The sequence below is a fragment of the Alligator mississippiensis genome, chromosome 3, assembly GCF_030867095.1.
Source record: "Alligator mississippiensis isolate rAllMis1 chromosome 3, rAllMis1, whole genome shotgun sequence".
Taxonomy (NCBI): Eukaryota; Metazoa; Chordata; order Crocodylia; family Alligatoridae; genus Alligator; species Alligator mississippiensis.
The window spans coordinates 57,465,806-57,609,984 of record NC_081826.1 but is presented as its reverse complement, the minus strand read 5'-3'; the positions used below and the strand labels follow the sequence as shown (position 1 = coordinate 57,609,984).

The 144,179-nt window shown below is 41.9% G+C and overlaps 1 protein-coding gene and 1 long non-coding RNA gene across 7 annotated transcripts; both read left to right on the top strand.

The window, feature by feature from the left end:
* Positions 1-20,915: 20,915 nt before the first annotated feature.
* On the top strand, positions 20,916-21,586 carry LOC109285939 (uncharacterized). Its single transcript, XR_002093839.1, has 2 exons — positions 20,916-21,018; positions 21,317-21,586. It is a non-coding gene; the product is annotated as an uncharacterized LOC109285939 (long non-coding RNA).
* Positions 21,587-32,500: 10,914 nt separating this feature from the next.
* HNF4G (hepatocyte nuclear factor 4 gamma) lies at positions 32,501-122,043 on the top strand. 6 transcript variants are annotated; one of them, XM_019498637.2, is made up of 12 exons: positions 32,501-33,102; positions 46,006-46,132; positions 99,837-100,008; positions 102,145-102,239; positions 104,677-104,694; positions 105,144-105,250; positions 109,050-109,205; positions 112,797-112,884; positions 117,016-117,168; positions 117,323-117,559; positions 118,021-118,143; positions 119,346-122,043. In XM_019498637.2, exons 3-12 carry the CDS (start codon positions 99,863-99,865, stop codon positions 119,462-119,464), a joined length of 1,242 nt encoding a protein of 413 aa, XP_019354182.1. In that variant the 5' UTR covers positions 32,501-33,102; positions 46,006-46,132; positions 99,837-99,862; the 3' UTR covers positions 119,465-122,043. The 6 variants fall into 6 exon arrangements, with proteins under 6 accessions (XP_019354182.1, XP_019354183.1, XP_059579947.1 ...); XM_059723964.1 differs by lacking the exon at positions 32,501-33,102 and adding an exon at positions 35,259-35,636; XM_019498638.2 differs by lacking the exon at positions 46,006-46,132.
* Positions 122,044-144,179: the final 22,136 nt, after the last annotated feature.

Below are 144,179 nucleotides of genomic sequence, written 5' to 3'. Positions count from 1 at the left end.
AATGTCTTCTTAAAATCCATTTTTCCATGAAGTCCAACAGTGTTAATTCAAATTAGAAATAATGGTTTCATACCTAAATAAAAACAGCCAATGTACTTCAATAAAGATTTACTTCACTATACAATGGCCGCTTTAGTGCATTTTGGGACTGATTTATGTTGTCTGCATATTTACACTGTAAAAGCCTCATGGGACGAATTGTCACATGTATACCTTGCACTGTGAAAAGCACAATGTTGGTATCAAACAATCTGTAATAAGAATAACAAACAATAATTTGTCTCTGGTTATGTGCCACGTGGAAGAGAGCTAGTGTACCTTTTCTTGAATAAGTATTGTTTTCCGGATACAATTTTAAATTGTATTTAACAACATAACTCCTCCTCTGATTAAAGCTGTTGACTTCATCCTTGCTTCAGATACCTGGCATAAAGGACTGCAAATCTCAGAATTTTTTCAATGTTTCAAAATGTTAATGCATGGATTGCTGCTACATATTTAAGATGGGACTAGACTATAACTTAATGAAACAAAGGTGCAAAAGCTAGAGAAGTCAGTGTTAAAGATATATCAGATGTTAATCATGTAATTTTAATAATAGTAAGGACCAAATTCTTCCATCTTAATGCACTCTTTCTGCTCCTGTTGGTTGTATATAAACAATAGTACTATTCATTTGGAAAATTCATGGCAGTGAAATGAAGTACATGTGTAAATCTTAAAAGAATCAAGTATGGTGCCATACTTAACAATACATAGTCATTTTTCAAAGTGGAGTTCCAACCCCCCACTAGCCCTTTTATTTTAAAAAGATTTAAAAAAGAGAATTCCATATTTGTTTTCCCTCTTGGTACTTTTGTAAGATATAACCCAAACCATAGCTATACTAGAAGGAATCTTTGAAATGCACCCATGAAAATAATTCCTTTCACCATATTCCATTATGAGAGGTATATAATACCTATGAAAGGCTGATGTGGACATTTATTAGGTATTCTTCCTGCTTTCTGTTTGAGAGCAAGATCTCCTCTAGATTGCTTTGACAGTGTATCACAAAAACTTTCATGGGATTCTGACAGGTTGGGAACCAAATAAAAACACACATGGTATCAACCAGAGAATCCAAGTGCTGGAGGTTATGTTAAGAGAATTTTCTGGTGCTTCTGAAACCACATGTGAAAAGGGGTTATGCTGATGGCAGCAAGAGAAGGGGAAGAATGGAATAGGGCCCTTCTTGTCTTCCTGGGAATTTTGTCTGTTTCCTTTAGCTGCTGCAGCCTCAGTAGAACTTGTAGGCAACACCAACAGCACACATCAGTTCAGCAAGACAGCACATGAGCATGAGCATGCTGATTTTTAGAATACCTAGTTGTACACAAGTCCTGTAAATACAATGCAGTTAATGTAAATGCTTTTGGAATAAAGAAACGAGGAGTGTGGTGGTAGAGATTTGTGGGCTGCTTGCTTGCAAAAGAGTCCCCGGGTCAATGCACTGGCACATCAGCATTCCCATTCTAAATATTTTATATAATTCCTACAAGTAATAATGGTAATAATAATAAAATCATTTACTAGGAAGCCTGCAGCTCTCAACCTCTATGATTATCTCAGCAATGCAGCTAGTTTCACAATGCTGGTTTTAATGAAATTGAATCTGTCAGAATTATTTTTAAGGAACTCATTAGGCAGGCACTTATAGTGTTTTCAGGTAGGCCTTCCATCTATAAACTATTCCTTCTTGATCGTGAAAGAACTTTTTATACTGTTAACTAGTGTTTCACCGGTACATATTTTATTTTTTAAACCTGATGTAAAAATATATCTCTACACATTAAAGTAAGGAGCTCCTTCTTATTCAAAAAGCTGTGGGGGTATTAAATGAAACAGCAAGCAGGAGAACAACAGGCCTGATACTAAAGTTCACTGAAAACAATAGATGGTCTTCTATTAATTTTTCAAGGAGTTTGGGACCAGGGTATATCTACAGCCACCTGCCTTTGACACCAAAACTTCTGCTAGGAGACTGCGGTTGCCATCATCATGCCATTAGAATATGTGCACACCCATAAATTTCTGATGGCTCCATGAGGTTGCACTCAGGAGCTTTGCCATGAGAGTACAAAAAGCAATTTGAGAGGGCACCTACACTGAACAGACTGTGGTAGCTATGCGCATGTGAAAACAACACGGGGGCCCTAAATTGAAGCGGTGGCTTGCTGTGCAAGCCTCTAATAATTCAGGTGGCCCTTCTCTAGACTCTCTCAAGTTGTACCACATCCTTATTAAAGTGCGGGGCCCAGAACTAGACTCAGTACTCCAGTTGAGGTCTCACCGTTGCTGAGTACAGTGGAAGAACCACCTTCTTGGTCTTGCTGGCGATGCACTGATTGATGCATGCCAGGGTATTATTTGTCCCGCTAGCAGCAGAATTGCACTTCCAGCTCATATTCATACTGTGGTCTATTATTACCCCCAGGTTCCTTTCATTCACAGTGCTGGTCAGGTTGGCATTTCCAAGCCTGTATGTATGCAGGGGATTGTTTGTCCCCAGCTGGAGCACTTTACATTTCTCAACGTTGAACTTCATCTAGTTCTGACTCGCCCAACTTGCTAGCCTGTCTAGATTTGCCTGTATCTGTAGCCTATCTTCAAGAGTGACCACATTTCTCCATAACTTGGTGTCATCCACGAACTTGGCCAGCGAGCTCTTCACCCTCTCATCTATTGATGAAGATATTGAAAAGTACAGGACTGAGCACCAACCCCTGTGGACACCACTGCCCACTTCTCACCAAGATGACACAGATCTGTTCATTAGGACTCTCTAGGTCCTACTCCACACCCAGCTTCGTACCCAACTAACCATTTCTCTACAATGCATGTATAGTTTTGCTTTGCATTTACAATATATTCTGTAGCTGCCAGTCTGGAAGCACTCTTCCCCACATTTTGGCTGGAGTCATTTATTTGCGAATGCCTTGAACACACATAACACCTTGCTCCCAGGGAGCTATGGGCAAGGCAGTCAACTGCCAGGTTTTGGGGGACTCACTATGACCCAGCACAAGAACTTGCCTCGCTTCTCAGCCCTTGTGGGTACTGTGGGGCTAAGCAAGAACCACGCTGCTGTGCAGTAAACTCTGTTTGAATTGGCACCTTGAAAACAGCCGGGGACAGTCCCAAGCACATGCACAACAGTTAGCCTGCTGACATGGGAGAGCTATCAACTGACCCACACCATACAGCTGACATCAGGCTACATCGTGAGGCTATCCCACCACACATTCTATTTAAGGCTTAGTGGAAACCAGCCACAAACACATTACATATATTTGGTGAAATACACTGGTGGCTGGCTTCCCATTTTGCCACACCATTAATTCCCTGAATGTGTGGCAAGGTTACTATTTATGGCACAATTAACAGGCTAATCGCGTTTAAAGTATAATGTCTTTACTAAGAGAACTCTAATTATGTGGAGGGTCTCTACAAAACTTTTCTTTAAAAAAAAAATAAAAAATAGACAAACTACAGAAATACATACCTTTTAATAAATCTGTTTATACATTTATGAGAGAATGTCAACTCTTTCTATCAGTATCTTGAAGCATATTAAATGAGATAATTTAAATCATTAACTTAAAATAGCCTTTTAAATCACAAAGGTCTGAGTGCATGTACAGGTTTCAAAAAGGGAATAAAGATAGGAGAAACTGTGGTTAGAACTCTTGACTGGGACTCTACAGCTCTGGGTAAAGTACTTTGCTCTGCCACAGACTTCTTTTGTGGTCTTGGGGGAGTCATCTGCTTTCTCTATGCCTCAGTTCCACATCTGTAAAATTAGGATAGTACTATTTCCCTCCTCTGTCTGCTGAAATTATAGGCTCTTAGAAGCTGGGATTCTCTCTCATTATGTGATTGCACGGCATCTAGTGTAATGGGAACCTGATGTTGGCTGGAACCCCTAAAAGAAACAATAAATTATTAAAAAGAAAAGCATGAGATTGAAATTCTAAACATGTAACAGCTTCTATTCAAAAGAGCTGTGAATGAATCTTGGATGACAGATATTTTCATGGTATAGTCCAGATCAATGAATAAATGATAAACCCAATTGTTTCCATGAATTATCGAGATAATCTTTGTTGGAGGTATTAAGATATTCTCTGTTGAAAATGGCTACCTGTAAAATAGGGGGACAAGAGTATTTTGTTGACTTTCACTATCTGAAACCAATCCTAATGTGAAATCATGAACTTTTATCAATAACATCTTTTAGACTTTAGCCAACTGAGCATTTTTCAGCATAATTATTGGTTGTAAAATTATTATGTTAGTGTACAGTATTTTGGTGTAATTGCAATCTATATATGACCTCAGAGCTCACTTTTCAACTGGTAAATTGAACTGCAAACCTCTGTGGTATTGTTTATGGAAAATTCCATATGCTTTTTAAGGGCTTTTGACCTAGATTCCTTAATGTTTTCCTAAAGAGAATTTTCCAGACTTTACCTAGAGACTTGTTAGGTAAAACACACAGGAAATCAAGGAAAATTACATTTCAGTGTTTTGTTTTCTGAAGTGAAAGATCCCATAATCAAAAAGAAAAAGCAAACCTGCCAGAAAGTTGCCACTGTGCAGTACAATCATCTGGAGGAATTTATGCACTCAATAGTTTATCATTACAGACAGAGACAATGTACAAACCTGAGTAAAATCAAACACAAATAGAAGAAAATAAGGGATTTTTAGGGATGTTTACTTCATAATTATCGAGCAAAAGAGTAATCGCAAACAGGGGCCAGTAATTTAGAGTTTTCTTCTTTATGTTGCTGAAATCCTGAAATGATTTTACTGTCAGGTTATCACAAGAACAAAGATAGTTCCAAGAATGATTTGTATAAATATGTGACAAACCTGACTATGGAGGACCCCAGAGCTCTGAATTTCTCCCTGTTATGTTGCTACTTGCCCCAAGGAACAGACTGAGGTTGCCCTGGGATGGCCCCCTACCCCAGAAACCCTCCTGCCTTTATACTAGACCCTGCAGCTGCAGTGAAGAAATCTCTGCCAGCCACAGGTGGCCTACACCATTGAGTTAGGAGAGAAATTTTTTGGTCCCTTTCTCCATGGAGAGGGCTAGCATGGAATATCACTCAACTAAAAATCACTTCTTCTGCAGACAATCAGTAAGGTTTTCATAGATTTCCAGGGTCATAGTTTCATAGTTGGTAGGGTCAGAACGGACCTGAGTAGATCATCAAGTCTGACCCCCTGCCATGGGCAGGAAAGAATGCTGGGGTCAAACGACCCTGGCTAGGTGATTATCCAGCCTCCTTTTGAATACCCCCAGGGTAGGAGCAAGCACCATTTCACTTGGAAGTTGGTTCCAGATCCTAGCCACCCTGACTGTGAAGTAGTGCTTCCTAATGTCCAGCCTGAATCTACTCTCAGTCAACTTATGGCCATTGTTCCTAGTTATTCCTGGTAGTGCTCGGGGGAACAGGGAGTCTCCCATTGCGTGCTGGTCCCCCTTGGTAAGTTTATAGATGGCCACCAGATCCCCTCTCAGCCTTCTCTTGTGCAGGCTGAACAGGTTCAGGTCCTGTAGCCTCCTCTTATAGGGCCTGCCCTGCTGCCTCCTGACCATATAAGTGGCCCTCCTCTGGACCCTCTCCATGTTGGCCACATCCCTCCTGAAGTGCAGCTCCCAGAACTGGCTGCAGTACTCCAACCAAGGTCACATAGGTTGGAAGAGACCTATTAGATCATCGAGTCTGATCCCGTGCTCTGGGCAGGAAAGAGCGCTGGGGTCAAGTAACCCCAGCCAGGTGCTTGTCTAATCTCCTTTGAAATGCCTCCAAGGTCAGGGAAAGCACCACTTCCCTTGGAAGCTCATTTCATATTTTGGCAACCTTTACCATAAATATTTTTTTCTTGATGATTTATTATATAGGATAAAAGGTCTACACAAACAAAATGGACTATATATTTGGAGACAGGAAAACAAGTCGGGTTCCTAACCCTGTCATCCAGCTATACCTTAGCCTTCCTGAGAGTCTTGGCAGCATCACCAGAAATCAGCCTTCCTGCTGAATTCTGCCAGCCCTGACTGCTGGGGTTTTCTGACCCTTCCTAGCCCACAGGTAACTGCGCAACTCCTTCCAACCAGCTCCTCCTCCCCGTGCCCCCACCAGCACTCTCTTGAACAGTGGTTTTTAACCTGTAGTCTATGGACCATGGGGGTCTGCCGACTATGTCTAAGGGGCCCTCAAAACACGACTATGATGAATCAAAAGGCTGTAATTATGCACATTTACAATTCAAAGGAGTCTAAAAACCATTCAAAATTTCCAAAGTGGTTGACACCTCCATTCGAAATTTTTTAGGGGTCCGCAAATGAAAAAAGTTTGGAAACCAGTGCTCTAGAAAGTTCTGGTCTGCTTGAGGTAACCAGCATTCCTTTGGTTGGCTTTGCCACTCTATCAGATGTCTTTGCTATAGAGGAGTTGATTTCTCCACTACAGGGAGAGAATATCTTGGGGCCTAACTCCTTCTGCCCATGTCTGGGAGTAGCAATTCTTTTTGCCCCAGATCACAACAACAGGAGAGATTCAGCAGCTCTGCTCAAACTTTTTTCCATGACAAAATCATAAACAAAACCATAAAGATCTATAGTGGCATAAATGGATACAGAATAATATTGGCTGTCCAATGCATACCAAAGCAGTACAGGAAAACACAAGAAGGCATTCAAGACATGCTGCAAATTCCCAAAATGTAACAGGGTATGTGTTGACAATTTACCATATTCTATGGTTTATAAATCAACACAGTGTATAAGCTAACCCCAGTTTTATTATCAAAAAAGTTTGGTTTTTCATATATCCAATGTATAAATCGATCTTTACTTTGATCTTCATCAAAGCGACAGAAAGGATCAGGTTCTTGTTGTGCTCGCAGGGTCCAGGGAAGTTGGATCAGGCCCCTGGGAGCTTGAGCAGCACCCAGCCTGCTGGCAGCCCCGCTGGCCAGGCCCAGGGAACGCCGCCACCGTGGAGGGAAGGACTGCCCCCCACACTGGCAGCTCAACCCCCAGCTATGGAAGTAGTCAACTTCACCCCATGGGCAGCACGGGGTATCAGGCAGGAGTGGAGGCCAGTCCTGCCCAACACCCCTAGCCTCCCATCACACTGCTAATGGGGCAAGGCAGCTGCTTCCTGGGCAGTGCTAGGTATCCTGCTAGCTATAGGATCCTGCTGATGGCAGAAGCAGGGAGAGGCCTGATCCTGCTTTTGCCAGAACCTGTCTGCCCTGATCCCATGGCCGGGGGCGAGCTGCTTGAGGGCCGGGCAGCCCCTGAGCTGGGGGGGGGGGGGGCAGGGAGTGAGGCAGTCTTTCCCTCCACAGTAGCTGCACCCCCCAGGCCCAGCCAGGTGGGCTACTAGCTGGGCAGGTGCTGCCCAAGCTTCCAGAGGTCTGATCCAACTTTCCCGAAGTCCAGAAACTGTGTATAAGTCAAAGTGGAAATTTAAGGGTAATTTAGGGGGGTTCAAACCTTGACTTATACACTGTGAAATATGGTATATATCAACTTATAATGATTTGCTCAGTGGATTCACCATTAGTTGAGTCACCTATGTCATTTTTAAAAAGGGTGATGTTCTTTTTCATCAAACTCAATACATCCATGGATATGTAATTTATAAGACTACATAAAAATGTGTAAGTCTCTGATCTTAGGTTACTTGAATTCTTTGCTTTAAAGGCTTTACTTGACCTCATATTGCCCCATCAGCAAATTAGATTTAGGTCTTGAAGTACCCAAGAGCTCTAATTGTACATATATTCTGCAATTCATTAAAAAAACATGCTCTATAACAGCCCTACAATATGCTTATTTGCATGCACATCAAATGTAATCTAAATAATCTAAATTTACAGAGAGCTTTAATTTTTCTGAAGTAGTTAGATGTTTCATAAATATTCATAACTGCTATTCACTGTTGACAAGCATTTCTTGAACTGTTTGAGTAAGAATAATTTACAATAATTTTTGGAAGCGGCTGGAACAGATAACTGGTCTGCTCAAGAACACCTAGAAATATGAAATACGATCCTTTTCCCCAAAAAATAACTGAGCTGATTGCCCCAGGTATGACATATATGGAGGACAATGAGATTACAGTCTTGAGACAGTAATGAGAACAGCTTATGTTTGCTATTCCTCATTCACACTGCAAACTTGTCATGAAAATGGATTACCTGCAGTTCTGTACTATTTTCAATTCCTGTCTTGTCGTGATAATAAGACATCAGAAGTTTAATGTTCAATATAGCCTGTGAAATACAATAGTATATAAAGATGTGTGGATATTAAAATACTTGCTACTGCAATCTCTTCCCTTATATCTGTATACTCATGAGTCTGTCAAAGCAGCTTCACTAGTACTTTTACCTACTGCATTTTTGGTTTTGGGAATTATATTACAGCTTTAGGAGGAACATAGAAATCTTCTCTAGCAAGGTGAGAAGAAATAAATGCTTTGGCGTGCTGGCTACTTCCACATCTGGGGTTACCCATATGTTCACAATATTTTCCTCTCCGTATCATTTTTTTTCACAATGTATTACAAGATAATATTCTCTTTTGTATTGACCCTATTTTTTACTTTTAGTTTTTTTAACCTGGGTTGCATTTCTGAAAGGTGCTGAGGGCTTGAGGGCTTTCAATAGATGTTGGTGTCAAGGAACTTGTGAAAATCCTTCTAGGTGCCTTTCCACATCACTAAACGCCTTTAAAAATCTGGTCCTCAGTGATTTAGGAACATGCGTTCTATTTATTAAACTGTACTATTTTTATTAACTGTACTTACAATCCTGTCTTGCAAATGCCTACTGATCTCTTGTGCATAACTGTGGTCCCACTGGACTCACATGAGTGTCCATGGAATTGTCTTAAAGGGCAATATTTTGCCAGGGACTTCAAAAGAGCACAAAATAGAGAAAAAGGCTGGAATGATAGCCTCTACCTTGCTGGAAAACTATCCAGACATCACCTACAATCCCAGTATTTTGTTACTTATCTCCCAGGACATAAGGACCAGGAAAGTCTAGTGTGGAGAGCAGTGAGAAGATAAATTAGTATTTCCTTTCACTCTACCTAATGAGATGTAGCGAAAAGAAGTCCTAATATCTCCTGGTATAATTCAAAGCTGCTTCTAACCATTGTTCAATGTAACATGTATATATTTACATTCCAATAGATACAATTTAATATACATAATACTTACAGTGATAGGCACATCAAAGAGCTTTGTTTATTTAAATAGATGTATATTGTATTCATGGGTGTACATATATAGAATGTACCACTTAAGCTTATAAATTCTTGTGCTGATGTTTCTGTAGTACAAGGGAGCGAAATCTTTATTACAATGTAGTGGCTCTGTCCAGATACTGTAATAAAAAGAGTACCATATGGTATCAACAAAGCACTAACTGGGTGTTTTCCATTGACTTCAATAGGAACAGTACTGCACCCATATCCAGGATTAGTTGTCTGTGTGACTTCAAAACAGAGTTCCTGAATTCAAAAATAACTTATCTAATTAAACTCCAGGTTAAAAAAAAAGAGTGATTTCTTCATATTTTAAGACTAAGCATGAGAAATTTGAGGCCAGAAGGAGCTTTTCCTGTGAAAGTTAAACAGAAAGAGAGGCAAAAAATGGGCTAATAAAGGAAAGTGTGTTGCATCTTTACCTGTGGTGTCCAAACCACTGCATCATACCATAAGTATGTGTGTAATACTTCTAAAAATGTCATTAGAAGAGATTTTGTCACTTAAAACTAGCTAAATTTACAGTAAAATATTTCTAAAAGCTTGTTGTTGAAATACATCTGTTTTGATTCCTTAGTAAAGAGAGAGGAAAGGCAAGAAGCTCCAACTTCTGTTTATTATGGCACTGACTCAAGATAAGCCTTAAAATTACTTTTTCGTGTACAAACATTGTGGTTTCCCCATCAAAAGCGTTTTTGTTATAAAAGAGCTTTTACAGGAAAACATTGGGGAAACTCACTTTTTAATTAGAGCAGCAGACTTCTGACCAGTCTTAGGCCAAAAGTATGGGATTTTATGATGCTTCTTTTCCTGATTATAAAAGAAACAACAAGTGCAGCAGAACCAATATCATCTCATGGGGATTCTCAAAGTTCAGCTACACTGAGAAAAAATAAACCAGAAACTGTAACACTGAGTGTGCTTTCTTAACTTTTTGAGGACTTGTTTAAACCCTGTGGAGGGGGAGGTTAGCTCATGGTGGTTTTTCCTGTGTCGATGACCCTCGTAGTGTTAGAAACATTAAAAACACGTTTCATTAATTTCCTCTCCTCATAGATACACATCCTTATATTTAACTTCATTTTTATTTGGAGTTTATTTGCATTTGTTTTTTATTAGTTAACTAAGAGTAGGTCAAATGTAAGATTAGGTACTTTTTTTCCTTGTCCTCAAAGGAATAAGAGTTTTCCTTTCACTGAACATTTTTAGTAATTTTGGATACTCACAATAGGTCATTGTGCTCAGTGATTTCAGCTTGTCAGTAGAATTTAATCTTAATCTAACTGACTTCGAAAAATTCAATTTTCAGACCACCCAGAATAGTACATAATCACCTAAGATACTGAAAATATTTAAAATAAATGCTAAATTGTTTTTACAAAGACTGACTTCAATGAGATTCAAATTAAAACCAATCAGCATGCCAAGTTTTGGGATAAACTGAACCCCCCCACCCCTTTTCCCCCAGATTCCGTCACATAATGAAGCACAATAAGCCGAAATAAGAATGTTCTTAATTTTAAACATCCTGTACTACTTTCATGTAAATGCCATCATTTCTTGTACCCTATTTATTCAAGGTTTGGGGCTCTGCTGATGAGGTCAAAAAGGACAGTTCTATGGAGCAGGATGTGTTGCATCTATACAGTTTGGTAGAGTGAAAAGGACTCAACATGGGGCTTGTACAAGGTTTTCTGATTTTTAAACACTTAGCGTTTTTTAATATTTGAGTTTTAAAATTGTCCCTGGTCTAACAATGCAACAATTGGCAATTCTAGTCAGGGCTGAATTGTTGTGTTCTGGTCTCTCTGAGAGATGAACCTACCTAGAAGCTGTTATATACTTTTCTAAAAAAAACCACTAAGGAAAATTTAATGTTTTGCAAACATGTTTGTTGGGAGGGAGTTAGAAGGCTGTCAAACAGAGATAGGAAGACTTTATACCAGCCTCTCAGTCTGGCAGGTTCTGGGACAAATCATAGAAAAATTGCTGCAAAAAAGCAAATGTATAAGAACTAAGAAGCTACTTAAATAATGAAGAATAAAAAAATAGAAAATCTGGGATGCTGTACATTGCTGGAATTTACAGGTAAGATTTTACACCTCAATACTACAGTAAAATACGGACATACTGGGCACCTCTGCATGAGATGCTGACTGTGCAATAACGTGACACTACTGCACAGTAGTGTTGCATGGCAAAAACTGTGCCAACATGCTACTGTGCAATAATATTAGGCTACTGCACTGTAGCATCACTTAAAAGGTGTTTGCCAGCACTACTGCACATTAACTCCAGTTACTGTGCATTTATTTAATACTTGTTTATACAAGTACTGTGCAATAACCACTGCGCAGTAGCATCTCATGGAGCTGCACCCACTGAGGTTGCTGAAGGAGAGACAATTTGGAAATGGTATGCTAAAATAATCAACTGAAAAACATTCTCTGGAAAGAATGAAAAAATGTAATAGAAACCCCCCCTGTAAAAGTGTTACCTTCACCCCAAGAAACAGAACCCATTATAAAAAAGATGAACCCATTGGTGAAAAAGATGCAACTGAGAGCTACAGCTCCTGAGATCCACATCATGATTTACTAGTCTGAGCATTTGAGCTGAGACAGGAACTATTGTTTGCTAACAAGATGACAACTTTTACCTAAGGTACAGTCCCTGTCCCTGTCCAAAGCATGTTCCTTCATTCAGTCCTAATAAGGTTACAGAACAACTTCTGGATAGTGTGATCTGGCGTTATTTAAGTACCCCAGTGGAAGCTGGGGCACAGAACACATGTTAAGGTGGTAATCATCAGTAATTCTATGCAATCAGTGGGTGCATCTACACATGCATTTGATCCAGGATCAGTTTACTCATGCATAAACTACTCACAAGAAAATGTTTGTGGGCAGGCGTTTACACATGTAGGGAACTGCTCCTGTTTCCTAGGGCCATGCAATGGGCCCCTACCACCACCAGGGGGAGGGCTAGGAAGGGAGCACCAGGCCAGGAGACAGCTATCTCCTAACCAGAGCTGGGACATTACCCTGGTCCCTGCCCCTGCAGCAGGGAGCTCCTGGCCCTGGCTCCTTGATCAGAGACAGGAGACTTGGAACGAGCTGCAGGGGAGGGGCAGGTCCCACCTTCCTGCTCTGATGGACTGGTGGGGCAGCTAACAGCTAGCTCACTGCTAGCTTCCCCACCAGCAGATTGGAGCAGGGGCCTGGGACCTACCCCACCCCTGCAGCTCTTTCCAAGCCCTGTGCCTTGATCACCCTATTGGGGCACAGGGCTGGGAGCTACCCCGACCAGGACAGTTCCTATACCCCAACCCACACGTGGCACAGAGGCTGTGGAGCCTGTTCTCTGCTCAGATCGGCAAGTTCAGACCTGGGTGGGGAACAAGCTGGGGAGCTTCTTCCCTACTCAGCTCTGTAAGTGCAGAGCTGGGTGTGGAACAGGATGGGGAGCTTGTTTCCCCACTCAGCTCCACAAGTGCAGAGCTAGGCTGGGAACAGGCTGAGGAGCCTGTTCTCTGCTCAGCTTCATGAGTGTGGTCAGCCACTTACCATGGGATGGGAGATTTCTCCCTGCCACCCAGAAGCTGGGGTGGGAACTATTCCTCCCTGCCTGGACAGCAGGAAGCTCCAAACCCCCTCCTGTGCCATTGCGATCAGGAAGACAGAGACTAGGAGATCCTTATCTCCTGGCACCAGCTTCTCAGTTGTGGGGCCAGCATTAGGAGACAAGGGTCTCCTAGTCCTGGCCCTCAGTGTGGAGCTGGTGCTGGGAGTTCCCTGCTGGCAGGGGCTGGGGATCTTGTTCCCTGCTCAGCTCCTTGAAGTTCCCAAGCTTGTTCCTCCACCCAGCTCCATGCTGTGGAGCTGAGTGGAGAACAAGTTTCCCAGCCCCACCAGCAGGGAGCTCCCAGCACCAGCTCTGCCCCATGGGACTGACCCTAAGAGACCCTTATCTCCAAGTGCCAGCCCCACAACCACAGAGCTAGTGATGGGAGGTAAGGATCTTGATCTCCCAGCCTGCCCTCCCCCTGCCCTGGCTCCATGATCACAATGGTGGAACAGGGGGCTTGAAATTACCTGCTGCTGGGGCAGAGGAACATGGTCTCTGCCCCAGCTCCTGGGAGCAGGGAGAAATCTGCCACCCCCTGGTCGATGGCTGACCAAGAGCAGCTTTGCTCCTAGTCAGTCATCTACATGAGCACTACCGCTCCATTACTAATTGAAAGTAAATTTGCTACTTGGATTTGCTATGTGTAGATGCACATGCTTATTTCACAGTAAACTACACTACTGTGCAGTTAAATGTCTCATGTGTAGAGACAACTCACCTAGTGTATACCAAGTACAGGTCAGAGGATGTAACAGTTACCTCCTCCAAAGGGAAAAATTTATTCAGATATTGAATCACTGATAAATGAGATAGGGAAAGGAAAGTAATTAGAGATATGATACCCAAAATTAATACATTACAAGTTCTTAAAATTCTGAATTACTAGCAGGGATCCTAGTTTTCCCTGATAAAAAATTGCAAAGTCTGTGATAAAAATTGCCAATTCTCTGATTAAAAGCCCCAAATCCGTGATTAAAATGAAATACCACTCTATATATATAGGTATCAATTGAATACAATGTTTTATTGATATAGTTACCATTTTAAAGCAGTTTGGAAGCCCACCATTGCCTCAGTTGCTATAACAAAATAAATTCTAAATACCTGAAAATTTTGATATTTGAGTTTGTGTTTTTTATCATGGAAAATCAGAGCTTCCCCTTCCATCTTAGCTCACCAGGACACTGGTCCATGCTCATCACTCTTAAGCCGCAGCCCCCCAGCCCCACTGGAGCCCCTCACTCCCCACCCACAGCCCTGCTGATGTCACTCATCCCCAACCACAGCCCCCTGGACCCTGCCGGTGCCCACATATGCCCACTCAGGTCCACAGCTCCCTGTCCCCGCACAGCAGCACCCATGCCCTGGCTGCCATCCATGGGAGGCAGTGGCTGCTGCAGCCCAAGTGGGGAGCCTAGCTCCCCACTACACAGGATGCACAGCTGGAACAGAGCCCATGGTGGGGGGCAGGTGCGGGCTGCCTGCTGTGGACTCAGGCATGGGGGTAGCTTCCCACTCCTGTGTACACTCCTGGTGGGGCAGGGAAGGCCTGTGTTCCTCTGATCTGTGTGCTTGGGCTCCCCACCCTGCTGCCTTCCACCGGGTCCTCTGCAGCCCAGTGGGCAGGAACTGGCAGAGCAGAGCACGGCTGGGCAGGGAAGCTCCTTGCCACCACTGCGAGCCCCACACTGCTCTGGCAGTGCATCCTCTGCCTGCCCAGCAGCAGCAGGAGTGGCGATGTGGGATTGTGGCCCTTGGTGCTCCAGGGCAGGCAGGAGGCACATCGCCAGGGCAGCATGGGGCTCACAGCAGTGGCAAGGAGCTTCCTCACCTGGCCCCGCTCTGCCCTGCCACACTGGATTCCACCCACTGGGCTGCAGAGGCACTGGGGGAGGGCAGCAGGGTGGCAAGCCCAAGCCTGCAGATGGTAGCCTGCATCCGCCCCCAACTCACACACAGAACTGGGGGGCACATTCTCCCCTGCCCCCCCCACCCAGGAGTGCACATCAGATGAGCCACCTGCAGCCCCATCCCCTTCCTTGCCAGGGCCCTGCAGCTGCATATTGTGGCCCTGGGCCCCAGGCCTGCCCTGCCTAACTCCCTCCCTATGGGGTCCTCAATTCCCCCCTCCTGCCAGACTTACCTGTGGGAGCTGCTCTCCAGGCTGCCTAGCAGCCATGTGCATACACATGCACATGGTGCCCCCCGCTGGCTGCCCTCCTTCCATTCTGCCTAGCCTTTTGCTGGCTGGAACACTACTGGCCTGCAGAGAACTCTTTGCAAAACAGCAAACCCCTTGTTTCTCCATTAAAATGAAAAATTTGTGTTTTTCTTGGGGAAAAAGGAAAATCCACGTTTTTTTTCTGTTTTCCTGTGGGAAAAGGAAGATCCAGATCCCTGATTATTAGCATTTTCCTACTAATACTAGGAGATGTGCAGGCAGGAAACCGCAAAGAAGAGAGTGTCTGGAGATAATTTGGCAGAAGGATGGTTTATAACCACTGATTGAGAAGTGAAAGTTAAGAACACCATCTCTGTCTACACAGTACAATGTCCAGAGATACCCAGCCTGCCTAGGCTACTCTGCCTAGGCTAATTCTCGTTAGCCTGGGCAGAATGCCATACTCACATATCTATACAGCTTCTAGGCACCTAGCTTATTCACATTAGACATACCCTGGATGTAAAGATGCCATACAGGAGAAACTCAAGTGAATAGAAATAAAATGTGAGAGTCTATATCTAACAAATGTAGCAAATTAGGAAAGATATGTGTATGTTTCCTCAAGAAAGTAAAAACTCAAATCACGTGGGACACTGGTAATTAAAATGCCTGAAGAATTATTGGAAATAGAAAATGGGCTGTATAGCTGAGCAAGATGTTAGACAGAACAATTTGTGGCACCAAACTTATCTAACATCTCTCCCAACTATTGGTCCCATAAAAGATTTCACACAAAGAAAAACCTTGTTTCTTACATATTTCCTGGGTCATCACAACTACAACCACACTCCAAGCCTAGTATAACATATGTAGTTCATTCAGTCCTAGGTACTGAAAGTTTAAAAGCAATATTTGAGCCAGAAGAGACTGGGAACTTTGACATAAGGCACTAAACTAATCCAAATAAATAAAAGATCTTAACTAGTGATGTGTGATCAAATGGACATTATATGGAAGGGATGAATGGGGCTGGGACATGTGGCAGACAAAATCTGAACATCCAAAAGATATTCAGCAGACAAAAACCTTTACAGATTGCATAATTTTCAAAGGCAGTTGTACCAAGGACAAAGGAATAAAACAGCAAAAAAGAAAACAACTCCTAAACAAAGAGGATTATCATGTTCATTTTCAACCAGCAGTAACCCTGACCCATTAATCAAATTGCACATGATTTGCAAAAGCCTCAGCAGATGCTGAAACAGTAGTTCAAATTGTTTTTCCATGGGGATGGAAACACAGGTCAGATCCCAAATGTAGGGATATATCAAGTTACACAACCAGTAACCTGCGCAGAAGACTTGAATATCAGTGCCTCCTCTGCTTTATAAAAAAAGGAAAAGAATCTCTTATTTAGGGATCTCCTAAATAAAGAATGGATCACAAAATCAAATAATTGTTAACCAACAGAAGTACATGTTCAGAAAATGGAGAGTAGTGAACACTACTGTGCATCAGAAATTGAATTAAAAAAAAACCCCATACCAGACAGACAATTTTCCCCTCTAATTCAAGATGTACTAAATAGGTTAGGGAGTAAATCTTAATTATTTTTTGTCCACGGTTAAGAAAGGGCTATCCTTTAAGGTTAATGGCCAAACAAAACTGTCACCTCAAAATCTTAATTACTCCATGTGTCTGCATGAATGGATTACGGTCCTACTCAGTTTAATATAAATGTACTTGTTACTTTCCATCAGTGATGCAAACAAAAGTGCACTTGTCAGGGATCTTTCAGTGACATGGACTGAGTTAATGGGGGAATGGCAAGATCAGGCACATTGAGATCTTATTGAGGAGAGAGAAATGATGTTGTAGTTAGAAGTAAGGGCACTTGTACATGTGATGTAATTGCCCTTTTTAGCAATTTACTTGCCCCTTTTTAGCAATTTAATAACATCACACTTTACACGTGCAATGGTATATTGCATTTTAATTTCATCACACTGTACACATGCGGCAGTCTATAGCAAATTAAATTACCTTGTTATGTATCCAAATAAAACACATCCTGATGTATTTTAGTTTGCTATGTAACAAATTGCAGTGATACATCCATCGCCAGGGCTCCCCACAGCTCACGGGCTGCTCAGCCCACTGGCAGCTCACTCCCCAGCCACGGGCAGGCTCTGCAGGGGAAATAAAAGAGTGGCAAGAGGCTTGGCAGGCTCCCAACACCCCATGCACTGTCCCCACTGCCTTCCTGCTGCCTGGGACCACCCAGGAATGGGCTAACCCAGGAGCAGTGTGGGAAAGAGGCAGGAGGGTGGCTGGGTGTGCTGGCGGCCAGTGAAGGCAGAAGGGATCATGCACAGGGCACTGGAAGCCCTGGAAGGAAAAAAAAAGTAGTGAGGGGCCTGCTCACCAGCACCCTGCCTGGGCAGCCCTGGGCGGGGCGTCACTGCTGCAAAGGGAAGGACTGGGGCTCCCCACAGTTCCAGGGCTGCTTAGCCTGAGAACAGCTTGTCCCCCTCAAAGGAAGATGGTGATCCTGGAAACTTGGATGCTGTTGACTGGACTGACATAACACTCATACTGACAATTCAAATATAAAGCCAAAACAACCCTATTGAACCTGAAGGCAATTGTGCATGAGAAAGTAAATCACTAAAACAATCTACTGACACTTGAGGTTGGCCAATTGTAGTATGTGGTATTCCATCCATAACAGTGGTGATATGAATAAACAAAATAACATTGAGTTATGGTATAAACACTGGATTAAATCCAGTTTATAGTTCTGGACAATTTGTGATTATGTTTATTCAGTAGATGGTTTAATAAATAGCTTATCATATGCTCAGTGCCTTGAATGGCATAGTTATGTCACGGATCATATAGAAACTGCTATTTTATAAAGAGGTATGAATACTTTTGAGAATTTAAACTATTCAAAACCATCTAATTTTTCAGTAGTGAAACTATAATAATTACAGAAACTCTCTGCTTAATGGGGAATAAACTGAGGATGCATACAGAAGTTTCCACCTTTGGTCTGGAGCATATGAAAAAGGAGAGTGAAAAAGACTCAGCTGACAAAACAGTTATGGACTATTGCTAATAAGTCAAAGGCAGGGATTGAATATTATATTTTAAAAGAAATGTTGGGACAGCATTACATTTATGAGAGGGGTGTAACACTTCCAAGAAAATGTCAGGGGTATAATTACCTGTACCTTGTCTTTTTTAAGGATCTGAGGTCTGCTGAAAAGGTCTAAGGGGACACTTATGGGAAGCAGGGTGCGGTGTGGCAGAAGAAGTAAAATGTGTTGTGTCCCAAAAAGGACTCAGCAGCAATGGGCTGCATGCAAACTGTGTTTGGTTTTGGGTACTGAGTTTAAAGCTCTACTTTAAAACTGTCTCCAGCCTGACAGTGCAACATGTCTATCATACTTGGATTCTAAAAGGCTTTTCAGGATGGAGATGACCAATATATTAATATAATTGTTTGTTAATGCCATCAAACTCTCTTATTAATCAAAACAAATTATACTGAAGCACAGAGATATACCTTGAAAGGTAAATTATAGAAATTTCTTTAAACATCTTTCATTTTCCTTATTAAGATATTTGTATGAATTATTTCCACTGGATCTCTTGTGGGATACAATATAAAATATTCAGTTACACTATATAATTGTATAATTCTTACCATATCTGCAATCAATACAACATGTACTACAGTCCTTGAGAGAGATTTCCTAATGCTATGTTATTAATGGTCATCACAAGCACTATAGAGCCTTCTTTATAATTACATTTTAAAACATGGCAAGAACAAGAAAAAGCCCATATGGCCATCTAGTGTTTACTGTGAAAAATACACCTGAGCAATTTCTTTTCACAAACATTATTTACCATTTGGCAATGTTTTTATAACTTCTGTAGTGCATGCTTTTTCTAGCAACCTGGAATTTGTAACATTGTTACACTGAAATTCAAAGCAAATTAGTCTCCTTTACCAGCTTCATATAATCTAATTCAATAAACTCCAGCGCTTATAGCACTGGAGTGTATTGTTCCTGGGTACTGTGTTTACACGTGCGCCTGGGATCGCAGCACGTGAGCTTGGTCAGAATGGCCCCAGATGGCAGAGGGCCTGGGGGGCCAGCTTGCCAGCCACGGGCTGTTCTGACCCAGCTCAACATGCTGTGCAAAGGCTGACTGGGGTACAAAGGTGCTCCAGTGCAGAGCTTATTAGTTCACTCCAGCCTAATGGACCAGCATATGTAGACACCAAGACATATACTGCAGAGCTAATTAGGCATCTCTGCAGTAAACATCTCATGTAGATGTGCCCACTGTATCTTTTTCTGTCTAAACTTTTATGCTACACTCACTATTATGGAATCTAACTCTCTTTAAAACGTCCTCTTCTACAAGGGATTTTTAAAAGAACATAAGCACGTTATGTGACTCCATTGAATTTTACTGTGAGTTGGGTACCTAAGTCCCTTTGGCCAGTAGCGATGCATAGCGGGGTAGCTTAGGCGATGGGCGGGGGGGCAGGTGGGAGCACCGGTGCCCCTCCTGCGAGCACCATCTGGGGAGTGGGAGTGCTGGATGAAGCGCTGTGGTCACTTCTGGAAGCATAGTGGCCACTTCCCAGTTGGTGAGATTGGCCATGGGGGGACCCCCCGCCCCAGTCGCTGACTGGTCAAGTCCCTTTAAAAATCAATGAGACACTTTACAGCTAAGTACTGACAATCAAAAAAGCTCAAGGCTGAATGGACTCAATCTTTACAGGTTAGTCTAACCTGTGTAAAGCAAGTGAAAAGACATTCACTTTTGATTCTGGAAATGCAGCCACATGTCTGCAGTGGCTCAGGCCAGGAGCTGGTATGGGGGTGGTACTAGAGCATGCCTCCCTGCTCAGCTGGATCAGAGCACTTGGGCAAAGAAAGTAGTAGCCCACCTACCCTGTGAAGGAGGTTTGTGGGGGGAGATGCAAAACAGCTTAGGGGACTGAGAGTTAAGTTGAATCTGGAGGGGATCTGGGCCAGAAGTTCAATAAACCAATTTAACTTAAATCAGTTAAGTCTGATACTACATCCAAGCAGGTTTATCTTAAACCACTTTCAGCCATTTTGAGTTCAGTTTATATATGCTGAACTTCTGGGCTAGGGACAAAAATTACACATAAACCAGTAAAAGTAACCAGAAACTGATTCAAATCTGTAACACAGCAGAAGTTCAGTGAAATTTCAAAATGGCTGAAACTGGTTTAAGATAAACCTGGATGGATGCAGTATCAGACCTAACTGATTCAGGTGAAATCAGTGTATTGAACTTCTATGCCAGATCTCCTCCAGATTCAAGTTAACTCATAGTCCCCCAGTATCCCAGGATGCTTTACACATCCCCTGCAACCTCCACCACTCGCGGGGTAGGTGGGCTAGCCACGGCCCAAGCTGTCTGTTCCTGCAGAGCAGGGAGGTGTGCTCTAGTGACCTGTGACTTTTGGTCTGGGCCACTGAAAGCAAGTGGCTGTATTTCTGGAATAGGAAATGAATGTCTATTCACTTGCTTATCAGTTCAATCTATGCAGCTTAGATTAATATGCAAAGATTGAATTGATTCAGCCTCACACTTTTTGCCTGTACTTAGCCCTGCTGTGCTACAGATTTGAACTGGTTGTCAATCAGTTATACTAGTTTATGTGTAATTTCTGTCCCTAGCCTACATTGCTAAGATGAACTGGAGTGGAACCATAGCAAACTTTGTCCTGAAAGGTTTTGCGAACCTCCATTTTATATTCACAACAGCTCTCAAACTTAAGGGTTCCTGGCTCCTTTCAGAATTAGGTCACAGTAAGCCATGTGTTGAAGTATGTATTTTATTTTTTTTTAATTCATTTAATATGGTGTTGGCATTCTGTCATGCTAAAAAGGGGATTGGTTCTGTTTTACTTGAATTCTTTAAGAGTTTTGCCTTTGATTTCCATGGAAGCAGGACTGGGACCAAATTTGTCACAAAACCAGTTTTCATCTTGAAATTTTAGCTATGTGCAAATGCATTGTCATCTAATAAAGATGTGACTTAAATTTTCATCTGAAACTTGAACCAAACCTTTTCTGCAAATTAAAAAGAACAGGTTATTATGTAATGTTTTTGTTCAACTCTAGTTGCAGACAGAAGCAAATGTGATGAAATGTCATGGGTGAACCAGAAGCCTGTGGAGTATATGTGGATTGACTACAAACAAAAACAGCTGAAATCTCATAAAAGAACAATTGTTTAATATATTTGAAGACCGAAGAGCTTCAGATAATTGTTATGTAAACCTCAAAACTTTTTGAGATTTAACCAGTGTTACATTTATCCTTACAGGAGACTTCTCCATTGGCAACTGACTTCAGTAATTCACTGTCATTTAATAAAATATTATGCTGTTATCCATTGTCATTGTCCTGCTCTGTGCTCATAAAATTTGGTACTGGCCTACATGTGCATCATTTTGTTAATTTTGGTACCAGAAAATTCATGACCTCAAGGAGACTATTTGTAGAAATGTATTTTCAAAAGAAGGTTGACATAATGTCAATGTTATCATAACTGATGAGGAAAAGAGATTAGAAAGAGATTAGAAAGAGATTGGAAAGAGATTCAGCAGTTTCAACGGGCACTTTGGATGCAGTGGACTACTCCAGACTGTAGTGGAAATGTCTGAAAGGATTTAACTCATCAAGGCATCCCTAGGTCTTTATTAAATAGTGTAAAAAACATACCACAGGTCACTAGGCTATGCTGTTTCAACTTTCCCATGTGATACTATTGCAATAACACTTTCTCAGCAGTGATTAGGGTTAAACAAAAGAAGAGGTATCAGCTCATGAGAATATCTTAGAGGACATCAGAATGGATATATCTGAGAAAAATGTCAACAAAATGTGACCTAGCAAAGGGTCTTTTGGTACTTTTTAAATTACTGGATGGGTTCACTATCTGGAATAATGAATAGCTAATGGTTCGGTAACTTTGACTTCACAGTTTGTCAGCGCTGGTGAACATTTAGGAGCAGATCAATGACCTGGATATACTGAAAAGTATAGCTTCAGATACAGCTGGGGCCATAGTAATAGTGTCTCACTTCATCAGACTATTTTTTTATGGATGAAAGAGTTGATACCAGAAGTGTATATATTTTAGCTAGGCCTGAGGCTTTCCAAGTAATCTGGGGGATTTGAACATGCACCTCCCAGAAAGTTTAGCAAACGAGCTATATCTAGACCCCTACCAGTTTTGAAAATCTCAGCAACCTGTTCCTGTCATTCAAATACACCCAACACATTCTACATGATGCTGTATCACCCAAGGGAAAACTGGAGCTAACAATCCTTTTGCAGAGAAGAAGGTACAGCTTTATAAAAATTACTATGATAGGAGCATTACAAATATTGACTTCAATTCAAGTCAATAGCAGTTTTGACAGAGACATCAAAAATCACAATAGGCATAGAACCCACTCTTTGAAATTGCCCTGCTAACATTTCTATGGAGCCATAATTGCAGAAGGCAGTACCTGCTAATGATTTGGGCTTATAAGAATCCGGGAACAACCATCTCTTAAATACTGTGTGGTTCCCCTATTGTTAACATGTCAGACCACCTTGAATTTTTTTGTCATTATTTTCACAGCACCCCACAGGGTAGAAAAGTATTATCATCCCATTTTTACAGATGAAGAACAGAAACACAGGGAGACTTACTCAAGGTTATGCAGCAGGATCACTGTTTCTGATCACTTAAACTCAGTGTAATGTCTGTCCCTAGCCCTGGGGGACATGCGGTCCCTGGGCAGGTGTGCAGGAGCCCACTGAGAGATCCCAGTGCTCCCCCAGGAACAGACACAGTGCTAGGGAGCTGGGCATGGCTGAGCCCCTCCCCCTCCCCCTTGTCAGCTCAGTGACAGGCACCTGCAGGTATCATGGCTCCCTGCCTCTGCACCTGCACCTGCACCTGCTCCTGCGGGGGAGGGAATGGGGGGTTTCTCAGTGGGCTTCCACACACCCACCAAGAGACCCCATGCTCCCTGGGAGCTAGTGCAGTGTCAGGGAACTGGCCATGACTGAGCACCACTTCCACCCCACCCCACTCCGTACCCCTCGTCAGCATCAGTGACAGGCATCTGCAGCCCACTTGGCTCCCTGGCACTGCACTGACTCACAGGGGGAGGGTGTGGGAAAGGGGCACTAAGATTTTTCCATGGGTGTACGGAAGCCCAGTGAGAGACCTCCATCCTCCCTCAAAGCCAGTACATTGACAGGCAGCAGACTGGGCTGGAAATGCCTGTTAGTGACTTGGCAGTGCTTTGCAATCTCCAGCAGCCTGGGAAGGCCGCAGGTCAGTTCCCCAACTTGCTGGTCTTGGCAAGTGCAGGCACTTCTGTGCCTCCCCCACAAAAGGGTGAAGCTGTGTTCTGTTTGCTCCCAACATAAAGTAGGGTGCTTACAGAAACCTGCATAGGTTTGAGGGATTCTGCCTTGGGCTTTTTGAATGTCTATACCTAGTCCTATTCTGACTTGATTAGTACTGTGTTGTGTTGTTACAGGCACAAGGATAATTGCAATATTAATAAAATTATTTGTTTAAGAAACTGTATTTTATTTATTCACTGAGTAGATTTTTTCCACTTTCCACAGAAACCATAATTCATAGATTTCATAGACATTAGGGCTGGAAGGGACCTCAAACATCATCAAGTCCAGCCCCCTGCCCCAGGGGTAGGAAGTCAACCGGGGTCAAAGGATCCCAGCAAGATAAGCATCCAAACATTTCTTGAATGAGTCCAGAGTAGGTGCCTGTACCACTTCTGGAGGGAGTCTATTCCAGGTCTTGGGGGCTCTAATTCTTCCAGGATTAGTTTACCAGTAGCTCATTAACATTATATTTGCCAAAATGTCCTTAGTTATTTCAAGTACTTCCAGATACTCTTTGAACTGGTTTTAGATGGCTTCCTATAAATTGCATGGCTCAAGGGATTAGTAATATAATACTCTTTCACCTGAAGGTTTATGGTTCAACTCTAGCTCATGTCAATACTGATTAAAGGAAGGGAATCTAAAATGAGCAAATGCTCTTACTCTGGTTACTAAATGACAATAGTAATATAATAAAAGCTGCCTTGACAATTGGCATTTTTGTTGGTCTAAACCCAAACAGTAAAGGTGAAAGGAATCTTAATATTAAACTCTATATTCCACCCCTTGGAAAAGGAATGGGTCACAAGGACAATGTGGAAAAGTAGCTCATGCTGTGGCTATAGCCCACACTGTGGCTAAATAGGGGACTTCACTTTCTAGGGCTGTCAATCCATCACCTTTCAGGAGCATTAAGTTCACTTAAAAAAATTAACTTTAGCAGAAAAGGATGTTACTGCTTTCAGTGAGGTCACTGAAAGGGTAATATCACTCTCAGTGATGCTAATGTGAAGGTACAGGGGTGACATGAGCTAATTGCATAGTTACTACTCTATTATTGATTTATGCTCTCCTGACATTTACAGAGAAATAAAATGGAGTTTACATTATACCTACTCTATAGTAAAATATAAGACACACAAACTATTTCAGACCATGGGAGTTTTTATTGCTGTATTACATATGCAGAGATGGGATTAAGAAAATGTGTACCATTTCTTCTTCAAAGTGTCTTCTACTGAAGCCTCAAAAATTGACCTGCACTTGATTTTGGGATTTTGGGATAGGAAAATGGAAGCTTGCTCATCTTCTGAATTGCTCCACTTCCCCAATGGATATTGACTTTGTGAAATATCCTGACTCTCTGACTATCATAATTATTTCAGTTTAGGCCCAGAAGAAGTCATATATGCATTACAGCTATAAATTTTATTCTACACATTTTCATTTATTGAAAACTAATCGTCAGAGCTAGAAGAAGATGCATGAATAATGAAGCAGTGCTGGTTAAAAGATGCCTCTGTCAGGGACAGATCCAGGGTGAGGTGGAGTGGCATGGTCGTATCCCCCGCTTCCACAATATCTCATGTGCTGGAGGCTCCAGTTCCTCTCAGCCCTAGACACCTTGGTCCTCTATGAAGTCCAAGAGTAAAATACTCTGAGGGCATCAAACAAGGAGCAAGTGAAGAAATGGGGACCAACCCATTGCGGTTGCTGTCCCCAGCTGACTCAGAGGCAAGGAGAGCCCCAGGACCACTCCTGTTCTTATCCAGCTGGGTCTGCACAGAACAGCTGTATAGGGTGTCAGGCTTGGCAGCAGCAATAGCAGCAGTGGAAGGGTACCTGCTTCCTGCCCCCAAGTCAGTCAGGGACAGCAACCCCTGTAGGAGAGGGGAAGGAGAGAATGGGAGGGGAGCAGAGGTGCCTGAACTGTAGGGGAGGGGATACTGAAAGTTGGGGAGTGGTTGGAGGAATTTATTACCTGCTTCAGAAACTCAGTCAAGTCCCTGTTGCCCTGGTGCCCTTCCAGGGGCAAGAGCTGCAGCCAACCTTGTGACACCAGTCACATCTCTTGTACCCCGCTTTTTTAATTCCTAGATCTGCCTATGGCCTGCATATATTATGTGTTCCACTCTTACAAGAACATGAAAACAACTTGTATTGTCCTTATAATTTCCTCTCCATTCCAATCTGAACAATTCAGTGATTTGAGAGTGCACACTGTTCCAAAAGCAGAAAACCCTTGGAAAATGTTAGCAAAAACTGGTTTCACATTCTAGGCTTAACTTCGGTATCAGAAAAGACAGCTACTCTTAAGTAACTCCACTTCATCTTTTCACAATCCATCCCATGCCAGGCTACCTGGAGTGGGAAGCTAGGAGGTGATGAGTGTGGAACCAGAGAAGGCAGGTACGGAATTCACTTCTTGAAACTCTGGAGCCAGACAGGATGATAGCTGAGGAATCTGGCATTTTTGTATGCTTCTAGGTCTGCCATATATGCACTAGTTCTTAAAAGAACATGTCTCAATGCACCTAGCTCATTTCAGAGCCCAGAAAAGGGAGATAGCATCTGTGCTAACTGTAGATGAGTACCTGGCCTAGATCTGAGATGCACAGCACCCATTCATGCTTGTATATGATAAAGCTACTGATATTACTGCCTGACTTCCAGAGTGAGGGTCTGCTGTGTCTATTAGTTAATCTAGCCTATTTATTTTAAGGCATTTATATGGATAATGGCTATATTATCTGAGCATTTTACACACATTATCCTTGCAACATGCCTCTGAGTCAGAAAAGTTCAAGTTTCCTTAACAGGCTAGGAGAAAAATCACATAGTAAGTCTTTCATGAATCAGGGACTTTAACCTACATTTCTCAACTCTTATGATGTTGCCTTAACTACTGAACCATTTTTTCCTCCCTTTAGATTGTCCTATCCTGAATCTTACCAAATTCAAAAAATACAGTCCACTGTAACATAAGGAACTGAACTATGTCCCTAAACCATGTTCTCAAATCAGGAACTCATAAATATAAAAAAAAACACACAACCCTTTTGAAAATAAAATACAAAATAATAAATGTACAAGTTATACATACTGGTCACACACAGAATCAAGTTCAATGTGATATGGAGGTGGTAGCCCACACAGCACAAAAATACTTGCTTCCCAAGGGCATCCCTTACAGCTGCATCCCACACAGGTGTAGGGATTCCCTTTCAAAAGTACTCTTTCCCCACATGCCTTTTAAATTTGATGGGGACAGCTAGCTATGACCTTGAAGTGGTAATTTAATCCTGGGTGCTGCATCCCTGTTTCTTCCATCTGTGACTACTCCTAATTTCTGTTATATTTTTGTTCTGATTCCCAAGAACATATGACACTAATTTAACTATACACTTATAATGCTACAAGGTTTCCCTAGCAAAGATATCTATAACAATTGTCTCAAAACATTTATAATATTCTAAGCATTTAGAATTCTTTAGGATACTGTCTGTTGACACAGATATTATCTGATATATCCTGTTCCTAAAAACACTTAGGTCAGTAACTCAGCAGAACAAAAATTACATCAATAATGAAAATCCATGAAGTAGAAGTAAGATGGCTGTGCTGCAGTAAAATATGGACTTTCTTTCTATTTAATAGGCATGACATCATTTTGTATATGGTATCCTTATTTTTTTCACGTTTTTGTGGTTGCCTAGTACATTAATGTTACAAATGATGTATCAAGTGAACACACACATCACCTAGAAAAGTACTGTGCTAAGTTTGTTTCTAGAATTAGGTTTTTATTTTAAATTAAGCTTTTAGGTTTGTAGTATGTTTAAAATACTAAAATGGCTTCTTGACCTTTTGGCTAAGAAGCAACATTTACTTTTAATGTTTTAAATAGTGTGAGGTCATCTCTTATACAAGAATATTTACACTTAAGCTAATGTCTGTACTACATTTAATTGAAATCATGTTATAGCTCAAGATTTGTATTGTCAATGTGAAAGAGGTTTTAATTTTATAAGACCATAGAATCCATTGATGGCATCTGATGAAGTAAGACGTTGCATACAGAAGCTCATACATATCTGTACCAGTTAGTCTCAAAAGTGCCACCCTGCCCTAACTTCTGCCTGGCCAGATTAATATCATTGAACAAAATATTAAGAATGTGAGAAAATCACAAAGACATAGTTGAGCTCCAAATAACAGTGTGTACTAACTACATACAAATATACAAGGCCTAGCTACCTACTGCCACTGCTGTCACTCAGGCCTGATCTTCCTTAAAGAACTGAGCCTTTTGTGTTTGAACAGGTTACACTGAACCAGTTTAAGTACACACAGTTTGCTGAAGCCACATCAGTTTGCTAAATCTGTTTACATTTTGTACTATGTTTACACCATTTAATTTGCAAAATCTATCATATAGTTCCCAGATCAGATGCTAGAAACAGTGAAATGTGGGAGTTTTCTAAAGGCCAATATTGTGGGAAAGAAATGTCAGCTTGTCAGTTAAGCTTTAACTTGAGTAATTAAAGCTGCTGGAAGGCATTCTGTTTAAACAGATGATTAGAGAAGTTGGGGTATTTCTATATTTGAACATTCTAGGAATATTTACTAGTTTAATTTCTTTACTGTAAATGATACCCCAAAACTGGTAAAAGGTAATTTTTCTAGGTCAAGTCTATACTAAGAATTGAAACATTCCTAATGGCACCAGTGAGACAGAACCAATTTAATGGTTCAGTGTGTACACACTAGCTCTGCCAATCCTTGTTCGTAGCTGCTGCAGTTTAGCCATGCTTCCACTCTAGCTCTGGTTTTAACTACCTCATTTACAATGTTCTCTGCCCAGAGTTCCTGACACAACTTCTAGACCTGTGGATCCAGGGTAATTTAGAGGAGCAACCGATACACTATATCAGCCAGTAATGGGGAAAAATCCAAACCATGTCAGTCTGAATCGTTTAAGAGAAGTCCACATTGGATAGATTGTGCAGTCTTAGGGATATTTATCTAGGCTGGAAGCAAGCCTAGTTTAAACAGTATTAACTGTGCAAGTAAACTCTTTGGATCATGTTTGTGTATGAATCTGAAGTGTTTTACAACATGTTAGGAGGGACCAAATGGTTCTTAGAACAATACATTTCTCAAATATAAACAACATTTTAAGTCACAGAATATGTAATGTATTTTTAGAAATGATGCACTCAAGCATTTAAAGAGTAACTATATAGTATTGTGAAATATTTTGCTATTTAAAATAGTAAACACTATATAATGCGAATTCATGTATTTACTAAAAGTTGTAATAAATGTTATGTTTTGAATTATTTGCCCAGTTGTATAAAGCATCCCATAGATAGTCTCTTATTGGCTTCCTTGGGTCAAGCAACATAATCAAGGTGATATCTCTAAATATTATTCATAGTTATTGTTCCACTTAAAGCACAATAATAAACTGGTTATTAGGATATCTGCACAGCACTGTACTGTACTGCCTAGACATAATCGTAAATATCTACAACATGCACTTGTCTTTAAAACAAATCTCATCTGAGCATTTAATAGGCTACGGTAATGTACGAGAGATGTTGTAGCTGTGATGGTGCAGAAATTATGCGAGAGGTAAGGATTTCTTAGGATGATATAATTTATTGGACCAGCTATGTTTAACAGAACACACTGGCCACATCCACATGAGCATGGACGTTTGGTTCCCCAGGGGCTATTAGCAGCAATTGTGCTGCCACTAGTTGTCCCCTGGGAATGCCTGTGCCATGCACCCTCTGGAGTGTAGCAGGTTACCCCAGGTGGGGTAAGGGAGGCTGGGGCCAGCACTGGGATGGTCCCAGCAGCCTTACCTGGCGTCTTGGGGGACTCCTGGGGCTGCAGCAATGGCAATCCTGCTGCTCGGAGCATGGCCAGCAGCTGGAGTGTGGCTCTGCCTGGCCAGGCTCTGGTTTTGAGCCACACATGCTGTGCCTGAGTGCACCACTGCTTTTTTTTCGCATGCGTATTTTTGACCCCTGGATATCCAGTGATCAACTTGCCCCCCAGCCCTCCGATGCCCCTCCCTTCAGCATGGAGAACAGCTGAATGTGCAGTATGTGCCACTGCAGACATGTGTACTGCACAGCTGCAATTGGGATGCAGCCACTTTGGACAAGGGAGCACAATACCATTTCCTACCTGTACATAGCTGCCCTCTGACTTCTCAGACATACATCATCTTCCACCATGCTACATTTTATGAAGTACTAGACTCTAGTTCTAAAAACAACCAAACTGCAATAATAATTCTCAAACACTTCCTTCATGGCATGGTTTGGATAGGGACGATCCTGCCTTTGGCAGGGGTTGAACTAGATGACCTATGGAGGTCCTTTCCAGCCCTCCCTCTCTATTACTTTTTTTTTTCTCTGCAGCTCCTGGGATGTGTTGTGTAACTGCTCCGCTGCAGGAGGTTTTTGATCTTCACCGACGGTAAAGTGCCAGCACCTGACAACAGGTGAAGCTGTGCTCATGCTGGATGAGTTCTATCACGTCCTTTGTGCCTATGCAAATATATTTGGCATGACCCCTCCTTTTCCTCTTCCCCCCATCCTGCGCAAATAATTTGCAGGGGCGGCTGCTCTGTCTGTGTTGGATCCAGGAGAGGAATACAAACGGAGGGGCAGCGTCTGCTGCATACGTGCCCTTTCCGGGCAGGTATTTCATTTCCTTGAGGCAGGAGCCTCGGCAGAGCCGCGGAGGCAGCTGGCACATCGTTCTCTCCTGTGCCCACTAGATGGCACGGCTCGGTCTCGCAATGCCGCCGCCGCGGGCGTGCTCTGGCACGGCGGGGTGTTGATCATCATCAGGCTCGCGCTGCCCCGAGCCCGGGTTCATTTCCCTGCCTCGTGGCAACGACAACTTCCAAAGTTCAGGGCGGCAGAAGCGGGAATGGCCCCTCTCAGGCTGCCAGGGACTGATGCTAAACGGACTGAAACGGCCAGGAGGGAAGGGACAGCCGTGGTTGCTCCCAGACCACGAGTGACCCCGTGGAAGGGCTCGCGGTCAGCACCGAGGGTTGAAGGGGAAAGCCCTGTGTCAGCACTAGCTGAGAGCCCGGTCCTGGCTCCAGCTTGCCCGCGCCCAGGGCAGGACAGCCAGGATCGTCTCACTCACATCTACGCCCCCAGCTCTGCTCCGTCCGCAGGACTCGGTGCAGCCAGGCCCGGGGCAGCCGGACCCCAGGCCTGCAGCAGGCCGGGCAGGGCGCGTGCTGCCAACGCAAACAGCGCCCACAGATAGTTGCCAAGGGCACCTGAAACATCTCTGCATTACACCTTGAACCAGGCTGCTCCTAGCGCCGAGTTTTTATTGCCCCGGCCATAAATGGTTGTAAAGTCTTGCAAATCTTTCGCTGCCCCTAGCAATTAATAGCCCTATTTTTTTTTCCCCAAGGCAACAGCGCTTTGCCCTGGAGCGCTTGGAGCCCAAGACAAGGGGTTTGGTGCCTTCAGAATCTGATTTCTAGCCTTTAAAAAAGTGTTTCTAGTTTGGGTACAAATAACCCAGGATGGGTCCTTTTATGCCCCACCTAAGGCAACAGAAGTGGAAAGGGGGGGGGGGGGGACATTCGTATCTGCTTGGGAATGGGCACTAAAACTGTGCCAAGCACAAACTGATCATGGTCAAGAAGAGCTGGCTGTGGTTATGGGGCAAAATAAACCAAGTACAACATAGCCACCACCACCCCAAGCGGGTTGATCCTATTTCCTATAATAAAGGAAGCAGCAACCTGTGACCCGAAGGGAGCGCGGTCAAGAGGGGGTCATCACAAGGGGGTCATTTGAAGGCCTCGAGGGGCTCTCGCAGCTGAGCTGGAAGATCCGCCTCAGCCAAGCGCTCGGCCTCGTCGGGAGATGTTTGCGAGAGGGCAGACAAACAGCGCCCGGGCCCCGTGAATGATTTACAGGGGAGCAGCCCGAGCTCGGAGCGGCTCGGCCGCAGGGCTGGGAGCCACGAGCCTCTCTGCAGAGGCTGCTGCAGCCCGCCGATGCGCAGGGGGTTTGAGCTCGCCCCGGGTCCCTCCAGCCCCAGGCGACCGCCCGCCGAGGGGAACGAGCCCTTCTCCACCACATAGCAGGGACCTGGCCAGGCAGGTCGCAGGTGCCCCGGGCAGGCGGGGCGGGAGGCTGTGGCCGGGGTCCTGCGCGGAGTCGCCTGCGAGGGGTCCGGAGCGAAAGCCGGGCTGCGGGATCCCTGCTCCTGGGGCGACTCCGGGGAGTATTCGTTGTTCTCCGCGGCCTCTGCGGCCCGGGCCGCCCCCCACACCACCGGGCCAAGGCCAGAGGCAGCACCTGTGGCTGCCGCCGCCGAGCAGGGCCTTGGCATCTCGTCGGTTCTTGCGGAAGATCCTGCCCCTCCCACCCGGACTGTCCCAATAGTATGATCCCCTCATCCACCCACCCAAAGAAACCTGTTCAAGGAGCGACAGAAATACGAGGCAGTGGAGGAAGACGGGGAGAGGAGGAAAGGCAGAGGATCTGATGTCTAGGCACCCTGGTTCTCTTGCGAGAGTCTGATTTTCGCCTGTCATGTGAAAAGATGCAAGGAGAAGGAGAATCGGCAGCCAGATTGCCATCGAGGCACCCCTCCCACCCCAAGCCCTTCTCGGCCCCCGAAGTAGGGGCCGGTCCTAAAATAATTGAGAGAGGAGAAACTGAAGTGATAATGAAAAGCCGAAGTCTTCCGGTGAATGCCACGTGGCCCTGTAGATTCCCGCAGCGGTGCAGGCAGCACGGGGAGCTAGCTGTGCACGAGCGCTAACAGCCCCTTTCCCCTGGGCTGGCCCGTTCCCCGCACGTGTGTCCGCTCTGCGGCGGTCTGAACAGTCTGTGGCGTCATAAACGCGAGGAATCGATTCGTCTGTGGTGTCATAAACTCATGGAATCGTCGCCGGGTTCATTTTCTTCCAATTAAAGCAAAAACCAAAAGGTGCCTTTTTATGCCTAGAACCTGACAGAGCCGATCCAGGGAGGTTCAGGTTAGCAGATGGACGCGTGCAAACTCCTGGGAGTAACAGCCCCTGTTCGAACTTCCCGCCTGGTCCTCTGGATTACTGCGGGGTGCGCTTTAACCAGCAGTGGGAACATTATTTATTCCCCGCTGGTAGCACCTTCCACGCAGCCCCGCTAGCAATTTATCTGCCACGGGAGATGGACACAATATGTCCCTCTAAAATCTTCCTAGGTGACTTTTATTGGCCTTTAAAAATAACCTTTACAATAATCTCGGAGGTGCCGCAAGCTATTTACATCGGCATTGTTAAACAGCTGGAGAGTTATTTCTGTTAATCACGAGCGTTTCCTGAATGGTAACGTTGTCAGCTGGAGTCCAGATCGCTCCCTCCTCAGTGAGAAGAGAGTCCTCGTCCGATTTGGAATCTCCCGTGTAACACTTCAAATGAAAGTCTTCCACTCCTCAAGGCAAAGGTAATGGCTGTCACGACACACAATCAGAAAGAACTTCCTGGGGAAAACCAATAATCACCGATCGCATTGAGATGCGAGAGGGAGAGGCGTTTTTCATGTTATTTTTCACTCCTTTATTTCAAAGTGCTTTCCCCGCTTCTCCGTCTCGTTAAATCAGCAATGCCAGTGTGGTGGGATTCGGAAACGCTTATAGCCATAGTGAGAAAGACTCTCTGGGTGCCGCCTCCGGAGCCCTTCGTTTTTGCCTGCCAGATCCCGTCCTCAGACACCCGTGTGGCCCTACAGGTGCCTCTAGCAGGGTCCAGATAACACCTGGGTTGCATCAAGGTTATTAGATGTCATCTTCCTGATGGCAACGGGTGTGACTGAAGAGAGAGTTTTGCCCATCATGGTCTAGATACCACAGCTACTAAGTGTGTTCCTGGGAGCAGCACCTCGGAAATATTCGTTGGCTTCAACAAGCCCGCAAAAGACCATCACCCCTTGGTTCAATCCCATCTCCCCATTAGAGTACAATGCCAGCCGCTCCCTTGTGTCACAGTTTCTCCCAGGGTTGGGAGCAGTCATGAATTTCTGCCTAATGTCTTTAGAGACTGGAAGCACCTTTAAAAAAAAAGCCTCATCTCACTTTGGTTCAGGTTTCTCTATCACACACACACACACACACACGCACACGTGTGTAATAGAGAAACCTGAACCAAAGGGAGCAGATACCTTTTTTTTAAAGCCTTGATTCCCTTCTCTCTCTATATATTAGAGAATTATTTACACAAATACATACATATATATCTTCATATATAGATTCCCTTCTCTCTCTATATTAGATAATTATATATCTCTCTATATATGTATGCATATGCATGTATGTATCTGTATAAATCTCTCCATATATAGACATATATAGATATATGTATACATACCTCTTTCTTTATATGGATATATATATATGTGTGTGTATCTGTGTGTATATAAAATGTGTATATATAAAATTCTCTAATAGGGGTGTGATTGTGTATGCACACGTATATATACACCCTCCATATATTAAAGAATTCTATCTATCTATCTATCTATCTATCTATCTATCTATCTATCTATCTATCTATCTATCTATCTATCTCAAGTTTGCTCCGAAAAGGATGTCTTCACTACAAGATTCAGTGAAGCAAAGACATCGAAGGAGACTAAGGAAACTTTTGATCCTGCAAAGAGAAATCCAGCCAGTTGATCTCCACGGTATGGTTACTACACAAATAACCATGCACCGAATTGATGAGGGAAGAAAAACCTTAAGGACTAGCCGTCCTCCACGGGATCCGCCTGTTTCACTTGTTCTGATTGTCCCCGGTAATCACACGATGAATTTAGGCGTCTCTACTTGTGCGCTCATTTGTGCCCTGGACTCATAAAACGCACGGGTGGCTTGGCCAAGTCGAGGAGCGCAGCAGAGAGGGGGAGACGCCATGTGGAATCTGGAGCCCCCGCGCTGAAGCCCGGGCCCGCCGGAGCGCTGCGCTGCGCGGGTGCGGGCGGGCTCCCGTGGTCGGGGGCACCAGTTGCAGCGCAAACACAAGCCGGCGCGGCGGTCAAACGAGTTGTTCCTGGCTGTGGAGAAACAAACAAACAAACAAAAACCCCTCCCCTTTTCCTGACGTCCTCGGATCAGCATCTCTGTCATTGAAAAGGGGAAGCAGAGCTATTAAATACACCCATAATGAAAGGGGCACCTGCGAGCAGTCCTACTGCATTTCTCCGGGTACTGTAGCCCCCCCCCCCCGCTTTGTGGTTCAGGACAGCTCCTTAGTGGAGTCCTCTTCTGCCTTGGCTCACTACCAAGCCCCTGGTTGTGGGAGCGGGTGCTGGAGGGGCAGGGGCATTGCTGCTCGAGGCGGGCTGTGGCCGGGTCGTGCTGGCGCCTGCCGAGAATCAGACCCCAGGGCAGGTCCGGGGGATGTCGAGTGGAGACCGCCTGGGCAGTGCGCTGGTGCCCCCGGGGTGAAGGAACTCCCTTCCCACAACATGGAGCGAGGGCTCGCAAACCAGGCGCCGGAGGAGCCTATTTCTTCCTCCTGCCAGAGCAGCAGGAGCCTGGCGGGTGCGTGCTCCGGGCTGGGCCATCCCCTCGGGCTCCGCAGGGCCCGGCAGGGCAAGGCACTTCCCGGCAGAGCAGGGGCCGGCTTTGCCCCGCCGTGCGCAGGCGGCAGCTTTCGGTTTCAGTGAGAAGCCTGGTTACTGTTTAACATCCCCACCCACGTTTCAGTTTGTTTAGTAAATCGATCTGAGGCTGGGGCTCGGGCTGCTGCCCTGTCGCCATTGAGCGAAGTGAATATCCCCTGTAGAGCACACACTAACGCCGGTGCAAGCGAAACCTAAAGGCTCCAGGAGTAGGGACGGGTCAGGGCAGGGGGAGAAAGGCTTGCCAGGCGCCCGAGGGCGGGTGGGAGTCGGCCCCCGGGAGATGCTGCTGCTGCCGCCGCCGCCCTGACTTGCCAGAGCTGCGGCGCGGGAAGCACGGGAGCGACTCTGCCCGGCAGGTAAGTTGCACTTGTGTCAGCGCCACTGGGAAGAGCTCGGCCCGCACGCGCCCGCCTGCCCCTCCCGCCGCCGACCCACCCCGACCCCGAGCCGCCGCTTTATTCGGGGTTGCAAAGCCAAGTGCCAAAGCAGACTTCAGTCCGACTGCGCGAGGGGAGCAGTTCCTTCCCATTTCTGTATCGATTTGGAGCGGGTCACGATGCGCCTCTCTCCTCAGTGATGTGAAGACCTCCCTCTTTAGAGGGCCGTGGGGGCGGGAGGGTAGATCGCGGGGCTGCGAGCGCTGGGCTTTTTCTTCTGCCGGTGGCTAGTCCCCTAGAGAGCACGTCGGGATGAACTGGAGAACTGTCAAGGGTTTTAGTTTTTGTAGTTAAAAAAAAAAAAAAAAGAAAAGAAACGTCCCTGTTCACCCAAAGCTCTGTGTGTCACCTTCCTCAGTTCTGCCCCTTTCCCAGTGAAGCACGTTGGTTCGTTGTTGTTGGGCTGGGGAGCCTAATAGGGCTTGGCAATTACTGAGTGCTTTGTCAGGGGAGCCTGTAGCTCTCCAGCTTTTTAAAAAAAGATAACAGTATTGTGGCATTCCTTGCAAAGGCCCAAACCCCAAGAATGACCTGGATTTCACAGCCCCCTCCTTATCAAATTGTAGGTCCTACCAGAGTTTCCAGCTCACCTATGCAATTTTAAAGGCGAATAGGGGAATAAAAACCTGTGACACTAACTTTCATTCCTGCTACTTGGCTTGGGAAATATGTTAAAATATTATAAGCACACACTATGCTACAAACACAACCCATTTTTCAAAGGCATTTTCACATCTGGCAGAGCCAATAATGCATCTTGAATAAGCCATCACCAACCCTCTTTGGGTTACTATCAGCCTGTTTCAAATTGCTATTGCTTGCATATGTATTACTGAGGAGTTGTGATTTTTCCTATATATATTATGTAGCCAATAAAGAATTTAAAGTGCCATCTACATAATTATTAATTACATACAGGACAATTCACTTAGTGAGTCAGACTGATCATGTTAAACAGTTTTTCAAGGTCAGACTTTAGAATGCACTAAAGAGTTACTGAGAAAACTATAAAGAACTAAATAAATACTGTGCACTATGATGGAGCTCATGCAACAAGCACAGAATAAAAAGGAAACATTCAGTTATATCCAGGGGTTGATGAAGTATTATGAACAATACATTAGTCCTCCCCTTCTTTCTCTCTCCCATTTTTTATTTTTATTACATTCGTGATTCTTTTGTAACACCATCCACATTTCCCATCATTCCTTGGTGTCTTTGAAGTTTTGAGTAGGAGAAAAGAAAATGTTTAAGAGTGCTAGTTTCATTGTCTGGTGCTCAGTTCCCTGTCCCTCTCCTCCCCTCTTGCTGATGCATACCAGCCCTGCTTGAGGCTCACCTCATACACATTAAAAAAATCAGGTGTAGTACAAGATCATGATGCAGTTCTCTTGCTCAGAACATTACCTTTCATTTCTGCAGCTCACACATTTGGAGCATATAAAATTCTCTGCACTGGCTCCTCAACACTCCTCAGCACAAAGCATTACTCTCCCTACAGCTTATTTTCTATGAGAACAGGGTAAATTCTCCTCTCTTCTGTGAATTCACACCAGCCTGAATCCAGTTCAGCTCATAGGCCCACCACGCTAGTTTGCTACAATTCCTTTGTGCACAGAGAAACCACAAAAAACTTCTGAACTTGGTATTTGGTATAGGAGGATGTCCATGTGGCAAAGAGTTGACAGAGCAGTTATGCCACCTCTCCCCTTCCCTTCCCAGTAACGCCAGTATAAAGGGCATAGCTGGGGAGAAAAAAGGAAGCATGACTAGAGGATTTCTGTGACCTGGAAATCCCAATTTGCTCGGCTAGTCTCTTTGGCCTCTGCAATTAGGTTTAAATCACAGCATCCCTGATGTTGCTTTAGTTTATATTTGGGGATAAATGGGGTCCTGTCCAGACTCTGGAAAAGGACATTTCAAGATAGAATAAAGCCATGTTTCATCAGCTTCCTCGGGTTTTGTGCCTAGCCTAGCGTGACTGGACATGAAAACTGGGGATCATATTCTACACTATTTCACTAGCATATTTGAAAATAATTTTGTCTAATTTGTCATTTATAAAAGCAAAGGAGATACTGTACTTTAAATTTCTTCTTGCCTGGAGCTTATGAACTGAATCCTTCTTGGGTTGTGAACACCCTACTCTTCTATAGCCTCCCTCTGGATGCAGTCCACACTTTTCAGAATAGATCCTGAGTGAGAAAGATTCAGTACACATCCTCAGTGTCACATGTCCTTATGTGCAGCATTTTATATATCCACCTCCTCTGGCTCCTTGTCAGCTATGGGGAAAACAAAAGGCTGCCTTAGGCTTGTACTATTCTTTTATAATATATGAATCCACCAATAAAATCAGACATACCTTTTTAAGATGTTCAAGAATTAGTAATGCAGGACTTGGGATTTTGATTTTGTAATACTTATAGTAAAAAGACTGTGCTAAATAGGTAATTTCTGAGTAGTCGGTAAAACATAATAATTTTCTGTTGGGGGGGAGGGATTGTATTAGATCAAGAATGGAAAAAAGTTTAATACTGTGATAGTTGATTTAAGAATGAATCATTGAGAAACCTAAGTGAATCATTATAGAGAGCTTTTGCCCTCTGTAAAAGTCGGCAAATATACTAGATTTGTTAATCTATATACCTGTGCTGTAGTCTATATATACTTTACCCTTGTTTCCTTTGTTTGTCTCTCTACCCACAGGTACTACACAGTGTTGTATTATTGTATTGTAACTATTTCTGGCAAAACAGCTTTTGGACTGGTTATTTGATCTTACTTGTTCTGCTATTCTGGGATCAGACAACCTTTATGCTATTGAAAGTTAAAGATCCTTCCCTAGCTAGATTTACAGCATATACAGTTTTAAAGATTGGTTGAATAATTTCTTTTAACCTTTTATTTAACTGAGCAACTCAGTTGTCTGGACAGCCTTTTTTTTGTTCCATAAGTACAAGAAGAGGTGAAAAGGTCTTCACTATAATGCCATTAAGTAAGAAATTTAGCAGTTACATTTCCTATATCTTGTGTAGAATTGTGTTAATTGCTGTTCAGTATATGATGGATGAGTTGTTCTTCTGAGAAGATAAAGTTTGGTATCACAGATTGGGATTTTTTTGTGTTAAACCATTAACATGCATTGCACAAACATGTTGTCTTTGTAATATACTATATGTTAACTTAGGCTAAGCACAGAAGTCAAAAAGCCTCAGGCTGAATCGATTTCATCTTTGCAGGTTAGTCCAAACTGCATAGATTGAACTGATAAGCAAGTGAACAGAAGTTCACTTTTGATTCCAGAAATTCAGCCACATGCTGGCAGTGAATAAGGCCAGAAACCAGAGGGATGCTAGTCCATTTATTTAACCTAAATCAGTTAAGTCTGATACTACAGCCATCCAGGTTTATCCTATATTAATTTTGGCCAGTTTGAAAGCGGTTTATATGCATTGAACTTCTGTTGTGTTACAGATTTGAGACAGTTTCCAAGCACTTATACTGGTTTATGTGTAATTTCTATCCCTAGCCTGAAAGATACACACATTAAATGGACCTTGTTTGAGATGCACTTTCTTCTGATCCATCTCTATGTGTTTTACCTTTTAAAGCACAGTGTATCTTAATAAAGAGCAAATGATTTGCACCACAGGGAAAAAGTGTGCATAATGAGCAGTACATCAGGTAGATCAGAGATATATTAATGCATCTTTCATCAGCCTTGATTCAATTAAATATTTTTCTTTTCAAATTTTCAATTACAAACCCCTAGAAATCAAGTTGGAATAGTGTATGTAATATCATAACTGAAATCTATCAAACTGAAAGGCTCAAGCCACACTTTCAAACCTTTTTCAATTGTCAATTTAAGTTAATTGAAAATGAAAGGTCTTGGTTTCAGGATTGGGCCATTTAAATGGAAGCATGCTGCTTTCATTTTGTAGAAGGGCAATCTCCTTCCACATACGTATTTTTAAAAGGTTCATTCATAATTCTCCCTTCACACTTCTATTGGAAATGACAGAATTCATTATTTTGAGCTCTTGAACTATTTTTCTGCAACTTGGGTGATGAATTGTATGAGATTTAGTTCACAACATGACATGGCAGCCTATAAGATTTAAAATTCTCAGGGACAGATTTTTGCCTCTGTGGCATGCTTCTACAATGGGTGCAAGAATCCTTGGTCCAGATCCTCAGCCTCCCCCCTGCCACCTCACATCAATTATCAGGGCAAGATATTTGTCTGGTACAGACAAATGTCTTAGGAAGGGACTGGAATCATATATTCCACTACAGTTTTCTGGCTTGTGAGCACAAAAACTTTGCAGTTAGTATCATCCGCTTGTCAGGGGTGCTTTCTGAATATCCTAATCACATATGCCACGTTCCGTGGTTGTCCCGGATTCCTGTAGCAGGAGGTTTATAACAATATCTTTTCTCTCACGTTTTATTCCTAATGGAGCAGTCTGTTCATAAAGTTTATATTATTATTTATTTATGAAAACAGTCCCTAAATATTCAGTTGCATGCATGATAATGCAGCCTCAAATACAGGATGTAAGGTTGGTGGTGGGAGGTAGGCTGCTGATGTTCTTCCAAATCTTTTCACACTAGACTGTGCAGTTGCTTCAGATATGAGCAGATTGCCGCATGGATCCCTGAGCTTGGCTTTTTCTTGGTAGGGCTTTAGTATACAGTACACATGGGTTTTGCTAGGCAGATTGGATGTGGTAGTGCCATACTAGGAGAAAACAAATAGTAGTATCTTCCAGATGATCTTAGGGAATCAAAATGAGATATCACTCAGCAGCTTGTGCAGTTCTGTCTTTTTTTGTTTCTCATGGGACACTAACTAGTTAAGACTGACATTTAAATTCTCATTCCTGGACTATCTGAGTTAACCTTATAGAGCTGACTGTGGCAGCTCACACTCTCAGAAGTGATGTTTCAGGCTCTTTGCAGACTTGTATCTGTATGAATTACCCTTAGTTTACCGTTTCAAGTGTTTTTTTTGCAGCTGTAACAGCTAGACATTTCCTTTTTTTAAATGGAAGAAAAAATTTGGAGAATGTGGCAGCTTCAGATATGTATTTGTCACAAGGCCACTTTCTCTCCCATTTCTGAGCTTTCTGAAGAAAGCTGTGAAAACAGACAGAGAAGGTATTCTGTGCCTGTGTCTTTTTGACACACCTCTTAAAATGTCAGTATTTACACTCTTAGTTTTCAAGAAAATTATATGAGATAGACAGCTGCAAGGAGAGACTCAAGTCCTTTAATTCGCCAAACCAGCAAAAGTTGGTAGCAGTAGAACTAGTTTACATCTCCTGTCTCACCAGAGCCCTTAATTTGAGCATTTTGTGTTAAGAGAATATCTGAAATAAAACATGTTACATATCAGTGTCAGTATTGTATTGTTGTTATTACTGTTGTTGTTATTTGACATTGAGCTTGGCACCCTAGAGAATAATCACAGTCCCTTTCCAAAGAAAGGTACTATCGAAATTAGATATAGGAGCTAAGAGGTAGTTAGCACCTCACAGAAGATTCGGGAGTTTGTTTGGTACCCTTTTTTTTGATCCACTGAGCTCTAGCGGTTGTGAAAACTGCCAAATCCATGCTGCTTGTATCTTTGGCCTCTTCCTTAGAAAACAAAAAGGATGCTTGTGGTGTCTGCTTTTTGTGGAGTGGTGATTCAGTCATTAAGAACTACACTGGGATTACAAACTCATTTCACATAAACTGTGGAACAAGCATTAGATGAGGAAAGGTTCCAGATTTCATTACAAATCACATTAACTGTTCCCTTCCCCATTTCAGTGCTGGTCATTGTATTGAGTGTATTCGTATAATGTCATCATGGACTTTGTTGAAAATGGCTTTTCCTATTTGAGGCTTTGATCAGACAGACAAATGGCAATTATCTTAGATGGATTTGATGTCTACTGAATTGGCTATTAGGGCAATAGGGTTTGTTTAATTTGTTCAGTTATTCCTCAGTCTTTGCTTCTAACTTGTCATTTGGAAAACCGAAATAATAATTCTTTACTTACTATGAAAATGTAAGGGTATTTTTTAATTTACCTGAGAGCTACTGCCTATGTAAATACATATGTGCACTTATGTTGTCTGTTTGTATTTAGGAAAGTTATTATAGTTTCTCTTTGGGAATGTCTAGATTTTATACTATGTTGAACTCTTCCATAAGGATCTATATTTCAAAGCTGCTTTTAGTGTCTTCAGAGTCTGATGCCCCGTTCACTTTTAAAACTCTCTCCCTTTTTTGTTGTTGCTTTTGGGGTTTTGTGTATTTTCTAGTACAGAAAACCCTTGCTATTTGCGGGTTCAGCATTCGCGGTTTCAAATATTCGCGAATGCCGAACTTGCATCTTAAATACACTTACAGGAGCTCCTCAGGAGCTCCACGCTTGCCAATGCCGGGTTTCCACTGCTGCCAACGCAGCCATGTCCCCCCCAGCCACCGGGGCACTGCGTTCATGACGTTCATGAACGCAGTGCCCTATTCACGGATTTTACCATTCGCGGGGATCTCGAGAATGTATCCCCCATGAATGGTGAGCATTGCCTGTATTCTTGCTCTTTGCTTTGAGCTTCAGTGAGTTTTGATATTAATATTAAATATATAACTTTAACAAGTGGTTTTGAGGGACGTGGAAGCAACACTTTGTTGTCAAACATCTCTGAAGTTCCAGAACTCAATTTGACTTAAATTTAAGGTATTATTATCAATGTGAGTGTCGTAACAGGAGCAGCTTTGGCCACGAAATTGCTATTGGACAAATAGTAAGGAGAAAGCGATCAATTTCAATTTCAACCATCAATTTCAACACCACTCTTATCTTTCTGCTTATCATTTTAGAATCTCAGAGATAAAGAGCTAGAATTCATAATAGGCCCATCAAGAAGGTATGCTGTTAAAATGCTACACAAAGAAAATCCTGTAATTTTATCAAAGGAAAAGGATATACCCCAAAAAGAGAGACATCCTGCATTAGAATTTCCACAGGTGATGGAAAACAGAGGTGGATTCTTTGAGATGAGAATTCAGAATTCTGTTTATTAATTCCTGCTTTGCTTCTGGATTGAGAACTGATGTTTTGAGGTGAACACATTTGAGTGAGGCATGGATAGGTTGTCCTGTCACATTATTTGCATCGTATGTGAAAACATGTTACATAGTGCTAGGATCCTATTGTTGCTACTGTTATTTGACATTGAACTTGGCACCCCATAAAATCAGTCCCCCTCCAAAGGAATATACAATTTAAATTAGATATAGGTGCTAAGAGGTAGTTAGCACCAGGGGCGATGCATAGGGGGTGCATGCGGGTGCACGCGCACCCCCTGAGCATGGTGATGCACCCCCTACAAAAAGGCGCCGCTGACACTTGGGCAGTCGCCGCTCACCACCTTGTTGCTGACACTGCTGCTGGTAGCTGTGGGTGGTCACTGACCCCTGGTTGTCACTTGCCACCCTCCCCCCGCTGCTGCCAGTGCCGGCAGCGTCTGTGAGAGCTCCGCACTTAGCACTGTGAGAGCTCCGCACCTACCACTGCTCTGCTCCTGCTGCTGCCAGTGCAGCTGTACCCTTCCCCCCCCCCCCCCCAGCTACTGGGGGCATGCGTCGTTCATGGTTAGCACCTCAAAGAACTAAGGAATTGGGTTTGGGAGTTTGTTCGGTTTGATCTGTTTTTGTTTGTTTTTTTTAAACTGAGCTTTAGTATTTGTGAAAAGTGGCAAATTTGGGAGGCTTGGAAATAGAAGCCTCTGTTGATCAGCAAGTTTTCTTACACTGCCCCACATCAGTCCTTAATTCTCATATTCAGAAACAGGAAGGTAATTCAGTTTTCATGCTCTTTCTGTCTTTCTCCACCCCATTGAGACTGTCAACAAAGGTAAATAGCATGGGTAGATTTTTGTGATGTGGATGCTTGCTTTCTAGAACCTTGATTGAAGACAACAATTCATGCATCATTTAAACAATATATCAAATAATGTTAAGTACAAGTAACAAGTACAATGATAAGAACAAGTAACTACATTCTAGCAATGCTTTTCAATAGTAATGCTATGAGTCTCCTAAAACTTTGAACAAATGTGGGAAACTTTAAATCACACAATTTACAGCCCAAGGATAAGGAGGCCTAAGCAAGCTACCAAAGCAAAAATCAGCTGAAAAAAATAATTGAAATTTTAACAAAAAATTCAACATGTGTTTGTAGCTTAATAGCATAACTTTTATCTTATTTTATTTGAATAGGTCAAGTAATTTGTCTCCCAAGATTTACCTATTTGATGCTGAAAAAAAGGTAGAAAATGAAACATGCTGCCAGTACTCTGGTAAAGAGTTTTCTAAGAATGTATGGTACCACACAGAGTCAAATGAATGTTTTAAAATTGGTTATATAAAGCAGAAAAATCCTTGGCAGGAAGAAAATGAATATAGCTCAGACTGGACTGGAGAACAATAACAACTCAGTGACTGCAGCAAATAGTTTAACCCTTTGAGCACTTTGTCTTTCTTTGCCTTGTAGTTAATCTAAGTCCATTATTTTCCTTCAGAGTAGCAGATCAGAATCTCCATATAGGAGCTATAGAAATAATGGTGCCTAGCTGTTACAACTCTGCTGTATTAAGAGGGGCCAAGAAGCAACAGTCCCTATAACTTTACAGTAAACTCAAGATCATGTAGTTAAAAGGACATGGAGAGGCTGCCACCTGGTAGGTGCTAGTGGGTCTTAAAAGCCTTGAAAGGGGGGCTGTGCTCTGAAAAGGGACTGTACACATGGTTTCTTCCAACTTGACATCTATGATCTCTATGGATCATTCATCAGCATAATAGTTTCCTAGTCTGTGGAAAATTTCATTCTAACTCCAGTCAGTATGAAATTACAAGCCCTAGTCCAGTAGCTCTCAACCTTTTTTGTACCAGGACCCATTTGCAAACATTGATGGCCAGTCCCTCACTCCCGACCCACTGTCCCCCCCCCCCACCCCCCCCTGCCCCCGGCAAGGTAAAAGCCACATTTTCTCACACATTTCTTCTTTAAATGAGAATCCATTTTTAAAGTTTGTTCATGACCCTTTCATATATTTTTGTGACCCACTTTTGGGTTGAGATCCATGAGTTGAGAAACACTGCCCTAGTCAGCCCTGCTTATGCCTCAGTCCAATAACAGGACACTCTGAAGAATGGTTATGAGGTGCACTTGTGTATTTAAGGCAAATCTACATGGCTACGCCCTGTCTCTGAGCATACTTCCTGATCCTGGAGTGCAGAGTACCACTATATCTATTTGCTAGATGAAGAACTTGAAGTACCCTGCAGTCCTCTGCTGAGACAGCAGACATATTTTCTCAGGTGCCAAGGAAGTTCTATTACTTGCAGAAGCATAACTAGCAATTTCAGCACCTTTTGTGTGTAGGGGGGTGCTAAGTGCCAGAGAACCATGGGTTGGGGAATTCCAAGGCTGGAGAACAGCAGTGCAGAGCACCTCAGGATGCTGCTGGTGCTCTCTCTAAACTGACACCCCAGCTACTGCCACATTCACCTCACCCTAGTTACATTACTGATGATTACTTACTAGTGACCTTGCTTTCTGCAGGAACTGCACAGGATTTTTTATTTTTTATCTTTCAGTTATGACTTTTCCCCTTTTTTGTCTCTAAGGGGCAGAATTTTCTTTCTTTAACCTGTCATCCATTCCAATTCCCCTTGAAGTCAAAATTCTAACTGATTTCAGTGGGTACTAGATTGGGCCCCCTCAGATGGAGTCTGACCCAGTACAGATCTACTTGAATAGTGAGGACTGATCAGTGCAGTGCGTGTAGAGGAAACATTGTCAGAGGAGCTGGCTTTATACATGCACATTCATCTTTCAGTTCTGTGAGGAAATTAGAAGTTCCAGGAGGCAACCAAGGCTAATGTTAGGGAAGTAGCTGATTTTGAGAAGACCTAAGGTCTGTGAACACAGTAAAAGAATAAAAAAACTCTATCTAGCACAGTGGTTCTCAACCTTTTTAGGTTTGAGGTACCCGTTCATAGTATTAATGCATCCCTAGGAAAATGCCAGCTATTAGTTTTCACTCATTTTTTGAATACAGAGAAATTATAGAGCACTTATTTTGTTGCAGAGAACTCAGAGAGACCACAACAGGTCAGAGTGTTTTTTAACACTTTGGATTCCTATTTGAAATCTCTGGGTTTATCTTGTGAGCTGTGTTTGCACACCCAATAATACTAACATTTTATGGCATCCTGCAGCACCCTTGAAAGGATCTCAAGGCACCCCGGTATACTGCAGCACCCTGGTTGAGAATCAGTGCTCTAGCACTCCTGCAGCTGTGCTCATATCATCGTGTAGAATTGATACAGGCATATTTCCCCCCAGGTAAGTGTTTCTGTATATGGCTACTGTTAGATCAGATCACTACTGTTGCAATGATGTAATTGCACTGGTGCTGGAAGATGCCAACATATGTTTAAAGTCTAAGTAAAGCTTACAAATCAGAATTTGTCTGAATCCTGTGCCATCCATAAGTTAGAGTGAATATGTTAAGTAATATGAGAATGCTAGTTGCCCAGCTTCTCATAGTGTCATAAAGCACTTAATTCTGTTTTTAGTTTGTGACATAGATCCCTCTTGAAAATCAATAACTTGCCTCTGAGTCCTGCATCTTGATCTAAATCCATTTAGAACCACTTTATATGACTCATTAGTTATATAATTTAAGGGGGAAAACCCCCCCAACTACTTACAGTTATATTGTATGTTTATTTTTTTCCAGCTATAAGAAATGTTGATAACACTACCTGTACTTCCTAGTATATAAACATTTGAGTTTAAATTGTAAATAGACCAGAGTTTCTGAAACTGAAGTCCATCAAGCTCTTAGTGGTTTCCAGTATGCTACAGAGTAACATGGAACTGTCTCATCTTCCTTATTTCTAGCTGCTAAGTTGTATTAACAGAAGGCAAAATACATTAAATAATTTCCCAAGTATACTTGTCCATAAAAGCAATTGAAATAGTTGCCAGAGGGATGGTATGCAACTATGCATGAGAACAAAGATACTCTGTACAACTGAATGTAGTTTTAATAGGTGGAGAAATCATTCACAAGACAATCTCTTTATCTAACCGTCAACTACACTATGAAAAATTTGTGAACCCCTTAATTACACTGTTTGGTAGAGTATCACTGAGGCTTAGGCAAAACTACCACCGTGTGTTTCAAAGTTGCATGCTCGAAGCAATGGCAGGATAAAAGGTCTTCTGGTCTTATTCATAGATGTCAATCTGTAATTATACAAAATCTTTTAAGTTCCTTGAAGTAACACTTGGAGAATTAAGCCAAATGAAATAAATGGGAAAGGTCTGATGTTGATCTACAGGAAAACAGAAGATAGATGTTATTTGAGTTAGAAAAATCTTGGCTGTCATATGTAATAAATGTATTCAGAAGTAAGATTCAGTATGCTTATAAATACAGTAACATCTACTTTTTCAGTGTATTGAAATGTATAGTAATACCACAGCATATGTGGAAATATCTAAATATGCTTTTAAGAAAAAATATAGTACTTATTAGTAATTGCTTGATTAGTATCACAAAACTAATGTATGTGCATCAGTACTCCATTAGAGACAGCCAGTGAAATGCCACATTTTATATTTAGGAATCTCATTTTAACAATTAAATTTGTTTTGTTCACCCACTTTATTTTATTTTTAAGAATGGGTTTCTACTCAAGGAAAAAAGCTCAGATTTTTGTCTTTTAAATAAAGATTTCAAATAAACAAGTTGACAGCTGGGCAATTTGGTACTTGGCAACCTATCTTAAATTTAGCTTCTGTCAAAGGACATCACTTGTTTTTCTTGCAAAATTGTGTGTGTTCCACATATTTGGTATTCCATGACTGTCAATTTTAACAATTGCTTGCATCATAACTGGAAGGGCTGTTCAACTGGTGGCCTGTTCACATCAGGGCTGTTCATCTGGTGGTCTGCAAGCCATATTCAACTCATGAATGGTTAAATCATGGTCCATTGGGCCAGAAACCCTGTGGTAGGGTAAGTGGTGATAACATTATCCCTCCTGCCTGCCAATTGTTGTGTCAGTGTTGGAGATGCCTTTGGAATGTGGCAGGGTGAGCAGTGGCAGTGTTAATGCCATGGGTGCCCATCACCCCACTATTGAATTTTTGGGTTGAGTTCTTTGTTAGGGGTGTCTTTTGGTAGTAAGGCAAGCAGTAGCAGTGTAGTCAGTATATGGAGATTAATGCCACCTGCCACACTGCTGGCATTGGGTTGTCTGGCCTGTGAGAAATCCTACAGTCCAGATCTGGCCCACTCACCCAAATGAGTTGGGTGGCCCCAGTATACATAATTGTAGATGTAGACCTGTGATTCTGAGCAATTGATCAGCTTTAGCTTGGGAAAACAGCTCCTTGCTTTGTTATATGACAGATAAAGCATGAGATTCCAGGTTAATCAAGCACTAGAATTGCTGCCAGGAGATCTTTAGGAAAGAAGGAAGGAGATTTAAAGAAGAATCCTCGTCAGCTTTTGCCACAATTATTTTAGTCATAGCCACATGTCCTGTCCTTTGAATATAAGTCCTATTCAAGGCTAAAGCTTATGTTTATTGCAGCCAGCCCACAGGGCTGCTCTTAGATAGCTCTTAGATAGATTGCTCCTCTTCTACATTGCTAACTGTCATTTAGTTTTTAGTCTAAGACGATAGGATGAAACAAAAGTTGATGTGTTGAATCCCTGTTTTTTTCAGGGATTCAAGCAAAGTGAGATAAGATCTTACACACTTAGGCTGGATCCAGACGTGTAGGCAAGTGCAGTTTGTGGCGCTGCAAACCTCTTGCCTGCATGCTCAGCACATGAAAACATGCCCTGCACTACAAATTTGCAGTACAGGAGAAAAAATTGCTACCTGGAAATCCCAGTAACAAAACCCCCCCCACAAAAAAAGCAGTGCAGTACATGCCACAGGAGCATGCAGTGGCAGACACAGAGGCTTGATCCTCCACGGAGATGCTCTGGCTCCCAACCAGAGTGTCTCCCCTCCTCTAGCTGTCCCCTGGCTCCTCCAGCACAGTGAAAGCTGGGAGGAGCAAGGAAATGACAATTTCCCCAAAGCAGGGTAATTTTCCCCATACCAAACGGCATGTGAAATAGGACCTGGCTTCAGATATCCAGAAATGAAAAGTTGCTAGTTTCCAGGAAGCACTAACAAAGGTTGTATACTAGAATACAGCAAAATCTCCAAGTAAAACAAAAAGAAAATTGAGGACCATCCACATATTACAAAGAGATTGAAATCCAAATGTTTATGGAAGAGGTGCTTTACACTGAAAGATTAATTTCAGTGTCAAATTGGCAAAACACAGTAGAAAATTATTGTAAGTATTTGTAATAGCTATTTCCAACTGTGATTGAATATGAACTTTGAAAATATTAAACAAACTGGCTATTGAATGAAATAGTTGGAAATGTTTCCTTTAGAATCTCTAAACCAATAAATGGTGAATGCTAGGGATAGTATTGAATAGGGGATAGAACACTTGAGAGAGATCCAGTTCAGTGCTCCCATGTGTAGCATCCATTTCTGCCACTGTTGAAGACAGGACAATGGGCTAGATGATTCACTGGTCTGACCCAGTATGGTACTTCTTGGCTAGGGACAGACATTACACATAAACCAGTTTAAGTGATCAGAAACTGGTTGAAACGTGTAACAGAGCAGTTGTTCAGTGCACATAATCTAGTTTGAAATGGCTGAAACTGCTTTGAGATAAACCTGGTTGAATGTAGTATCAGACTTAACTGATTTGTCTCAAACCAGTTTATGCAGTGTCTATCTCAGACCTCATCCTGGTTTAAGTTAAATCACAGCCCCCCAGCATCCCGGCATGCTCTCTGGCTTGGGCTGGGCTCTCTGCTCCACAACAGGGCTGGCCCCTCCCCTCTGCTCCCTGGCTGGAGCTCAGCACAGACTTGCAGGCACAGCAGGATCTCCTGGCTTTCCTGTGCCCCCCTCTCCCTTCCCTCTCACCACTTGCTGCTTAAGCAGAGATCCCTTCCTCCACTCTGCAACAGCTGGGACTGTTGCCAGCAAGTAGTATGCTAGCTAATATCAAGAGGTATCTGTGTGTGTCTTTCCAGTTTCACTAGGGCAGGCAGACGGAACAGTGACTGCTTAGGGCTTTTGGAGCTAATCAACAGGTCAGCTGGTAAACTGTTTAAGAAGTTTGAAGTAATGTGGAGAGAGGCTAATGTTTTGCTAATCAGGTAATAAAGACTGTTATCAGCTCTACCTCCGGCTGGCTTGCTCATCTGTCAGTTTGCTAAAGACAGTGTGATGAAGCAGGAAGGGAGATTGAAAAGCTCTGTATCATCAACATATTCACGCACTGCACACCTCCCGGTTGCCTCACAGTGCTAGCCCAGGACTGGGGGCCCATTGAGCAGCCAGCGGGGAAAAGCCTGGGCAGACATCCCTAATGAGAAAGTCCACCGGGGCCTGGCCATGCCCCCCCTCAGCTCAGCTCCCTGCAGAAGAGAAGGGAGGGCTGTTCTAGCACCGCCCCCACTAGCTTCTAGTCTGAGTCACTGCAGGCATGTACCTGAATTTCTTCAGTCCAGAGAGAATGTCTGTCCGGTTTCAAACCAGTTCAGCCTCGCCAGGTTAGACTAACCTACAAAGATTGAATCAATTCAGGCTCAGGCTTTTTGAATGTCTGCCCCTAACCCTTGTATTCTTAGAGGAATTCAGATATAATCCTATTAAAAACATTGCTTTTTATGGTGGTATATTACCAGTAATGTCATTGGAATGATTCCAGTTTGAAACCAAGACAACAAGATGAAGATTTGGGACTGGCAATGTATGGAACTCAAAATTGGTGCTCAAAACAGTGAATTAAATTGTGTTAGCTTTCATCCTATGCACTCATATTAAATTAATTGACTGTGATAGCACAAACTGTACATCAACAATGAATTTGGTGTGGAATCTATATTGTACATAGTCAGTGGCTTGATCTTGTTCGCAGAAATTACTTGCAGGCACTGCTGTCTTGAAAAAATATATTTCCTAGCTGTAATATGGACTGCAGTACATTCTCTATTCTGTCCTTCTAGGCTAGGGACAGAAGTTACACATAAACTAGTTTAAGTCATCAGAAACTGATTTAAACCTGTAACAGAACAGAAGCTCCATGCACATAAACCAGTTTCAAAATGGCTGAAACTGGTTTAAGGTAAACCTAGTTGAATATAGTATCAGACTTAACTGATTTGGGTCAAACCAGTTTCTGAAACTTCTGTTTCAGACGCCTTCCTGGTTCAAGTTAAATCACAGTCCCCCCAGCATCCTAGCATACTTTCCAGCCCTGGGCTGCTCTGTGCTGTCTGCTCCAGAAGGGCTGCCCCATGCCTCTGCTCTCTAGCTAGAGCAGAAGAAGGGGGTGGGAGGGGCAAGCCAGGCTGGGGATGCTGCTCAGTCGGGGTGGGGGATGGACTGGCCTGCCCCAGGCAAACTCCAGCTGGGGCCTGGGGTCTAGGGTCAGGGAGGGGAGTTAAATAACCTTCCGCTGCTCAAACTTACTGCTGGCTGAAACTATGGACTACAAAAGCACATCTGGAGGCATCTGGAAGCAGGAAGAGGAAGTGATGAGCAACCCTGCAGAGTCCTGCTGCTGTAATTCTGGACTGCAAATCCCAGAGACTTCCCAGAGAGCTGTGCTCTATCATCACCCAGCTTTGGCCTGAGCCACTGCAGGCATGTGACTGCATTTCCTGAATCAGAGGTAAATGTCTGTTCACTTCAATTTAATCTGTGCGGTTTAGACTATCCTGCAAAGACTAAATCAATCCAACCTCAGGCTTTTTGACTGTCTATACCTAGCCCTAAAGCAAGTGCACTAGCAGTCATATGTGCAATGGCACACTCCCAATATATAAAAGTGTTTGGCACATAAGCATTATATTTTTGGTGTTTTTCAGCTGGTCAAGATATTTCCTTATGGGGACAACTCACATTGTGAAGTTTTAAGAGAGCAAACAATTTTTTGGAAATTTCCTTTTTGATTAGTAGAAGATTTGTGCCCCATACACATTATACCAAATACAATTCAGACTGGCACAATGGGGCATCTGTTCCTAGTAATAGGAATCATGGACCAATGGTAACAGCTCTGCCATGTGAATTCTAGGTATAACCTGTTGCAAGTAAACTTCATAGGACTTTTTCCATGTTTATCTGAGTTGGAAGTCCCTCTGTACTATAGATTTGACAGAGAGCAGTATTGTTCAGCTGTGTCAACTTGGCACATAGCATGGATGCTGCGCTTCTCTTCAGAAAGTCATATTTTTATTATTTCTCAATCAGCAATTGAAGAGATGGTAGCACCATCCTGTAGTTCAGGTTTGGTTGATGAAGCAAAAGAACTTGCAGCGCTTGTGAGAATAGTACCCACAGGATTGGTTGTGGTCCACTTTCTCATTTGTGATATTTTTTCTTTTTCATTTTGTTTGAGATTGAATTTGAGAGAGAGCTTTGTTCCGGACAGTAGCTTATGGCAGTGAGCTACTGAAGAGATGAGATTTCACTGAATCATAGAACTAATACACAAACAGAAAATATGTGAAAATTGAAATGACAAGGTAGAGTAGCTTGGTTGTTGAGGTACATAAAATAACTAGGTTTTCAGGGAAATGAGATAGGGATTTTTTTTCTGAACTGGATTTACCTTGAGGCACAATAGCTGAGATAGAAAGTCTAGACACTATAAAACTTGATAAAAATGGAAGTAAATATTCGTCACCCTTTCATTACTTTGTGGTTAAAGATGTGCAGTGCTGTGAATCTACAGCTCAGTCAAAGAAACACTAGTGTCAAATACGTCAGTTTATCACCATTTAAAAAAGTAATATATGTACATCTGTATCTATATCATTCCTATGTATACATATATAATATATTTTATGCATATATATTATATATGTACATGTGTAAAGTAAAGAAAAAGATATATATCTATATATACTATAGTATATAATAATATATAGATATATATATCTAATAAGTTTTGCCAACATAATACATGACTATCCATATCAATATCTCTATATAATTTACACATCTATATCAATAAATAGATAAATAGATACATTTTCCCTTTAATTTAATTTCCTATGTAACCTTAGCATGAAAGCAGTATTTGGTATTGGATTGCAGAGGAAAATCAGTAATCACTACTTCATGCCAGTTTTCTTAACAAGAATAATAGTGTATTTATTTTTCTTCCTTTTTCTTTTGGGATCACTGGGGCAAGTTGTGACTGATCTAGGAAATGAAGAGTACCTCTTTGTGAACAGAAGAATAAAGTCAACTTGGTGTAATCATTGCTGTGCTACAATGGCCACACAGACATACTCTGTTGAATTAAAATAGCCTGAAGGGCTCACAGAGCTCTAAAGATACAAGATTAGTTACCGGTTCTCACTTCAGTGTGAATGGAAGCAGGGAAAGTACCTACTCTTTGTTTACTAAGGGGTTAACTTTAGTACAGTATTCTGCTCCTCTTGAACAAAGGCTCAGGAAAAAAGATATCACAATATTTCTGAGTGTTTTACTTTCTTGCTTTAAATTTCCTATCATTAAAGTCAGTGACAATATTCTTTTTGGCTTTAAACCTAGGATCAGCCTGTGCTGAAAGATTTTTGAGGAGCAGACCTTGTGACAGCAACTATTTTGCTTATTATGGTTTCTACTGGCAACAAAAAGGAAGAACTTTTTGTTATATTCTGTTAAAATTTATATTTACTTGAGTTTTCAGTTGCCAGTACTAGTATGCCATGAAAAATACCTTGGGCAAGGTCCTCTCTACCTTTCCTAGCACCACCTCTCTGGTACAAATGTTTGGGCTCTCACTTGATTATTCCAGTTGAAAATTGCTCCAATAAGTTTGCTCCCTACATCCCTTCCTTCTGTGCCCCCACTGTGCTATTGGGCACAGGGCTTTACCTGTTATTGCAAAACTTCCCTGAAGTGGGGAGCACTGTTCTGTTCACCCCCACTGAGCCCTACCGGGCACTGATAAACTGCAGTCTCTGACATGCCAAAAATTCCCATGGTACCTGTCAGTTGGCCCTGCTGCCCCTCCTCCCTGCAGTTACACTTTTCAATTTGCCTTCTGTCTAACAACTCGCAGCCTACTTTATACTCTCTAGGTGTATTTGCATTACTTATGCAAAGAATAAGGGCCAAAATGAAATAGAATCTCCCTGTTTTATTTTATTGCTCACTGCTTCATTTTATCTGGATATTTTTTTGTATCCACATATAATATGTTCTGGTTGATACTGTTTAAACTGGTGGCATGTGCAATCTTATTGTATGCTTTTATAAAAAATGATAAAATATACACATATTATTAATTTATATTTATAATTCTTAATGTTCATTATATTGTAGTTTTAGCAAAAGCTGTAAACTAACTAATATTATTACTGCTATTGTTTGTATTACAAGAGGGTCCCACAATCAAGGATGGTGGGAATACACGTAAATAGGCACTTGCTACTGGAGGAGCTTTAGTGGTTCAAGGTATGATTGGCTAAGTTTCCATTGCAGTCCTGATTTTCACAGTATATTCTTTAAGTGACAAAACAAACTGAATTTGTTTCATGTTTCACATATGTGGTGTTATGCTAGATTGGGATTACATTTTGCAAATATGGGTGACAATGTAAAATTATCTTTTTTATCACTTTCTGAAAATTATTCAAGCATTTTTTCCACTTAATCAAATAATTTAATGTAAAAATTAAACATTGTGGGTTTCAAGTTGGTGCTGAGAATCACAAATACTTCTCTTTTGGAAAAAAGAGAGTTCTTAAAAGCACTGCAGATATAGTATATGTATTAGAGAAGTCATGGGCTTGATCCAATATGTTCTTTCAATCTCCCCAGCAAATTCACAGGGCACTGCAGACTTTAGAATTTCTTATGGTTCCCTTCCAATACCTGTGCTTTCTGTTTTGACTGGTACATTAGGTACTATTAGTAAAGATCTGTTTTTCTGATGTCCAAGAGGATTTTTTATGATCTCTTCTATTGAACTAGCTGTAGAGTTAGGAGAGATATTGAACAAGCTTTCAGGCATAAAGAGTGCTTCTTCAGGTCTGGGAACGAAGCATATATAGGCTGAGCTAAGAAACAGAAAAGAACAATGTCTTTTTTTGTACTTGTCTACTTGGAAATGATTGGTTTGTGGATACTTGTTTATCTGTAAAACAGTTAAACAAGAAGCCAAATTATTGCCTGTAAAAATCATGATTTTGCAGAAATGATCATGGGTAGAACTCTTATGAGGGTAGTGAGGATAGTCTGACTGAGTGATAAAGTGATTGTTTAGACCTATTTTGATTAGTTTTAAATACTATTAAAATATTGCCCTTTCTCATTCATGAATTGTACAAACATTCACAGGCACAAGTAGTCAGGATAATTTATATGAGCCATTTTACTGTTATTAGTTTATGCTATCAAATGCAAACTGCTATAGTTTATGTTGGGTCACCTAATTATTTCTTGGGCTGTTGGTGGCAAAATGGTCAGCCAGGTATTTTCAGTCCTTAATTATTATGATTCAGTATAAACTATTTTTTATGAAAGTACATTGGTTGTATTAGATGTAAAGAAAGGTTTTAAAAGCAGGATTTTACTTTGTGATTCCATAAAAAATTTCTTAAATTTTTAAAAATATATTTTATGGTAAGATTCAAAATGTGCCAGCCATTGTCCAAACATAGAGGAAGACACGGCCTGTGTCCCAAAAATCATTGCACATGATGGCTGTTTTCAGTTGCCTTTAGAAATGAAATTGTTTTCTACAGTTAACTTGCCTTGACTCTTATCAAAGCTGTGGGGCTTTCCAATGTCAGGACACTTACGTGGGTGGAGACTTCTCAGAAGAATAGAGGACTTATCAGTGTTTGCTTAGGATCTATTGCTTTTTCTGCCATAAAAGTAGCTATGCTGTCTATAGCACTCATAAATTTTCAGCTACTCAAGACTACTGTCTTTTTCCCCATGCAAGCTTGAATATAAAAACAGTGGCATAATCATATTAGATAGTAGTTTTAATTTCAAAATAATACATTCCCTTTGCATCAACCTTTAAATGAGAATACAGTTCAACTTTACGAACTGTCATGACACCTACCAGTCCTGGCGCAAAACTTGCATGTCCACCTTTACCTACCTTGATGATGAAAATACTCGTGATACTGTTATGATTATGATCTACAGTCACCAGATGGCACTGTTAAATATAAGGTAAATTCTTTTTCCCCTTGTGTGTCTAGGTGGCAGTTTTCTTGCTATTTTCGTGGCCATTTTGGCTCCCACTTCATGCTTTGGTCACGTAAGCCTGCTCATATAGTTTATGTACACATATAGCCCCAGGAGGGGGACCCTTCCCATGGACTCAGAACCCAGTTCTCCAGCTTCCTGGGTGAATGCCCTAACCCTCAAACTATTGGGGATAAAGCATAGGAGGTCCATAGTCATCCTCATTTGTCTAATCACTAGTCCATCTGCCTCTATCTTTTTGCATTAGACATTGATATGCAGAAGTACGATAGAAATGGAAAGAAAAATAGAATTGCACCCATAGTCATAGTAGTCAGGGAGCAAGTAGTATAGTCTATGAGGAAATGCTGTTCTGCTGTTTGATTCTTGATGATGATCCATTAGAGAAGTTGTTGGAAACAAGATAGTTGGAACTCAATTTCAGTATCTCTAGCTTGAATACACTGTTAGGACTCTTTGCTCCTGGGAATTGGCCACTGGTACCAGAGCTGGGATTCCTAAGAAAAGGCCTACCTCCCTCCCTCCCTTCCTGCCTCTACCTTTTGTTTTCCTAATTGTCACCTATTTATATTTCTACTGACATCCTGTCACACTCTTAGCTTCTTTTGTTCCTTGGAGATCTCAGAACAGCAGAGGCTCCCTATGCCTGAAGGGTGATTGCGCCCAGAAGCTTGCAAAGATTTTTTTTCCAACTACTCAGTTGGTCTAATAAAAGATATCAAATCTCCCCAAAGAACCTTGCCAACCCCAAAACAAACAAACACAAACCAACAAGTGAAACAAAAAAACCCTACAGGATTCCACATCATAGATTTTCTGCAAGAGGAAACCAGGCTGGAAGACTTTGAAATTTGCTAGAGGTCAGTAAAGGAGTAGTGTTAATTTTTTAATCAGCAGTTAACCCCCCCCCCCCCCCCCCAATTTCTTTAAGCCAAATTTGGGACCAAGAAGCATCATGCAAGTCTTTTAACTCATTTTCTTTGACTTATGTCTGTTCCTTACAAGTAAAAGTGTACACAGACATTTGAGAAAACAATATTGACATACTAAGTATGAACTCATTTCTTTTATATAGATTTGTACATCTATTAGATAAATGAAGATAGGCTAGGAAACTAAACAGTGGGAAAAGTAAATGCTTTAGGCTATGTTTTATTATGTAAACAGTCTACATGGCTTGTAGACTGCTAAGTATCTGGAGACAGTTGTACTCCTATGGCCTTTAGGCATGATCATTTGTCTCGTGAATTGTATATTTTTATTTATTTCACAAGAAAATGAGTTTGATCTCTGTATTTTCCATTTTTATCTTCCTATTTTCTTTCCTTTTCATTGTCTAAAAATAGAAGCTTGAGTTCCCTTTCTTTGGGTTTCAAACAACAGAGAGTGTGCAGCAGGCTCCACTCTGATTCAGACCAAACATTTGCTTCAGTGATGCTTTTACCAAAAATATGCATGGCAGAAAAGTACTGTTTGGTACAGACAATTGGTAACGGTATATGCAGGTGCAATCGTTAGGGTTGGAAGGGACTTCAGGAGGTCATCTAGTCCAACCCCCTGTTCAAAGTAGGACCATTCCCAAGTAGGTCATCCCAACTAAGGTTTTGTCTACCTGACTTCTAGCATAGGGAGTCCACAACTTCTCTGGATAACCTGTTCCAGCGGATCTACTACCCTCCTAGTGAGATAATTTTTTCTTGAGTTCTAACCTAAACTTCCCTTCTGCAACTTAAGACCATTGTTCCTTGTTCTGTCATCTGACACCAGTAAGAACAGTCTAGCTCCATCCTCTTTGGAACCACCCTTCAGTTAGTTGAAGACTTCTTCCAAATCTCTCTCACTCTTCTCTTTTGCAGACTAAATACACCTGGTTCCCTCAGCCTCTCCTTATAAGTCATGTGCCCCAGCCCCCTAACCATTTTCATTGCCCTCTGCTGGACTCTTTCCAATTTGTTCACATCCTTTCTATAGGGGGGAGGCGGCAAAACTGAATGCAGTACTCCAGATTTGGCCTCACCAGTGGCAAATAGAGGGAAATAATTACTTCCCTTGATCTGTTGGCAATGCTCCTAATGCAGCCCAGTATGCCATTAGCCTTCTTTGTAACAAGGGCACACTGCTGGCTCATATTCAGCTTATTGTCCACTGTAACCCTAAGGTCCCTTTCTGCAGAGCTGCTGCTCAGCCAGTTATTCCCCAGCCAGTACTGGTACGTGGGATTGTTCCATCCTAAGTGCGGGGCTTTGCATTTGTCTTCATTGAACTTCATGACATTTCTTTAGGTGCAGTCTTCCAATTTGTTTAGGTTTCTATGAATCCTACTTCTACCCTCCAGGTTATCTACTGTTCTCTTCAGCTTGGTGTCATCTGCAAACTTGCTGAGGGTGCACTCCATCTCCTCTTCCAAGTCACTGATGAAGATATTGAACAAAACTGGCCCCAGAACCAAGCCCTGGGGCACTCCACTTAATACCAGATGTCAACTAGACATTGATCCTTTGAGCCTGATGGACCAGCAGTTTTCTATCTACCAACCCATCTATTCAATCCATTCATCCAATCTGTACTTAGCTTTCTTGCAAGACTGTGATTGAGACCATGTCAAAAGCCTTGCTAAAGTCAAAGTATATCATACCCACTCTTCTTCCCATATCCACAGAGCCAGTCATCTCATTATAGAAGGCAATCAGGTTGGTCAGGCATGACTTGCCCTTAGTGAATTCATGCTGATTGTTCCTAATCACATTCTTCTCCTCCAGCTTTTCTTAAAAGTCCCTAACCACTTCTTTCACCACTGTTGGTTGCTCCCCTCCTCCCCAAACTATGTTGCCAGATGCAGTAGTTTGGTAGCTGACCCTGCCTATCAAGACTGAGGTGAAAAAAGCATTGAGTACTTTAGCCTTTTCCACATTATCTGTCACTAGGTTGCCTCTCCCATTCAGTAAGGGACCCACACTTTCCCTGATCCTCCTCTTGTTGATGACATACTTGTAGAAATCCAAACCCTTCTCATTACCCTTCATGTCTCTTACTAGCTGCAAATCCAGTTATGCTTTGGCTTTCCTGATTTCATCCCTGCATGCCAAGAAATACTCTTATACTACTCCCTAGTTGTTTGTCCAAGTTTCCACTTCCTGTAAGCTTCCTTTTTGTATTTTAGCATATTGAAGAGTTCCCTGGTAAGCCATGCTGGTCTTCTGCCATTCTTGCTAGTCTTTCTGCACAATGGGATGGTTCATTCCTGCACCTTTAGTAAGGTTTGTTTCAAGTATAACCAGCTTTCCTGTACATCTTTCTACCTTAGACTGGCCTCCCAAGGGATCCTGCCAATCAGTTTCCTGAGTGAGTCAAATACTGCTTTTCTGAAAGCCAGGGTCCTTTCCCTGCTGTTCTCCTTCCTTCCTTTCCTCAGGATCCTCAACTCAATCATCTTGTGGTTGTTGCTGCCCAAGTTGCCAGCCACTTCTATGTTCCCCACCAATTCTTCCCTATTTGTGAGCAGCAGGTCAAGAAGAGCACAGACTTCATTGGCCTCTCCAATACTTGCACAGGAAAGTTGTCCCCAACACTGTACACTGCTGTATTGCCCTCCCAGCAGATGGCAGGGTGATTGGAGTCCCCCTTGAGAACCAGGGCCTGTGATTAGAAAACTTCCACTAGCTGTTGGAAGAAAGTCTCATCCACCTCAGCCTCCTGGTCTGGTGATCTATAGCAGACACCCACCACAACATCACTCTTGGTGCTCTCCTCTCTGACACTAACCCTGCTTTCAACAGGCCTATCCCCAGTTTCATACTGGAGTGCTGAGCAATCATATACCTCTTTTATATAAAGTGCACTCCTCCTTCTCTTCTCTCCCACCTGTCCTTCCTGAACAGTTTATACCCATCCATGACAGTATTTCAGTCATGCAAACTATTCCACCAAGTCTCTGTTATTCCAATCACATTATACTTCTGTGCCAGAGAGGGGGATTTCAGTTCTTCTTGCTTGTTTCCTAGGCTCTGTGCATTCATATACAGACATCAGAGGTAACTAGCTGATTGTCCTACTTTCTCAGTAAAAATTAGAAGGCCTCCCTTGGTGTCCCCTCCTGCTTGTTCTTCCTCCTGGTCTCCTGTTTCCCCATGTACCTCAGGGCTTTTGTCCTATCCCCTGGAAAACCTAGTTTCTGCTGTACAATCACCATTTATGTCTAACTGATTTGTACTGCTACATAAAAGTGTTTTCAGTGTGAAGTTAAGAAATTTTTAGCCTTTAGGGGTATGGACTGACTTCTGCAATGTTACCTAGCATATGACTGAGTCTTCACTGACATGTTTCTTCTTGCCTTACTTCCTAGGCATACTAGAAATTGGAATCAGTATCATTGTACAAGCATGATACGCAAGAGAGATTGAACTTCCTGGTCCCAGTCCTCTGGGGCTAAGATAAAAAATTATAATGCCCCTGTCAGCTTGCAACAGCATGTATCCACAAGTATATTTTCCCCTTAAAAAAACAGAGTAAAATAACACATACCATCTTAAAATAACAACTACAAAGAGTATAGTTAGTTAATAAAACACAGCAGTAGACACACCCTGTATGGAGTAGATGAAAGGGTTGTTCCTGATTTTTGCTGAGTATCTGTCAGTATCTATTATTTGTGAATCTGAATGGCTAGGTTTTGTTTTCAAAACAGTTCATTTTGCATCAATCCATGTGATTGATGAATTGGATCCACCATCTGGAGCCTAACTTTACTATTCTTTGTGTTTCTTTTTATTACCATTACATGCGTCAGGACAAGAGTATTCTACCTGGGCTCAAGAATCGGGAGTTTGTGTGCTATTTGGTGCTATTTGGTGATTTTTATGTCTTCTAATCCATATGTAAGACTGTCCCACTGGAGAATAGGGCATACAGAATCATAGAAGACCAGGACTGCACCTGCTCAAGGCAGAGACATCCCTGTCGAAAGTGAAGTTAGACATTACGTTTAGACTATGCTAAATCTGTTGAATGTTAAGTGTAGTTAAAGTTAGAATGTGCTGTGAGCAGTCAAATGTTAAGGGTTAATACCGTGTCTTGCCTGCACAGCTCTGACTTGCCACTAGAGGGCTGGAGATGAGGGATGTGGCAAGGAGCAAGGACATCTGGGCTCTATCCCTACTCTGGGTTGGGAGAGGGGGCTGGGAGCAGTTCATCCTGGGATGCTAAAGTACTGAAAATTACTTATTTTATCTCCATGGAGCAGACTTGCTCTAGTCTCCTAACATGAACAAGGTAGTATAGCCCAGAGTTAACCCCTGCCTGAAGTGGCACAACTTTGAAACCCTTAGAAGTCACTGAGCATGAGTTAACTAGCTTCAAAGTGTGGACGCTCACATTTTAAATGCCTTTATGTGGTCTAAGTGTAACATAACTTCACCCTAAATTCACACTGAGCCATTCCATACAAGTGTTTATCTAACCTGCCTTTAAACACTTCCAAGAGTAGAGATTTCATAATCTCTCTAACAACATCTCTTAGTAAAGAGAATGTAGTCATTAGTTTAGCAGAGTGTTTGTTGGGTATTATTTTAGCAAACTTGTTCCTATTATTTTAGTTTCCTTGTAACACACTAATCTGTGTGTGTGTTCTGTTCTGTGTGCCCAATCCAACAAGCATGTGAATATGCTCCAGAATCTCTTTCTCCAGCTGAAGCCATTTCTAGTTAAACTTTTGGTCCTTGGCATCAGCCAAGATGGCAGCCCTTACATTGATCTAGAGTTTGTTTGTAACTACTTCAAGGTTAATTGGATTTAGTTCAAGGAACATTAAATATTGGCACTAAGGTTTTAGTTCTGCTACCCATAAGTTTTTGAACTGGTGAACGTAATAAAATAGATGAATTGCAATAATTAAACACTGATAAATCTATGGGACTTAGCCTGTCAATTCCTCTTTCTTCAAGGGTTTTGTAGTTCATACTGATTTTTTTTTCTGGTAAACTGTTTGATGATTCAGAACCAAGACTTGATGAATTGTGTTTGAACTCTGTAACAATTTAGGAATATAATTTGGCAACCTGGTTAATAGGGATGCTTACTCTGTAACTTTATTAAGTTAAATATCAGGATGTTTAATATAGGAATATGTTGCTTCAGGTGTCAGCAACCTATGAACCGTGAGCTAGATTCAGACTGTGAAGAGGTTGGATCCAGGCTGGGAAAGAGTGGGCAGCATGCAGCTCTGCATGCTGCCTGTCCCCTCTGCAGCACCTTCCTCAGCAGCCCTCCTGGCTGCATTCTCCTGGCTGTGCTTTGGCCACAGAGGGGGCTGATATCTGCAGCAAGGGAAGAAGGAAAGTGCAGACAGCTTTAGCTTGGTGGGATAGGGAGGGAGGGAGGGGAGGCAGGGTAGGGATTTACTGCCTGTAGCAGGGAACTGCATAGTAAGGTCTGACCGAGGGCTGCAACATGTTGCTGACCCATGATTTAATTTAACAACAGTCTGCTGGGAAACTAAGTAGAAGGCAGACCAATGGCATAAGGTAGTCACTCACCAGCCATCACTTAAGAGACAATGCAAGAATCATTTGCTTTGATGTTGTGCCTCCTTCCCAGTGGTGAGATTACTGAACTGGATTGAGTGGTAGCAATACTAAAACGTGAGCAAGACTAAACTGTGAACGCAAGAGAACAAAAACCTGTCTAAATTTTAAACGGGCATATTTCCTCAAGCAGGGAGAGAAACCACTAGGAAACAGACCCACAAACAAACCTGAGCACAGACAAGCAAATCCCGGGACTTCATTCTCCCATTGTACTCGGCCTTGGTGAGGCCACAGCTGGAGTACTGCATCCATTTTTTGGGCCCCACAATTCAAAAAGGATGTGGAGAAGCTTGAGAGAGTCCAGAGAAGAGCCACAAGCATGATCAGAGGTTAGGGAAACAGACCTTACGACGACAGGCTGAGATCTATGAGGCTCTTTAGTCTGGAAAAGCGCAGGCTCAGGGGTGATCTGATGGCCACCTATAAGTTTATCAGGGGTGATCATAAGTATCTGGGGGAACATTTGTTCACCAGAGCATCCCAAGTGATGACGAGGTTGAACGGTTATAAACTACTGCAAGACCGTTTCAGGCCGGACACAAGGAAGAATTTCTTTACTGTCCGAGCCCCCAAGGTCTGGAATAGCCTGCCATCGGAGGTGGTTCAAGCACCTACACTGAACACCTTCAAGAGTAAATTGGATGCTTATCTTGCTAGGATCCTATGACCTCAGCTGACTTCCTGCCCTTCGGGCGGGAGGCTGGACTCGATGATCTTCCGAGGTCCCTTTCAGCCCTAATGTCTATGAAGTCTATGAAATCTATGAGAAGATGAGGCCTACTTAGGGTCTCTACCAAAAAACGTTTGCTGTAAGGAGGTTGCTGGTTATTCTATTCATCATAGCTCATAGGTTTCTGCAGGGAATAGTTATAGCTGCCTATTATGTGGGTCTCCATAAAAACCCTGAAAACGTTAGCAACTAAAATTTTATAGGTGCTGGCAGCCTAAACCCTGCAAATATTTATTTTTTCAGTGACAACCATTTAAAAAAATAGACATTGTTTAAACATAAAAAGACACTGAAAAGGCATTTTTATTAATTTTTTTGCTTCTTTATTGTCCTATTTTTTGCTTTCTTTATTTCTTATCATTCATATTCTTATCTCAAGTCTATGATGATAAAATAAAAAAATATTGGTGAATAAAATATTCACCAAACCAAACTACACAACCTTATATATATATTATTTGGTAAAAATCGTCTTAATATAAACTTTTACATACTTGTTTTTATATTTATTTCATTAACATAATTTCTGTAATCCTGTAAAGTTGCAGCACGTGCAAATGCATGTATTCAAGTCATTATTCACAAAAGTATAAAGTATTTATGTGAATAAGTCTACATATACATGAATTCTGTGCAAATATTTACTATTAAGATTAGCTATAGTACAAGTTGCCAACTTTTCAACTGGGAATATTTATAATAGAATAAATGTGTTGTTAAACATAAACAGCTGAATGTGTGTATATTGTAATTAAAAAAAAAGTTCCTCCATACAAGTGAGTCATCAAACAAAAGTAGTTTCTTTTCTGTTGGCCCTCACACTTCCTTCACATTCTTTCTATTATGAATAATTTATTTAAATTAGGGCTGTCAATTAATCACAGTTAACTCATGCAATTAACACATTAATTGGACCTTGAGTTGATTTTTTTAATGTATTAATTGTGCACGTGGTTTTGGAGCCAACACCTGGGCTCCACTTCCCCACCTCTGGGCTGCCCAGCGGGGCAGCAGTAGCTGCATGGATGACCAAAGGGCAGCCCAAGTATGGGCTCCAGGCAGCTGCAGCAGGAGGGAGGTGGGCATGCAGATACAAACACACATGAGCAGCTGTAGCCTGCATGCTGCGTATAGAATAGCACCACGCTGGTAGGTCTACAGAGATGGAGGGACAGGGGGAGAGGGAAAGGATGGCAGGGGAAGATCGAGGCTCCCACAGTGAGAGAGGGAGTGGGGCAGGGGCAGGCACTGGGGTGAATGGGGCTCTGGGGCTAGGGTGGGTCATGGGACAGAACTCTAGGAGACTCATCGAGAGATGTGAGGGGGGTGGAGCGCCCCACTGCTGTGTGCACCCCCAGGGAAGGCACGGGGGGGGGGAACATGCCCCCTGGATTTGTACACACGGTAGAGGCAGGCTGCAGGCTGGCGCTCTGTGCCCTGCTGCCTTTGCTCTGGGGACTGCACATTGGCCTTGCTCTGCATCCCCTGCCTACCTGGTCGCCTGAGGCACAATATGGTGTTGTGAAGCTCCGAGGACAAAGGCATTAGGCCACAGAGCCCCAGCCCACAGTGAGCAGCCCACCTCTGCCCCACTCACAAATCTGGAGGGCATGTGCCCCCCATGCCTCCCCCAGAGGTATGCTCAGTGGTGGGGAGCAGTCCCCCCCTACCCTGCTCCCCTCAACCAGCCTCCCATGGCTTCATCCCATGATCCACCCTAGCCTCAGGTTCTATTCACCCCAGCGTCTGCCTCTGACCCTGCCCCACTCCCTCTCTCACCATGGGGGCCTCAGTCTGCACCCCCATCCCTTCTCTTTCCCCCTACTCCTTCCCCCCCCCCCAGACTTACCAGTGCAGCGGGGTGTGTATGTGTGTGTGTGTGTGCGCGTGTGCCCCTCACTCCCAAGCCCTAGCCCCCCAGCCCTGCTGCTGCCCGTCACTCATAACCTACAGTAACCCTGCATCCTGCCAGGGTATGTGGGGACCCCCCCCTCCCCAGGCTCCAAACCCTACACACACATCCACAGCCCCCCACACCTTCACAGATTACCCCCACCCTCCAACCATACAAAGTACCTGCATAGTTTTGAATTTTTCTGCGCATAATTTTGAGTTTTTAGCTGTGCAATTGAAATCATTATCTATTACAACTATTTTTTTAATTGCACCACTAATCATGATCACATGTTTAAATAATTTCATAGCCCTAATTTAAATTACTTAAGACTGTTTAAAGGAAAGTATGTTTAAACAATTCAGCTCCCTTATTTACATTGTTCCCTGATTTTTCCTGGCCACTTTATCCTGATTCTTCCAAACTAGAGATGTCAAAGAGGGGAAATACAGCTGCAGATAGTTCTCCTATCTCAGTTCCAGCTGAACTACACCTTGTGTACTTCACTACCTAAGAAAAACATTGCACAGTATGTGGCCCATTTTCACACTGCATGTTGTGACTTGGAGCGAACAATACAATAAGGGGTTTGTTACACATAGTACTTTAAGCTTCTCAAATGTTGATTGGTGTTAGTGTTAGCTCAGGTTTAAAGCAGTCCCATGTTCAGGCTGAAAACCTTCTCTTGATTGTCACTGACTTGCACAGTTGTATCTTGCCACTAGAGGCCTGGTGAGTCAGGACAGGCTTCTATCCCTGCTCCAGTGTGGGTGGATTGGAGAGGTTGGTTGGTGGGGGTAGGAGCAGGAGGCTAGAATGGGGAGAGTTTAATGATGTGGACTGGGTAGCAAAATGAAGGAAGTCAGCTCCTGAAGCCACTAAAGGATATAATAAAAATTAAAAAAAAAAAAGAATAAAAAAAATAAAGAGTAAGTAAGTGATAGGAAGTCTTGTGTTTTAATAAATTGGAATTGGGATTGGGTAACCCTAGTTCATGGGGATATTGAACTGGCCCCCTGCCTTGCCCCCTTTCCCCTCTTAACCTTCCCTCCTGGACCAGTCTGTGTCTCTGTGAGCTGCCCATTCAGGTGACATGCTAAGAGTGGGAGTGGGAGTTGGCTTGATGCCAGTACCAACCCCTGGGCAGTAGAGTTCAGAGGGTGGAAAGTCTGTTCATTGAGAACTGGAGGAAGGGGATGGGACACTGCATCCTGGAATGCTGAAGGACTGCAACTTGGGTAGCTTATCTCTAGGCAGTGGCCACACATTCATGGAATGCAAGCTAGATAACATGAATCAGAGACAAACCTGTCCTGGAGTGGCATAACTGTAAGATGCCTAAAGGGTACTTAAGACTAGTTCATATGTCTTAATGTGTAGAAAATCCATGGGTTAAGAGCTCCCTAAGCCACCTAAAATTAATGTCTAACAAGGCTCTAATAAAGAACACATGCACCATGAGGATTATCCAAGAAAATATTGACTTTCACCAGGCCAGTATATCCTAATCTTTGGAAAACTGACTTGCCTATTCACTCATACATGATAGCAAGTCCTTCCATGCTAGCCAGGTGATATGGGGGAAACTTGCACTATGACTCTGTATAGTTGACATAAACTGCCATGTGGGAGGTGGTTCCTGTTCTGTAAATAATCTATCCTCCATTTTCAATTCTTTCTCCAATGAGACAAACCTGGACAAAGAGGAAGCAGGGAAGAAAGAATAAACAAAGAGGCTGAGTACAGGCAACTACTTGGGTAAAGTGTATATACCTACTGTACAAGAGGCTGCACAATCTCAAATTGGAAAGAGGAGTAAGAGCAGGAAGTAAACTAAATGAAATCTTTATTCATTCAGCTTTTGGGGAATTCAGGGATTTCAGTCTTCCCCTTCGGAGTTAAGTTTAGTAACATTTCTTTTATTTAAGAAAGATTGCATCAGAAATTATAAATTTGCTATGGCCTAGATGGTGCATGCCAGTGTGTAGATTCTCAGCTGGTCATTGTGTAAGGTGTATGATGTAGTTGTATGGACAGCTGTGTGCTTGATTTCCATTCCCTCAGACGTGAGCAAATACGCAGAAAAGGGCAGGTTAAAATGAGAAGTGTAATTGTTATGGGTCCAGTCCCCATGGAAATGGCTGGACTTAGTAAGGGGGCAGAGTGGTGAAGAGAAAGAAAATAAAGATGTATCTTTTATTATTTCTCACAATAGAAGAACTAGGGATCATAAAATGAAACTAGTAGATAGTAAGTTTTAAAGTAACAAAGGACAGTTTTTTCACACAACATATACTTAAAATGTGGAATTCATTACCACAAGATGTTGTGGGGTTTAGCCAGATTCAGTTTGGACAGATTTCTGGATGAAAGGTACATCAGTAACTAATGAATATGGGATTTAAGGAAACAGCCTCTGAATCAAAACTTCCTATACCTTAAATGCTGGAGGCTTCAAGGGGGAGAGGAACAGGGAAAAAACTCTATCATGTCTTGTTCACTCTCCCTTTCAATATCCATTCTCTGCCACTGTGGGCACAGACAGAAGTTATATTTTTCATGTGTTTGGTCTCCTGACAGCTGTCTACAGTTGTGCCGTAACACACACAAACAGCTGCAGAGAGCTTTTAAAGTGGCTGATCGTGTGAAAAATTAACCCTTCTCAAATGAGGTATCAGATGAAGGCACTCTCCTTTAGAACTTGTTAAGGAGCTTGTGTTACCTAGGGTTAATTTGTAATGTGATTGGAGCTGGGATGATGCAGCCCAGCCACACCACCAGGGCTGTCAGCAGGAAGGGAGATGGGAGGGGGAAGCCTGGAGCAATGAGGCCTGGCTGGGGTTTGTCTGGCCTGAGCTGGAAGGGCGGGGGTGGATTGGAGTCCCCATGCATCACGAGGGCCCCAGATGCCCCTCCAGCTCAGGCCAGGCAAACCCCAGCTGGTTTGCTGCTGGCTTTGCACTTTTCCCTCCCACCTCTGTTTCTGCTGACAGCCCCAGAGCTGAGGGGGGCCAGGGCTTGGGAGAGGGCTGCTCCATAGCTGGTTGTTCACCTGCAGGCAGGCTTGATTTCCCTCCTCTGCCTCCCAGCCTAACAGGTGAATGTCTGTTGGGTTGGAGGGAGTAGGGGTGCTCTAACTCACCACACCGTATGTAAAGCACCATGAGTTAGAGTGGGGGCCTGCATCTCTGTTAGCACCCACAATAACACAGGACGCTGGGCAAGCCATATGGACATATGGTCTGACCCAGTAAATGTCAGTTTTTAGTTTTTTATGCTGAGTCTTATAAAAGGCTGGTGTTTTTTCCCCCAACCTAGTAGAAAATTGAAGTTTTGTGTGTTTTAAAAGATAGTTATTTCCAGATATTCTTGCAGCCCAGTTCAGATATTCAGATGTATGCTGACCTGGATTCAAGATCAAGCCTAAAAGCACAATCTAGTTCTATAATATTTTCCTATATATACCATATTTTCTTGTATATCTTCCTTCCCAGTCCTCAAAATTAGACACAACTTTGTTTTGGGAAGGCAGAATGAGGAAAAAAAAAGATTTTTCCAGGGTCATGGCCAAAAGCTGGGCCGTGGACCTTCACCTCACTCACCTTTCCTTTTCTTCTCAAAGGAAAAGCTAGATTTAACCTTCTTAGCCACTGACAAATTGGCAGCAGTTTTTGGCTGCTCAGATGAAAGATACTGCCAATTTGTCAGTGGCTATGAGATGGTTAACAACTCTAGTCTGATGCTGAACAGTTCACTCTGCCCTGCTGCTTGTGGCCTGGGAGACAAGGGAAAGAGAAATGGTAGCCATTACATGCTTCTCCATGTTTCTATTCCAGCACAGAAAATCAACTGCCCCATTTAAGACACTCGCCCAGATTTTTGCGGGCTAATTAGGGGGAGGGAAGAGGGGTATGTGCATGTAGTATGCAAGTAAACTTGCTGCAATTTGTATTTTCTTTGAAGTGTGCTTTTGAGATTTGATCTCTGCCCTACAGTGCTCAAAGCATCTTCTCTAAGTAAAAGGTGAATTGATTAGATAACAGTTGGAATCACTGAGTGTCCTGAACTTATATGTATACAGTGTGGTAGTGTTTTGACTTCATGGGCTATATGATTATCAGGATATTGTATCCTGCTAGAAGCATAGATCACATTTAAAATATGTACATATATCCAGCTATATTGAACACAAGTTCATACATGTATATACATCTTGTATATTACTTTCAATATTTAACAGAAAATAAAACACTGAATAAAGAAAATGAAGTCATCCTAAAGTGTTTCCTTTATTTTCATTTCCTCTATTTCATTCAATCTTTCATTTTCTTCTCCCTTAAAGTACAATGTCTTCTAGGGTGGCTTGATTTATACATGACACTTTATGCTATATAAATTCTGTCTCAGTGACATAATTCTTTTTTAGTATATTATTTTAGTTATCCATTTCATATGCATAATAATATAGTCCAGGGTAAAGTTAATTGGAAAACCTTAATAGTTTGACAACTTGGATGAAAAATGGACACTGTGGCCATGTCCAGATGTGCGTGGATATTTGGTTCCCCAGCAAAAACTAGCAGCAGTGCACTTTCTGCTGCCACTAATTGTCTCTGGGGAAATCCTGTGCTATGTGCAGGGCAAATTACCTTGGGTGGGGTAGAGGAGACTGGGGTGAGCACTGGGCTCGCCCCAGCAGCCTTGCCTGGAGTACTGGGTGGCTCCCAGGGCTGCAGTAATTGTGATCCTGCTGCACAGAGCCTGGCTGGCAGCGGAGGGCAGCCTAATGGCCAGGCTCTGGCTTTGGGCTATGCATGCAGCTCCCACTGCATGCACCACTCTGCTTTTTTTTTCCCCGTAAGCTTTTTTGACCCCCGGATATCCAGGGGTCAAAAAAACCCTCTGCACAGCTCCCTTGCAGTGTAGAGATCAACTGAATATGTGGTATGTCGCACTGCAGATGTGTCTGCAGCACCACGTACTGCACAGCTGTGCTCATCTGGATGCGGCCTATTGGAATTTTTTTTTCTGTAGCTTTGATACATATTCAGTGTGTTAATAAGCCTTGACTTCCCAAGGAGTTTGCTGACAAATACACATGCTGTTTATTACTTTCATAAGAATAGAACTATCACATTTTATCCCAGTAAAATAATTATTGTTTTGAGCTCCTATTACTTTCTGTTCGTCTGCTGAATTCAGTGTAGATCATCCCATTCTGAAAGAGGTGAGACTGTCTGGAGAGCTCCTAGAAGAGGAACAAAATAAGTTTGAAAGATCTGGTAAGGACAACCTTTAAGGAAAGCTAAGAGAACAGGGCAATGATACTTTTACTTTATTCAGGACTAGTAAAGACTCATCTTTGGTATTGTGTCCAGTTTTAGGCAGTATGCTTAAAGATGTGAACAGACTGAAGAGTCCAGCGGAGAATAACAAAAATGACCCCAGGTCTAAAAATCATGATCTGTAGGGAAAGATTGAAAGAACTGGGTTTGTTTGTTTGAGAAAAGCCTGAGGGTAGACATTATAAATAAGAAAAAGATTACCACAAAGAGAAAGGATACAAATTGCTCTCCGTGTCCACTGTTAATAGGACAAGAAGTAATGGTTGATCATAGCCTGAGGTAGAGAAATGGATTAGATTACTTTTTGCTGATTCTTCTTCCCTCCATATTTTCTATGATTTTTATGATCATAAATTTCATAGTAGCTCCATGATTTTTAATTTTTTTTAAATGTGGGCTTTTATAAATAAAAAGACAGAAAAAGGGACAGGGAACATGAGTGAAGGAAGGTAAAAGAAACAGGAGCAAAGATTACCAATACGAGAAGAAAAGGGAAGGCTGGAAGATGAAACTACTCAGAATATTCAGTCTGGAAATAAGGTGAAAACTTTCTGCTGTTATAGTAATTAACCATAAAAACAAATAGTTGTTGGGATGTAGTGTTTTTTGGTAAACTCTTTATTACGTGAAATTTCTAAAACAAGTGAAACTACCAATTACTGAGATCTTCATGGTGACATATCTTTAATTCATTATGTATTAAGTACGTTATGGTTGTTTCTGGCATTACAATGTATTAATCTATTGACTAATTGTGAAAGAAATAATTGATGAGAAAGTACCTTTCTTTTAAAGCTCCTTAGGTGGTGCTATAAACAATGAAGCAGGGCTTCAGGGAATTACACAGTAAAAGCCCTTTATGTAAGGTGGCCCTTTAAAGGGAAAAATTGATAGTAGAGTTCCAATAGATTTTAGATCAACATTACAGTGAACATAACAGTATCTTCTATTCCTCTTTCCAAATTAACTTCAACTTCCCTTAAAATATTCTGAGCAAGGAGAAAGTAACTGTTAATGCAATTCAAAACTACACCTTGGGATTTTAAGTAGAACGCTTGCCATTTAATTTGCCTCCTTCCTGCCATCCCCTCATGCAAAAAAAAAAAAAAAAAAAAGCCTTACATAGTTTTTTAAAGAAAAATTCTCATTGTTTGAAAGTCCAAGTCCTACCACACACACACAATCCTCCTGCCTATGAGTCATCCCATTTGTCTGCTTTATGTGAGTACAGATTTGAAGCTTTGGACACTTAATGACATTTGTAAGTCATAGCATAGCATAGCCAGGATTTTGAAGTAGAGGAAAATTAGTCGTCCTGCTGCTGAGCTCCAGGTATTGCCAAGTACAAAGGTCTCTGTCATTAAGCACCACAACTAAACAAACATACTGGGATATGATTGCTTTATTGCTGTTCACTCATTTTATGTCATTTTATTACCCTACTAATGGCTATAGGATTAGGTGTATGAGTTCTAAAAATGTAGAAACAAAATAGGTATATAAAAAAGTTTGTGCTTCCCACACAGATTCTAACTTTTCCTAATCATAGATGATGGAGAGAGTAATTTAGTTTGCATAGATAAGAGAGGGTGAGGGAAGGAGGCACAGAGGGACCTAAAGAGCAAAACCATTTCTGGGTTTTATCTTCACTTTGGTAAAGCTGAAAGTTTTTTTATGCAATTTTATAGTGGTCCCAGTGGGAGAGGTAGTGTTATTACAACTACTGCATTTTTCCTCACAATTGCCCAAATGGTACATTTCTGATCCATGGTCCATGTATGAAAATATGCAGTCAAGAATTAACTTTGTATTTTAACTCTTAAATAAGTCCCCCTCATCTTTGATATTGCCAAAATCAATCTGGGATATTGGTGTAGCAGTTTCACTGCTGAGGACAGAGAGTACTGATGGGCTAATAATTTTACTGCTTTCTATTTTGCATGCACTGCAGTTTACCAGATCAATAAAAAATATAGTGCCTCAGCAGATCTACAATTTAGACTATAAGAATCTCTGTTCCAGACTAAAGTCCTGTCGTATCTAAGTAAAGAAAGCTGTTTTCATCCCTAGTGACCAGAATGATTTTCTATGTTGTCATTATTTCCAAAAGAAAGAGAAAGATCCATACGGTTTTCAGTGAGGAATGCTTAACATACGTGAGGAATGCTGTCATTGCTAAACCTACTGGATTATTATAACTTGGGAAACTTGAAGCTGATGGGCGCGTCCCCATGAGCGGGCATGTGCGTTTCCCTGGGGACAAACAGCAGCGGCACAATATGTGCCACTGCTACTTGTCCCCGGGAAACACTTGTGCATGTATGCAGCAAGTTGCCCCAGGAGGGGTAGGGGAGGCTGGGGCCAGCACCTTACCTGGGGTCCTGAGAGCCTCTGGGGGCTGCAGCTGCCACAATCCAACAGCATGGAGTCTGGCCAGCAGCTGGAATGTGGCTCTGGTCTGCCATGCTCCTGTTTTCAACAGTGCATGCTGCTGTCATATGTGCCATCCTGTTTTTTTAAGGTGCAGGTTTTTTTGACACTCCTGGTGTCAAAAAACACCCCTGCACTGCTAATTAGCAGCATGGGGAATGCCTGCATGTGTGGCATATATGGTGTGCAGTACTGCATATGGTTCTGCAGTGCCGCATGTCTGCACTTGGCTGGACGTGCCTGACCTGTTTTGATTTGTTTACTAATAGAAAGGATAGCACTTGTAATCAAAATGTAGAAGAGAATTCATCATTTGGAAACAGATAAGTGTTTTGTGTGTCTCTTGTTTCTCTTCAAGAGCTGTTCATATACACATTGAACCCTCAAAGTGTTCTTCCCACATAGGACAAGATTGTAATGCCTATGCTTATGTCAAATAGTATCTTCCACCAGGAGTGGTCCCATTGAAATCACCAGGACTACAGAATGTATAAAGTACTACTCAAGGGTATCAAAGACTGGTCCTTTGTCTTTGGAATGAACAGGAATGGTTTTATTTTCTAATCTGATAACTTTATCCATCTTGAAACTCTCTGTACATTGTCTAAATTAAACCTATATTTCTTTCAGGGTTTAGTACTACAGATCCTATTTCAGAATGTAGATTACCCAGCACCTATGCATTAGAGCCCTCAAAAGAGCTGAGGATCTTTTATTCATATTCTTCTCTGTGCCAACAGTTCTGTGGTTCTGAAAATAATTTCTGTTTACATTCATACGTGTACATTTTCCAGATAGTATTTCAAGACATGGCAGACATTCTGTGATGTTTCTCCTCCCAGTAGAAAAACATTTGACAACACTGTATGATGACTTATGCATTTTCTTTAATTTTTTTAAATCTTCAAGCTTTTATAACTTGACAAAAGAGTGAAAACCATGCATTCTTAACTTTTATATTCCAAATGAGATGGCAGGATTTTCGTTTAGCTGCACAGTTGCTTGGTCTGACATGAGGAAACTGTAATTTAACACTAAGTTACTCTTAATTGGCTATAGGCAGACAAGGTTCCTTGGGTGAATTTGATATCTTTTATTAGACCAACCCAAATGGTTGGAGAATAGTTATTAAGCAAGCTTTCGGGTTCAAAAACCCTTCATCAGGCTAAGCTTAATTGGCTACAAATACTAGCTAACAAGATGGGCCTTAGAAAACTGACACACATACATGCTGAATAAAATTTAGTGAACTCTCCTGTTTTGTTGTCAAATATATTAACTTTATTTATTTGCTGTACTTGTTAATAACCTACTTGTTTACTAGTAACTTTACAACTTACCATCATTCCGTGCTATGATTTTGTGTGTCACTCTCACTGAAGATGACTGTTTAGTATAAAAGATGACATCAGGATGTTGTTGGGAACAACATCTATCTGTTTTCCTGGCCTTTCTCCCTCTTCTCAGCTTTATAAAAATGATATTTTGTCCCAGTTTTTGGAAAATACCCAGGTGCGGGAAGGAGCTGCTAGCAGGCTTGCTGAACGAATGGAACTGGTAACAGACTGCCTGAAATCATATCTATCTCAATGAGGTCATCCCAACTGCTCCCTCAGCTTGAGTCCCTCCTTTCAGTCATTGCCAAAATGATACAATTTCCTTCCTCGAATACAGAACCCAGGAATGATGAGCTGCTTCTCTAAAATGCAGCCTTCAGTACTTATCTACATTAGTTTATTTCTGTTGCTTTCAAGTTGCTAAGGACTTTGCAACCATAAATTGTACTGCACTCTCTCTTTCCTTTCCTAACGCCCAATCCTGAGAGGTAGTGAGTTTCTACAGAGCTAAGTGATCAGAACCTTTCTGGTTCTCAGCCTTAAATTTACTTCTAATGTCATCAATAAAGCTGTATTTATTCATGTTGTAATATACGTCTCCCATACATTTTCAGTTTGAAACATGCCAGGTAATGTCCAAATGAGAATGTAATTCTTTATCTGAATTTGTATAACATCCTTTAGACTTGTTGCAGTTTGACTTTCTTTTAAGCTTGGTTTGAAAGATGAAGAAATGATGGACAGAGGAAGTGATGCTTGTTTATATTTTATTTGAAATTGTAATACAAATGTTATGAAGTTGAATTTTCAAATAAAGTGTATTCCATTGTGCTCATTGCTTAATTGAAGAATCAGCTAAATGCACATGAGAATAATGCAACCCGAATCTGGTCTCATTAGATAACATAGCTTGCTACACTTGTTAATTACATATCAGCTACAATAACAGCATAATTTGGTTAATTGCATGTCAAACTGAGGTTAAAATGCTGCCATTTATAGTAATTGTTCTTGACTCACTGGAATATGGATTCACAAAATTTTGGTCAGTGACCATTATTCAAAATCAAGATCCCATTGTGCTTTTCCTTGCATATCTGGCAGGGGCCACACATACAGGATAAGGACAAACTTAAGTGGCAAAAAACATACCAAATGCATCATTTACATCTACACTACCCTACCCAAGCAGGAAAATAACTATATAATTTATTATTGTTTTACATAAATCCAAAAAAATGTTATTGCATTCCTTCCTATATGTACTCTGTCTGGACACCCAACACTTTAATTTTTGTGTGCTAGGCAACTGACAAACATTTGAGTTCATCCAAGATTTAGGATGACAGCAGGGGCCTAGAACTCCAAGAGAGACTGCTTGACCACTAACCTCTCTCTCTGAAACCTAAGTTGCAGTGTCATAGCTTAAAAAAAAATCTGATTTTCAAGTCACTAGGAAAACTTATGTTGCACACAACCATCAAATAACTAAGGCGAGGGCATGCAGCATGTAGCAGAAACCAGGGCAAAGAAAGGGAGCCCTGAGATCCTGGCTACTGCTGTTGTCAGAGCAATATGGGCAGCCACAGCTGGGTGGGAGCATGGGGTCTGCATGTTAACCCCCTGTGCCCTGCATGCAGTTAAACAGCTCTGTAACAGAGCACAATCAATCCTTACAGTATTTTCTTCTCTTGAGCTTTGAAGCTCAGAAGAGAACATTAAGGTAGCCCCACCAAAGATTCCTTTGTCCACCTGTCCTAACAAAGAAAAAATTACTTCACTTAACCTTAATCTTAGACATTAAATCTTACAGGGCAGGGATTATGTCTTCATGTCTTCTTTAAAAGCTTGGAATTCCTGGTTATGAACCTGATTGGTGTCTCTGAAACTCAATTTAAGGTAAATATGTTTCATAAAAATAATTTAGGGATCACCTTCCCTTACATTTTGTACATTTCTGTTCTCAACATTCAAAAGAATGTTATACATTTCTGTTCTAAACAGCAAAAGAAGCATTCTATTTGTATTTCCTTTTCATAGATTCATAGATGCTAGGGTTAGAAGGGACCTCAACAGATCATTGAGTCCGACCCCCTGCCTAGGCAGGAGAGAGCGCTGGGGTCAGATGACCCTAGACAGATGCCTATCCAGTCTTCTCCTAAAGACTCCCAAGGTAGGGGAGAGCACCACCTCCCCTGGAAATCCATTCAAAATTTTAGCCACCCTTACCATGAAGAAGTTTTTCCTGATATCTAGCTTAAATCTGTCAGTTTATGACCATTGTTCCTTGTTACCACAAGAAGCTCCCTGGTGAACAGAGCATCTCCGATCCCTTGCTGCGTCTCCCTAATTAATTTGTAGGCAGCCACAAGATCACCTCTCAGTCTTATCTTCTGGAGGCTGAAGAGGTCCAGGTTCCTCAGTCTCTCCTCATAGGACTTGTCCTGTAAGACCCTAACCATACGAGTGGCCTTTCTCTGGATTCTCTCAAGTCTATCAACATCCTTCCTGAAGTACAGAGCCCAAAAATAGATGCAGTACTCCAACTGCGGTCTGACCAATGCCGCATAGAGGAGAAGTATTACCTCCTTGGTTCTATTTGTCATGCATCTGCTGATGCATGATAAGTTAGCTTTGCTGATGATTTCATCACACTGACGAATCATGTTCATCTTGGAATCCACTATGACTCCGAGATCCCTTTCCACTTCTGTGCTGTTGAGAGGGTCACTTCCCAGTCAGTAGGTGTGCTGGATATTTTTGCACCCTAAGTGCAACACTCTGCACTTGTCCTTGTACTGCATCCTATTGTGTACTGCCTACTTTTCTAACCTGTCCAGGTCTGCCTGCAATCATTCCTTACCCTCCAGAATGTGCGCTTCATCCCACAATTTAGTATCGTCTGCAAACTTGGGCAGAGTACACTTCACGCCCACATCCAAATCACTGATGAAGATATTGAAGAGTACAGGTCCAAGGACCGAACCCTGTGGGACCCCACTAGCCACATCCTTCCAGGTCAATACTGACCTGTCTACTACCACTCTGTGGGTGCAACCGCCAAGCCAATTTGCCACCCACTGGACTGTATAAACATCTATGTCACAGCCTCTTAATTTATTTATGAGAATGGGATGAGATGAAGGCCTTGCTAAAATCAAAGAAAACGATATCCACCTCTACTCCTGCATCTAAGCATTTTGTGACCCTGTCATAAAATGAAACCAGATTGGTCAGGCATGATCTACCTGCTATGAATCCATGCTGGTTTCCCTGCTGCATTATTTTTCCTGCTGGACTCCCACAAATATGATCCTCCATAATCTTTTCAAAGACCTTTCCAAGGATGGAGGTGAGACTGACTGGCCTATAATTACTCAGATCTTCCTTCCTCCCCTTCTTGAAAATAAGGACCACTTTGGCCCTTTTCCAGTCAACTGGGACCTGATCTGAGTGCCACGAGTGCTCAAACAGCCGTGGCAATGGTTCTGCTATGACACCAGTCAATTCCGTCCGTACTCTCGGATGCAGCTCATCTGGGCCTGCTGACTTGAACACATCCAGTCCATCCAGGTGACTCTGCACCAAGTCAGCATTGACAGTTGGTGGGCTGGTGTCCCTCTGATACCCATCTAAAAACCCATTAGGAGACTTATCTTGAGCCCCGTTCAAGAACAGCAAGGCAAAAAACTCATTGAATAGCTCAGCCTTGTCCCTCTTGTTTGCTACTAATTGCTCCTTCTTGTTCAATAGGGGTCCTATGCTGCCCTGTGCCTTCCTTTTACTCCCTACATACCTAAAAAAAAGACTTTTTGTTATCTTTAATTTGTGTTGCCAGCCCCAGTTCCATAGTTGCTTTGGCTTTTCTAAGTGCCTCCCCACAAGTGCGGGCCAAGTAGTTATACTCCTCCTTGGTAGCTTCCTCCTGCTTCCACCACCTATATGCCTTCTTTTTTGCCCTTAGGCTCCCCTGGATTTCCCTGTTTAGCCAAGGAAGTTTTTTGGCTCCTTTTCCTCTTTTCCCTTGTACTGTGATCATCTCCCTCTGCACCCGAAGAATTGCTTCCTTTAGAAATGACCACCCTTCCTGGACTCCCATCTCACCAATATTCTTATCCTGCAGTGTGTCATTGGCTGGACTCCTAAGCCTTGCTAAAGTCAAGCACTTCCACCCTACTAGTTATCTTACCAACCCTACGCCGTATGGTGAATTCAGTTGATTGGTGGTCACTGTCCCCAAGGTGACCATGAATCTGCAGCTCCCCTACCAGGTCCTCCCCCATAGCCAACACCAAGTCCAGTAATGCATTCCCCCTAGTGGGACCGTATACCTCCTGCATTAGATGAAGGTTCTGTACACATGTTCAGAATCTATGTGAATGGTTGGATTTGGCTGACTGTCCCTCCCAGTTGGATTTGGTTGACTGGGATTTGGGTGCTTCTCCCGGTTGGATTTGGCTGACCTCTTCTTTCTTTAAGGCTGTCTTTTTGTGAAGCTGGAGAAATTATTGATACTACCATCCTTTAGCTGCTTTCTAGTTTACCAAGAAAGTCAACTTGGAGAAGCCAAACCAAGTCTACTTTCCATCCTTTTTAACATCACTTCACTGGTTCACACTTCATATTGTCCATACTGTGGCTGGACAGTTGATAAGAAAACAGTTCCTGTTGCCCCTGCTTTCTCTGTCTCCAGATATAGCTCCTAAGAGCTGAAAGATTACAAATGTTATTTTTGTAATAAAACATCAGCATAAACTAACCCACCCAATTGTGACCCTTCCTTCACCTAAGTGATCTCAGTTTCCTTGCACTCAAGCCCTCCTGACTCAATTCTTCCTGATTGCTAAGCAAACAGTTTAGTTTTTCTGTTCTTGCTGATTAGATGATTATTTACCACTTTTCTTTTTCTTGGTTTTGTGTGTTGAAACACAGACTTTTCAAAGTAGGTTCTTAACAGTTCCCAAAAACAATTTATACACAGAATTAATTATCTTTGTGGGTTTTTTTTACAGCGGGTATTAGTTCTGATATCAAGTTAAAGTGGTGTTTTCTTATTTAGGGGAAATGATAATTTTTAGTTAGAAAAGGTTAGAGGCACCTGATGGGCTGAAAATGCTGCTCTCGTTTGCCTCTTCTCTTAAGTGGATGGCCTCTGTACACCATAGAGGACTTGTGCGTGTGTGTGTATTTATATTTATATACACTTCTCTCTCTCTCTCGCTCTCTCTCTCTCTCTCTCTTTACTGGGCCATTTATATAAGTTACCAAAGATCTGGTTTGCTTTAAATTTGAGGTGTCTGGCCCAATGCACATTAAACTGTTAGAGGTGACATTTTCTTTTTGTTCAGTGTAGAACATATGTTTCACTTCTAGATAAAAGCGGGTCCTGTTAAATATATTATTTATTGTGTCTCCACTTCAGTCTGCATGTGCACCATCTCTTGTTTTTTACTAAGGATTTCATCACTTTGCTTCTCTTGGGTTAAATTACACAGAGGTGTATCAAATTCTGATTTTATTGCAAATCGCTTGGCACTGTGCTCATTACTTGTTGCCCTGAAGCAACATATTTGTTAGCAAGCTTTTTCTCAATCTCAAGTTTTCTGTAACATGCCCAATTGGGGAAAAGAAAAGTCAATTTTTATGAATAGATGTGTGAAAATTTTGGATTTGTATTAAGCTGAAAATGAATGTAGATTCAAATTTCTCATGGTAAAATGGGCCTAGAATGCTAGCCTCTTATTCTGTGGTAAGTTCTCTTTCTTGCCTCTAGGCTAGGGGTGGGCAAAATGGTGGATCCAGCTGGCAGCCAGACTCCATTTCCCAGCAGCCCCTGCCCGCATGGCTGGGGCCAATCCCCATGGCAACCCCAACCTTATGTTATCACAGCGCAGCTGCAGCTAAGGTTTCCACTGGCCCCAGCCATGCAGTCATGGGCTGCTGGGAAATGGAGTCCACTGCTGGCTGGATCCATGGGGTGGCCTATGGGCTGGACTTTGCCTACACCTACTCCAGGCCCTTATAAAAAAAAGAAGTTGGTGGCATTTCCACTGCACCTCCTTTGAGCTGAAGTCCATACTGTTGATGTTGGGCACTTAATGGGTTTTTTTTGGCTACTGAAGCAGGGGCAAATTTGATTTGTCTTTTAGAACTTAGGCAGATAAAGAATCACTTTAAATCCTCTCCTAAGTCTCTCTGTCATGATTCTTCCTGCATAAAATGAGGATTATAACCCTAGGTCACAGCGGTATTATAAAGATAACTACATTAATGCTAGGTACAGACATTACATTTATACTGGTATAAGTACTTGAAAACTGGTCTACATACATAACCGTACCAAAGCTCAGCACACACAGACCTGTTTAAAAATGGTGGACACCAGTCTAAGATAGACTTAGATGGATGTAGTATCAGACCTAAGCAATTTTGGTTAGACTGGTCTATCGAATTTCTGCAGGAGATCCCCTAACATCCAAAGTTAGGTCCCATCCCAGGTGCCTTTGTGGCCCCCTGCTTCCTCCTGCCTATGGAAGCATGCTGGAATTTGGCTCAAAATCATCTGCTTTGGCTGAGCACCTAGCTGGCCCCATCCCCAGGCTGTCACAGTACCAGGGTAGCAAAGCATCTGTCCCCAGCTCCGCATCCTACTTGCACCTGTCATTTGGGTCAGACAACGGGTAGGGGAGGAGACCAGAGGCTGGAGAGAAGGGCTACGCTTGCCAATCAGGGGTGGCATTCTCTGACAGCTTGCTTTGAGACATGCAGGAGCACCACCAACCTGCTGGCTTTTGCCAGTGCAAGCAGCCTGCATGTGTGTCTGCCCTCCCCAACCACAGGGTGAATGTATGTTCTGTTTGGTCCTAACCTAACCTAAAGTAAAGCATGAAACTTAGCTTCCACCTGGGGTTTTTTGAATGTCTGCACCTGGCCTAAAGACTTTAAGGTGCTCAAATACTAGGGCAACAAGAGCTATATGAATATGACCCAGGGTATAGTATGACCCAGGGTATAGTGTTGGCATCTGAATATGTCCCCTTCTGTAGTCTAAAAAAAAATCAAAATGAAGGGCTACCTGGAAGAAGAAATTAATTTTCAGCCTATGGTTTTGAAAGTCTAAGCCTAGATCTTAGAAAGTCTGTTTAGATCAGGGCTGGCAGATACATGGTCTGCAGGCTGGATCTGGATATGATTTGGCCCTTAAGTCTCTGGACCTACTCCACACTCCAGTTTTGACCCTGCCTGCTGTATGTGGCATGTGGGCTGCACTGCACACTGTGTGCACAGGGGATTGGTTCAGGATGTGGGCTGCATGTACTGTGCCAGAGCCAGCACACAGGACCAGTCTGGTGGGACACCTCATGCATAGAGTGTTCTGTGCTGGGTGCAGCATGCCCAGGCAGGCCAACCCAGCTGGCCTGGCTGGGCAGCAGCCACCGGTCCTGGGGCTTACTGAGTATGTGGTGTTCAAGGCTGGCATAGAGTGCATGCTATCCATTGTTCATGAGCTGGACCCTGGTACTGCTTATGGCTTGGAAGGTTTGGGTCATAGGCTGCATGCCGTATCTTGCTGGACTGGCCTGGCACACTGGCTTCAACATGGCCCAATCTAGATTAGCTCTGGAGCTAGCAGTTCTAGCAAGGCACTACATGCAGCCCTTGTCCCAGACTGACCCCTCTGTACTGCCTTCAGCACTGGGTGCAGCCTGTACACTGAAGGGAGCTCATGCCCCATGCTGCATGCACAGAGAGCCCTGGGTTGGTATATGCTGTGTGGTATATGCAACCCAGAGCCCTGGGTTGGTATATGCAGCCTGGACCTGGTGCTGCAGGACTCAGCACTGCACAGGAGGTTGGTTTCAGTCCAGCTTACAGACTGGCCCAGTGATTCTTATCCACCCTGCCGGGGCAGGTGAATTTGACACCCCTGGTTTAGATAGTTACTCACTTTCCTTATTAAAGCTTTGACAAGTTCCCTTGAATAGATTTTGATCCACTATTCTCCTGACAGTTTTCACAAAAATGAAGCTCCCATGCTTGCAACTCAATATGCAGTTATGTTACTGATAATGTTGACCCCAGCATTTTCAGAGAAACTTGTTTATTTTGAACTAACAAAAATGAACACTAACACCTATATTAAGATTAGCTAAATGTATACATATATTCAGAGTTCTCCAAATTTGCATTTTGAAGTTGAGCATTATACAATCTTGTTATTTCAGATTTCCAGCAATTCTTAGCCCCTTGTTCTCACGGGGGTAAAAACCAGTTGAAAATCAGTCCACCTTATTTTTATGCCTACCTGAGAAATGAGCAATTTTGAAAATCTGCACATCAATTTAGGGCCTAAATTAAACTTATTGGGTACTTTGAAGATCTGGCTCTAAATGTCTATTAAATTTATGTTTATATTATTATCTGCTTTCAGGTTCCTTTATTTAAGTGACAAAGTTTTGGATTTCCTATCAGATTATGGCATCTCCAGCTTAAAGTTATACTCTCAGTTGCATGCTAAACTTCTGTTTATTACTCTTAATAACAAATGAGAGAAGCTGTCCAGCTAAGTTTAAGCTCTGAATTTTTTGACATCTGCACTTTAACTGGGCTTTGTAAGAGTTAAATGGTTAGTGGTGACATACATTTCTTTAAACAAGAATGCGATGACTCAGTTTAGATGCTAGTTAAACTTTAAAATTTTCTGAGTAGAGTAACTGAAAATAATAGATTCTGGTGACTACTTAGTGATTTAAGTAGACTGTCCTATAAGAGCCAGAGTTATAGAGTTACTAACATTGGATAGGATTGTATTGAATTTGTTCTGAAACGTTACTAAGAACATATTTTAATTTACTCTGCAAACGATGAATTATAGAAATCATACAAAGGAAAGAAATCTAGGGAGGCTAGTAAGATCACTGTTGTCCTGTTTTCTTCTTTTTGAGCTGTTTAGTTTTGTATAGCCAAAGCTAGTTGTTTTACTTATCTGCGGGAAAAATAAAATATTAATCCCTCTATGATACTAGATTATTACACTGTATTTTTCAAGGTAAATGCAGATAAAACATTTAAAAGTTACCTAGCAAGCTATATAAAACATTTTTTATGAGTAAGTTTGAGTAAAACCCTGCCAAGATGAACTATTAAGAAACAGCTAATTACCCAAGTATTCTTTTAAATAAGAGTGTTTTATCTTGCTTATCAGTACCATGAGGTAGTTGTTTTTATCTTATACTTGAACTTTCTCCTCTTTTTCTCCCTTTTCATTTTACTCTCCAGAACAAGCCTCTAATTAATTTTTCAATGTAGATCAGGAAAAAAATAAGTTACCTGATATAAGCAAATAATTAACAAGCTGCACCAGTCACATGTCATTTAACTATAACTCAGCAAATCTTACAACAAAATCCTACCACACACAAAAATTGACCCCTACTAGGCAGAGAGAACTTCTTGAATGACATGAATATGTAAGGACAAGAGAACTAAAGAATACTTTTTTAAATAAATATTTGTTACCATGTCCTTTCCAACTTTGTTATCTATTGTCATATAAACAGGAAAATGCAACTTATTTCCCTGTACAATTATCAAATAGTCTCTGATGGAAAAGATAGGATTAGTAAATATAAAACTGAACAGGGCACGCATAAGCATAAAGGCAAGAGATGGCCTCAAGAGACAGAGTGCAACTTTATTAATTTTAACTACTAACAGGAGGAAATGTACTCACTTCATAGGATATTGGGAAATAATTGGGTCTGGTACAGAATAAACTATCCAAACTGACTAGAAAAGCAGGGGTAACTTCCCCAATCTAACAACATTTCTATACTTATACATAAGTTTTAACATAGCTGCCAAATTTTGGTGGACTTCACAACAGTACATAAGAAAAATGGAACTACAGAATATAGGTCTGCATGAGATTTAAAACTAACTCTTGGAAACTTTGCTTGTCTTGTCCTAATGGAAAAATGTCTTCCTTAACCCCCCCCCCCCCCCCCCAACCACAATGATTTAGCCAAACCCATAGAAAGCTTGGAAATCCATTTCAAGAACCACAGGGAGAGGTGGGGCAGAGCTGCAGGTACCTAAGATGGTGGACACAGCTTGAAATGTCTGTAAGCAGAGAGAAGGAAAAGGAATTTCCTAATATGTCCGTGAGCAGCTGCAGGAGAGGGGGAGACTCTTGTCCTGCCCTTCCACTTGCTCCTACATATAAGGTGTCCCTGCAAAGAGGGGTAGGGATGGAGGTGGAGGTTGAGTGTTTGCAGGCAAAATCTGTAAGTCTTAACTGCTGAAATATAATCATCTGACTTTGTCTCCCACAATCCTTTCTTACCATAGCCTTAAAATATTAAATCTCTTTCTTGAACGTTGCTTGCCAAGCTTATCAAAATGTACGGTAGACAACAATCTATTACTATTTTCAAGAGAAGCTGTTCTTATCTTTATGTTGAGACAAACAATTAAATGATGTGGTGGTTTAACGTATGCTATCCACATGCTAAGTAAAACACAAAAATGATGTGCTGTTGTAACAGGCAATGCAGTAGCAATATAAACTATCAGAGAATGATGATCCCTCATTATCCTTTAAAATTCATGGATATATTATATTTATCTCTAAGGGAATTCACTTTATACAACAGAAAGAGTCCATAGCATAACTAAAGCAGGAGACCAGGGCAGGAGCCATGGGCATCAACCTGGTGGAGAGGAGCAGAAAAATAACTGCTGTTGCAGCTGCACAACCACACCAGTGGCACAGCAGCAGGCAAAAGCCACTGATGCCCCCAGGAATCACTTCTACTCTGGGTGCCCAGTTGTCCTGTTATGCCTCTGGGAAGAGTAGTGTTTAGTGCATAATTATATTAAAATCTGAAGAAAGCATGAAACCCAAGCTGGTCCAATGGTCAAGTAGATTCAGGTGTTGAACTTGGTCCATTCATAACAGGTTCTCTCAGTCCTTGAAAAGACAGATCACTTCGTACCTACCCCTCACAACATGTTCTCCTCTTGCATTTACTTGGATACAGCCTAGCATTTCCAGACCTAGCTTTAGCAAGACAAGAGTGAAGATAAAAGAAATAATGACAAATATATAAAATCCTGCTGACTCAAATAGTTGGAGATTTCTCTGACCAGTCCTTACCATAATGACAGTACAGATGCATCTCTTAATTCACAGTATCTGCTGAAGTAAGCTCTTGCTCATGAAAGCTTATGCAACTAATTCGGTTAGTCCGTAGGGTGCATCTTTGCCTTGCCTTTTGCCTGACTTCAGACTAACACAGCTAACTACCTCTCTCTTAATTCTTAAATGCAGATCATTGTAATACTCATGTGTTATTTCTTTAGAAAAGGAAGTTTCTGGGGAATAAATGCTACTATATAGTTGATATAATGATTAGTATTTTGAAGAGGACTTGGCAGAAAACATCTAATGGACCACAGGATGTGTATGATTCACTTTATAAGATTTGCCTTGTAAGTCTACTTATTTCAACCAACTGTTGATAAAAAGTAGCAAAACTTTTCAGTCCAGGATTGAGCAAAAGCAAAAGTATTAATTATAATCTGTACAGAACTTTGGGTGACTACTTTATGAAGAAAAGTAGAAAACTCTATAATAATAAATTAATTTGACATTTTAAAAGCACCTCTCCCCTGTAGAGGTGTTGAATTTACAGTCCAAAGCGTGACTTGTACTTTTGAAGAAAGTCTTGCTTAACACCCATTCTGTGAAATGCTTTGTGTGCATAAGTGATCGATAAAATTAGGTAAACTAAATAGCTTTGTTTATTTTGAGCTTACCTAGATGGTGTAATATTTTCCCATTACATATGTTGCCATTAAGCTATTGTTGCCAAAATGTTAGGCCAGTCACATGGAGTGACAAAATAAACAACTGCATTTTTTTTTATGGTATTTTTTGAATAAGATGTATTCTATAGACCAGGCTTGTCCAACATATGGCCTGTGGGCTGCCATGCAGCCCGCCAAGCCATTTTCTGTGGCCCGCAGTGCTGTGACGGGAAACGAAGGTAAACATGGTTTACTTTTGTTCCCACCCCTTGTCCCTCCTCCAGCCCCTCAGCAGCTTCCTAATGACTGCTGAAGGGCTGGGGAAGGGACAAGGTTCCCACATGCACCGTGTCAGCTTAATGTTGCCAACGCTGTGCGTGTGGGAAGAGGAGTAGCCATGTGCCGCTCAGGACAGGATGAGCCCAGTCAGAGCAGCACGGGGCTCAGCTGCACTTTCCCCCTACCTGCACTGCTTAGTCCCAAGTGGCACACGGCTCCACCACTGCTTCTTCTAGCTGGTGCTGACTCGGGCGGGTCTGTCCCATCTGGAGCAGCATGCAGCTGAAGCCAGATTCCCACGTGCTGCTGGGGACAGGAGGAGCCCGGCTGGATTGGCACCGGCCAGCAGAAGCGACGGTGGAGCCATGTGCCACTCAGGACTCACTGGTGGAGGCAGGGGGAAAACACAGCTCAGCCCCTGCTGCTCTGGCCGGGCTCATCCTGTCTTGAGCAGCATACGGCTCTGCCACAGCTTCTGCTACCGGCTCCTCCCGTCCCCAGTAGCTCATGGGAAACTGGCTTCAGCTGCATGCTGCTCTGGATGGGACGGACCCAGCTGGGTCAGCACTGGCCAGGAAAAGTGGCATGCAGCTGAAGCTGGCTTTCCATGTGCTGCTGGGGATGGGAGGAGCCCGACTGGGTCTGCACTGGCCAGCAGATTGGTATAACGTGACAAGCCTATGGCTGGGGAGGGGTCAGGCTCCCTAGATCTGAGACCTGATGTAGGCTATGGCACAGAGACTCGCTCTGGAACAATGTGCTAATAAACTTGTGTCTGTACCTGCCAGGAACCCAAGTAGCAGGTGGTTGATACCTGGTAAGCTCATGTGAGTAAAGACTGCTTATTGCTTTCTGTGTGGCCTTCAAAATGTTTTTATCCTACTAAAATATGCCATACTTTGTGAGAGTCATTGCCTCTGTATGTGAAAGCAGAATCATAGCCACTGAACTAAATTCATGCCTCGTGGGAATAATCACAATTCAGCAAAATGGGCAGGAAGGAAAAGCCGAAGTTCTAAGTGTGCACCCTAAAAGAGGCCATGAAAGAGTCAGAAGCACAACCTTAGAACCAGGACAGCTATCCGGTGATGGCAGTCCAGTAGGCATGATGGGAATCCTCTACTCTCATGAGATTTAGGAAAGCAAGAGGACATGAGAGCAACATGTAGGCAGAGACAGTGTAGGGCCTTGGAGCCATGTTAATAAGTGAGGACAACTGTGTTCCCACTCTGGTCAGTGACTAATTGTGGGTACAGCTTCACTAGCTTCAAGCAACTCAAACCTGCTGCCAAAAAATAAGCCCTTCCTACCCACTTATACTTTCCCTGCTCTGAACTGGAAATGAGGCAGTGAGAGCCCTTCTAGGGTGGTCCAAGGACAGTAGAAGCAGATCACACACAGACAGTGAGAGATGTTCCCAGAATGTCCTCACCACCACATTTCTTCTGAAAAGCAGGGATATCCTGAGGTTCATTTAATGTTTGTAAAATGCTTGGAGAGCCCTACATACATGCACTGCATAGAAATGCAAAATATATTTTGACTTATTTGGTTGGCACCTTGGGCTGAGATTTTCAAAGCTGAGTCAAAAGGCCAACTTCCATTAAAATGAGTGGGATTTAGAGGGCTCCAAATCTTTTATGACAACTTTGTAACATGCCTATCAACCCCTTTTTGCAAACCTCAGCCATAGTTTGGAAGCTCAGCCAAAGAACATAAGAACATAAAAAGTGCCATGCTTGGTCAGCCCAATGGTCCATCTAGCTCAGTATCCTGTCCCGAACAGTGGAGAGGTGGATGCTATAGAGGGAGAGTTTTGAACTGGTTAGACCCATTTTATTGTCACTTCCTGCAACATCATTGGTGTCAAAGGTCACGTGACATCACTTCCTGATGTGATACTGCTTCCTGTGAGGTCTTTGAATGTAGCTCACCAGCTCACTGGGTGATAAAAAGTTCATGATCCGGCCCCATATTCAAAAAGGTTGGACACCCCTGCTATAGACATTTGTAACATGGAGGAGTGCTGTAAGTGGCCCAAATCATTAAATGGTGTAAGGTGGTTTCAAATCCTTTAGTACCATAAAAAGTTTGTCCATAATCCTTCTAATATGTCCTCTCAGATATACACAGCACAAAGTATCACCTCTAAATTGAAAACTGCAAATTGAAATTAATGGGAATGGTATGGTTAACTTTTCTAGTTGCTTTTGAACATCTAACATAACCTGAGTACATTGCCATTCGCTAAACTGTACTGGCAACATTTTCCAAATTACCAGCACATGTATGGTGAATTGAGCAAGTGTGAAGTCTTTAAATGGTTAATACAATATGACGTATCAGAAGTCATCTGGGTTTTTTGGTTTCTGCATCGTTTTATTAATGATTATTGAGGTTACAGTTGGAAGATCTGAAAACTGGATTCTTTAAGGCACAGGCATTCTTTATGATGATAATTTAGGCCTCCATTACTTTAGCAATCTGTTCTCAGTTACTACAAAATGAAAAAGCTCATCATAATTCACTAAAGAAATTTACCTAGTTTTGTCATGTGATACATTGGTACCTTATGTAATGAATCATCACTTTGAATGACCATACGAGTAAGTTAAACACCTGCACAAGTGTAGTGAATGCCTAGGAGTGGTCTCAGCATTTAAAAATGTGAGTAATGGAAACAGGCTCAGAGTACATTTCCCACAAAGATTTGTACTTATGTTTCACCTGGCATGATTTCTTACATCTAATCCTATTGCCCAGCCTAATAAGTGTGCTGAGAAAATATTTCATTAAATTCACATATTGACTATGGTTTTTGATGTTTAATTTAGCTGCTAAACTTTTAGGACAAACTTGAGATGTAGTGGAAAGTATTGAAGTGACAGAAAACTGAACTTGTCCTGTTTCTAAATTAAAGATAGCAGTTGATACTATGTTGAGAAGCTTGCCTTATTTTATACCTTAGATCAGCTTAGTGAGAGGAGTTGTTCTGCCATGCATTTAATCCTATGATGCACATATTGTTTAGTAAATTTATCATTAATCAGAAGCCAGCCTTGTCCATGTTTGGTTCTGCAACTTTTGTCTTTGTATTTTAGGTTTTTTATGTATTGCAATGTTTAAGAATTGAGATGTTATTTTTCTATCATAGTACAGAAGTCCTTCCTTATGCACAAGAACAAACTTACATCGTACAAAACTACTAAATGCAATAATTAGCCTTGCATTTTCAGCTCAATTAAGACCCATATGATTCATTTTTTTCTGATGTTAAATATTACATTCAAAAGTAGTCTTAATTCTCCGAGTGATCCAGGTGATGCTCTTCTTTCTGCTACCTGCCCTGTCTGTCACTGTGATGCATGCCCACTCCCAAATCTACCATGTGCCCCATGTACACAGGGTGTCCATGCCATTTGTGACATGTGTGCTGTAGGTTGGCCATCCTCACACTGAAGTATACAATATTTTCAAAGAAACAGTCCCTCCCCCTTGATTAGCTATAAAATAATTAGTGATAGGCTTGAAGCACAAATCTTGTCTAGCTGCTATATACAAGGATAACATTGATGGTTTTGGTTTGATATATGCTGAATACAGGAGCCATCTACAAAATTTGGCCATGGATTTGAATTCTTTTACTTCTCATTTTGGTTTAAGTGTAATTAGAGCATTTTTGTGGTATTTTACTATAAATGTGATCATGTTGTAAAGATATAGGTTAGGGTATAAGTACAAAGGCCAGAATTAAATTTATAAGGAGCAGCAACATTTATTTTTTGAGGGCCTAGTTATATTAAAAATAAGCTACAAATGAAGAATACATTATTATTTTTCTTTACAGTGAATGTTTTTGGGTATGAATTCTATACATAGGTAATTTTTGTCCCTTGAAGTTATTTGTTAGTAAATGTGAAATGATAAATGCTACTAGAAAAGCCATTCTATGAAACTAAAATGCCAACTTTCTTGCATGTTTGTCTTTGAAATGAATTGGTGATCTGTGCCCAGTACCTGTCACATAGTATGGTGATCACTAATTAGCCCCTGTTGTCTTTTAGCTGAGAGGCAAATAGTAGTATAAGAAAGAACACCAGACTTCTCTGGTACTGTGGGATGGTACATCCCTCTAGAGCAGAGTAAATAAATTTGTAAATGTACACATATGAGGAAGTGTCTGAAGAACTGGAAATATATAATCTAGAGAAGAGAAGATGAGGTTTGAACAGTCTTCAAAATACATAAAGAAGCTTGTTGTAATGAAGACAGTGATTAATTATCATCTGTGTCCACAGAGGACGAAAAGTAATGTGACTAAATTGCAACCAGGAAGATTTCAGATAGATATTAGGAAGAATTTTCTCACCATGTGAGTGAATAAACACTGGAACAGATTATCTAGAAAAGCTATGGAATCTCTTTCTCTGGCAATTTTTTAATGCAGGTTAGATAAACATTCATTTAGGATGGTTTAGACAGGGTGGTCCTGCCTTGAGTAGAACTAAATGACATTTTGAGATCCCTTCCAGCCATATTTTTTCTATGATTCTGCAATAAAGTAAGGAAATTTGCACTGCTGCTTTCTGTACATAACTGTTATATATATAAATTGAGTAATTTATTTTTGGCAGTTTTACTGAATTAAGATATCATTTAAGAACGGGATTCAAGATTGTGGCTCAGCATGCATAAAGTTTTCATTAAGCTTCTCAGAGGCTGTGAAGGTTCAGTGTTGCACTCCTCACTCTAATGGGTATAATATAGTGTCCATCCTATCAATTCATTGGGTAACATAGATATGTTAGGTAGTGGAAAGACACCCTGGATACACTTTTGCCCTACAGGAGTGGGAACACTTGAGATGCAGATTGACTCACTGTTTCTTGCTTAGTATATATTATTAAATAACGTACTCCAGCAAAATCTTCCCCAACTCACAACATGAAATTTTTTTAGGGACCTAACTTTGTCAATCCAGAATAGGCACACATGAGAAGTTAGTCCTACATAATATTTTGGCTTGCCACTTTGAAATGGCAGGTTTTGGCATCAGTGGTGCCTTTTTCAGCAAGACTTTTATGGAAATAACCTTGATTTTATTAGCTTGTGTTCTGTTTTATACCATGAACAGAAAGGGTGATTAAATCTAATACAGCAAGCAGAACAATTAACAGGCTTAAGATAAGATAAGAATAATGTCTGCTTGAGCCTTTATCAGTTGATAATGAGCTAATATTAAAAAAAAAGTATTGTGCTGTTTTTTTTTTTGCCAGAATTACTCACAAATAATTTTAAAAAATCCTTTCTTGCTCTGGTTTACAAATTGTATATCTCAAAGGAGCATTGTTTTAGCCCAACTAGTCATTCTATTTTTAAACTTTCATATTATCTAGACTAATATCCCCTAGCTGTCAGAGGTAGATGGTCTGACTCAGAATCTGAAGGAGCATCTTATGGTACTAGTTGCAAGGTCAGACAGAATTTGAAAAGCAATGCAGGTGCTTAATAATAGGAAAAGAATATTGCTCTGTATGGGACTGAATGCTAGTGAGCATTACAAAGCTGGAACTGACTGTGGCTGAATGGTGCCATACATCATCCGGTGCATAGATTTATGGCAAAATCCTGTTTCACTTTATGTGCCCAAATGGCAGATATCCAGCCAAATAACTGCCATTTTTAGCACTTTGCCCTCCTCTGGAAAGTAATCCTTTAGGCATCCATGACAGGAGGACCACCAAGACAACTAGAGGGTGGCTTGTTAAGTGTGATGGAAGCTACTCTTGATGGGAGAGGGCCCTAAGTTCAAGCTGGCCCTATGGGGCAGATCCAAAGGGGATACTTTGGCTTTGTGGCACGTGAGCTTTCAGCACAAGGTCTACCCAGAGCAAGCCCCTGCTTTGTATCTGAGCTCCAAGCCCACTGCTCAAACAGAGCTTCAGCAGGAGCCTGTATTGACCAGGCAGTGAACCCAGAGCTCACTGCATATGTGGCACAGCCAAATGGGGTGAGGGCACACCCCCCCCCCCCTTGCCCTGTTCCAGGATCTGCTAATGGCTAGCCCCAAACTTCCTCACACCTCTTCCCATTTTATCCAATGAATATTAAATGCAAAGTACAGTGGCTTCAAGGAAGAGGGGACTAGATAATGACTAACCTGTGTCATGGCGGCACTGTGGTGGAAGTTTGAAAGAGGCAGGGTCAGATCCATCCTTGGAAAGCACCAAATCATTGATCAGAGGAGTACCTCTCTTCCCCAGTTTTTCCTGGGCTATAATTTTGGCAAACCTGCTTGGGGATGCACATAGAAAATTCTGTAATTACATGGCTCCCACCGCTGCACACACCCCAAGGGAAGGCATGGGGGGCCAGATTTGTGAACAGGGCGAGGGCGAGCTGCCTGCTGTGCACTCGGGGCCAAGGGCTGTGCCGGCCTCTTCCAGGCAGGGGGGCTGGTCCGGTGCTGCACTCGGGGAGGGTGGGGTAGGGCAAGCAGTGGCAGTGCTGGGAGCGGGGTTAAGGGGTTGCTATGAAGAATTTTGCAGTGGTTGTAGCCCACCCCATAATCCACCCTCCCAGCACCACTGCTGCCTGCCCCACCCACCCCTCCCACTCTGAGCACAGCCCTGGCCCAGCCCCCCTGCTGGGAAGAGGCCAGCAGAGCCCCAGCTCTGGCTGTGCAGCAAGCAGCCCACCCTCGCCCTGCACACAGATCCAGGGGTTACATACTCCCCGTACCTCCCCTGGGGGTGCACCCAGCAGCTGGAGCTTCCTCCCCTCCCTGTGACCTCTGGATGAGCTGTCCATGGCTCCTTCCGGTGCCCCACTCCACCCCAGCTGGGTGGTGCCTACCCCTGCCCCAGCCCTACTCCTTCCCTCACCATGGGAATCTTGATCTGCCCCCCCTATGGCTCTTCCCCCACAACAGACTTACCAACCAGATGCTGCTCACCAAGCTGCCGGGTTGCATATCAACAATCATATCAGTATCAGCTGATATGCCTGGTTAATAATTGGCCAAAAAAAATCATTATTGGTGCACCCCTAATCACTGAGGGCCCTCATACAGCAAAACTGACGTTCTACTGGGGAATGGATAGGGGCAGGGCAGGATTTGCTCACATGGTGTATGACTTCTTTACCTTCTGTCTTAAATTCTGAAGAGCTCTAGTTAGTAAACATTCTCTGTGCCCTAGCATATCAGAAGAATCATGGAACCAAGAGTGAGGACAGATGGCACTGAGTAGTCCCTTTGAAAATGGCAAGTACATTAGCCTGCAGTACAGTCCTAAGCCTTCATCAGTGGGTGCCATGTAGCCATAGCCAAATCCAGGGCTTGTAAAAGGGGTGTGTAGGAGCAGCGACTGGTGCTGCAAGGGTGGCTGCACTCTTCTTTGCCCCTCCTCACACTCAACCTCCCCCAACACCTGAGTAGCCAGATCATGCTGCAGGAGCAGCAGATGGGGATTTTTTTGAAGCCCCATAATCAGTTAAGAATCCACACAACAGGTCTTGGCACCACCTACCATCTGTTCTTAGTGGCACCTCCTCCCCTTCTCATTACCACCCTTCCCCTGTCTATTTACACCTCTGGGGACAGGAAGGGGAGACCTGCCCATCAGCACCACTGTCCTGGCTACTCCTGCCCCATCCCGGCTGTGGTTGTGGGAAGTGGCTGTGCAGGGAGCTGGGCTCATTTAGGGACAATAACAGCAGCAGAGCAGGTTCCCTCTCCCTGTGATCATGAGCTGGTGGGAAACAACTTGGGGTGACCTGTCAGGGAGGTGAATCCCACCTTCCACCAGTGCTACTGTTGAGCCCAGCTTGATACAGCCATTGCCGGAATGGGGCAGGAGTGATTCTATGGCTTCCCCTGCTCCTGGGTCAGTTGGGAACTGGTTGGATCTGCCCTTCCTGTGCCCAGAGACATAAATAGAGAGGGAGAAGAGCGGGTGGGGAAGGGAGGTGCTGCTAAGCATGGAAGGCAAAGGAGGGGGTGTCAAGACAGGGCAGTGCAAGATTTTTACCTCTTTCAAGGACTTAAAACAATCTCTGGCTGCTTCTCCTGCAGCATGATCTGGACTCTGCAAGGTACTAATCATCCAGGGCTTTGAGGAACCAAAGCCACTGAGCTACACTGCGGAAATGGGGGATGTGACTGTGTCATGAAACTACCTTGACACTTTTTTGACCCATAAGTGATGGAGATAAAAATCTTTCCCCTCCTCACTTTGAAGTTATTCTTGTGCCTGAGAATTTGCAGGATTGGGACTTTGATCTTGTAATGTAACTATTCTTAATTTAAATTGCACAATAGGAAGTTTTGGTAAAAATAATCCAATTATAACTTACAGAAAGATCACACTTTCATTCAGAAATCCTGTCTGAAGCGTGGGACACATAGCTGAGAGAAAAAGGTAATTAACATTCAGACCTTTTTATACCATTTTAAGTAATGTGCTTTATCCTGTGAGTCAATAACTAGTGACTAATTAGTTTAATAGCAATTGCTGCATTACTAAGATACAATTAATGAGGACCATTTGGAAAATGAAAACTTAAAAATGTGGAATGATTCTAGTGTACAACACTTTCTGGATCTTTTCTAAATAAAGGGGTATTTCAAGTGGATATTATTTCTTCCAAAATCCCATTTTAAGAACATTCTAAATTTGCTTTTAAAAACAGACAAGCCTTTGGGCAAACAGCCCTTACTCAGGACTGGGAAACTAGACATTTGTAGACTGTAGCAAAATAAGTAGCAGCCTTCGCAGTTGTTTCATGCTGTCCTAGCTCCCATGAGTCACTGGTGACTGGACTGGAGAGAGCCACAGAAAGTCCAACAAAAACAAACAGTAGATTGTGATACCTACTTCTTTGTGAATGATGAGTACCTCTGTTCTATTCTATGGGATTTGGGGACTAGATAGATTAATATTGAGAATATTTTTGTTCTTCAGGAATGTCCCTCCCTTGCTAGGTCTCTTGTAGTTTTTTTCCCCAGTGGAGATGGTAGAATTTCCTATCCTTCCATTGTTGTTTTTTGTTATTGTCAAAACTGCTTTTCATGGGGTCAGTTTGTGACTATATTTGGTAGAACAATCTCTGAATCTTTTTAGTAACCATGTAACCAGTTACTGGAGAAGATTAATTATATGCTAGTCAGTTACACAGCTCCATATATATGGTGTTTAGAGTAATTGTATGCACAGTGAGCATCTATGATGAATTGCCTAGATTATTTCCCACAAAGAATCATTTAAAAACACATTGTTCATCTGCTGCCTTCAAACCTGTTTGCAAAGAATGCACACAAGTGGTTTAAGCTAGGTTTAGGAAAAAAGAATCTCCCTGTAGCCTATCAGGTTGGTATGGCCAACCCCAAAGTGATTTATCTATTGAACAATAGCCCATTATATCCTCAGCATATTCCACTCCTTTTCTAGAAAGCCGTGCAGAAAGAAGAGCATTTGAACGAATGTACAGACTGTTCCTATGTGGAAGAAACAAAGTGGTTTTTCATTTAAGATCTTTCATGCTCCCACAGGTTGTGAAGTAGAGGTCAAACAGTGGGCAGCATTTGGCACTACCTTACTAAAGTGACTAGACTTGCCTATTGGGTACTCTTCTCAATGAACTTAAGAACTCCTGATAAGACAGTTGCATGAACATTCCAAGATTATCAGAAGAATTGCCTGGTCTACCATAAAAAAGAAAAAAGTACAGGCAGAATATGGCATGCAGAAGCAGTTTTATAGCTCCTCCCATTGCAGCACATAAGTGACACAGTTACAGTTAACTTTGGATTATCAATCACTAGTTCCCAGCAAAATAGAGTAGATCTCATCATAGTACAGTTGTACTTTTGAGCTGCTTTCCTTTAGTGTGTCCACGCTCAGTGATGAGGCTGTCGGAACCAATATTGGACATGGAAATGGCAAACTACAGTGAAGTGTTAGATCCAACGTATACTTCATTGGAGTTTGAAACTATGCAGATTCTGTATAATGGCAATGGTGAGTTCTCATCTGCTTGGTAATACAAAATCAAGGAAGAAGTTAACAGAAAAAGTAATATTGAATAATACTGTAAGGTGTTAGATTTGTTATTAATGTGGAATTTGGTTGTTTTCAATGCTACAAATCTGTTCTTTTATACTTCATCACTAACTCTAAAGTAATAAATTTATAACTCTTCTACATTAAAGAAAATAAAATACCAGTTATGTGTAAGAAAGTGACTGACATTGTCATCAGTCAGTTAATCAAAGGAAATGGGTATGTTCAGGAATTGTTTTATTTACTATAGGACAAATGAATAACTAGTACTGATAGTTTTTGGCATGAATTTATATTTTGTATATAACGCTTAAAAAGAACAAAATTATCCAACGGTTTGTGAAATATGATTGGTTATGAAGAACATTATCTCTTTGTTTTTGATGTCATTTCCAATTGATGGACTGATGTTTTATTTATAAAATGTTAATCTGATCTTTCCAGATTGTGTACATGTAAATGAAAATGAGGTTATAATCACATTGACTCCTTGCAAGCTAATATTTAGCAGGGAGAAGTTCCTGGTATTTGTCTAATGTAACATTTTAACTCCAGAGAGAGGTAGCTAGTTGCATTAGCCTGAAGTTAGGTTGGAGTTGTTTATGCTGTGGTTTTATGAGAAACTCAACTAATGAATTGTAACTCAAATATGTAGCATCCTGTATTTAACTTGACCCAAACTGAATATTGTCCAACAGATATAAAATAAATGTCAGTCTTTGAAAGCGAATATTTTAATTAAAGACCATTAATTATAAGTTGAGAACTGTTAATACACTTTTCCTTGCCTTAGTCGTTTTTAGTAAATTATGAAAAAGCAGATCCACTCTTAATTTTTATTTTTAAAACTAGAACAAATATTTCATGATCTGTGGGAAGTTTCATTTGTATCTGTATCTTGTTCCCTATAACTTCTTTGTGAAAAATGCTCATACCGCATACCTCACAACATCCAATATAGTACTTATGCAGCCCTTTATAAGTGTGCCTTGAAACTTTTGGCTGAAATGCTGAAGTTATTTTGAAGCTAGGTTAAGTAACAGAAATATAATTTGGTCTTTGATTGCACTTAAGTGGAATTAAAGAACAAGAAAAAATTCTTCTTTAGCCATCTTAAATGAGTGCAAGTTTTAACAATAGTTTCTTCATGTTTGGTTCATTCTTTACTTTTTTAAAATATGTTTTAACAAGGATGATTTCCCTGGTACTTTTTAATTTTGGCTTAAAATTATTCCTTTACAAATCTGTTAATACTGTATGAAGGGCTGATGGAGGTCATGAGGGGATGGGGGTGGGGTTCTTCCTTGAAACACAGCTGGTTGAATTATTCATTATAAATGCTTAGTTAACAATTATTATTTGTTAAATGTGGTAGTTTTTTTTTTTTTCTGCTGGCAATTCAGTTATGAACTTCTGTTAAGTAACCGTTGGCTAATGTGTAAGTCCTTATGGCTAAGGCACTAGATTAGGACACGGAAAATGTGGGTTCATTTTGAAGTTCTGCTACCTATTCCTCTTCTGAACTTGAACAAATCTCTTAATTAGGGTTGGTAAAAGGGACTTAAACCACATTCAGGCAGAAAAAAAAAACACTTCAAAATCAGGTCAATATCTCTTTTATTTTAGAAGAAAACTGGGGAACAGGGAGAAAAAAGAGGTTTGACACTATTATAACATTTTGCATTGACTTTTTTTTTAAAGAAATGTTTCAGCTTTTTTTCATTTTGAAAGGACTTTTCATTAATTTATTTGATATTATTTTACTATATCATAATGCTAAATAAAAAAAAGACTAAAGAAAAATGTTTCAGTTTTGTCAAAACTAACCATTTCCATGAACCCCAAACATTAATTTTTTTTTTTTTCCAATTCAGGACAGAGCTGTATTTTCAAATATCTAAATTCATTTTAAAATGGAAATGACATCCTCTGCACAGCTTTACTTTTAATCTATGTGGGTACGTCTACATGTGCAACTAGTATGTCTAAATAAAGTCCAGCACAGTTTGCACTGGAATTTATTGCTCATGGGTGCACTGTTTGCATGTGCACCCAGGACCACTGCATGTTGAACTGGGGTGGACGGCCTGTCAGTCTAGGGCTGCTCTGACCCAGCTCAACTTGCTGCAGAGGGGTTGGCTGGGGCTAGCAGGTAGGCAACCCCTGCGTTGAAGCACCCTCATGCCATAGCCAGGCCCATCAGTGTCTACATGTGCGTTGCAGCTGAGTAAATAACTCTGCTGTAGGATAGTACTTGTGTCTGGCAGTACTATCCTATGGCGGAGTTAATTATTTGACTCTGTCTTAATAGCACCACACCTGTAGATGCTGACATTTTACTGTGGAGCTAATTAGATAACTCCGTAGTAAATGTCTCATGTAAACCCACCCAGTAAGTCTTAATTCCGTCTGTCAAACATGATTACTAATGCTCCCTTTCTTTCACTTTTTAATGTGTCTGTTTAGACTGTAAGTTGTTTTGGACAGGGTCTATGCTTTATTGTATGTACATGCAGCACCTTGACTATAGGACCTCAATCTCAGTGAACAAATAATATGTGTTAATGATGATAGTTTGCGTGAACAACTTTAGCTTATGGATTGCATGCCAATAATTCTGCGTCAGCCTTTCAGCAAACTTTACTTGCAAGAAAATATCATTAAAACAATGCTCACCATCCAGTTTTTCCATGTAATTCTATTGAAATTTTCTCTTTATGCTTTTGTCAAAAATAGTTTATATTCCTTGCAGAGAAGTGACCATAGTTGCTGAATGTTATAAAAAAAAATTTGTTTCATCAGCTAACCAGAAAAAATATTGTCGTGTCAATATCTGTCTTGCTTATTTGTTAGCACAAATATTTCACTGAATACACACAGTACAGTTAAGTATTTTTATACTTTAACTTTCAAGTACCTTCTTTAAATCTGAAAGAGTTTTTACACTTTCAAGTAACTGCTTCAAATCTGAAAGAGTTAAGACAAAAAGTTGTTATGAGTATGCTTTTATAAGTATTATATATTCTGCCAATCAATGATAAGCTTGAAAGTGCTCTTTAGAACCACATGCCATTATGCAGAGGGTGTCTTTGAATTGTCGCTAAATAATAAAAGCCAATTTAAAGACATAAGGCCAGTAAAATCACCATGTGAATGTAAATTTGTCCTGGTGTAGCAGTCATTTCACTGTTTAATCATAATTACATTTGTTGTGCTTGTCCTTCATCAGACAGTTCTACAGCAGAACCGCTCAACATGAACACTGCTGACAGTGGAGCCAGTGGGTTTTGTGCAATATGTGGAGACAGAGCAACTGGCAAACATTATGGTGCCTCCAGTTGTGATGGATGCAAGGGATTCTTCCGACGTAGTATACGGAAAAGTCATGTTTATACCTGCAGGTATTTTAAATGTTCAGCTTTAAAAATTTAGTTCATTAAACCAGTAGCAAAACAGTGCAAAAATAGCTTCCAGGCCTAATGTGCACAGTAAGATTTTCAGTCTTTGAACAATAAAGAGGATAAAACATAGTTGTTTATTAATGTTAATAAAGGAGAAAAACACATTCACTACTGACCACTCATGTCTGGAAAAAATACTTTAATACTTACCTTCCTCTCATGTGGAAGTTGCACTGAAGAAAGCCAACTTTAAGACAGTATCTTTTTACTACCCTCCATCATTTTCCACTATCTTTTACCAATTATATTTTGCTATATAGACTATATGTCATTCATCCTTAATAGCCTCAGGTTTGTTGTATCAAGACAGATCCTTGGCTTCTTTTTTGTTCTGAAAGACCTGTTGACATCATTGGAGTTAGCCTGACTTACAAGAATTAGAACAAGAATTTCTTTAAAAAAAAAAAAAAATCTGTATTTGTAATAAGCAGAATTTTGATGATTTCTTACTATATTTTTGATGAAGAGGAAATTTTTAAAAATTCTTATGACTCCTAGGCTTTAATTTAGAATTCATAAAATATGTATTTTAAAGAACTCCACACTGCTGGAAATGTTTTTCTGTTGTCCTTCAGTTCTACTGTGCTTTTTCTTTTTTGGATGCACCAAACTCTTACATGAACTAAAATGGAGACTCAAGGAGCCCCACCTTGATCACTGTCAGTCAAGTATGGAGTTGAGCACTTCTCTGGAGTGCTCAGGGAGTTTTTCCTCTCTGAGGTAGTGACAGAGGCAGACCCCCCAAAAAACTTCCTCCAACAAAGCATAATTTGTTTCACCCATCATTATGCCAAACAAAAATGAGGAAATAGACTTTAATCTTGTTTCCCCTTATATTCACCGTACGTTCCTTTGCATACTTTGGTAACTTCCTTTCAACTATCTCCAAGGTGGGCTGGGTAAATAAGACCACATTTTTCCATGTATGAGCATAAGGTGTGCTGAAAGACTTTCTTTCCTTGCTTGCCTAGGTTAGCATCCTAAGAATTTCAGTATACCCTTTGATCTGAGGTTCAGCCTTGTTAGAGTAAAACCACTACTTCAGGATTTGGGGCATGTGTAGATGAAATGGGGGCCCTAAATTGAAACAGTGGGTTTTAAAAAACATTGCTTCAATTTAGGGCTGATTAAACCCCCATGTCATGCACACACCCCGCTGACTTACCTGGCTCTCCAGTGGGGAGGGGAAGGAAGGGTGGACTGCTGGTGGGTGAAGTGGTCCCTGGGCTGCAGTGGTGGGGGCGGGGCTGGTGCTTCCCTCTGTGGCAGTGGCAGCCCCCTGCAGGCACCTGGCTCGGGCAGTCCAAGGGGGCACTGAAACTGTGGAGGGAAGCACCAGGCCCCCGTGCAGCTCAGGCAGGCTCCGGGGGGGAAAAAAAATCAGGCTCACCGCTTTTCTTGGGCGGAGCTGTTTTCCCAGGCTGCTGCCAGGCTGCCTGCAGGGCTTCCGGCAGAGCCCCTGAGCTGCACGGAGCCCAGTGTTTCACTCCACGGCTCTAGGGGCAGCAAACTAAAACTCCTCGAAGGCAATACACCACTGAGGCATGCAAACACTGACACCATTAAAGTGTCAGTACAAAAGCAAATGCAAAAGCATTTAACCCACTTTAAAGTGTTGTGCACACATGCCTCTTGTTTTGTCTACACACATTATTTATTATTTTCCAAATAGTAGCTTCCTCAATATAGATTGTGAAAGGGCTCCTGCTGTTCTTTATGATTGTCCCTTACTTTTTGCTGTTGTTTGAATTCCAGTGAATTTCCCCAGAACAGAACCCTTCGCTTGTGCTCTATGCTGGTTAATATCACATAGGTAAACTGAAGTGAATACGAGTATCTGAAAAAATGATACACATGGTTCCATCCGTTTCTACCTTTTCTCCTTACAAGATATTATTCCTGTCAAATGAATAGGTCAAAAATATCTTTCAGGGCTAAAATACAGAATAAAGGTTGGCGAAGGATGATAGTTGGACACATTGTTTTAAAAGCTTGAACAACTTTTTTTCACTTTTTTTAATCAAGACTTTGTCTTATTCATGTTCCAAAACATTCATCCCTTCTTGTTTTTGATAGATTCAGCCGACAGTGTGTTGTTGACAAGGACAAAAGGAATCAATGCAGATACTGCCGTTTAAAAAAGTGTTTTCGAGCAGGAATGAAAAAAGAAGGTAAAAGATTTGTTTAGTTCATATTACAACAAACACTTTTTCTAAATAAGGGTTAAAAAATTAGTACAAAACTAAATGAAACCCAGTTAGAAGTTTCCCATAGTACTACCATAATGGAGAATTGCTTTTGTTGTTATGTACTTTTTCTAATTTTCAAATTAGAACAACTCTGGGAAAATATAAATTCAGATCTGAGTTTTGAACCCATATATTCAGGAATGTTCATCTATGGTATTGTTTTTCTTCCTGTTATAGAGATACGAAGTTTGTATCTATACTTGTGTCTGAACTTATCTCTAGCAGTACTTTTAAGTCTCAAGCTATTGTCTCTTAAATTCATTTTAAATGTTGGAAGTATATCAGTGATGTTTTAAGTACAAGTATATATAAATAAAAAAAGAGTGCTGCCAGAGGCAGCATGTACCCTTATGTGAAGGCAGCTAGTTTTGAATTTGTTAGGGCAACAGCAAAATTTGCTATCTAAATTTTTGCAAGATATAATCATCTGAACACAAAGTTTATACCATCAATGGGCTTTTATCCTTAACAAGAAATAGGTGAAATATAAGAATTTAGTACAGATTTAAATTGCCCCATTTTGCCAGGAGGGAGGGAAGCCTGTATACTGCATGAAGTTTTACTGATTGGAAAAATATTTTGCTACAAATTGTCATTTTATTTTCAGGTCTCAAATTTGATTGGTTTTTATTATGTTGGTTCATAGAGCTGTTACTTAGGGATCTCTGTCTTGGATAATACAAGAATATAGAGGGCACAGTGACCCTATGTGGCAATATCTAAGGTCCATGGGTCTGCCATCAAAGCAAGAGAAGCAGACCACTGTAAAAAGACCACAATAGCAGAAAAATATGAGTGTCATGGTGGAGTCTGCCCCAGGGCCTATTGATGAAATGATCATTTTGTGGGGATGGAAGGGTATGTGGCATGGTTGGAATCCTCTAAATGTTTAAATGAGCAATAAAAAAACAGAGACTTTTTATGGTTCGTATGTCCTTAGCTTTACATTTTCTGTGAAGCTGTTTTGCTTCTGTTGTTGGCAATTAAGTTTGTTATAGTGAAATGGGTTTATAATACTTCTACATGTAGTTTTGTTAAAATAAGACTGATTTATTGTATATTTTTCTTACAGCTTTTCTTAAATAATGCTAGAAGTTGGGAGTATTTTTTTTTAAATACAGTCCTATGGTCATACATTGTTCTTAGCTACTTTCATGTAAATATGACAAATCTCCATCAAGTTCTATGGGTATAATGGAATAGAATTTAGTTCCTAGCATTTAGATCATTAAAATCAGTAAAGCACGAGATACCCCGTGGAATCCTGATGTGAAAAAAATGTGGTACTTACAATTTTTTTCAGGACACTCAAACATAATGAAACAAGTGGATGAAAAGTGCCAAACTTTTTGCCAAATGTATTGATTTTTGGTTTTTGGGGGGGGGGGGAGGGGGAGGGAAGAGGAGAATAGATTGGTCCCTATATTTATGGGCTAAGGAGTTAATGTATTAAGCCCTATGCATATGCGACAGTAATTTGAAATATTTTCCTGGATTATGAAAGTTCACTAACTTTTATATGTGACTATCAGAAAAGTGGTTTGCTTCAGCTTCTGGTTCAGTTCAACGCTGACAGTATTTTAATTTTTTTTTTTATATATATTTAGTACTTTAGTTGCCAAGATACTAAGTGAATGGGGTCTGTGTCTCCAGTTAAAAAATGGTCATATTTCTTGTTTCATCTCTACATGAACATTTATTACTTAGTGTTTATCACTGCACAACATTTCTTATTATGACCTTAATAAAAGGCCCATCAGTAAATGTCCTTGGCAAGGAAGTTAGTGCACCTCTAGAATAAGGTCTGTTCATTCTTCATATAAACTACAGGAAACTATGCAACGTATCGAGAGAATTTTTATTGAAGCTTTTGATGCTACTCCTAAACTTCTGTCAAGCAGACTGTTTCTCACAAAATAACTGACATATTGGAAATAAAGCTGCTTCTCTTAGAGATGATGAGATTCTTTGCACAATAAGGAAAGTTGTTGATCAGCACAATACTTTTTTTTCCCCTGTCTCCTTGGCTTAACCTTCGATGTGGTCTAGGTTTTAGGGACTGTGATTGATAGTTTTATTTATCCTGTTTATTCCTGAATTAAAAAGTAAACTCTGTTGTTTCATAAGTCATTTTCTGGTCTCATTAAGGGTTTCTTATTGTCTTTGCCACCCTCCCTGGATCTCAGAAGACAAAACTCATCTTCTTGGAACTTTTTTTTTTTTTAATTTTATTTATTTTTTGCTTATTTATTGTTATAAAAACTGGCTAGTAATTGCAAGTCCCTGAGGAGGAGCATAAGATTTCATTTTTACAATTACTTTACTTTTGGATTAAGTTCATTATTCATTCTCGTTTCAGTGTCTCTCATAGGAAAGGGTGAGCATGAGCACAGCTTTCAGAATTTCTGTGACTCGGACATCCTGTCAGTGATTGTGCTGAACTCTGACCTATTCAACAGGACTGGGACGTCTCTTTCTATCATTATCATAAAGCCTCATTAATTAAGGCTGGTGGAGTGGCAAGCCAAACAAATTACCAAATGTTGTCAAGCTTAAAGAAGAAAATGTGAGACGCTGCTGTAATAAAGATGGTCACAAACACGCTGATAACTCAGTGTCCCACAACAATTAGAAATGAATAATTTTAGTGACAAATATTATTACACAAATACATGTACAAATCTACTATCACCCTTTTCTTATGGCTCACAGAGGTGAAACTCCAAGGTCCTGCTCTTGATACATGTATTTATATAATAAACCTCTGAAATTATGTTCAGTGACATTAACTACAAGCAAATAAATTGGATGATTATTCTTTTCTAGCTGTACAAAATGAGCGGGACAGGATAAGTACGAGAAGAAGCACATTTGATGGCAGCAACAGTCCCTCTATTAACACATTGTCACAGGCTGAGGTGCTTTCCCGTCAGGTACAGCAATCCACAACAACGTTTTTGAACATAACTTCTTGATTTTTTCCATAATTATTTATCATAGCTAAATATTTTCTTTATTTATTGTGCAAAATATAGTGATAGAGGCTATCCAGGTATCCTGTTAGCTTCTCCTTCCTAATGTAAGAATGTAAATATTGCATACTTATATTTTCTCATAGCAAAGTCAATGAGATGGTCACTTGAGAAAATCTACTTGCATTTTGTACATTATGTCCTAAACCTCTCTTTAGTAACATTTTATGATCTTTGACTTTCAAATTAAATACTGTTTTAAACATTTGGGGACATCAATCTATTCCTTGAGACTACATTTTTAATTAAACAGATATCCAGTATAATTACATTTCAATTGGATTTGGGTATCTAATTCCCTTGGATTCTTTTGGCAACTCTACCTTTAATTATTTGGATTGTATACACGGGGAAATTGTCGTCTCACACAGTGTTTATGAACGCTCTTTAATCTGAACCAAAATCCCTCCCCACCTTTTATTCCAATCAATTGTTGAGTGGAATAGTTTCCAGTACTTTCCTGGAACTCCAATAAATCACAGCCATTGATTCTACATTTTCTTACTGCTTAGTAATTTGCTCAGAATTTAACTGCCACCATCTCTATTTTATAATTTCATCCTGACTGATTAATACTAAGCTATATGTCCACAAATATTTTGTAATCTTGTCCCTTACCAGCATCTTCCCTAAGAAACTGCTGTCTCTGAGAGACTTCCATAGCCATAATGCTCCTTTGATCCATCTTTGTTCCTCACTTGAATTAGAGAATGAAATTAGCAGTTCAGAACTAGGCCAGTACTAATGAGCCAGTTGTAGAAGCCAGAAAAAAGCTCTCCAAAGCTTTTTGCATTCTCCTATTAAATTCTAGAATGGTAGGATATTAAGGGTGTTTTATCTAAGCCTTGTACTTTTTCTCTTTGTTATTGACAGTAACAAGTCAAGTAAACACAGTCTTGTGCTCAGAAGCTATATGATAATGGGCATATTAAAAATGAGTAGAATAAGCAAGCAAGATGCATATTCAAGGAAAAATCACCACTCATTCTTTGTTGATTATCTGAACAACAGATAAGCCTGAACTGACTATGTATTTTTCCCTAGTTTGAGGAAACATTCTCATCTTGGTCTAAGCCACACAATGCTGCTGCTTTTATTTCCATAATGTCCTAAACAAAGGCCCTAAAACCAAACAAATCTGCACTCTGGAAAATTTGGATCCATACTTTGGAGATTCTGTTCATCTCTGTGACAGACTTATAGTGATAACCTAATTAATGACTAACTTTATCTTTGAGCTCTGACTTTTGGCTGCCATTCCAGGCATCTTGATATTTGAAAATGTTTGTATATTCAAGATTGATGCAGAAAGTTCCCTGGCCCATGCAGGAGGTCAGGCTGAGCCAAGAAGTTATGCAGACAGTCAGATTAGATGATCATGATGGTCCCTTTTGACAATTAAATCCATGGCTATCTTCACTTTCAGAACAATGCTTGGAATTTATTGATAGTACACTTCTGTATATTTGTATCCATCTAATAATTGCTAATGGGCATGAACAGTTGTAAGACTGGTTTCTTAGACAGCTTTGTGCTAAATATCCCAGTGATATTGCTTTCTTTCACCAACAGGTGTTTCCCATCACAAATTATACCTTCCAAAGATGAAATATAAATATCAAACAATAAGATTAAAATATTTCAGTAACATCCAGATGCCCTTAGATGGATCAGCCCCCACTGTTTCAAGTATATATGATAATATAGTCTCTGCCCCACAGAGCTAAAATGAAGAGTAACAATCCCAAAATACTAAATATTGTTCTCTGATCTTCAGTTAAACATGTTAATATATCATTATATTGTTATTCTGGCCCTCCTGGAAGAGGGTAATGTAGAGATTGAAGGGAAGGAAAAACAATGAAGAAACCACAGAGATAGTGTCTTCATTGTTATTTCTTTCTTTTATATATAAAATAAAAGATTTCTCCCTAAAATTCCTGTCTACATTGAGTTCAAAAGAGCTTGCTGTTCATTGCTTCAGTTCAACAAAAACACTTCTGCATCAGCTGTGCAGGGTTAATGCTACATAACTGGGGAAGAACTGGCCATGGTCTGTTAGGAGTGAGGCTAAGAATCATCAGTCTTTAGGGATACAGTGCAAAAAGATAATACTCATTCATTCAGCGTGATTTACCACCTCTTCTTTATGGTACCCTAAAGGTTAGAGGGGTTGGGACAGTAGGCAGGGGTCAATAGGAAGGCTAGGGAAGCACAGCTACGGGGAGAGGTTTAATCTATGAAAATTCAGTGATTCATCTATTTTAAATCTAGAACATGTTTTGTCACCCAGACTGGGTACAGACATTACACACAAACTAGTATAAGTGATCAGAAACCAGTCTAAACCGGGAGGAGGGGGGATAGGGAGGTAATGTGGAGGGCTTCACCCCATCCCCTCCAACTATGCTAGCTTGGAGGGGGGCAGGGCAGGGCAGAGGCCTCACCCCTCCCTTGTTCCCTCCTCCACCAGTGGCAGCTGCCAAGGAGTGTGGCACAGATGTGGCAGTCCAAAATAAACAAGTTTAAATTTTATAAACCTATTTAATTTAATAAGGATTAAAACCTGTGGTGTGTACAGGCACCCCTGTTGGTTACCAGTCATTTTCAATGACATTTTATTCCAGGATACTGACTTACATAGAATCAGTGAATGTCAGCTTAAAAACTCGATCCCTGCATGTCGTCCCAAGTCATGATTTCACTGTGAGTCTCTATATAGTTGCAGTGTTAGGTTCAGGATTATGTAGGCATGAAGATATTTGGTAGCCAGCATAATGCAGCTCTAAGAAGCAGAACTTCTCTAACATGGCATGCACAGAGAAACACATTAAGATAACTGCACTGCTTCTAGTTTGAGATATAGCACATGAAGGATGGATATGGTGTGTTTCTTGGCCTCTGTGTATGTTTTTATAATAAATACATGGATCTTAGTGAAAAGTGTTTCCTAGTTTCTGCATAGTTTTGTCTTCATTTGCTTTTATTGTGACAAGCCTAGTATAGTTTTGGGTTTTTTTAAAGAAATTGTTGAGGATTTCAGGATTCACCTCACCAGTCATCCAAGAATGCTCCAGTTTTAGTGCCAGAAAGATACTTCTTTCTCCATATTTCACAGAATGCTGTGAACTGATGGTAGCCATATGCAGAGTTGGTACACTTTCTCTGAAACATCCATATTGGTTCTTTACTTCAAAGTTTTCTCTTTAGACATTTAAACCTGTTTTATCTTTTTGAGTTAAACATATATATCTTTTCACTGAATCTTCATACTTTTGGTAGATCTTTCTGAGTGCCTATAACTTTATTATATATTCCTTTGAGCTTTTTCTTTGTAAAACGAGATGAAGGTCTACTGCATTCAATGCAAGAATAAATAAATAAGTACAAATGAAACAAACCAAGAATAATAAGGACACTAGTATCTTAAAGACAGTTATCGCTTAGAAGTAGGAGCTCCTGTAATGTTTAATAAGCATGATTCTTATTGTAATAAAGTACAATGCTAAAATAGTAACAATGGAAGATTAAATGTTATAATTTATGTGCAAGATGATGGTCTCTGTTTTATCAAAAAATCAATGACGTGTATGATTACTTCTATATATTTTGTTTAAATTTAAATGTACTGTGAATCAGTGGAAACATATGACATAATAGCATGATATATTTTTTATATCTTTTTTCTCAATATGACCAGATCTCTGTCTCAAATACTGGTGCTAATACTGACATAAGTGTAAAGAAAATTGCCACTATTGGTGATGTCTGTGAATCTATGAAGCAGCAGCTTTTAGTCCTTGTGGAGTGGGCTAAATATATCCCAGCCTTCTGTGAACTACAACTGGATGATCAGGTATATAAATATATATACATTTCTATATAAAACAATTAGAGTAACTTGGTTATTTTTCAGTTTTTCATTCAAGTAGAAATGCTGTGTGGTAATTCCTATCTGGTCTGGCTCATCAGTTCTGGGTGCTGGACCCCTGTTTTGAAGCAGCTCTTCAGATACCCCACAAAAACTACCAGAAGTTGAAGTACATTTTGTATGTTAGGGCGATGACAGAAATGATATCTGTCATATGGTTGGTCCATTGAAAGTACTCTACAGCCATACCCTAACAGAAGAGCATGGCTGCAGAATGCTTTAAAAGTGCCCAATTGCATGATAAACTAACCCTCATTACATGAGGGTTCCGAGGAAGGAGCTCCAAAGCAGAGAACCTTCATTAACTTCTGTCTGATCAGGCATCAGCTCAGTCCCTGCCCTGCCCCTGCGAGGGGGAATGGAGCTCTGGGCTGGGATTTGCTCAGCTTGTGATGATGGGGGACAAGGGAATGGGAGCTCCAGTCCATGCTCCCCCTCCAGTGCAGGTTTGGAAATCCCAGGCTGGAGCTCTGTTCCCTCTCTTATCCCCCTCCCATTATGCAGAGAGCACCAGAGCTAGGAAGGGCAGGGGGTGGGGGGTGGGGGGTGGGCAGGGGACAGAGGCTGCAGGCATGCTGCTCTTCCTGGATCAGCTCCAAAGTGGAGCGCAGTCCTGCCCCCCTCCCCGCACCAAACCAATAGTGAACGTCCGTTGAGTTGGGGGGGGCGGGGAGGGGTTGCTGTAGATCATGGCATTTTTCATGAAGTGCCATGAGTTACAGCAGGGAGCTACATATCTGTCAGTGCCCTTAGAGAAAAGGGTAAAAATCTTCTCACTGGAAATTTCAAAAGACCAGCCCTTCTCATAGAATGTTGCTATTTTCATCTTCACCAGAAATTCCAAAGGCATGCAAATAAAAAAAATAATGATTTTAAAAAACATCATTCAAATGTTTGCAAACCTCGATGGACATTTGGTTCATGTTCAACTTCAGCTGCTTGTAAAGTATGAGACAGCGTGCTTTTTAATTTGAAATAGCTACCCCATGCTTGCAAGATATATATGCCATCAGAGTCTTTAGCTGCAATCAAACATACTGATGCCAATCCACAGCAAATAATTTGCCACAGAATGCAATATATTAGGAGATTGGAAATAGCATTTTTAGCATTGGAAATGATCTTGTGAAATTTATCTTAATCTGAGTCAAAGATTTATTCTAAGCTTGTATAAAGTGCACACATTCTCCCCATGGATGTAATATATCATCACTTTTTGATAAGCCAGATACCCACTGACTGGAGAATGAGAACCCTAAAGTGAATTCAGAAACTGTATCTTCATGTTCTTTTAGGTAGTACTGTAATGAAGCAAGTGATTGGGAGGTTAGCTTACTGCTAGGAAGACAGCAGGGCAGAGTGGCACCATATGGATTCACTCCTGACTTCAGAGAAGCATGAGTTTCCTCAGACACTATGAAATATGAACTAGAGTCTGAAAAGGTATAACCTACAAAAGTTTATGCTTCTCTGAATGAGTTAGTCTCTAAAGTTCCACCCTGTCCTGCCTTCTGCCTGACTTCAGACTAATATGACTAACCACATCTTTTGCTAAGAATCTCCTGATTTTCATCTTTGGAGCTAGGTACAGACATTCTCAAAGCCCAAGGTGGAATCAGTCTCAGTTAAGTGATTTTTTGTAAACAGCGTAGGTTCGATCGGTAACTAACAGAACACACACTTGCCTTTTGTGGGGGCACACATCTTAGATCAGGTTCTGCCATTTTTAAACCAATCTATGTGTGCTGAACTTCTGTTCTGTTATGGGTATAGACCTATTTCTGATCACTTGGTAATTTCTGTACCTGGCCTTGAAATGTGCTTCAACTCTGACAATGACTGTAAAAATGGCTTGGTAGAATTCCAATTTGCTGTGTTTACAGCATCAAACATTTCAAGTTTGCAATGAAAAGGATGACGAGAATATTACATCAGTGCTACAATTTCAGCTTTGGGTCAGAGAGTCAATCTTGGATCATTCCTCTTCGTCTTCTCCAGTAATACCAATGCTTCAGGACAAAGAAGACCCTTTCAATGATGATCTCAGTAATTCTCATGTAAATCTAGAGTAGATGATGGATTTTCACACAGGTAAAAGACTTGAATAAAGAATTATGTTAGAGAAGAAAGAATGGAATCCAGATTGGCCTTTTAGTTGGGTTGATTGGTGCAGGGGCAGGAAACGAAAAAATAAGTAATATGACTTGCTTTTATGGCTTAGGCTGGCATGAAGGAACTGGAAAAAGACCAGATTGCTGACTAAGAATCTGCTCTTTTCAGAGTAAAAGTCCACCTTGGAACAGATCTTTACAAAATTGAACCTACATTTAAAACCACAGAAATATTTCTCAAACTCTAAAACTACCTCAGAAAACCTGATCCTTTCTCAGGTGCTTCTGTATATATGATAAACCTTGGCTGCATTTAGTTATCATTTATGCTGCAAAGGTTTGTGCAACTCTTTCTGACCTCAGAATCAACTGGGTTTACAAACAACAAAGAAAACAAAAGATGTGTTAGGTCTGTTACAGCTGAGATTCTGAAAGTTTCGTAATTTGACTTTTGTTTCTTCAGCCAGCTTTGAACATCTCACCCTAAAATTACAAAAGGGAAAAAATGCATTTGCATAATGGAAAAAAATCCATAAGAAAATAGATCTTTCTGCCAAGCTTCTAGGTCATTGTAAACAATGGAATGTAAATAGAAAATGTAAAATGTTAAACTAATGAGCATTTTTTAACTGCCTTCCTGGTATGAATCAGGTTTCTTCTTTATTGACTATAAGAAAGATACTTTGTTTTATAAGTTTTGCCAGGATTTCATTATCCATATACCACAGCAAAATTAGCCTGTTTGACTGCAATACTAAACGGTTCTCTGTTATTCTTACAGGCATTCTATTTTTAGTGTTGTGCATGGTGTTTCTTAGTTGTTTGCTTATTAAGAGTTAGCAGTTGTAACAAAACTGTTTTCTGGTTGAATTGCCCATTTACTTCCTGTTCTCTAAAAGCTAAAATGAGAGGCCTTGGAGCTAGTGAAATTGCCTCAATAGAAGGTAGATCCATGGTGCTTTTATACTTTGGAGGGGTAAGGCAGCTCAAGTATCTTTGGGATAACTGATTCAGGCTGACAAAATGCAATAGTGTATGGTAATATTTGCCATAATAAAGCGTGCTAACCTTATTACTACTACCTTTGGTATAGACTTAAAATTCAAGAGTTAACTTATATGTAAAGGAAAGGGAGATTATGAAACTGAGGTTTTATCTTGTATTCAGTGATAAACTTTTTGCAAAATCATATACCATGTTCAAATCTAGTTTATATACATTGCTTAGTAATAAACGTTACATGTTTGAACAAAATTATAGTGAAGAACTATGATAATGTTATTAAAAGTGAAAATAAATGTATTTTAAATTGTAACTGGGATAGTCTATTGACTATGATGCATTTTTCATTTTAGCATTAATTAATTTTTCTGCTGATTCTTTTATTTATTTATCTTTTTTAAAGGTTGCCTTACTAAGAGCGCATGCTGGGGAACACCTGTTGCTTGGAGCAGCAAAACGGTCCATGATGTACAAAGATATTTTACTTTTAGGTAAATATGTTTTTTAAAATTAAGAATACTATGTTATGCTGCATATAGGCTTGGCAGAATTCAATTTTTATTTTTTAATAATCTTGATGGGTAAAATGAATGTTTGTTTTTTAAACATTTTGTCGCAGGGCACCTCGGTACCCCTGCTCCTAGAGTGGAGAAACTGCCAGGGAGTGAGTGAGCGCGCCCTGGCCTGACATAACGAGCCCAGCTGAGGCTGGCTCAGGTAATGAGCGCAGCTGCGGGTTGCCGGAGCAACCAAGCGGAGCCAGCTGCCTGTAGGGGGCAGGGCCTGGCCCTTATAAAGCCCAGGGCCGAAGCCAGGCTGGCAGTTCTCTGCCAGCAGCTGGAGAGGCAGGAGCTCCCTTGGCTGAGATATGGGAAGGAGCCTAAGTCGCAAGTACAGCTCATGATAGCCCTGGAGGCTTGAGCTATGATGATGAGTTATGGCCATGCGTCTTGCATTTGTGTTACAGCCTAGGGGCTTGTGGTTTTGCTTTGTGTTTGTGTTATTACACCCGGAGGCTTGGGTGAGGCTGTAGGGGTTGGAGGAAGCCTCAATCACAGGGACCCCAGAGAGTGTGGGGTGCCCTAGCGCCAGGAGGGCGCATTATTGTTCATAGCGCCAGGGAAGGCGCAGCTTGCACGCCAGTGTATGAGCAGCTGGCGGTGAGGAGCGTGGCCAGTGGGTCGCGGGCGCAACCCGTAGGTTGCAGATGGGGACCTAGACCCCGGATTGCATGTGGGGGAACATAGACCCCGAAGGCGCAGCTCGCACGCCACTGCGTGAGCAGCTGGCAGCGAGGAGCGCGGCCAGTGGGTTGCGGGCGCAACCCGTAGGTTGCGGATGGGGACCGAGACCCCAGATTGCGTGCGGGGGAACATAGGCCCCCGGCCCCAGGAAAGGGGCGGTATTACTGAGTAGCCCTGTGTGGGCACGGCGAGCCCCGGAGAGGGGGAATGCCATTGTGTATTATTGAGTAGCCCCGTGTGGGCGTGGTGAGCCCCAGAGAGGGGGAACGCCATCGTGTTTTATTGAGTAACCCAGTGTGGGCGCACGGGCATAGCGAGCCCGGCCGCAGGCTAGTGCGGCAATACCCTTCAGACCAAGGCAGGGCGCTGCGGTTGCCCCTGAGAAGACAGGGAGTAGCAGCGCGGGGAGCTAGAGTCAGGGAGGGTATCCGTGCGGTTGGCCCATAAGACCGGAGGCCCGCTAGAGAGTCCCGGAGCGGAACCACACCGGCAGGGGAGGCCCAGAGTGGGCCAGATGAGAGTCCCAGCAAGAGGCTGGGCATGAGAGGGAGCCCAGGGTGGGCCACAGTAGAGAGACAGACCAGACAACGTCCTTTACATCTGCGAGGCTTGGGGCGTGGTATCAGGGGAGGTAGGAGCCACGCATAGCCCATAAGGCTAGGGCGCTTGGGTAGCGCCCATTGTACGGGGAGACCCACGAGGGGTCCAGGAGCTGACAGGCCCAAGGAAACACAAGGCAGCCTCCCTATTACATATTACATCAAGACGTGGCGGAAGAGAATGGAGGATGCCCTTGGGCCGAAGTAGCGCGGTGAGAGGGCCTCAAGGAGATCACGGCCCTCCGCGAGTACCCCGCCGTGACACATTTATTTTGATTTTTATCAATTTAAATGTTCAGGATTGCATGAAATTAAAAGTGTGGGGGCAGACCATTTAGTAATAATAATAGTATACTGTTAAAAGCTTTATAAAATCACATGTCAAAATATTAAAAGTAAATTTTCATAAATCAATAAAGCATACCTACTTCAAATCATTCTGTTTATTTGGTAGCACATTCATAGCAGGCTGGAGCCTTCACTCTCACAGAGGAGAGTCCGGGGGCAGGAGCCAGGGTAGGGGCTGCAGCCTGAGGCTGCTGGTGGCGCTCATTCCAGGAAGAGAATTATCAGGGGACTCCTGGCTGTCAAGTGCCACTGAACGCCCTATATCCTGCACTGTGTGGGAGACAGTGGCTGCTCAGCCCAGATGAGGGGCAGTCTAGCCCCTTGACAGCCACATTCCACTACTCTTTCAGGCAGTGCAGGGGCAGCAGGTGAGCCCCAGGGGCACCCCCATTGGATCAGGTCAGGCTCCATGGGAGTTTGGTGTCTTCGTCTTCCCCCAAGCACACAGGAGCCAGGTCAGGCCAGGCTTGGTGGGAGGTTGGTGCTGATCGACATCTGGGACCTGGGAAGAGTGAGCAGCCAAAAGCACCAGGTTCCTAGGTGCCAACAGCCATGCCCCTTGACAGCAGGCCCCCATAGCAATGTCCCTGCTTCCATACTCTGTCACCAGCAGCTGGCATCCAACCAACCCTCAATGCCAGCACTGCCCTCCCAGCATGGCCCCAGCTCCTGTGCGGGCAGTACAGCCAGGGCTCCCCCAACCCTGCCTGCAACAACTGCTGTGTGTATGTGTGTGGGTGCGTGCGCGCATAAGTGCAGTGTCTCCTGTCCCAGATTTCCTTACCCTATTCCAGAATTTTTCTTTCCCTTATGTTTCTTTTCTATACTTTTCTATTATTACTTATGGAAATAGGTTTTTGTCAGTCTGTGAATATGAGGTGAAATTGACATTTCTCTATGTTTAGCAATAAAAGTAGAATCCTGCCAAGCCTAACGATATGTTACTTATTTTACTAACTACTAGGGAATCAGCCTCCCAATAAGCAGCACGCTCAATTAACCTGGGAAACTGCCATAGCATAATCAGCATGATTCATGTCAGTGACTCCAAACAATTTTCAGTGACAAACTTATATTGCCATGTGCCATGCTGTATGTAAAGCATGAGCAAATTACTCTACTGCAAATTAAATTTACTGCTGTCCTATTGGCAGCAGAAACCTGAGCATGCTTAGTACTTTCAAGTGCCCTTCTTACTCTAGTAAAATGTGTGCCACAATTGTCCCATGTCACGACACACTAGCAAGTTTTATCTAGGTTAGTAATCTACATGGTACTTGATAATCTTTTCAAAATCTTTCTAGATGTCCCCAGAAAGCATCTTCATGTGGGCCAGGGTGTAGAAAAGAGCAGGTCTAGGGCAGTGATTCTCAGCCTTTTAAAACTTGAAGCACCCCTAGATAGACCCCTAAAAAATGCCAGTGGTTAGGGTATTGCAACCGGTTCACCCCATTTAATACCTGTGTACCTTATGGGGCTAGAATCTATTCTACCGAGAGAGTACCTAATAAATGGAACAGAATCTGGCTCAGTGCGTGTACATAAAGCCCTACTACTTCCTTTATTACTCTACTTGGAAGGTGTCCCAGAAATGGCTTCTTTGTATAAAATGAGAAAAAGAATAATTTTAAAATGCAAGTTATAGGAATATCTGAAAAAATTAAGCCAAGAAAATTCACTATTATGTGTTTAAAGGAATGTGTACTGATTAGTATCCTTTATCAATACAGTGAAGTATTGGATAGTACCACTTTTCATACAAAAGTAAGCATTTATTTCTCTCTAGACATTTGCTCACATTAACTTCAGCAGGACCAGGATTTAACCAATTTATATTTTTCTTATTAGTATCATCCATAGTGATTGGGATGCTTGAAATACATAAGGCTATCTACCAGAAATAGGAGTCCATAAAGCTATTACTTGCTGTATCTTTTCTAAATAAAATAAACTAGAAGCAAAATAATTTAATATTTCAGTGAATTATAATAATTCCAGTGACCACATTTCAAAGTGGCCTTTTCTGGCTTTTAAAGCTGTGCATACAGTTTTCCAGAAGATTTATTGCTTCTACTGGATCAAATATGCCAAGATAGACTTGTGCATCCAATTAGATAGAAGGCTAATTGGAAGACAAACAAATTTGTGCATATAATATAGGCTTTGATCCCACAGTCACTTATACTATTTAGTAAATGTATGTATAATGAAGTATTCACCTTCATAAAAGCTTACAGGATCAGGCTTGTATTTTGCACATATATATTTAAATGTAGTTTTGTTGAGAGAATTTCTGCTATAAAAAATTCAAAGTGCAATCATTTGATAATCTAAAATGTAAAAGCTGATTTTGAAAATTTGTTCCATATAGCTCTTTACATTGAAAACTTTATGTAATATCAATTTATAAATCAGTATATTTCTTTTCAAGGTAACAATTATATAATCCATCGCAACAGTTCCGAAGTAGAAATCAGCCGAGTGGCAAACCGGATTTTAGATGAACTAGTCCGGCCATTCCAGGAAATCCAGATAGACGACAATGAGTATGCGTGCTTGAAAGCAATTGTGTTTTTTGATCCAGGTACAGTTTCCAGAAAGTCTTTCAAAATAATTGTTCCAATACTGATACTGAAATTCATCGTGATGATGTAACATTTATTTGCATATTATATGTATCTGAACAAAAAATGGCCATTCCATGAATCTGCTTTACCCTGAAGTATTTTCTTTTCAAGATGCAAAGGGACTCAACAATCCATTAAAGATTAAGAACATGCGATTCCAAGTCCAGATAAGTTTAGAGGATTACATTAATGATCGTCAGTATGACTCCAGGGGAAGGTTTGGAGAACTTTTGCTTCTGTTACCTACACTCCAGAGTATCACCTGGCAAATGATTGAGCAAATACAGTTGGTCAAACTATTTGGAGTGGTTAAAATTGACAGTTTGCTTCAGGAAATGTTACTAGGCGGTGAGCATATCACTATCATCATATTATATTCCATATGATATTCATATGTTAAACACTTTGGGTGGGAGGGGGAACCCATGAGATTGCTCAGGCTTAGTGGGAATGAATAAAGATTAGCTGAAGTCACTTAGGCTCACTAGTCATGGTCTTACAGTTTCAAGGTGCACTGTGTCCTCAGGCATACCTGTCTGCCTGAGTATATCTAGGAACAGATAAGCGAATCATTACAAGCTTAATGAAATCCACTGTTAATACAACCCAAACAATGAACACAAACATGGTACTTAATATGGATGAAGTCTTGCTAAATTGTTTAATGAATACCCCAAAACAACCATTCAAATTAGCAATCAAAAGAATATTTACCTGACGGAACTGTAATTATCACAGTGTAGATTACACACTGTAAGTAGCAACGTCTTCATCACTTGAGCTAATATATGTTCATATTATTTTTGCAGGCATTTCTAATGATGCTAGTCATATTCATCATCCAATGCATCCTCATTTGGCCCAAGATCCATTAACTGGCCAAACTATCCTCATAAGTCCGATGTCCGCCCCTGTACATACGGAACAGATCTGTAAGTAGTTGCAATTTAGTTTTTTATCATAAAAATGTCACTGTCAAGTTGAAGCAACTGCCAAATTCACTAAAATGGTAGCCTATTGATGCTAGTGTTCATTTCTTTCATCATAATTCCTGGCATATAAATAATCATACATTAAAAATACCTATAGGCTAAGTACAGACAGTCAAAAAGCCTGAGGCTGAATTGATTCAATCTTTGCAGGTTAGTCTAAAATGCAAAGATTGAACTGATTAACAAGTGAACAGACATTCACTTTTGATTCTGGAAATGTAGCCACATGCCTGCAGTGGCCCAGGCCAGAAGCCAGGAGGTGCTAGAGCATGGCTCCCTGCTTGGCTGGGGCAGACAGCTTTGGTCAAGGTTAAACCACCAACCCCGAGAGAGGAGGCTTGCAGGAGAGGTGCAAAGCATTTTGTGATGCTGGGAGATTATGAGTTAACTTGGATCTGGAGTGGTCTGGGACAGAAGTTCAGTACATTGATTTAACCTAAGTCAGTTAAGTTTGATACTTAGGGACCTACCAATTTAGCAGATTTCACAGATTCTGCAAAATCTAGCATTGCCTGTGATATCCAGGCAATGCTGCAAAATCCACAGAATTCATGGTGGGGGCGGAAATAAAATAAAATTCTTGCGGATGGGGGAGAAGAAGAACAGTGCTGCCTGCTCTAAGGCATTGTGTGGGGGGGCTTCTGTGCTCTACTTTTGAAATGGCTGCCTAGGCAGCCCCTGTGAATTACATAGGTTCCTACTGAAAGTACATCCATCCAGGTTTATCTTAAATGGGTTTTCACTATTTTGAAAGTCATTTATGTGCACTGAACTTCTGTTGTGTTACAGATTTGAACCACTTTCCAATCACTTATACCATGTAATATCTCTCCTTAACCCTGTTGTGTTATAGATTTGAGCCACTGTCTGATCAATTATATCAGTTTATATTATATTTAATTTCTGTCCTTAGCCATAGGAACAAGATACTAAGCAATATAATTGGTTTGGTTTTAGCATAAAACACTTAACACTTTTTAATATTATCATGGGTGACGTGTTGATTTAAAAAAAATGAATATGTACCTCATGAGACTAATGCAGGAATTTACTTTTGTAGGCTACAGCAGTATGTGCATCCTGAATATGTATATAGATCAAACAAGATTATAATATATAATTTCCCTTTAATTCTTTTTTAGCAACTCCAGAAACTCCATTGCCATCCCCTCCACAGGGCTCTGGACAAGAATACAAAATGTCTACAAATCAGGCTACAGTCATTGCACATCAATCTATTTTGAAACAAAAGCCATTGTGATAATGTTTCTTTTTTTTTCTTTTATATGCACTGTATAAATTGTTAGGACACCTGAACACTGGAAATCTCAGGATAATAAATTATATCTTGTTCTGTTTTAAAACTTAGAAAGCAAAGCACACTATGCAGATTATACTGGTGTGTGTGTGTGTGTGTGTGTGTGTGTAGACACACACACACACACACACACACATATATTTGGTTAACATTTTTTGATCATTTAATTGAACAGGTTCATTTTTTATTTTACATTTGTAGTTGTCATCTGTTATTTTAGATATGTACATACTTTCTTCATTGAGATGTGACTCTGATTTGTGCTTATTTAGCTATGAATGGTAGACCTGAAAGTGTGGGTTAAGAAAACAATAGCCAAGATTCCATAACAAATATCAGAGTAGGATTTTAAACAGAATATATGAATTAAATGTAAAGTGAAAGTATTTAATGGAAGCAAGTCCTGGTTTATTAAAAACTTCTAAAGTGGGGAAATCATGCCCCTGATAAACATCGTCAACATAAGAATTAAATTTGTTGAATAACATTTCATAAATGTTATTCAACATAAATTTGTTGTCATGTTTACCTAGCAGTTTGGATGGACATGATAAAAATGAGAAGGCCAACAACATAAAGAAATGAGCAAAAAGCCCCAAACAAGCAACCATGAAATGTGGGTTTGTGAACCTTATTTTATTCTGCACGTGCACTATGTGTATGTAACTTATTGGTTAGTATGTGAATTGTCGGTCTGTGATCCACAGAGGACATGGTCTATAGTCTATAACTAAAGTGGTTGGGTTAGTACAAGCTGTAGCAGACCATGTTTTTACTTTTGTTAGTTCCCAGTTAAAACCGTGGCATTTTGCCTAAGATAGTGGCCATTGAGCAAGTATGCAGTTGGGTATTCATCCAGAACTGGAATGTCAGTGAGCTTCTATCACTTGTGATGAGTCCCCACTTCTGTGAAGGCCGTCACCTTGAGTAACACAACAGAAACTGAACTCAGGGCCTCTAAAGCTATCAGCAGGAACTGCTGTAGCTTAAGCTAAAGAGGTAAACTTCTATGGCTAGGTCCTGTAACAATGGACAGTCCTCCATAGCTGAACACAGAGGGGGATCTGTAACATACTGACCAGTGGTTACATTTGCACACAGTTAGTATTTAATGTGACACTGTATTCACCGGGATTTAAAGAGACTGTATTTTGCTGCACTGTCATTCAGGAAATGACATCACAAAAATACCACTTTGCACCGTCTGGTTATTCCTAATAGCAGTGATAATTCTTTTTCTATTTAATGGAAACTTTCTTTCATAAACAGTTAACTAGAAATTGAAAATGCAAAGAACTAAATAATATGGGTTGTTAGATTATTTTAATTAAATTGCACATTAGAGTCAGATATATGGTATGCTCTGGCTTTAGGTGCCTTAATTTATTGTAGCATCAGAAAACTCTGCCACCACCATGGTGCCACTAACTTGATGGATAGTAAAATAGTACATACCCATCCTTAAAAACTCACAGTTCCTTTTGTGCAGACAGCCACAAAATAATATAACGTAGGAAAAATTAAGTGTTGATTTGAAAATGTCTAAGGTTTTAATGAGTTCACCCAGCACCAAGCAAAATATATGATACTTTATGGTATTTGTAGTTATTTTATAAACTGCAAGCCTTTAAAAAATATTTTTTCTCTGTCTACTCTTTATTTTTAAGAAAAAGCATATAGTAAATTGCTTTATGGAACAGTAACAACTCCTTGTTCTCTTTTTGGTGTGTATTCTTCACTTTTTGTTAGCAGAATAATAAATTACTAACAGTGGCCTTGCATATATTTCTGTTAAAGTTGAGAAATTCAATGTTAATGTCAGTGGAACAGGACTGTTTGCTTTGCATGCATAGAGACTGAGTCTTTTATGAAAAAAATTAGAACCTGTTCCTGATCGGTATTGACCCATGTAACTCCCATTTAAGTGATTGTACTTATTCCTGAAGCCAAGGCGTCCAATAGCAAAGCTCCAAGCACTTCTATAGGAATAAGATCTGGTCTACTGTTTTAAGGCTCAGCATATTTCACAACTGAAATCTCACCCTGTTTTGGTTAGTTCTGCAGTATCCCAAAATATTTTTTTTGAATCCTCATATAACTGATACAGAACCAGACTTTAAGCTTTGTTTTTACACTGTAGTTTAAACAGAGTATGTACAATAAAATGTTTTCACACACTGCCAAAATACTAGATTAAAGCATGTAACATAGCATTTTGTCTTTCTGAAGGATGTTATCTATTTTATGCGATATATTACATTGTCAAATAAGAATGTCACTACTGTAATTTATTGGGAAATGCTGATTTATTTTATAAATGTTACATTATTTTTGTAAACTTAATTATGCAAAATCAAAAATGATTACCTTTGTTAAGCATTAAATTATCCTAAATTAAACCTATGTTTGAACGATGTGTTTGTCTAGTGAGCATGCAGGATAGAAATAGTTCCTGGAAAAGTTTCCGAACTGTTTTTCATCAGTGCTCAATAAACAGATATGCAATGTATGTGTATGCCAAATCTGCCTCCTGGGCATTTTTTTTTTTTTATTATTTATATACTTTCATGTAAACAAAGTGTTTTATATCACTTTACAAATAATTACCCAAAAGATAGCAACCCACATCTTTACAGTGTTCAAATTGAATTAAAAATATATCATGGTAACATTTTGGGTGCTTGTGATGTAGTGTTGCTAAGCACCACGTATCCATAGTTTTCATTTTTTAAAATTCTAACTCAGAAAAGAATTAATATTAATGCTTAAATCCATCTGTGCTTAAATTTATGTATTTGTTAAACAACCATTTTTATATACAGATGGTTTCACAAAGTGGGGCCTTTTTGCTTTACAAGTCTATGGACTTGAAATTACTTGACTGATTTAATTTTGACAGTTTAATGGTGGCATATTTTTAGCAGTAGATGTTTAATTTTTTTAAAGATTACTTGCAACATAATGTATTATGCAATCAGCATCTGCTTGCCTTGGGCAGACTGTTTCACAGTTTGTCTCTCTCAGATGTTATTTTTTTCAGTTGTTTTTGCAAGATCTGGAGTAATCTGAAGTGTAGACCTGCAGAGGAAAATTGATTGTGTGTATTTAGGGGTGACTGAACTTAGATTTTTGAAGTTACCATTCTTCAGGCCCCTTGAGCAACCTGTGTCTGTGACTGATTGATTGTTCCAGATCATTCCAGCTCCCTTACTTGTAATGCTGAATTGAATGAGGGGAGATGAAACGGGGGAGACTTTCTCCCTTGCCATGGAGAAAACATGGAGAAATCCCTAAATCTTTACTGTACACAGCACTGAGAGCCTTTTCTTAGAGTGTCTCTAAGTGCTTTACAAACACTTGAACATCATAGTGCCACTGTGCAACTCTAACAAGGATGAGACATATTGTAGAGTGAGGGGCAACTTTACCACATCTCTTCTGTAATCTCTACACACAATTCCTCCCAGTTGAGGAATTCTGAAGAGTGGTGAGTCTACTACTCGAAATCAGGAAACTTCTATGGGAGGAAATTTGACATTGTCCGCTGCTGAAAAGATCTTGGTTGATAATTGTAGAGTTGACAGTTCTGTTCTTGAAGGATGTCTGTCCCTGTATAGTTAACTAAAATATTTGTCTTTCTAGCAGACTATGGCAACTATTTCTACATGGGCAGTTCCAGTTTTTGTATAAACTTTTTCTGATGCTTTTGAAGCAATGCATCTTCCATTACCCATCTTTTTTTTTTTTTTTTAAAAAGCTCTTCCTGTTTTCTCATCATATCCTTGTTGCAAAGACCTTTGTTTACCCTTTTCCCTACTCTTTCCCATTGCCCTGGCCAACCAAATGAGATTTACTTTAAAGACTTTATAAACTCTGTGTTAAAGCTGTCATCATCCCCTAGAAATTCTGTTATAAAAGTGTCAGAGAACACAGTTGTCATTAGGATTTGCTCCTTAAGGTCATATGGATGTAATAGAAAAAACATACTAGCTATTAATAATCCAAATGTATCCTTCTGCTCTGTTAAAATCCAAACTTAGCTTCAGCCAGGAATGAAAGAGCCCTCTGAACAGCCCTCAAGTTGGGAAAAGGCAAATATTATTAAAGCAAGGAAAACTCTTTATGCAATAGTAAAGGCCAGCACACGAGAAAGAAGAGTTTGTCATCCTAGAAATATAATACAAAAATGTCAGAAACATTTAATACATGTGACTGCATGGCTGAAAATTAAAATCTTTGCTGTTTATTTGACAATTTATGAAGCTCAAAAATGGAAGTGAAACAGAATGCCTGACACAGTAGAAGGGGGCCTAAATATAATTGGGTTTTTTGAAAAAAGGCAGAACAACAAAAATCAGTGGGATGCTGTCATATCTGGGTAGAATCTATACAGGGAAGACAGGTTATAAAAACCCATATAGGTGAAAGAGCAGACCTATGCTGTACCCAGAAAGAAGCACATAACTTCTAATGAGATACTATTCCTAAGGTTTAAGAATCTTCTTATTAAAATTATTTCTTTTCACTAAGGTTATGGTGGGAGCATCATTGCTACTAAGGGCACCTGGCAGTTCAACAGGGTTTGAAGATGCCACCTGTTTCTTCTGCACATGAATGTCTTGTTCAGTTTTAAGTATACTGGTATGCACTACATTCAGTAACAACAGCAGGTATTCTCCACTCCCTTGGATTTTTTTATCTGAACTTAGTCTCTTAAGTTTGGGAAAGTTTCTGGTTGAATTTTGAGGTTTAAAGAGGAAAGCCTGGCAATGTTCATTTTCTTTTTATATCTGCTAGGCTCATTCCCTTTTAACAAGACCACTTTCTACAAAAAGTTTTCTGCAAAGGTATATGTCACAGTAGATCCTTAAGTTGTATACATCTGAGTTACTCCTCTTGAGAGATCCTAGTTCAAATGAAAGCAGCTACACTACACAATAAAAATACAGCTGCTGTGTTCACATAGGTGCTGCACTCATATGCTGCTAAGTCTTACGGAGGACTATCATATAGTTCTTGGCCCTTCAGTAAGCTGAACTGATGCTCTGTGAAGTGTTTCCCAATGAACTGTGAGATGGCATTGAAGGACTAGCAGTGCTCAGGTGGTGCTAGCCTGTGTCTGAATTGCAAAGTAGTTATGTTAGCTGTTGATCAGTTCTCCTAATTCCTGACAGACCAGTGAAGTTAGTAATACTACATCAAGTTGAGTGTTTGTATGTGGATAGGGCTTGACTTAATAGCAATGGATGCAAAATAACTAGGGATCTACTGGACTCAGAGTGGCAGCCAGCTGATTTTGCAGGCAGATCTTAGGGCTGGCCATCGTTTTTACAAGCTGAGCATGGCAGGCCCACCCTCTGATTGGCTGAGGGTCCCAGGTAGTCCCACCACCCCCCACAGCTTTTCAGATGGCCCCAAACTGCCACTTAGATTGTAATGTGTCAATGACTTCTGTGGACTTAATCCCCATGGAAGCTCGTGAAAGCCATTAACTGTCACTTATATTGCATATAGTTTCATAGTTTCATAGATATTAGGGTCAGAAGGGACCTATTAGATCATCAAGTGTGACCCCCTGCCCTGGGCAGGAATGAGTGCTGGGGTCAGATGACCCCAGCCAGGTGTCTGTCCAATCTCCTTTTAAATACCCAAGGAAGGGGACAGCACCACCACCCTTATTCCATATTTTGGCAACCCTCACTGTAAAAATTTTTTTCCTGATGTCCAATCTGAATTTGCTTTCTTCCAGTTTGTGGCCATTACTTCTAGCTACCCCAACAGGTGCCCTGTGTTACCAGATTTGCCCATTAATTTGGGGTGTGCTCATTTATAAGGGATAGTTTCTAGGGTCTTGGTGATTCTGTCAGTGTGCTGCTTGTGTTACTATACGGAGCTGTATCTCTCCCTTCTGCAAGCCCTCACCCCCAATGGAGCTATGTTGCAGGACTTAATCTCAATGGGGCTGGGTTCCTTCAGTCATCAAATCAGTCATACACACAAACACACACAAATTAACGTGACACGCCTAACCTGGCCGGGCTGATCAGCATGGACAGGCTGACACCCTCATATGCCAAGAATCAGTTCATAAGAGCAACGATAAAATGCAGTCAGACACAAGCACACAGGTGAACAGAATCCCTCTGAATCCGGCTGGGTGTCCAGCTGACACCCTCATGGGCCAGCATTCAGTTCATAAGGGCACGTCTGAGTCAAACTGGGTCAATCAGTACAAGCTGATCCCCTTATGTGTTTCAAACTCAGCACGTCCCAATCTTTGGCTTCTTGATGAGCAGACCCCACAATATTTTTGGGCTTCATGGAGATCTTTAGCTTAGTTAAAAGAAGTGTTGCTGCAGAGCACGGGAGGAAAGAGAACCAGAGAAGGAAAAATATACCCAATTACTACCAGTTTGACTATAAAAGTTATTTATTGCTAAGCATATGAAATACATAATGGTACTAGTAGTAATAGAAAAACAACCACAAACAATTACAATACTACCCTGGTTTCACTAAGTATTTGGGGAAACTTAGCTCAAGCTTAACTGATACAGTTCAGGTTCAGAAGTTTATGCCTAGAGAGAAAGGAGAGAGAGAACACTGGGATCTCACCAGTCTAAGGTACTCAGGCTGCAAAGCTGACAGGCACAGTCAGTAGCACAATCCTTGAAGAGAGAGGCGATCTGTTCTTCCAGCATCCCAAGAATGACAGGGGATGGTGTCAGCACATGAGTTTTCTTCTTCTTTCTTCTTCTTTTTCTTCTTCTTCTTCATCTTCTTTTTTTTTTTAGCACCTCTCTCTTCTTCTTTCTTCTGAAGCACACACACTTTTTACAGATTTTTATACCCTCAGGTCAGCTGCTTCGAAGCATCCTTAATTGTGTAAATCATTGTCTTTTCTATTGACAAGGAGTTATCTGGTTTGGAACATCTCAAGAAATTGATTGATAATCAGGAAACACTTAAGATTAGGGAGTAACCAAATACTTGGGAGCCAGCTTGAAATTCCTATGGATGGCAGATATACTGATGGGATATCTCTTGGTTTCTTCAGGAACAATAGATAGCTTGCAGCATCAGGATTTTGGATTTTTACTTGTTGTGCACAAGCCTCAGCTTAGCATGACTTTTCCAGATCTTACTATAGTCTTTTAACAGACTTCAGACAATTATTAGGGTGTTCATAACCTTTTGTGGAGAGGACTTCCACCAGTCATCTCGGGAAAGGTATGACAACACCTGTGATTAGGGCTCCAACAGTCTGGACACTGTGATGAACCCTGAACCATTGTTCAAATGTTGCCCATACCCCCTCTGACTCGGTCTCTTGCCTTAGCATTCCCTAACCCGGCAACCGAGTTTTAGTCAATCAAGTTTAAATAGGCCTCCCATAGTGGGACTGGGGAATGTACGGCCCAAGATCCCTATTAAACTTAGAGGTGTGTGTGTGTCGGGGGGGGGGGGGGGGAAAGTCCTTAGTAAATCCAGATTAGAACTGGTCTGATAAATGCCAAGCTGGGTGTGTGTGAACATGGGTTGATTAACATTTGGAGCACAGATTCCCCATCATGCAGTGCTCCCCTGCTTCTCTGGTCCCACAATTCACTGCAGTCTCTGCTTCAGGCTTTCTGTTCTCCATCTCTCATGTAAATGAATGGTCATCTGGTTCCATCTCGGATGCAAATGAGACCTAGGGCAGTTGTTTCACTCTTGTCACCCTTATCTGGAAGGTCTTAGGTGTGTCTCTCACTGCATCTTAATCAGTTTCATTTATGTAGAGGAGGGGAGGGAGGGGGGTGTGATTCAGACAGATGGCATCCTGTGCCAGGGTTGCCTAAGAACACAGAGCTGAGGTGTAACACCTGGTAAACATTGCATCCACTATTTCTTGCTGGCCCCCGCCCCGATGAGTTTGAAGGTGGCCACGAGAACACCTCTCAGCCTTCTCTTGCAGAGGCTGAAGAGGTTCAGGTCTCCCAATCTGTCCACATAGGGTTTTTTTCTGTAGGCCTTTAACCAGACAAGTGGCCCTCCTCTGAACCCTCTCCAGGCCATTCACGTCCCTTCTGAAGTGTGGTGCCCAAAACTGGATGCAGTACTCCAGCTGTGGCCTGACCAAGGCCGCATAGAGGGAAAGTATCACCTCCCTAGACCTGTTTGTGATGCACCTACTTATGCAAGTAAGGGTCCAGTTAGCTTTACTTATTACCTCATCACATTGGTGACTCATGCTCATTTGGAGTCCGAGATCCCTTTCTGCAGTTGTGCTACTTAGAATAGTCCCTCCCAAGCTTATAGTTTCATAGTTTCATAGTAGCTAGGGTCAGGAGGGACCTGAACAGATCATCTAGCCTGACCCCCTGCCACAGGCAGGAATGAATGCTGGGTTTACAAGAACCCAGACAGGTGATCATCTAACCTCTTTTTGAATTTGCCCAAGGTAGGGGTGAGGACCACTTCTCTGGGTAGCTGGTTCCAGATTCTGGCCACCCTAACTGTAAAATATTGCCTTCTTATCTCTAACCTAAACCTATTCTCCATCAGCTTATTACCATTGTTCCTTGTCACCCCAGGTGGTGCTGGGGAGAATAGGGCTCTTCCTATTTGCTGATGATCTCCCCTGATGAGTTTGTAGACAGCCACCAGGTCCCCTCTCAGCCTCCTCTTGCTGAGGCTGAACAGGTTCAGGTCCCTCAGTCTCTCCTCATAGGGCCTGTCCTGCTGCCCTCTCACCAAATGGGTGGTTCTCCTCTGAAATCTCTCCAGGCTGGCCACATACTTTTTAAAGTGCAGCGCCCAGTACTGGACACTGTACCCCAACTGTGGCCTGACCAATGTCGCATAGAGGGGGAGTATCACCTCTCTGGACCGGCTTGAAATGTATCTTTGGATGCATGACAAGGTATGGCTGGCCTTGCTGGCTGCGGTCTGGCATTGGCAGCTCATGTTCATCTTGGAGTCAATAATGATTCCAAGATCCCTTTCCGCCTCTGTGCTTTCAAGAAGGGAACTCCCCAGCCTGTATGTATGCTGTGGATTCCTTCTCCCAAGCTGCAGCACCCTGCGTTTATCTATGTTGAACCCCATCCTATTCTCATCTGCCCACTTTTGTAGTCTAAATCTAGTTGCAGCCTCTCTCTCCCTTCAAGTGTGTCCACCTCGCCCCACATCTTAGTGTCATCAGCAAACTTGGACAATGTGCTTTCAACCCCCTCGTCCAAGTTGCTGATTAAGGTGCTAACTACCTCTGTCCTGACCCAAGGCCTGTCAGAGCTATCCCCGAGATTGTCCCTACCTCTGGCAGGAGGGATATCCCAGCCCCTGTTCAAGAAAACAGAGGCAAAGAAACTTAAAAATATCCACTTTCTCATCTGGCATAGCTATAGGAGTGTTGATGATTCTTCCTCCCCAGGTGCAACACATAACACTTATCCTTGTTAAACTGAATCTTATTCTGTTTGGCCCATTTCCCCAGCCTGTCCAAATCAGCCTGGATTCGCTCCCAGCTGTCTAGTTTGTGTACCTCCCCCCATAGTTTGGTGTCATCAGCAAACTTGGACAGAGTGCTTTCTACTCCCTTGTCCAAGTCACTAATGAAGATATTGAATAGTACCAATCCCAGGACAGAGCCTTCCTTGGGGACTCCACTGCCTACATTTCTCCAGGTAGAAACTGACCTGTCCACCACCACTCTTTGGGTGCATCCCATAATCCAATTTACTACCCACTGGACTGTGTAATAATCTACATTGCAACTGCTTAGTTTATTTATAAGAATTGGGTGTGACACTGTGTCAAAGGCCTTTTTAAAATCTAAGTAAATAACATTTACCTCTATTCCTTCATCCAAGCATTTTGTGACCCAGTCGTAAAAATGAAACCAGCTTAGTCAGGTAGGATCTGCCTGCTATGAACCCATGCTGATTGCCCCTTAGCATCATTTTACCTGCTGGTCCCCCACAAATGTGATCCTTAACAATTTTCTCAAATGTCTTTCTTGCCAAGGATAGAGGTGAGACTAAACAGCCTATAGTTACCCAGTTCCTCCTTCTTCCTCTTCTTGAAAATAGGGACTACATTGGTCCTTTTCCAATCCTCCAGGACCTGTCCTGAGTGCCATGAGTGCTCAAACAGTTGTGCCAGCAGCTCCGCTATGACTTCAGCTAATTCCCTAAGTACCCTAGGATGAAGATCATTGGGGCCTGTTGACTTAAATACATTCAACCTCTCCTGGTGCCCCTTTACTAGGTCAGCATGAATAGTTGGTGGGCTGGTATCTATACTGGGCTTACCTAAGGTCCCAATGGGATGTTGTTGCAGGGCACCTCGGTGCTCTGCTCCTAGAGAGGAGAAACTGCCAGGGAGAGAGCCCTGGCAGAGCCAACTGAGCACAGCTGCGAGTTGCTGGAGCAACTAAGGGGAGCCAGCTGCCTGTAGGGGGCAGGGCCTGGCCCTTATAAAGCCCAGGGCTGAGGCCAGGTTGGCAGTTTTCTGCCAGCAGCCAGGGAGGCAGGAGCTCCCTCAGCCAAGATATGGGAAGAAGCCGGAGTTGCAAGTATAGCTCATGATAGCCCTGGAGGCTTGAGTCACGATACTAAGTTATGGCCATGCGGCTTGTAGTTAAGTTATAGCCAGGCGGCTTTGGGTTGTGTTTGGAGTTATAGCCGGGAGGCTTGAAGTTGTGTTTGTGTTATTACACCGGAGGCTTGGGTGAGGCTGTAGGGGTTGGAGGAGGCCTCATAAAGGGCCCCATGGGAGTGTGGGGGCCCCAGCGCCCGAGGAGGGCGCAGTATCCTCATAGGGACCCCAGAGAGTGGGGGGTGCCCTAGCGCCGGTGAGGGCATGGTCTAGCGCCAGGAGGGAGCATTAATTTCATAGCGCCAGTGAAGGCGCAGCTTGCACGCCAGTGCGGGAGCGACTGGCGGCGAGGAGCGTGGCCAGTGGGTCGCAGGCGCAACCAGTAGGTTGCAGACGGGGGACATAGACCCCGGATTGCGTGCGGGGTACATAGACCCCAGCCCCAGGGAGGGGCGATTACTGAGGAGCGCCATATCACATTATTGAGAAGCCCAGTGTGGGCACGGCGAGCCCCAAAGAGGGGGAGCGCCATACTGCATGATTGAGGAGCCCGAGAGAGGGGCCATACTGAGGAGCCCGAGGGGGCGATATTTAAGGAGCCCAGAACAGGAGTGACAGACCCGGTGATAGGCCTGCCCCTCAGGAAACCCAGGAAAGGGCTAGGTGCTGCGGTTGTCCCTGACAAAAGGGGATAGTAGCGCAGTGAGCCCGCACCAGAGAGGGCAGTAGTGCGGTGGGCCAGAAAGGAAGTCCCAGAGCGGACGAGGGTCCCAGTGAGGGACATTGTGTTAGGAGGAGGCCCGGGAAGCGGGCGTGCAGACATACCAACGTCTATTACATCTGCGAGGCTTGGGGCGTGGTATTAGGGGCTGGTAGGAGCCACGCATAGCCCATAAGGCTAGGGTGTCCAGGGAACACCCATCATATCGGGAGACCCCCAGGGGGTCCGGAAAAACCGTGGGGACAGAGGTCCCGAGCAGCCGTGCCCAGGGAAGACGCAAGGCAGCCTCCCAATCATATTTACCAACAAGACGTGGCGGGCGAGAATAAGAGGGTGCCTTGGGCCGGCCTGACACAGAGCAAGGGACCTCAAGGAGATCACAGCCCTCCTGCGGGACCCCGCTGTGACAGATGTCTATTTGTATTTGTGTCCAGGAACACAGATGCAAAGAAATCATTTAGAAGTTCCACTTTGGCTATCCGATCTGTTGCCAGTTGCTCTAGTTCATCCGGAAGGGGCCCTAAGTTACCCTGAACCTTGTTTTTGCTTCCTATGTACTTAATGGAATGACTCTTTGTTATCTTTAACTTCTGCTGCCAGCCTAATTTCCATTTCTGCTTTGGCTCTCCTCACTGTTTCCCTGCAAGCTCGAGCCAAGCAGGTATACTCCTCCTTGGTGGCAGCACCCTGCTTCCACAGCCTGTAGGCCTCTTTTTTTCCCCTCCAGGCTCTCCTAGATTTCCCTGCTCAACCAAGAGGGTTTCTTTGCTTTTTTGCCTCCTTTTAATGTGCTTAATAACACATCAATTAACAGCTTCCACCAGCTTAATCAGCTTAAAGGCAGAAGCCTTTAATTGATGTGTTATTAAGCAATCTAAGTACTTAATTAAGCTCTAAAATGAAATATGTTATTAAAATAAAGCTATACACAACATGAATTGTAACTAATACCAACTATATACACTTTATTAAAGGACATTATAGAAAGGAATTTACTGAAACTGAATGCTAACCTTGAGACAGGTAGTTCATGCTAGCTATTAAATGCTAGTATGCTGCAAACATCCACAGTTGCTGGAGGCATTCTTTTTCTCTTTCGGGTAAATACTTTTCCATACACTAAGATGGCAAGCTCAGTATCCAACATGTTCATTGGAATAGTGAAGCTGTGTCTTGCCGGGCCATAAAGATGTGGAAACTGGTCACAGACAAGAGTCCCAGAATACAGGTATAGGCATCCTGCATTTCTTGATGAAATTCATGTAAGCAGCACATTCATTGTCATGCTCTTTCCCCCATGGTGGGTTCATTTCAGTAGCTGAGGGTCATAACTCAGAACAGGCACCTGGTTGAGGTCCAAAATACAAGCAGCACTAAGGAAGGGGGCAACTGGTTGTCTGAACCCTGGTGGCAGTGATACTTGAAGTGCTGGTTCAACTTCACAGCTATTGCCTAGAACAGGTCCCTTCACTGATTTTTTCACAAAGACAGCTTGACAGCTCTTGTGATGCTGTCTTCAACCCAGCTTATCAAATCCTTCAGCTTGTGTGTGTGGTGGAACATAGCCTGCCAGCCTTCAAACTATGTCAGGAGGTTCAGGACCCAGGTGGCATTGTCAGCCACAAACATCACTTGAACTTGAACATTGCCTCAACCTAAGAGATTGTGAAGTTTAAGCATGCACTGTCTGCTGAGTGTGATTTCCAGCTTCTCATTCACCAACTGCTAGTAGTGCTGCATATGCTTGGCGTGGTCACAGACTGCCTGAACCACAAATTCCACCATGTGAGGACAGGCTCTGGTGGCTGCAGCACAGTATCATGTGAGTCTCCACTTTGACTGACAGTAGACTCCCTGTACTGAACCTTACAGCCTGGACAGGATTTGAAGGCTTTCTTGAAAGAAGACACCAAGCTATCCACATCAGGGGACTGTGTGTGCAACATGTCAGTTACTAAGGAGAGAATGTGTGCATTGCAGGTGACAGGAACAGCACTGGGCAGCACTCTGCAATAAAGATAAAAGCAGAGTGCTTCATATGGGGAGAAGTAACCAGAGACATGAATACAGGTTAGAAGAAGATGTCCTGCTCAGCATGATGGCTCAAAGGGACCTCGGGGTTATGATGGATCACAGGATCAACATGAGCCACCAGTGCAACGCTGTAGTCAACAGAGCTAATAGTATACTGTTACCTGTCAGCTCTGTGTTCCTGAGGGAGCCCTGGCACCCAGCTTGCTGGACTTATAAAGGACTTTTTTTTCTATTCCGCCCCCCCTGCCCTCGGCCACACGCACCTCATCTACCCAGAACTAAGCATAAGAAAATTTTAATAGGCATCTCGGTCCATACATTCCCTGGTCCCAGTATGGGAGGCCTATTTAAACTTGATTGACTAAGACTCGGTTGCCAGGTTAGGGAATGTTAAGGCAAGAGACCGAGTCAGAGGGGGTATGGGCAACATTTGAACAATGGTTCAGGGTTCATCACAGCATTCAGCCCTTTGGAGCCCTGACCACAAATGGTGTCATGCTTTTCCCTGGATGACTGGTGAAAGTCCTCCCCACAAAATTTATAAATGCTCCAAGTAATTCCCTTAAGTCTGTTAAAAGGCTACAGTAAAATCTGAAAGTCATGCTAAACTGAGGCTTATTCACAAGAGGTAAAATACAAAGCACTGATGCTGACTTCACTGCGCAAGCATAGCTAGGCCATCTGAGAAGAAACCATGTGGTATTCCTTCCAGTATATCTTCTATATTCATAATAATTTCAAGCTGGCTCCTAGGTGTCTGGTTACTCCTTAAAACTTGATATTTTTCCTGGTTGTTAATCAGTTTCTTGAGATGTTCCAAACCAGATAACCCCTTGTCACTGAGAAAGGTAATTCATTTAAATTGAAACTGTTTATATAACAAGATTTTTCCCTGTCATTTATGGCTTGGGACCCACCTGATTTACACAATTAAAAGAATGCTTTGAAGAGGCTAGACTAAGGGTATAAGAAAGCTGTAAAGCAGAAAACAGTGGGCTTCAAGAGAGAACTCTCTCTGACACCATCCACTGTTGTTCTCAAGAAGCTGGGCTAAACAGATTGTCTCCCTTCAACAATTATGTTAGAAACTTTGCTTGTCAACAAATCACCTAAGTACCTTGGAATGGTGAGATCCCAGCTCTTGCTCTCTCTCTCTCTCTCTCTCTCTCTCTTTCTCTCTTTCTCTCTCTCTTTTTCTTTTTCTCTCTAGGAATAGCTTTTGAAACCTGAATTTTATTAGTTAAGCTTGAGCTAGGTTTCCCTAAATACTCATTTGAACCAGGGTAATATTGTAATTGTTTTTGTTTGTTTTCCCTTGCATGTCTATTACTAGTAGTACCATTATACATTTCATATACTTAGCAATAAATAACTTTTATAGTCAAACTGGTGGTAACCGGTATTTTTCCTTCTCTACTAACCCTTCCCCACTTGCTCTGCAACAACGCTTCTTTTACCTAAGCCAAAGATCCATGTGAAACCCAGAAATACCTTCAGGTCCACTCATCAAGAGGCTACCACTACCAGGACAGTTAGGGCAAAAGATCGGGACATGCTGACTTTGAGACACATAAGGGGATCAGCTTGTATAGACTGAAAGACCCAGTTTGTCTCAGATGTGCCCTAATGAATTGAATGCTGGCCCATGAGAGTGTCAGCTGGATGCCCAGCTGGATTCAGAGGTATTCTGTTTACCTGTGTGCTTTTGTCTGCATTTTATTGTTACTTTAATGAATATTTCAGTTTAAAAGGGCAGGGGCCTCCCCAGCCTGAAAGCAGCTTCCCCAACAGCTGGCCCACTGTGCATGCATGCAGTTTAAAAGGGCCCGCCAACAGCAAAAAAACCTCAGGCTCTGGGAGCAGTGCGAGATGTGCGGGTGAAAGCCCACTGTGCCCGCACTCCCCCGAAGACCCCAAAGACCCCCCCAGCAGCCGCGGAACCCCCCCACCGACTGCCAGCACAGCTGGAGGTAAGCAGGGCCCGTGGTGGGAGGGGGTTAACCTTTAGAGAGTGGGAGGAGGTGGCTGAGTGGGAACCAGACTGGGTCTCACCCCGCTCAGGCCCCTACTTCTCCCAGCCCCCCAGGGAGCCACGTGACTGAAGCCACGTGAACAGGCAGCGCAAACAGGTGCACTTGTCTGCTGGCGTGTGAGTTAGCACAGAGTTCATGCAGGAGGGTGTGCGGGAGGGCCTGAGGCCCTGCCTGTGAGCCCCCTAGGGTAGACAGACTCAGGCCCAGCCCACCTAACAGTGACATGACATGGATGGGCACTCGCCGCACCCCTTGGGTCCCCTTGGGGACAGTAAGTGTCTGACACTTATACCATGTAATATTCCAATCACTTATACCATGTAATATCTCTCCTTAACCCTGTTGTGTTATAGATTTGAGCCACTGTCTGGTATAAGTGTCTGATCAATTATATCAGGGACTGAGGAGGGAGAGGAAGATCCAGGTAGTTAACCAAAGACTGTGGCACTGGTGTCATCAGGAAGGCTTTGGCTTCCATGACCACAACCTGCTCTTTGGTGAGAGAGGCAGCGAACTGCTAGGAAGAGATGGCCTCCACCTCTCTCCCCTGGGGAGGAGGCTCTTCTCAGCCAGCCTGGCTGACCTGCTCCACTGGGCTTTAAATTAAGCCCTCCAGGGGACGGGGGACTGCCACCACTGCTGGCCCACTGAGCAACCCTTGCAAAGCCAACAGGCCAAGGCACTTAAGGAAGCCCACCCCTGCCCCAGCCCTGGTATAATCTGTGGGCAAGGCGAGAGCCCTTAAGGGGACACTTGCCTGCCTGTACACAAATGCCAGGAGCTTGGGGAATAAGCAGGAGGAACTCGTCCTCCTGCTTAACACAAATAATTATGATGTCATAGGGATAACAGAGAACTGGTGGGACTCCACCCATGACTGGACCATGGGTATAGATGTACAGGAGAGATTGAGTAGCTAAAAGGGGCGGGGATGTAGATCTCTATGTTAAGGAAAGCTGCGTGTCCCTGCAAGCTGATGTTGGTGACCAGGGTGGATGACTGGAGACACTCTGGGTTAAAATCTGTGGGGAACATGGCACAGGGGACACAACAGTGGGAGTCTACTACAGACCTCCCATCCAAAGTCAAGAGCTTGACCAGGAGTTCACCTGGGAACTGGCTGAGGCTGCATGCTCCAGGACCATGGTTGTCATGGGTGACTTCAACTACCAAGACATCTTGTGGGAGGATCGCTCAGCAAAAGCCGAGTGGTTGCAAAGCTTCCTATCGTGTGTGGATGACCTCTACCTGATTCAAGAAGTTTATGGGCCAACGAGTGGTAAAGTGCTGCTCAACCTGGTACTGGCTACTGGGGATGACCTAATCAGTGACCTAATGATTGATGGAAAGCTGCGTAACAGCAACCACGAGCTGATCACCTTCACCATCCGCCATAAAGCTGGCAAGTCAGCCAGCAACACTGAAGTCCTTGACTTCAGGAAAGCCAACTTTGACAAGCTCAGGAGGCTTGTCAGTGAGGCCCTAAGAGACCATGACCCCAGGTGGAGGGGAGTTCAGGAAGAGTGGTTGCTCCTCAAGGGACTGATCCTCAGTGCACAAGCTAATTCTATTCCATCTTGGAGGAAAGGCAGCAAGAGGGCACAGCAGTCCCCCTGGCTCTCCAGGGATCTAGCAGACCTCCTGAGGCTAAAAAGAAAGTCCTACAAAGGATGGAGGACGGGATTCACTTCCAAGGAGGAATATTCTGCACTGGTCCGGTCCTGCAGGGAGCAAACTAGGAAAGCCAAGGCTGCAACTGAACTCCAACTAGCTTCAAGCATCAAGGACAATAAAAAGTCCTTTTTCAGATATGTGGGGAGCCGGAGAAAAAGCAAGGGCAACATTGGACCACTGCTGAACCAGATGGGACAATTGACAACTGACACCCAAGAAAAAGCCAAACTATTAAATGGGTACTTTGCATCAGTCTTTCATCAGTCCCATGGGACATCCATGCCCACTACAGGACAGGGAGGTCCAGGTGAGGAAGATCCCCTGCCCTCCATTAATGCTGACTTCATGAAGGAACACCTTGAGAGGCTGGATACCTTCAAGTCAGCTGGCCCTGACAATCTTCACCCCAGGGTACTCAAGGAGCTGGCAAGCATGATAGCCCAGCCTCTGGCGCGGATCTTTAAGAACTCCTGGTGCTCTGGTGTAGTGCCCGAAGACTGGAAGAAGGCCAACGTGGTGCCTATCTTCAAGAAAGGGAGGAAAGTGGATCCGGCAAACTATAGGCCTATCAGCCTGACTTCTATCCCAGGGAAGACCTTAGAAAAGTTTATTAAAGAGGCCATCCTTAATGGACTGCCCAACGCCAACATCCTGAGGGATAGTCAGCACGGGTTTGTTGCTGGTCAAGCAAGAGCTACCTATCTCATTTCCCTTAACGACCAGGTGACCTATCACCTGGACAAGGGAGAAGAGATTGATGTCATTTATCTTGACTTCAAAAAAGCCTTCGATCTGGTATCCCATGATCAACTCTTGGCAAAACTAGCCTATTGTGGCCTTGGGTCCACCACGATCCACTGGCTGGGAAATTGGCTCTGTGGTCAGACCCAGACGGTGGTAATTGATGGAAGTCAATCGTCATGGTGCCCTGTGACCAGTGGAGTCCCCCAAGGCTCTGTCCTTGGACCCATATTGTTCAACATCTTCATTAATGATGTGGACATTGGAGTCAGAAGTGGACTGACCCAGTTCACCGATGACACCAACCTTTGGGGCAAAGCATCCACACCTGAAGACAGGAGGGTGATCCAGGCTGATCTGGACAGGCTCAGCAAATGGGCGGACAAGAACCTGATGGTGTTTAACACTGAAAAATGCAAGGTTCTCCACCTTGGGAAGAAAATCCTGCAGCATCCTTATAGGCTCAGCAGTGCTATGCTGGCTAGTACTATGGAAGAAAGAGACTTGGGGGTCATCATTGACCACAAGATGAACATGAGCCTGCAGTGCGATGCTGCAGCTAGTAAAGCAACCAAAATGCTGGCTTGCATCCATAGATGCTTCGCAAACAAATCCCAGGACATCATTCTCCCCTTGTACTTGGCCTTGGTGAGGCCACAGCTGGAGTACTGCGTCCAGTTTTGGGCCCCACAATTCAAAAAGGATGTGGAGAAGCTTGAGAGAGTCCAGAGAAGAGCCACGCGCATGATCAGAGGTCAGGGAAACAGACTTTATGACAACAGGCTGAGATCGATGAGACTCTTTAGCCTGGAAAAGCACAGGCTCAGGGGTGATCTGATGGCCACCTATAAGTTTATAGGGGTGACCACCAGTATCTGGGGGAACATTTGTTCACCAGAGAGCCCCAAGGGATGACGAGGTCGAACGGTTATAAACTACTGCAAGACCGTTTCAGGCTGGACATAAGGAAGAATTTCTTTACTGTTCGAGCCCCCAAGGTCTGGAATAGCCTGCCATTGGGGGTGGTTCAAGCACCTACATTGAACACCTTCAAAAGTAAATTAGATGCTTATCTTGCTGGAATCCTATGACCACAGCTGACTTCCTGCCCCTCAGGCAGGGGTCTGGACTCAATGATCTTCTGAGGTCCCTTCCAGCCCTAATGTCTATGAAATCTATGAACTGATTCCTGGCATATGAGGGTGTCAGCCTGTCCATGCTGATCAACCCGGCCAGGTCAGGCGTGTCACATTAGTGTGTGTGTGTGTGTGTGTGTATGTGTGTTTGATTGATTTGGTGGCTGGAGGAACCCAGCCCCATTGAAACTGAGTCCTGCAAGACAGCTCCATTGGGGGTGAGGACTTGCAGAAGGGAGAGATACAGCTCCATATAGAAACACAAGTAACACAAGCGGCATATTGATAGAATTACAAAGACCCTAAAAATGTACCCCTAATAAATGAGCACAGCCCAAAGTGATGGGCAAGTCTGGTAACAATACTGGGATGCATTAGCTGATGCATTGCAAGCAGGGTTAAGGAAGTGATACTTCCTTCCTAAATGGCACTGGTGAGACCCCAGCTGGCATACTGTGTCCGGCTCTGGGCACTGCACTTCAAAAAATATGTGTAGAATCTTGAAAGGGGTCAGAGAAGGGGCACAAAATGATTAAGGACTTGGAGGACAAACCTTAGGAGGAAGGACTAAGGCATCTGAGACTGCTCAGCCTGGGGAAGAGAAGACTGAGGCAGGTCTTGGTGACTGTCTATAAGTATGTAAGGGATGACTATCAGGAGCTGGGAGAAAAACTGTTCATTAGGGCACCCCAGGGGACGACAAGGAGCAATGGCCATAAACTGTTAGAGGATGGTTTCAGGTTGGATGTAAGGAAGAACTTTGTTATAGTAAGGGTGGCCAGAGTCTGGAATAGACTTCCCAAGGAGGTGGTGCAGTCCCCAACCTTGGAAGTCTTCAAGAGGAGACTGGACAGACAGCTTGCTGGGATCATTTGATTTCAGCAGTATTCCTCCCCAGAACAGGAAGGCTGGACTCGATGATCTTTCAAGGTCCCTTCTGGCCCTTAATGCCTATGATTCTTTGGAACACATCAGAGAAAACCTTGTACATATCCTTGGCTGTCAGACAGGAATGCTGAGATTTTGTTTAAATCACCATTGCTGGCAATGACCTTCATGACGGCTTGAGACGCAGTAGAAAAATGAACAGACATGAGGTGGACTAGCTCATTTTGAAGCACGGGCAGGTCCTGGCCTGTACAGCTACCTGGTACAAATAAAATGTATTTGGCTGTCTTAGAGGCTTTCTTAGCATTCATCCAGGCTCCTCCTCAGGTGGCAGCATGCATGCTGTAGCAGCATGCCTGTGGGTGCTTTAAAAGTCAGCACCAAAACCGTCCCTGCTTCTCTAGCTGGCCCTGGACTGGCTCCTTGACCAAAGCTATGTCAGGGGCTCAGCTTCAGATTTGCTTCCTCTCCCCGCCCCTTTGCTTAAGGACTCCAGGGCTCCTTATGTCTTCTTGAACCCTTTTTTCCTCAGCAAGCCAGCCAAAAGCACAGACTGAGTTTTTTCGTAGAGTCCATGATTTTTTGCAGAGCCTGACCAAAATCACACTGTCCATGAAAAACACATCATCTCAATTTCATTAGGTCCCTAATTATATAACTCATCTTTGATTTGATCAATTGATAAAGCAGCATGTTAGCAAAATATAACATGATTAAATGGTTTATTTTCTCTCTCATAACATTGAAGAATACTCATCTCCCATTTTAGTGGTTCTTTCCTTCTGTTTGAATAAATCAGCTAAACAGAATATTTCTAATTGATGTCTAATTAAAATGTGAAATATACAGAAAGTATTGGTAACTTCAGTTTCTAAAATATTTGAAAGCACACTTTAGCCAATGCATTTAATGATATACATAGAATAGTGCAGCCTCTGCTTATATTTTAAACAGCAAGCAATTTGTCTTTTTTTTTTTTACCCTTTTACGATTGAACGAATTTTCATGAATATGACGGTACAACAAAGAATTCCATTTTTCAGATGCCTGCCTTTTGTAATTTAAATAATACAAGCATCTGAACATAGAGATTTTGCATTGAGGCAAAAGCAGTCTTACCAAAAGAGTTTATTCAATATGTTTCCCACATCATCTATTTTAAAGATATAATTAAGATTACCATGGTCCAAGACTAATTTGCTGTGGTTTCCAAAAAGTGAAGTGGATAGCAACAATAATAGAGGATAAGGATTTGCCAGATATGTTTTTTTCATTGTAATATTAGATTTTTTTAATGAACATTAGTGTTGATCAGAAATGCAGTATGAAGAATAGTAATGTAAAATATGCAGAGAGATGTATTATAAAATATTATATTTGCCTAATATATATTCTCTGGATAAGGTTTTTCTTTTGCTATATGCACATTTTAGCTATATTTTAATCCAGTACTAAAATAGTCATTTAAATATTTCATAATTTAGGTTTTGCTTTAACCTTTTTTCCCTGCAAATTGTTTGAAATTGCATCACATGATTAAATGTGTTGGCCTAGGCACCCCATTCAGGTAATAGATTGTTATTTTGGAGATTGGACCTTAGAAGGGCTGCTTAAGTTTAGTCAATTCAACTTACTATTTGACTTCTAGTTTATGGGAAGGAATTATTTTTTTAATGTATTTTAGTTGTAAGGAATATTATTTCTTACACAACACACTGTTGACTTCTGTAATAGAGCATAAGTGTCTGAAGCAACAGCACAAAGATATTTATGAACTGTGAACCACGTAGAATGCAAAGAGAAGCCAGTTTTATATTAGCTCCCAGTTAGCTGTCCCTCACACTGGGAAATTGTACTTGTGGCTTGAGGTTCTTTGTGTCACACATGGCTGAGCATTCATTAGGAGAGTCCTGGAGGCCTATACACATGCTCCTTGGCAATCTACTTAGAGTGCATCAGAGCAGACTCAATTAATTAACCATTGTTAAATGGCTGCGAGGCGCTTTATCTAAACCTCACTAGATTAAGTGTTCCTGAACATAAGCTGTTCCCAGACCTAAAAGAAGAGGATCTAAGGAATCTGTTAAAACTGGCCATCCAATCTACTTGAATATCTGATCTCAGGCTAATACTGTATAAAGGTATAAATAAAAACTGAGATGCCAAACTTTCATAATTTAGCAGTGGATCAAATAAATTGTGGATTGAATAATTAAATATGTTGTTTCTGTAAATAGTTCATGCCTCTGTGGCAATGATGCTTTCATTAGAATTGAAAGAAAGATGCACTTGGGGGAACATTTTGAGAAATTTAATTTAGATCCTATAATTTTTATGGAGGTAAAAGTGCTTAGATGCCATGAAAGGCCATTAAAACAGTGAGGCCATACAGTGCTAGGAATGTACATGGGGAATAGAGATGATCCCTGCATTTGTGTAGAAGACATGCTCTGCATTCATGATATCAGAAAGGGGAAATTTGTAAAGCGAGCTGCTGGTGACTAGAGGAAGAAATGTCTAGTAATGGTTCTTGACCTTTTTAGACTCAAAGCTTCCCTGGATAGATGTGAGACACCCCTTGTAAAATGCCAGCTCTAAGTTTTCACTTATTTTTGACTAAAGAAAAACAATAGAGCAATTCTTCTCTCAGGCATGGCTGGTGAACTCAGACTGGTGGGGCGGTAGAGTGTCCCACAGGACCAGGGGGACGGGGGGAGGGGGGTGTTGCAGCCAGCCGGGAGTGGGGGAATTTGCAGCCTCCCCACTACCAGCTGGAGTGCCTGGCAGGCTGCAACCTGCCCCCCCACTTATTCCTGGCTAGCTGCAACCCTCTCCGCCCCCCCACTCTTGTGGGATGCTCTATCACTCCACCAGTCTGAGTTCACCAGCCGTGCCTGTCTTCTGGTACAAAGAACTCCGAAAAAACACAACAGGGCACAATTTTTTTTTCACACTACAGATTCCTATTTGAAATCTCTGGGATTATCTTGTGAATAAGGTGTGCGCACCTAACAGTGCTAACATTGCACTACACCCTTGAAAGGATCTCAGGACATCCCAGGGTACTGCAGTACCTTGGCTGAGAATCATTGGTTTAAAAGCTGTGATGAGTGGCTGGGCTTTCATAGCCCAGGACTGTGTTCTGAATGTGCAAGGCATTCATTAGGCTGGGCTATCCCTTGCTAGATTGGGTTAACCCCAGTTGATATAAAGGTAGTTTACTTCTGAGGTGAACTAACGTTAGATTGGGTGCTCCATTTTAAGGCGACCTAAGCCCTATGAACACTTGCACACCAGGGCATTTAGACTGACGCTAAATGTAAACACTTGTATGTACCCTTGTATTTCATATTTTTTTTGGTGCTCCAGCTTCTACAGTCAAGTAAGAGAGTCCTTTATAAGCTAGAAGTATTATGATTATTTAATGCAGAAAGATGAAAAACCCATAAAATGAAGTTGTCATTCCTTTACATAGCAAGATTATTGAGGACCAGTCTCATGATTTTGAATACCTGGGATTTTCAAGGCTGTATCAGACATTGGCTCAGAGTGCTGTCCTGCAGGGCAGAGACAGAAGTGCTGAAAGACCACATCCAAATTGTATAGCACCATAAAGAATTTTACTTCCATGTGCAAGGGATACTCATGCTCAAAGACATGACTCATTCAGAGAAGTGTACAAGACCACCAGGCTTAGAGTCTGCCAGACCTAAGTGTGTTCTGGGACTATTTAATCACATTATTGTGTTATGTCCTACTAATAACATATACTGCTCTTCAAGGTTGTTTAGTGTAACCCCTTTAACTGTACTGTATTTTTACTCACCTCTATTTACCTTATCTCTGCAAGACTGAGAGTAAACAGCTCTGTTTTTGTTGTGGCCTTTACATCTGAGCATTATTGAAACCACCAAATGTTAGATACAGATATATCGTCATGGGTAACCTGCTGACAGCACTTGCCTCTAGGGTTGTGGTGTGGCTGTCACAGTTACTAGCACTAACACATTTCTTGTGCCTCTGATCACCTGAGGTCAAGTTCAGAGTTTTCTGCAACAGGAGAAAGTCTGTAGCAATAGTTGGAAAGATAGGGTAAGGGAAAGCTGAATAGCAGGGAATTAGCTCCCTCTACAATCTGCATCATTTAATACTGTGTGGAAGACAGATGCACTGGCATAGGGACTATTGTAGCCTTTTAAGTGCTGTAATAACTACAGGGTGGGTCTTTGCGTTACCTGAAGCCTGCCTAACACCACTACCTCTTATATGCAGTCCATCTATTCAGTTCTGATGCAAAAAATAGGCTGTAACCCTATGTATAGTTCAGCTTTGGAAGGGGGCCATTAGCACAATCTTTCCTTACAATTATTTGTTTTAAAACTAGAAAAGAAAAATAACCCTTTGCCTCTTTGGGGCTCATTTTATTTTTAAATAAGGATGCTACACTATTTTTCAGTATCACCTTTGGGCTAGATAATAAGTGGGTGTAAATCATATATCTTCACCTAACCCTATAAAATCACATCATTAACTAGAATTTGATCCATTCCTACCAGCTAGTTCTATTATCAGATGGCCTATGGTTTTAATTTAAGATGATGATATTTGAATGTGTTGAGGTAAAGTAGACTGTAACCCTGCAATAATGCTATGATTAAATGCTGAACGAGTGTAACTATCTCTTATAGCTGCTGTGCTCTGAAGTTCTGTAAAGTTTTATATTGGTGCAATGAGTGTTACAGGTTAATTCTCAGTATACACAAACCATTGCACCAATTTAAACTTCATTGCCTCATGTCATTTTGCTTTAAACTACAACAGACACATGAGACCAAGCTGTGCCCTGTCTG

Bases quoted from the DNA above. Each gene is read 5' to 3' on its own strand.
- HNF4G (XM_019498634.2), top strand. From the start codon at position 96,451: ATGAGGCTGTCGGAACCAATATTGGACATGGAAATGGCAAACTACAGT. The intron at 109,206-112,796 runs GTATATAAATAT...TCTTTTTTAAAG, and splicing joins AACTACAACTGGATGATCAG to GTTGCCTTACTAAGAGCGCA. The intron at 112,885-117,015 runs GTAAATATGTTT...TTTCTTTTCAAG, and splicing joins CAAAGATATTTTACTTTTAG to GTAACAATTATATAATCCAT.